This window comes from Schistocerca cancellata, chromosome 2 (genome assembly GCF_023864275.1).
Source record: "Schistocerca cancellata isolate TAMUIC-IGC-003103 chromosome 2, iqSchCanc2.1, whole genome shotgun sequence".
In the NCBI taxonomy this organism is placed as follows: domain Eukaryota; kingdom Metazoa; phylum Arthropoda; class Insecta; order Orthoptera; family Acrididae; genus Schistocerca; species Schistocerca cancellata.
Window position 1 is genome coordinate 865355110 of NC_064627.1, and position 144179 is coordinate 865499288.

The window sequence follows — 144179 nt, forward strand, 5'->3', positions numbered from 1 at the left end:
CATCAGTAGTATTCTGAGTTTGTTAAGTTGTGGGGTGTACCACTTGTTAGTAGTGGTAGAACCAACATTTGAAGTGTCAGAAACAGCATCACCATCGACAACAACAAATAGAAGGCTGTTGGACAGAAGAAATGCTGAGCCTCCTTCTCATCTCAACGATTTTTTATGTGTGGGCCTGAAGAAAAAGAAGGGACAACAGTAGGTAGTGTCAGGTGTCTCCTCTCTCCTGTCTCAAGACAGACTCCAATGGATTCTCAGTCAGGTAACAGCACTAATAGAATGAAAAAGCAAGAGGAAGGCATCTCTTTCTTTCATCAAAATATAAGGGGCCTCTTAAACAAAACAGATCAACTCCTTATTAACATTAGTGAAAAGGACAGTATAAATAATGCCCAGATTTTGTGCTTAACTGAGCACCATGTTACTGATAAATGTGCCTTGCCATCTATAGTAAGTTATAGTTTAGTAACATACTACTGTAGGGAAATTAAAGATAAAGGTGGAGTAGCAATTTATGTTAATGACAGTGTAGCATACAAAGCTATAGATATTAAGAAATATTGTGTGGAACAACAATTTGAGGCATGTGCCACAGAAATAACAACTAAATTCTACCCAATAATAGTGTTGGCTGTCTACAGGGCTCCTTCAGGTGACATAAAAACTTTTCTGCATTCAATGGAACTCCTTCTGTCAGGGTTACTTTCAAAAATGAAGGATATTGTAGTTTTAGGTGATTTCAATATAAACTTTTTGACACAAAATAAGAATAAAATAGACTTTGAGATTGTGATGACCTTACGTAATCTGACATCAGTAATAAACTTCCCAACAAGAATTACATCCGAGTGCCAAACTATGATAGACAACATTTTTTTAGATGTAAATAGACATCAGAATTATATTGTCAGGCAGGTTATAAGTGGGCTTTCAGATCATGAGGTTCAAATTCTCATTATTTATGACGTTAATCTGTTCAAAAAACAATTTCCTCGATGGAAATTCATAAGAGTAATTAATGAAGAGGCAAAAGGAACTTTCAACCACAGGTTGCAGCTAATGGATTGGTCTTTAGTATATAGCCATGATGATGTTGATACTAAATTTAACTGTTTTGTAAATGAATTCTGTGCTCTTTTTGAAGAAATATTTCCCAAAAAATGGGTCAGAAACAGTGCTTCCAATTCTGTAAGCAAGCCTTGGATTACAAAAGGTATAAAACAGTCATGTAAACCCAAAAGGGAAACTTATGCTGCAATAAGATTCTGTAAAGATGTAGAAAAATGGGAACACTATAGAATATACTTTAAAATTTTGAAGAAACTAATACAGAAATCAAAAGCCCTTTATTATGAGAAGAAAATAGATAATTCTAATAATAAAATAAAAACAATTTGGAGCATTGTAAAAAAAGAAACAGGAAGAGATACAACAAGTAAAGAAAATGTAAATAATATCAGATATGAAGGTACCCTAGTAGATAACCCCAAAACGGTGGCTGAGATTTTTAATAAACACTTCCTATCAGTAACTCAACAGATTGGTTGCAAGCCCAATGTTGATGAAGCTGTAACTCTTTGTCAAGCAGTATATTCAAACACAATTTCAGAAATGCACCTTAATCCTGTCACTGTAGGAGAAATTCAAAAAATAATCATGTCTCTAAAAAGTACGAATTCTGCAGGGGGGGTAATTTATTGAAATATTCTTGTGTGTGGATAAGGGACATTCTCTGTCATATTTTCAATGCTTCCCTTCAGAAAGGTGTTGTTCCCAGTATACTTAAGTATGCCATTGTGATGCCCCTGTACAAAAAGGGCGATAAAGCTGAACTAACTACTGACCTATCTCTTTGCTGACAGCTTTCTCCAAAATTCTAGAAAAGCTAATACATGCAAGAATTACTGATCATCTCATGAGGAATGGAGTTATCAACAAGAGCCAATTTGGCTCTCAAAAGGGCCGTTCAACAGAAGACGCAGTCTACGCACTTGCAAATGAAGTCCTAGAAACCCTTAATGAAAAAATGCTAGCACTTGGTGTCTTCTGTGATTTATCCAAAGCGTTTGACTGCGTTCATCACCAGATTCTCTTGCAAAAAGCAAAATTACTAGGAATAAGTGGTGTTGCAGGCATTTGGCTACAGTCGTACCTCCAAGACAGAAAACAAAAAGTTGTCTTGAATAGCTCGGGTGGAGTATGTGACACTTCCTCAGATTCTGAATGGAGTTCCATTACATGTGGAGTGCCTCAGGGCTCAATTCTTGGGCCACTATTATTCCTGATTTTTATAAATGATCTACCATCATGTACAAGCCTGCCGTGTAAATTTACATTATTTGCTGATGATACCACAATTTTTATGAGCAGTAGAACAGACAACAATCTTGAGGAACTCATTAATCACATACTCTCAGATGTGGTTAATTGGTTCAAGGTGAATGGTCTCTCATTAAATTCCAGTAAGACCAGCTTTATTCAATACTGTACAAAAACAGAAAAAGAGAGAGAGATAAGTGTGACATGTGGTAATCAACCAATAGTTAGAATGGAAACAACAAAATTTCTTGGGGTGCACATTGACAAGAAAATGAATTGGTCTTCACATATTATTGATCTCTGTAAGAGGCTTAGCTCTGCTACCTATGCTTTACTGGTTGTCACTACATGTGTTGAACCTAACACTGCTAAAGTAGCATACTATGGCTATTTTCATTCTCTCATTGAGTATGAAATTACACTCCTGGAAATGGAAAAAAGAACACATTGACACCGGTGTGTCAGACCCACCATACTTGCTCCGGACACTGCGAGAGGGCTGTACAAGCAATGATCACACGCACGGCACAGCGGACACACCAGGAACCGCGGTGTTGGCCGTCGAATGGCGCTAGCTGCGCAGCATTTGTGCACCGCCGCCGTCAGTGTCAGCCAGTTTGCCGTGGCATACGGAGCTCCATCGCAGTCTTTAACACTGGTAGCATGCCGCGACAGTGTGGACGTGAACCGTATGTGCAGTTGACGGACTTTGAGCGAGGGCGTATAGTGGGCATGCGGGAGGCCGGGTGGACGTACCGCCGAATTGCTCAACACGTGGGGCGTGAGGTCTCCACAGTACATCGATGTTGTCGCCAGTGGTCGGCGGAAGGTGCACGTGCCCGTCGACCTGGGACCGGACCGCAGCGACGCACGGATGCACGCCAAGACCGTAGGATCCTACGCAGTGCCGTAGGGGACCGCACCGCCACTTCCCAGCAAATTAGGGACACTGTTGCTCCTGGGGTATCGGCGAGGACCATTCGCAACCATCTCCATGCAGCTGGGCTACGGTCCCGCACACCGTTAGGCCGTCTTCTGCTCACGCCCCAACATCGTGCAGCCCGCCTCCAGTGGTGTCGCGACAGGCGTGAATGGAGGGACGAATGGAGACGTGTCGTCTTCAGCAATGAGAGTCACTTCTGCCTTGGTGCCAATGATGGTCGTATGCGTGTTTGGCACCGTGCAGGTGAGCGCCACAATCAGGACTGCATACGACCGAGGCACACAGGGCCAACACCCGGCATCATGGTGTGAGGAGCGATCTCCTACACTGGCCGTACACCACTGGTGATCGTTGAGGGGACACTGAATAGTGCACGGTACATCCAAACCGTCATCGAACCCATCGTTCTACCATTCCTAGACCGGCAAGGGAACTTGCTGTTCCAACAGGACAATGCACGTCCGCATGTATCCCGTGCTACCCAACGTGCTCTAGAAGGTGTAAGTCAACTACCCTGGCCAGCAAGATCTCCGGATCTGTCCCCCATTGAGCATGTTTGGGACTGGATGAAGCGTCGTCTCATGCGGTCTGCACGTCCAGCACGAACGCTGGTCCAACTGAGGTGCCAGGTGGAAATGGCATGGCAAGCCGTTCCACAGGACTACATCCAGCATCTCTATGATCATCTCCATGGGAGAATAGCAGCCTGCATTGCTGCGAAAGGTGGATATACACTGTACTAGTGCCGACATTGTGCATGCTCTGTTGTCTGTGTCTATGTGCCTGTGGTTCTATCAGTGTGATCATGTGATGTATCTGACCCCAGGAATGTGTCAATAAAGTTTCCCCTTCCTGGGACAATGAATTCACGGTGTTCTTATTTCAATTTCCAGGCGTGTATTTTTTGGGGCAACCAGCCATTAGCAAGGAAAGCGTTCATTGCACAGAAGTGAGCTTTAAGAATTATATGTGGATTACGCCCAAGAGGCTCGTGTAGAAATAGTTTTCATAATCTTAAAATATACACAACTAAATGCCAATATATTTTTTCTCTCATGTCTTTTGTTTGTAGAAATATAAAGATATTTCAACCAAAGAGTAATTATCATGAGCATAACACATGGAGGAAGAATGACATACACAGTGAACTCAGAAATTTGAGCTTGGCACAAAAGGGTGTCCACTACACTGGAGCAAAACTCTTCAATGCTCTTCCTCCCGAAATAAAGACAAAGATTCATAACAAGAGTAAGTTTAAGAAAGCACTAAAAATATTTCTGTTAGAAAAAGCTTTTTACAGTCTAGATGAATTTTTATCTAAATAAATTTTAATATTTTAATATTATATAATACAAGTTGACATAATGCCACTAAGAATTTTATTTAACCTGAGCTCTGTATCTGTGTGTGCTCTGTATCTGTTTTCTGTAGTGTTTTAATGATTCTAAGAAAATATGTATTTTCTTTTTCTGTATTGCTGCACAAAGAATTTACTGTATAAATTTTTATATAATTATGTACTCAAATTTCTGCATATGCTATAAGATTATCAGATTGTATTTGTAAAAAACTGACTCATTCCACGTCCTTGTGTATCCAACACAGTTGGACCTATGGAACACAAAATAAATCAAATCAAATCAAATCATCAAATTAGTATTTTGTTGCTTCAAGTGTGCACCAGGGAAAAATGTGTTAGGACCCTTGCAGTTCACATTATACATTAATGACCTTGCAAACAATGTTAATAGTAACCTCAGACTTTTTGCAGATGATGCAGTCATCTGTAATGAAGTAGTGTCTGAAAGAAGCTGCATAAATATTCAGTCAGATTTTTATAATTTTTAAAAGTGGTGAAACGATTGGCAACTTGCTCTGAATGTTCAGAAATGTAAAGGTGCTCACTTCACAAAATAAAAAAAACATAGTATCCTATGTAAGTCACTGTTGGAATTGCCCAGCTCATACAAATACCTGGGTGTACACTTTGTAGGGATATGAAATGGAATGATCACACTGGCTCAGTCATGGGTAAAGCAGGTGGTAGACTTCAGTTCACTCTTAGAATACCAGGGCAGTGCAAATAGTCTATAAAGGAGATTGTTTACAAATCATTAAGGTGACCAGTTCTACAATATTTCTCAAGTGTGTGGGACCTGTACCAAATATGACTATCAGGCGATATTGCATGTTTACAGAGAAGGGCAGCACAAATGGTCACAGGTTTGTCTGATCCATGGGGGACTGTCACAGAGATACTGAAGAAACTGAACTGGAAGGCTCTTGAAGATAGACAGAAACTATTCTGAGAAATTCTATTAACAAAGTCTCAAGAACCTGCTTTAAATGATGAATCTAAAAATATACTACAACCCCCTATATATCACTCAAACAGGGATAGTGAGTATAAGTTTGGAATAATTACTGCATGCATTGCAATCATTCTTCATGCACTCCATATGTGAATGGAATGGGAAGAGACCCTAATAACTGGCACAATGGGATGTGCCCTCTTCCATGCACTTCATGGTGGTTTGAAAAGTACATATGCAGATGTAGAACATTCTGGTTCATCCCTGGGCAAGAAGTCATTGAGCAGAATGCCCTTCTTGACCAAGAACAATGTGCACATTACTTTCTGCACTGACATAGCCTGTTTCAACTTCATCTTGACCAGAGATCAACTGTGACACCAGTGTATCAACTTCTGTGTGGTTTGGGAGGGGGTGGGGGGTGGGGGGGGAGAGCAATCCACATCTCAACATCTATGACAGTCCTGTTGAGGTACCACTGCCATAATTATGGTAGCACCCTATAAATGTCAATGCTGCTCCTACATTATTCATTTGGTGTTCTAGTGTCAGGTTTTCCAGCACCAAAATGGCACACAATTTCTTGAAGCAGGTGCTTAGTGATAATTTTCTGTAAGAAGTGTCCCAATGCAGAATATGGGTGCTGAGATCCATAAAGGTGGAATGACAGTTTTCCATAATGCATTCCTGTATCAGCTCCACAAAGGTGTCATTGATGAGGGATAACTGCCCACAGCCCTCTTCAGTATGGACACTTTGACAACCTATTTCCAACCAGTAGCTCCTCAATAAACAGTATCAGTAGTATGAATTAGAACAATCTGCATAAAGATATGAAACCACTTACCTTGGTCCAAAAAGTGGTCCAGTATTCAGGAACATACATTTTCAATAAATTGCCAGCAACCATTAACAACTTAGTTTCAGGTAAAGCACAGTTTAAAGAGAGTTTGAAAGACTACTTGATAGACAACTCTTTCTATTCTACGGATGAATATTTTAACAGGGACTGTTAGCTCAGATTAAGTAAAAATGTCTGTTAGATTTAAGTTTTGACAGCAGTTGGTGACATCAGTTAAGATTAAGTATTTTTTATGTGATAAATTTATTAAAAGTGTATAACTGAGTTTCATTCTGACAGTGAATCAATTCTGTTCTACTTTATGTATTCATCTATTTTGATAATCTTCTCACAAATGGTCAGGGTACTGAGTATCATATTCATACTCCCCCCCCCCCCCTACCCCCCCCCCACACACACACACACCCATGAGAATCATCTCATGTTTTGGTCTATGGAGCAAAAACTGAATCTAATCTAATCTCTTCAGAAACTGCCTACACCAGCAAAACACCATCTGTTTGTTCATGAGACCCACACAAAAGAGACAGGCAATGATGAATTTTAGTTAGTGCTATGTTTTGTTCACTAAGAAACTTTGTCATCGGTTGGAGAAAGAATAGGAGCTGCCACTTCCAGCCCCTGCTGCAGTGCTACTGACAACAGTCAAAATCTTTCCCACCATCATTTGATCGTTATCTTATACCTCTGTTATATATGTGCCATATTTCCAGCTCGATACATTTACTTAAAAAATAATAAAACTTAATTCTGGATGACACTTGTACCTTCAAGATAACACAAAATTTTCCTTATAATTTGCTAGTAAAACATATTAGGGTTATTGCTGACAACTTTGTATAGCGAGAGCTCATACTAGGTCAAGTTTGGCCATCACGTTTTGCTTACATGAGACTAGTAATGGCTTCTCAGTAAGGAAATAGTACGTTTAGAACATAAATACCAACTGTTATAACACATAAGTTGACATTTACATTGTAAATGGAATGTAGAATCAAAACTGTCAATTCTTAATTGCAAAAATAGGCACACTTGATATTTGTCAATTACACCACCATCTGCCACAAATGGAAAACAATGATTTGAGTAAATCATACATATTTTTGGTGCAGAATCTGAATATGCAATAAAAATGGGAAGTTCCTGAAAATACAGTTGACCCCACGCACACAGTAGGCCCCTAATTAAGTTTAATTTCATGAGTGATGACCTAATTATTTGATCCTGAGCTACTGAAATCAGGTTGCAGTCATCATATGGTACCTAGCAAGAAACTGATTTATGCAATAATGCGTTTGATACAGCCACAGTAGCTGTCTCTCTTAATGTGTCTAAGAATCATTAAAATATTCCAGTGTTCTTTGATTTTTAAATTTTCTTTCAGTTTTACACTGAGGGCATTCATCAGTTTGTTTTATTGATGACAATTATATGTCATCCATGTAAAGTGCAAGAGTAGAGCATAGCAAGGCTTGACATTTTCATTAAGACTGAAATCTCTTGACCAGCTATCAGGTGAGACTGTATCTTAATAATTATGATTTGTTCCATTAGTTCTTATTTCTCCTTTAACTTCCAATAATATTTCTGTTATTTAATTATCTTTTTTCTGTGAATGGAATAAATATTCAATTATGTCCTTATAAATTATTAGCATTGTTATGTGCCCCTTGATCTTGTTCTTCTGGATGATCATAAGTGCCTGGCTTCACTCACATCTAGTGAATCATTTGTTAATCGAAGATGATATTGCTTGCTTTCATTGATCTATGATGATGAAGTTCAAATAAAATATATGCAGAAAAGAACTGGCAAATAACAGATTTGATTTGGGAAGTGAAAACAAGTCAAAGGCACTATGGCCAGTGATGAAAGCTAGAATGGGCACTACAGTTAATGATGACATTTCTGAAATTTAGATAGAGGTCAAAACTATTGTATCCTGCTCAAATACAAGAACAGCTTAAAGAATTTCTTTATAAACATGACTAAATCAAACAGTGTTGTAGAAAATTACACAGACAGCATAAATTTCTTTGACATTGAGAATTTGAAGTTGAACCTTTCAGTAAATGCAGCAAAATTATAACAAAAAATATAGAAAATGAAATACTGTCACTAAAATGTGAAACATTTGAAGGTGGGATGGAGTACAAAACAAAGTGTTAAAAGCAGCCTCTAAAATAATTGAGCAGCCAGTAACCACAATAGTTTATCAGTCCTTCAGTGAGTGTTGTTTTCTAGATGCTCTGAAGCATACAGTAGTTAAACCACTATTCAAAAAGGTACAAATAACATATAGGAAACTATTGTTCAGTCTCTCTCCTTCCATCACTCTAGAAAATGCCTGGAATGGTTGTCACAATACAGTTTCAAAATTTCATGCAAAAATTTAATATAATTTCATAAAATTGGTACGGATTGCAGAAAGGCAAAAGCAGAGTATCTGCTATCAACAAATTTGTAGACAAAATTACCCATGGATGCCACTGGGATTTTTTTGTGATTTGTCTAAGGCCTTTGATGTTGTGAATCACTGCTTGCTATGCTGTAGATTCAGAAAAGAATGAAATTAGGGGCACTGAATGACTTGGGTCCTATCTAACCAATCAAACAAAAAGAATGGTTATAATATCAGATAGATGGAATTAAACTTCAGAATGGAAAGCCATTTGATAAGGAGAGCCTCCCAAGATTCAGTCTTAGGGCCCATTCTGTTTCTTTTTTTATTATTTATTTATTTATTTATTCATTCATGCTCCACTGATCCAGTATACGTGAGAATTTCATGGATGTAGAACAAGTCATAATTATACTTGAGAGCAGTACTTATAGATGCCAATAGATACAAATTGCAATATGTGTATGGGAACAAAATATGCTAATAATTAAAAGCTTAGGCATGTCCAATAGCGAACGGCAGCTTAAAACAATCAAATAATAAATTATTCCACGTTACAAGTTTGATAGATTTGACGTTCATCAGTAACATGAATGAAAATTTCTGTACTAATCTAGGTTATCATGTTTCATAACAAAACGATAATAGCAAATATTACAAGTACAATGTGTCATATCTAAATTACAATGCAGAAATGTTTACATTAAAAATTAATTAAGAAAGTAAACGGAGGTTTCCAGAAGACAATCCTCTGATTTACTTTTACACAGTGACATTACACGAGTAAGATTTTTTGTGTCCAATGGAAGTGCATTAAAAACCTTTATGCTAGAGTAGTGTACCCCCTTTTGTACTAGACTCAAGTTTTTTCTGTCAACATACAAATCTAGTTCTGACCTTGTGCCATAGTCAAGGAAGGCACTATTGGTCGTGGGGGAAAAAAAAAACCATGACTTTGCTGTCCAGTTCTTTGAATCAAATTATGATTTTTCAGATGTATAAAATATTCCGATGTGCCCCCCAAGGTGGGACTCCAATGTGTACCCACATAAGGACATTGTGTTCAAGTGGGTGCCATATAAGTCAAAAAGTCAAAGTATTTTATTTCATTTTATTTCACCAACATACACAAATTACACAAAGATTACTTAATGATTATTTGCATAAAAATTCTTAATTTTTTTTCTATCCAAACATAAATGAATGTTACATTTTACATAATAAAATTTGGCTTTGCCATTGTAACCCATTTTCTAGCACCTGTCAAATGATTTTTTGTCGCTGACCACTGGAAGATGCCCAGTGTTGTCAAAACAAACATCAGCTTCTGGATGAACTTCCGCATTGGCTAGTTTTGAAGTACTTGCGGATGGCATTGGACTCTCGCTAGTGTGACACCTCCTTTTCTTGGCAGTTGGCTTACCTATTTTTGTCAGTACTTTCATCACACTTGCCCTAAAGTGAAGCAAATCAAGGGTCTTATTTTAGGAACACCTAATTCTAATGGTAAGGGGATCTCCAGGACCTATAGTAAAAAATGCTATTAAAAAAAGAAAAACTCATAAAAAAACGTACATCTGAGTAGCCCAGATGAAAATGCTGCTAAATCTATTTTAAATCTATTTTAAGGTGGGCACATGGCCGTATTGATTTTTTCAGTGCCTACATGATGGAATATGTTTCAGGTTGCAAAACTGGCTATAAACCATCGAAAATGGCTGTTGGAAATTGTGTTTGGTTTCAAAATCAGGTGACTGCATGTTGTCTTTGGGTGCAAAGCCCAATAAATGCCCAGTAGGTGTGGCTGCTGCCCTGCCATGTCTGGATGCAAAGCACGTGAACAGACAGACTTACCAATATGGACATTCAAAGCTACCTTTCAGTCTTTTATGATTAGAATGGATATTTTTCTTATTCAGCTTTAGGTTGGCTGCACTGTAACAAATTCATATGCAACAATAACATTCTCACTGACAATGCATTGTCATTTGGATGGGATGAGTGCTTCGTGATTACCTCAGTGTCACTTATCATGCAGTTAGTGAGCTTTGCGTCTAGGCTACTTAACTTACAATATATTGTATGATATGAAAAGTCTAACATCACCACCATCATTATCCTCTTGTTCAAAATTATCACAAGGATCATCAGATAGATAGTCAAAAATCAGATGAAATAAGGAGCTCTATAACTTCTTCTTCTGTAAGTGTCCTTCATCTATCTTGGACTCAGGGCATTGCGAAATCATCTAAATAATGTCCTAAATTTCTGTGCTATCACAACCTTTCAATCACAATGTTCTCATTTAGAGACATGTATAAAGTTATAAATATGTCACTTTTTCTTTCGAAAGACACTTTTAGCTTTCACCTTCAAGAATGCATCTTTCTGTGCACAAATAAATTTTTTTACCTACACTCAGAAGGTATTAACTGGTTGATGGGAGGTACAAAGATTACTGGGAATCATCCAAGTGACTGTGCACATTCAATTTTGTTTGGTGGTACCACAGATTGACAAGAGATGCTGACACTGTTCTCAAATGAACCCTCTGGTTGTAACAATATGAGGACAACAATCACAAATAGTATAAATTAATGAATTTAATATACTAAGCATTTATTTAGTATGCCCTTATATGAGGACACCATGACTGAAAGGGTTAAAGATCACATAAGGAATAGTATGTATTGTGAGGTCATTGTTAATATTTTATGTATTCCAAAAAAAAAAAATATTTCTGCATGAACGATTTCTATTAACTCCACTTTGAATTTAGATTTCTCTTGGCTGAGTGACAAATATGTTATATTCCATTGGCTGATTACCCCAGAATATTATGCCATAGGAAAACAGCCAATATAAGCAGCCTTAACAACATCAGTATCAGGAGTTCCTGCTATAATATGTAGAGCATAAGTTGCTGAACCAAGTCTTTTTCTCACATCCAGAATATGGCATTTAGTTAATTGTAGATTTGGAAGCCTAAGGCTTTTAAAGAATAAACTTGCTTTTAAAGAAAGTCAGGCCATTGCAGTTGAACCACTTATGGAGATCATGGAACACACATCTAGCAGATGTTGTAATGTCATTGTCAGATGTTTTTTCAACTAAAAGAGATGTATCACCTACAAAGAGACTAAATTTGCTAGTAGCTTTTGTAGAAGACACAAAACATATCAAGTGAAGCCAATCTATTGTTCAGCATCTAAAACATTATTGGTAAAGGAAAATATAGTGTCATTAGCCTGTTTGGAATCTGAATTGACAATGGCTAAGAGCCTTGTGCATATTCAATTGTTCCACAGATCTCTTATGTATAATTTTCTCAAGAACTTTTGAGAAGCATGTTAAAAGGGAAATCAGGTAGTAGTAAGAAGCATCAGTTTTATCCCACTCCTTGAATACTGGTTTCACATTTCCATACTTAATTCTGTCTGGGACAATTCCATGCTAACGGGCTTCATGAAATGAACGACAAGGTATTACACAAATGGCATTATGGCAATGTTTTAGTACCTTAGTGGAAATATTATCAAAACCAGATTAATTGTTATTTTGCATTTTTATAATGATCCTTTTCGCCTCACTGGCTGTAATAGGGCTATGTGCATTTGACTTATTTTGCACAATCCATAGTCTTTTGGAAGGTCCACACCCTCATTAAGCAAGTCCTTACAGTCAGTTTTCCCAGAAGCTATTAGAAAGTGCTCATTAAGGACACTTGCAATTGCATCCATTTCTTTAATCAAATTACCACAATGTCTTATTTCTCTGCTGGACACACTATCACCTTTTCCGCCAAAGCTCCCTTTTGATGACACTCGAGATGGTTTTTGTTTTGTGGTTGAGTTGTCTGTTTCAGATTTAATATGTAAGGTTTTGGGGCATTTTATAATTCCTTTCAGGATTTTACAATATAATCTATAGTGTTCTTTTATTACAGGAATATTAACATTGCTTTCTTTATTTACTGGGCTCCAATTAATCTGCTGCAAGAACTGTTTGAAATTTTCTAATGTGTCCTCATTGATTGTTCTGAAAGACTAAAAACTGGTTTAGGTTTAAGGCTAAAGCATAGGTCATTAAGGGGTAGGCAGCTGCCCTTAATGGTCAGTCAGACCACTGAGAATTTGTCTTACAGTAATACAACTGCTACTCAACTTATCGGGAAATATGTTGTCAATAAGACTTACACTTGTACCTGTCACTCAAGTTGGAAATTCAACTACTGAAGTTAAATTTAAGGTTTATAACAAATGTTCCAGTTCTCTTTTATCTGTGTTGCTGTAAGGAAGTTTACATTAAAGTCACCCATAATGACTAACTTCTTAGCCTCTGAATATATTTTTACCAAAACTGATTCAAGTCATTTTAAGAAAACAAATTTTCCCTCTAGGAGCCCTATGTATTGTCACCACTCAATAGTGATTGGCACTCAACTTTATTTCCAAATTACAAACACATCCACGATCACTGATGCTAACAGTACTGACAACATATTTCAAACTGTAGTTAATACCCTAAAAAGCTAGATAAGTGGTTTAATCTAAATGGGTTGAAATTAAAAAAGGAAAAAAAAACTCAGTTAATGCAGTTTAAAACAAAGATATGAAAGTCAAAGGATATGATCTCTCATGTTTTCCTGGTATGACTGATTAATCATGTGCTTTTGGGTGTTCAGCCAACTTATTGTTTCCATTTTAAACACAATATTTGAACAATTGATACAGACATATTCTTCAGTGCTCCAAGTTTTGCTGTTGTGTGTACTTTCTGCCTGGACTCCAACCAAAATGTAAACTATTGTTGTTCTTGCACTGCTGTTTATAGCTGAGTTTGATTCCCAATGATCCCTATGCTGTTTGATGGTCTTTTGTTTTTCACAGCTCACACTAATACTCCTGGAATGCATATGCCCTCGGCATTTTCCTCTTCTGGTGCACGTGATGCCCAGTGAGATTCTCATAAATTAAGTGTTCAATCCCAAGTGTTATTTAAATTGAAACCTCCATCCCTACTTATTAAGTTTTCTGGTATCTTCATTTTTACAGACTCATTAATTATGCTGTCCCAGAAACTTGTCATCTGCACCACAATATTGGTCTCAGTGCTCAGTGACAGTTGATTTATTGACTGTTTTAGTCAAGTATGTCACATTTCTTCCATCTTTCCTCAACCATTGTGATAGTGTGCCCCACATATGAATGCCACATTTATTTATTTTATTTTTTTAAGTTAAAGGGGGTGAAATGTACTTGATGCCGTGTTCCCTTAGGAGTCTACCGATCTTCCCAGATACTCAGCTTGCATATGGCAGATAAGTGATTTTAGCTTCACAGAGGAAGAAGTTGAGACTGAGACCAAGGAAGAGAAGCTCAACATTGTTCATCTATCTTATTCTGGCGCAATATCTTGTGTATCAGATTCCATACAAATGTGGCATGTCTTAAGGTGGGAGGGGGGAGGGCAGACTATCAGAACAGATGAGGAGATATGCAAGAAACATCAGCACCACAACTGACAAAACAACCAAGCATATCAGCTGCCATTGATCAATGCCTTGAATATAATCATGAAATGAAATGTGATGAGACAAGTAACTTAGTTCATATGCAAAGCTTCTGAGACAGCATGATTAAGGAATCTATCAGAATAAATACGCCAGGAAATCTAATAAAGAGGGATGGAGTTTTCAATTTAAAGAACACTTGGGGGCCAGCACTCAATGTATTAAAATCTGGCCAGCCCTCATGTGCACCAGAGCAGGAAAATTCTGAGAGAATAGGTGTCTTATGGAATATCAGTGTGAGCTCTGAAAAACTAAAGGACATCAAAGGGCATAGGGAACATTGGGACTTAAACTTGTTTATAAATACTGGTGTGAGAACAATAACAGTTTACAGTCTTATTAGAGTCAAGGCAGTGATAACACATGACAGCACAACTTGCAGCACCTGAAGAAGATGGTAAAATGTAGGAAGTTCAAGTTAAGCCATCTGTTATGTCTCCTGCTCTCCCAAATAACTAATTTTTTTTCACTTTTATTCTAGATCTAATACAGTTGCACACATAATATGTAATGCATACAGGAACATATAAAACTGTTATTTATACAAAGTCCCATGTATTCCTGAGTACAGTGATGCAAGTTGTTTAAATAGAAGTCTGAGTAAGTAAAAGGTACAGTTAACTGAAGGCATGACAACTACATACAATGGTAAAACATTGTGAGTAAATAAGCAACCGAGGAGGTACTGTTAGGAAGGAGAGGCACACAACAGTCAGTTTCAATTCCATTAGCTTTTATTACTTTTGCAAATCTAGATTTCAGCTATAAACAGCCATCATCAGTGCATTTCAACAGACTCACCAAAAAGTAGACGGACCAACACCTGTAATAACATATGGTGACATAAACTGCTGCCAGTCTGTTGAAATATAAATCTAGATCCACAGTCGCTGTACACAATGTTTCCTGATTGAGTCAAAGTTGGATGTACTGTTACCATTAACTCGAAAGCAGACACTCCAGACTTTCTGAAAACATATTTTAAATTATCGGAAGCTAACTAACTAACAAAATAATTGACATTAAAAGTTTGGACCCTCAAAATTTCAATCAACTATTTTGCTTTAATGGCTGCAAGATTCTGAACTTTGACAATATAATTTTATTATTGTATTTTTTCTGAATCAGACAACACCTCTCACTAATTAATTCAGTCAGTAATTAAGATTTTGACTAATTTTGAATCATGAAATATTTATTTGAAGATGAATGTCATACTAGTAAATAAGGGATTTCATATGACACACAATAACAATGTTTCATGCACTTTTGTAAATTACTAATCTGAAACATTTCTCATAAACCAAACAACAGTGAAGGCATAGTGTTCAACAAAACATGACAAGCTATCAGTGCAGGACACCATACAATAGTCCTCCAAAACCAAATAATGTAAAATCAAGTTGTCAGATAAACAAAAACCACTGATGATGGCACAGAGGTGCTGAAACGTGTTTGGGAAACAAGAAAAAACAGTGTTTTGCATAAAAGGCGGAGCCTATATCCAATAATTCTAACATAGCTCAGTTCCAAAATTTTAAGTAGTTCCAGAAATCACATCACTTTCTTACACCTGTCTGTAAATAGTCACCCCTCCTCCAAAATTGCCAGGCTGCACTCCAAGCTCATACACATCAATTTGTTAGGTGAAATTGTATAAGTTTGTCTCTGGAAATCATACTCTGTAGCCACCTTTATGTCAGTTTGTGAAAGTCTGCAACTGGCCAGCACACAGATAACATCACTATATCAGTTCATGTGAAAGTCTGCATGTTGCTAGCATGAAGCTAGTAATTCCATGTTGGTGTGAAAGTCTGTGCCTGGAGATTATACATCTAACATCTCTACATCAGAACTTGCTACAGACTGGAAATGAAAAGTACTCCAGTCACATTCTGCTAACCAAAATAATATGCACAACACATACATGTTTGTATATAGTATGAACATGAATAATATCTTGTGTCTTAAAAATCTTGAGCTAGCTAGTGGATAAGCAACCTACAAGTGTTAATGATCTAAAAAATGTATTCACTGTACAGTGTTGTTGACACTGGTGATGGTTCAAATGGCTCTGAGCACTATGGGACTTAACATCTATGATCATCAGTCCCCTAGAACTTAGAACTATTTAAACCTAACTAATCTAAGGACATCACACAACACCCAGTCATCACGAGGCAGAGAAAATCCCTGACCCCGCTGGGAATCGAACCCGGGATGACACTGGTGATAATAGTGCAAATTATTTTGCGTGCACTGTTACATTCATGCATCTGTTACTGTACATTACACCACTGTGAACTTCAGCCAATACTGTGATGGTATTTAACAATTGGGTGATTCTTCATTCGTATGTATTTGCAATGGAAGAGATGTGTATCCCTTTACCTGTACTGACTGTGAATTGTAAAACTGGAACTGGCTATCAACTGTGGTGTAATGTAAATGAAGTGAGATAAACTACTTTTAAAATTCATTTATTGTCTGTCTACATCATTTGGCACTATCCTTAATAGCACCAGTGTCCAGGATATTTTTCCGTATAGCAAGATATTAAAGGATGTTCAAAACCAGCATAAAAAACAGGGTTTACAAGAAGTTACCGTAGCTGTGTGAAATTCCTAGGAATGCAATTGGACAAATAAATTAAATAGCCTGGCATTTGAAATGATGATATTATACAATGCAACAGCATGAGCATCAGGAAAGTGGTACACCACAGTTACTTATAATCGGTGATAAAAGGTACTAAATTATATTTTAAGACAATTCAAACAGTATTTCTTAAATACTAACACCTCAAAAAAAGCATCATTACAAACATGCACAATGCAAAGTGAAGAAAATCGTGTTGCTCACTTCTGAAAATCTAAATATGCTAAGTGTTCCTTCATTGTACATATACAGGGTGTTTCAAAAATGACCAGTATATTTGAAACGGCAATAAAAACTAAATGAGCAGCGATAGAAATACACCGTTTGTTGCAATATGCTTGGGACAACAGTACATTTTCAGGCGGACAAACTTTCGAAATTACAGTAGTTACAATTTTCAACAACAGATGGTGCTGCAAGTGATGTGAAAGATATAGAAGACAATGCAGTCTGTGGGTGCGCCATTCTGTACGTCGTCTTTCTGCTGTAAGCGTGTGCTGTTCACAACATGCAAGTGTGCTGTGGACAACATGGTTTATTCCTTAGGACAGAGGATTTTTCTGGTGTTGGAATTCCACCGCCTAGAACACAGTGTTGTCGCAACAAGACGAAGTTTTCAACGGAGGTTTAATGTAACCAAAGGACCGAAAAGCGATACAATAAAGGATCTGTTTGAAAAATTTCAACGGACTGGGAACGTGACGGATGAATGTGCTGGAAAGGTAGGGCGACCGCGTACGGCAACCACAGAGGGCAACGCGCAGCTAGTGCAGCAGGTGATCCAACAGCAGCCTCGGGTTTCCGTTCGCCGTGTTGCAGCTGCGGTCCAAATGACGCCAACGTCCACGTATCGTCTCATGCGCCAGAGTTTACACCTGTATCCATACAAAATTCAAACGCGGCAACCCCTCAGCGCTGCTACCATTGCTGCAAGAGAGACATTCGCTAACGATATAGTGCACAGGATTGATGACGGCGATATGCATGTGGGCAGCATTTGGTTTACTGACAAAGCTTATTTTTACCTGGACGGCTTCGTCAATAAACAGAACTGGCGCATATGGGGAACCGAAAAGCCCCATGTTGCAGTCCCATCGTCCCTGCATCCTCAAAAAGTACTGGTCTGGGCCGCCATTTCTTCCAAAGGAATCATTGGCCCATTTTTCAGATCCAAAACGATTACTGCATCTCGCTATCTGGACATTCTTCGAGAATTTGTGGCGGTACAAACTGCCTTAGACGACACTGCGAGCACCTCGTGGTTTATGCAAGATGGTGCCCGGCCACATCGCACGGCCGACGTCTTTAATTTCCTGAATGAATATTTTGATGATCATGTGATTGCTTTGGGCTATCCGAAACATACAGGAGGCGGCGTGGATTGGCCTCCCTATTCGCCAGACATGAACCCCTGTGACTTCTTTCTGTGGGGACACGTGAAAGACCAGGTGTACCGCCAGAATCCAGAAACAATTGAACAGCTGAAGTAGTACATCTCATCTGCATGTGAAGCCATTCCGCCAGACATGTTGTCAAAGGTTTCGGGTAATTTCATTCAGAGACTACGCCATATTATTGCTACGCATGGTGGATATGTGGAAAATATCGTACTATAGAGTTTCCCAGACTGCAGCGCCATCTGTTGTTGACAATTGTAACTACTATAATTTCGAAAGTTTGTCTGCCTGAAAATGTACTGTTGTCCCAAGCATATTGCAACAAACGGTGTATTTCTATCACTGCTCGTTTAGTTTGTATTGCCGTTTCAAATATACCGGTCATTTTTGAAACACCCTGTATGAACTTATTATTTATTTTTTGTTCCCTATAACAGCAGATACATTCAGACATATACAAATGAGAAATAATGAAACTGATAAGGTTTCCTCACAGCAACCCTGAATAATTTGTAGCAAATCAATTTCAACATGATTACAACACTAGCAATCAAAATAACTGTATGCTGCCTACCCATCTTTTGAAACTTTATGCTCAAAATCTATAGTATATGAATACGAAAATTTGTAATAAAGTCAAAGGAAAAGACTTGCTGAATATCTGTGTTATTATACAACTATCACAGAACCCAGTAACAGTTGCAGGTTGTTTATCTAACAGCTTTCACAGACAACAAAATAAGATTTTCAATATTTCATGTAATTAATGAACAAATTTAAAAATTTAAAGTGCTATCATAATCTATTCATTAAGAGGTATACTCTTATGTTACAAGATTAACACAATAGGACAAGTATTACAGTTAGACTGTGTAAATATCTTGAGACAGCATAATTGATGGCATTCAAATACCCAGACAGTATTCATCGAGTTTCATAATGAGAACACTTGGCAACTTCCAACAAACTTTGAACATAATTTCAAACCTTTTACAGATTGTTTCTTGCCTGTATGCTTAATGTCAAGTATTTAAGTATTTACCACATCATCTCATTTGTAATGCAATCAGATGTCTGAAACTGTATTACATATGGGCGTTTGATTCTTTGAAGGGTCAGAGGTTTACTGGTTAATTTAGAATTACCAAAAAAATTGGGTATATTACTATATGACTGAGATGAGTTCATCAAGAATGATCTGACAATTTGAGGAGAGAACAAACCTACAGTTAAAATATGTTATTTTAAAAAAAAAATCAAATATGTATCCAGTACAGTATATCATATTAGTAATATATGGAGCAGTGGCAGCCACTGAGACATTCAATTGGCAGTGTGGAAGAGGAAAAAAACCCGTATTACAATGACATTCTTCTTACACACTGTAAGAGTTTCATGTATTTCTGGGAAACATGTTAGGAATCATTTGTATATGATTTTGTGTCTGTCTGTGTGTGTGTGTGTGTGTGTGTGTGTGTGTGTGTGAGTGTGTGTGAAAGAGAGAGAGAGAGAGAGAGAGTGAGTGAGAGGGGAGGGGGGGGGAGGGGGAGGTTGCTTTACCTTTCTTTTATGCACTCACATACATCAACTATGTAATTCTTCATTGCTCATACGGTATGTGTAGACACTTTTACGTGGCAGTCTTAAGTAGAGGGTATTTTGATGTATGGTTGCATTAGATACCGGTAGAGGTCGGGCTTTAACTATTGCGTTTACAACAATACCAACCACAGCTATTACACTGTAGCCATTACTGAATGCTTTGCTCTGTGTTGTGGTTGCTTGTTGTTTCCTTTTCTTATTTTGAAATAAGAACAGAGACCAATCTTGGTCTGTCACAGGGTTCAATTACAACTCTCACAACAACTGATGCGATCAGCAATCCATATTCAGATTCAGATTCAGATTCAGATTCTTTATTGGTCATTCAGCAATATTACATGCAACAGACTTCATCAGTTCACTTAACCTATTAATTTTACAACATAAATTTCTACATATTTAAGTTGGTATTGGGCATTTCTAAAAATTCTTCTAATGAATAGAATGGATTAGCTAACAACATTGTCTTTAAATAATTTGTCAGGCTTGATTGACCCATTTTTGGACTATTTCTTATATATTTTAATTGCCATATACTTATGACTATTGTTGTTGTTGTGGTCCTCAGTCCTGAGACTGGTTTGATGCAGTTCTCCATGCTACTCTATCCTGTGCAAGCTTCTTCATCTCCCAGTAACTACTGCAACCTACATCCTTCTGAATCTGTTTAGTGTATTCATCTCTTGGTCTCCCTCTACGATTTTTACACTCCACACTGTCCTCCAATACTAAATTGGTGATCCCTTGATGCCTCAGAACATGTCCTACCAACCGATCCCTTCTTCTAGTCAAGTTGTGCCACAAATTTCTCTTCTCTCCAATCCTATTCAATACCACCTCATTAGTTATGTGATCAACCCATCTAATCTTCATCATTCTTCTGTAGCACCAGATTTCAAAAGCTTCTATTCTCTTCTTGAACACACTATTTATCGTCCATGTTTCACTTCCATACATGGCTACACTCCATACAAATACTTTCAGAAACGACTTCCTGACACTTAAATCTATACTCGATGTTAACAAATTTCTCTTCTTCAGAAACGCTTTCCTTGCCATTGCCAGTCTCATTTTATATCCTCTCTACTTCGACCATCATCAGTTATTTTGCTCCACAAATAGCAAAACTCCTTTACTACTTTAAGTGTCTCATTTCCTAATCTAATTCCCTCAGCTTCACCCGACTTAATTCGACTACATTCCACTATCCTCACTTTGCTTTTGTTGATGTTCATCTTATATCCTCCTTTCAATACACTATCCATTCCATTCAACTGCTCTTCCAAGTCCTTTGCTGTCTCTGACAGAATTACAATGTCATCGGCGAACCTCAAAGTTTTTATTTCTTCTCCATGGTTTTTAATACCTACTCCGAATTTTTCTTTTGTTTCCTTCACTGCTTGCTCAATATACAGATTGAACAACATCGGGGAGAGGCTACAACCCTGTATCACTCCCTTCCCAATCACTGCTTCCCTTTTGTGTCCCTCGACTCTTATAACTGCCATCTGGTTTCTGTACAAATTGTAAATAGCCTTTCGCTCCCTGTATTTTACCCCTGCCACCTTCAGCATTTGAAAGAGAGTATTCCAGTCAACATTGTCAAAAGCTTTCTCTAAGTCTACAAATGCTAGAAACGTAGGTTTGTCTTTCCTTAATCTAGCTTCTAAGATACGTCGTAGGGTCAGTATTGCCTCACGTGTTCCAATATTTCTACGGAATCCAAACTGATCTTCCCCGACTATTGTTAGTTTTAGCTAATCTATTTTGTGGCAACAGCAGAGAAGTAAACGTTCTTGTATAGTAGTCATGCCTTTCATTTGTTACACTTAAATTAGGTAGTTCAGCAAGTATGTAGTTAACACTGTCAAGAATATATAAATTAATAACTGTTAAAATTCTGTATTTAATGAACAATGGTTTACAATGTGTTCTATTATCTACCTTAGCCATTACTCTAAAACAAAGATGATGTGACTTACCAAACGAAAGTGCTGGCAGGTCGATAGACACACAAACAAACACACACATACACACAAAATTCAAGCTTTCGCAACAAACGGTTGCTTCGTCAGGAAAGAGGGAAGGAGAGGGAAAGACAAAAGGATGTGGGTTTTAAGGGAGAGGGTAAGGAGTCATTCCAATCCCGGTTTGTGAATTTTAGGAAGAAGGTAGAAGGTAGGGGTGCGGGGTGTTGGTGGGGTCAGGAGGTTGATGGAGTCAGGTGAAAGGTTTTGTAGGGGGCCTAAGGTTCTGAGGATTCCTTGAAGCTCCGCCTGGACATCAGGAATGGGATTACCTTGGCAAACTTTGTAAGTAGTGTTGTCTGAAAGCTGACACAGTCCCTCAGCCACATACTCCCGACGATCAAGAACCACGGTCGTGGAACCCTTGTCCGCCGGAAGAATGACGATGGATCGGTCAGCCTTCAGATCACGAATAGCCTGGGCTTCAGCAGTGGTGATGTTGGGAGTAGGATTAAGGTTTTTTTAAGAAGGATTGAGAGGCAAGGCTGGAAGTCAGAAATTCCTGGAAAGTTTGGAGAGGGTGATTTTGAGGAAGAGGAGGTGGGTCCCGCTGTGACGGAGGACGGAATTGTTCCAGGCAGGGTTCAATTTCGATAGTGTCTTGGGGAGTTGGATCATTAGGAGTAGGAGTAGGATCATTTTCCTTCATGGCAAAGTGATATATCCAGCAGAGAGTACGGGTGTAGGACAGTGAATCTTTGACAAGGGTTGTTTGGTTGAATCTGGGAGTGGGGCTGAAGGTGAGGCCTTTGAATAGGACAGAGGTTTCGGTTAGGGGGAGAGGTTTGGAGAAAGGTTAGCTATTGAATTATGGTGTTGTGGTTCCAGATTGTGTTGATTGGAATTTTGAGGTTTTGGGAGGAGTGGAGCTGAAAGTGAGAGATTGAGTAGATGGGAGAGACTGGGTCTGTGTGCAATGAGAGGAGGTTGAGGTTTGCTGGAAAGGTTGTGAAGGGTGAGTGAGTTGCCTTTCCAGAGGTGAGAAACCAGGAGATTGGATAGTTTTTTGAGGTGGAGGGTGGCATGCTGTTCTAATTTGCGATTGGCCTGTAGGAGGATGCTCTGAACAGCCGGTGTAGATGTGGGAGAGGAAAGACTGAGGACTTTTATTAAGGATAGGAGTTGACGGGTGTGTTCATTGGCTGAGTTGATGTGTAGGTGAAGGATTAGGTGGGTGAGGGCAATGGATTGTTCAGTTTGGAACTGGTATAGGGACTGATGGAAAGAAGGGTTACAGCCAGAGATGGGAACTTTAAGTGTGAGGCCTTTGGGGGTAATGCCAAATGTCAGACAAGCTTGAGAAAATAAAATATGGGAGTGTAATCTGGGTACGGCGAAGGCATGTTTGCGGAGTGAATGTAAATAAAACTTAATGGGGTCGTTGTGGGGATGGTGTGAGGGTGACATGGTATTAGAAGGTGGAAAGTGTAACATGAGGCTGAAATGAAAATGAAAATAAATATATAAATATATGGTTATAATAGAAGGAAACATTCCACGAAGGAAAAATATACCTAAAAACAAAGATGATGTGACTTACCAAATGAAAGTGCTGGCAGGTCGACAGACACACAAACGAACACAAACATACACACAAAATTCAAGCTTTCGCAACAAACTGTTGCCTCATCAGGAAAGAGGGAAGGAGAGGGAAAGACGAAAGGATGTGGGTTTTAAGGGAGAGGGTAAGGAGTCATTCCAGTCCCGGGAGCGGAAAGACTTACCTTAGGGGGAAAAAAGGACGGGTATACACTCGCGCACACACACACATATCCATCCACACATATACAGACACAAGCAGACATATTTAAAGACAAGAGTTTGGGCAGAGATGTCAGTGTATATGTGTGGATGGATATGTGTGTGTGTGCGCGAGTGTATACCCGTCCTTTTTTCCCCCTAAGGTAAGTCTTTCCGCTCCCGGGACTGGAATGACTCCTTACCCTCTCCCTTAAAACCCACATCCTTTCGTCTTTCCCTCTCCTTCCCTCTTTCCTGATGAGGCAACAGTTTGTTGCGAAAGCTTGAATTTTGTGTGTATGTTTGTGTTCGTTTGTGTGTCTGTCGACCTGCCGGCACTTTCATTTGGTAAGTCACATCACCTTTGTTTTTAGGTATATATAAATATATGGGGAGAGATAAGGTGAACTGGAAAGCAACTGGAGATCTGGTGTGAAAAAAGGCGAAAAAGTGTTGGTTATAGCTGGGCTTGTTGATCCTGTGGTGAACTTGGGTTGGTAGACAACGATGTGCACAAAGGTTAGGTGGTTGTGTTGCCGCCAAAACGCGTTAAAGGGTGGAGCAATTCGGGAAAATTTCGAAAAAACTGCATGCAAATGTATTAAAAGGAGTGGTTTTGTGGTGGCAGATTGTGAAAATGAGGCTAACAATTGCCTGACGAAGAAATAATGTCGTTAAAACCTGTGGGAAGCGGCTGAAAAAGATCAGTCATGTGGGAAAAATGGAAATGGAAAAAAAGGCGAAAGTTATTAGAACTAGCCTAAATGGCTGTTTAATAGCTGAAAGGAACTGTTTGTGAACTGGAAACGGTGGATTTTATAGTAGCGGTAGTGTTGAAAGCGGAAAAAAATTTTTTGGTTATGGTTTGGAAGTGGGTTACGTATTATTGAGTATATATAGGCGGGATAAAATTGTATGGTAGATTCGGTAATGAAGAGAAGGTGAATACAAAGTGAAACTACTTGCAAAAACAGAAAGAGAAAATAAGATGACAGGAAAGATTTCGAAATGCAACAGTGACAATAACAAACTTAATTGTTGGGTTCAAATTAATGATATGAATATAATAGAGGGAAACATTCCACATGGGAAAAATATATCTAAAAACAAAGATGATGTGACTTACCAAACGAAAGTGCTGGCAGGTCGATAGACACACAAACAAACACAAACATACACACAAAATTCAAGCTTTCGCAACAAATGGTTGCTTCATCAGGAAAGAGGGAATGAGAGGGAAAGACGAAAGGATGTGGGTTTTAAGGGAGATGGTAAGGAGTCATTCCAATCCCGGGAATGGAAAGACTTACCTTAGGGGGAAAAAAGGACAGGTATACACTCGCACACACGCACATATCCATCTGCACATACACAGACACAAGCAGCCATTACTCTGATTGCTTTCTTCTGGATCTTCATAATTTCATTTATTTTTCTGTTGTTTCCCCAGAGTATTAAACCATACCTTAAAACAGATTGAAAAAAGGCAAAGTACACTGTCCTTACATACTCAAATGTCACACAACACATCAGTCTCTTCAACAGATATATAACTCTAGAGAACCTAACCACTATGTGATCAACATGAGAGTTCCATGTTAGACTGTTGTCAAGTACAATACCTAAAAACTTTGCCTTTTGTTTTTCTATTTTTGTAGTCTTTGATAGACTGAACCACATATTCTGGGTCTTTTCCTCATTTAATAGCAGCCCATTGGCATTAAACCATGATGTTGCATTTTCTTTTGCAAATTTCATATCACTTACAAAGTTATCAAGTACATGGTTTACAGATAGAAAAGTTGTGTCATCTGCATACATATATGTCTTTACATCTATATTTCCTGGTAAGTCATTTATGTGTACAAAGAAAAGAAGTGGTCCCAATTTAGATCCCTGTGGCACTCCGTGTTGAACCTTGAGTATGTTTGACAGATGGCCTCCTGAACTCACCACCTGTTTCCTTTTATTGAGGTATGATTTGATGAGTTTTAAGCTTTTATCCCATATTCCATCGTACTCAAGTTTAGAGAGCAGAAGTGAGTGGACAACACAGTCAAAAGCTTTGCTCAGATCACATAAGGTTACCTGTGTGAGCGCATGGTCCTCAAATGCTGCTAGAATGTCTCTGACTAAGAGCTCTATGGCATGTATAGCTGACCTCCCTTTTCTGTAACCAAACTGTGATGCACTTAACATACCATTTAGTTCTAGGTACTCATACATCTGCTTATATATTATGCCTTCAAAGACTTTTCCTAATACTGGAATTAGTGAAATTGGTCTGTAGTTTGCAGGATCTGATTTGACACCCTTCTTAAAGACTGGAGTTACCTTGGATAGTTTGAGAGGATCAGGAAAAACCCTTCTATGAGACACAGGTTTATAGAATAGGTATGACCATTACATTAGCTCTGCCTTTGCAGGAGCGTAGAATATGGACATTGGCTACCAACCCTTTGGTAAGGAGATGTGACTTGTCCCCCCGCACCACTATTCTCCACTTAACTGGCTGATGATGTCCTCATTTGTTTAAGTTTGCAGCTGACTGCCAGAATAGTAACTCAGACAACATGAGAGCCATTAGTATGAGAAGTATCAGAGCTTGCATAAATTATTCAAACTTGTTATCTGGATTTTGGGAAGCAAATTTAGTCAAATTACCAACATTTAAAACTAAAAGCATTTTACTCACCAAAAGAACCAACTCCATGGCTTTGGAAACATAGCTTCAAAATAATTAGCAGGAATGGTATTGGAATCTATTCATTGCTGTTTCTTGATGGCAAATAAATCTTTCACTGCACAGGATAGAGTAGCATGGAGAGCTGCATCAAACCAGTCTCAGGACTGAAGACCACAACAACAACAACATGAGGAAACAATAAACCAGATTCAATAGAATTTGAGTTAATTGTCCTTATCCATCTTCGTAAAGGGATTCTTACTGGTCATCATCTTCATTTGAGTTTTCAGTGACATCCACCTCATGTTCATCATCACTGGAGATTCTCATTCACTGGGTGGGTTTTCAGAACCAGAAGACTGCTCCAACAATTCCCTAATTTCCTCATCTGACAGACCTCTGCTTCATAACATTTTCACTTTGCAAAACAGACAGATTTAATGAAGTAATGCACCAAAATAAAAATATGCTTATCACAAAGAGGACTTTTGAACACAGAAAGAGTAACAGTGTGAGGCAACAACAGAAAATTATGTACAAAATGCTGTGCAAACAGACACCTGCTTGTTGAAAAATTACTTCTAACCAAATGGGCCTGTGAGGCCCATATGGGAGGAAATGTGGACCAACACCTTAACATGAAGCCATGGGTAATTTTTTATAATTCTTTTGAAAAATTATGACTAACTTCACAAACTAGGAAAATTCATAAAATTTCACTAAAATAAAATATATAGATAAGATATTACACATCAAGGACAGGCCTCTGAGGCCCAATGGGAGGTAAAGGGTTAAAAAAAAATTAAAAGAATTTCTGAATGACATTTCCTTATACTCAATATGAAGTAGTCACAGCAACAAAAAAATTAATTATATCGTGTAAGGAACCTTATGTTAAACAAACATGTTCCACATTATTATGAAATGTCGTATTCATGATATATGGAACAAGTCTTAATGTAATGTTAAACCAAGACTTGTCGAATGGCTACAATGACTCTTTTGCTCAACTTGATCAATAACCATAGTTTCCAAAGTTTTTATATTACTCAGATTCTATTATTGTTATTTCTCTCTCTCTCTCTCACTCTCTTTTTCTTTCTCTCTCTCACTCTCTTTCTCTCTCTCTCTCTCTCTCTCTCTCTCTCTCTCTCTCTCTCTCTCTCTTTTTTTTTTTTTTTTTTTTGCATCAGTGTGCAGATCATGGAGAAATCTTACACACGCACACATGCACATGCTTTCATGTGTGTGTGTGTGTGTGTGTGTGTGTGTGTGTGTGTGTGTGTTTGTACGTGTGTGTGTGTGTTCTTATATGCAAATATTTCTGAACTAATACTTGATATGTCCACTCCAATACTGTTGGACAAAATACTCCAGGGACCAACAAATAACATTTAATAATAATCAAACTTCAATGAGATACATACACTTTATTAATACACTATAATTTCCATTCCCATGGCTACTAATCTATTTTGTAGACAGTGATGTGACTTTAAGACACAAAGGGACAGAAATATTTACACATCTCCATAGCTGTAAACATATACCCTGCCTGCTGAATAAGCAGCTGCAATAATTTCCGTCTTGCCATCGCCATCCAAATCAACTGCAACGGACTTGCCTGAAAATAAAGGTTTCATATTTACAAAACATTATATAATGTTAAAGCAACTTCTTTTTTTGAGCCATCAATGTCATTTTCATTACTGTTCCAGATTTATAAGTAATCCTGTATGTTTCAGCAGAAAATATCCTCAAATATACCACCTGGACTTACACACTAAAATTTCCAGTATAATCACTGCTGTCATCCTTGAGATCTAGTAAAGGCAAGTATCATTTTCAGACAACAAAATATCTTACCCATTGACAGGAGAAAATTGAAATTTACAAGGCACATTGCACATAAGTGATGTGAACCTTCTATTTGAGAAAAGAAAATAATTTAGAAGGAAAGGTAACAACTCACTGAATATTAGAGGAATTGAGTCATTGACAGGCACATAAACAAGATGTGAAACTTTACTATCTTTCTGTCAAATGCTTTTTTAACCTAGAATATACAGACACCTGTTAGTGATTTGTGCCTTCTGAATACTTAATGGTAGGACTGTATATCCCCCCCCCCAACACCACAACACAAAACACACACACACACACACACACACACACACACACACACACACAATGCATGTGTGTGTGCGCGCGCGCGCGCGAACGTGCTCGCACACATGTTCAGTGGGTTGTTAACTTTACTCCCAAATTATTTACATTTTACCAGAACTTTCCATTATCACATTTATTTTGAAAAAGAGGAACACGTGTATCTCAGCCAGATCAGGAAATCAACTAAACACAGATTCACCAACAATGAGAGAAAAAAATAAAATGATGCTATTGGCTATTGCGCCTAACACACATTTCGTTAAAAAAAAAAAAGATTTTCTACTTCCTTTATCAAACTAACAGTTTCTTGGATGGTGTAATACCATATTTGATTTCTTTTTATTCTGTGCAAACTGCTTCTGCTCTGCTTACTTATTATGTGCAATATCATTAGTAAACTGTAAATATTCCAACAATCTTCAAAAGCTGAACTTGTATTTTGCCCCACCACACAGATGTACCAATTTGGTATTGGTTTGGCTCAAATATAAAGGAGTAGTTGACCATGCACTGGAAAGACATGTACCCAGCAGAACAGTTCATAACGGGAGGCACCTTCCATGGTACACAGTCACTGCAAAGAAACTTTTATAGAAACAAAGATTACTGCGTAATAGATGTAAAACAAAGTATAGGCTTATAGATAGAGAGATTCTGAATTAAATGTGTTTTGCTGTCAAGGGAGGAATGCGTGATGCCTTCAACTATTACCATAGCAGAATATTGTCAAATGATATTTCACAAAATCCAAGGAAATTCTGGTCATAAGTAAAGGCTTATTGTCAAACAGTATGATCGTATGGAGTATAAAGTGAAATTTGTGATTGCAATTGGATAGATAAAAAACATCTACTCACCAGGTGGTGGCAGGAGAACACACACCTGACAGAATTTTATACATGTGCAAGCTTTTGGAGCCAGTGGCTTCTTCTTACAGCAGAAAGGTTGAAGGAAAAGGAAGAGGGGTGAAGGAAAGTACCATACAGTTTTAGAAAGAGGAGCAGATTTTGGAAAAGTCACTCAGAAGTGTGGGACGAGAAGAAAAGTCCTCTCTTCTCATCCCATCTGGTAAGAGTCTTTCTTTCTCATCTCATCTGGTAAGTCTCCCCTGACCCACAGTTTTGGGTGACTTTTCCAAAATCTACCCCTTTTCCTAAACCTCTGCAGTTCTTTTCCTTCACCCCTTTTCTTTCCCCTTCACCCCTCCTCTTTTCCTTTCAACCCTTCTGCTGGAAGAAGGAGCCACTAGTTCTGAAAGTTTGCATAAATATAACCTTCTTTTATGTATGTGTTGTCCTGTCACCGCTTGGTGAGTAATTTTTTTTATCTATGCAATTACATTTTTTGTGTTGTCAAAAATTGATTATTTTTGTTGAAATATGTAACTGGATAGAGTACTTGTTGGTAGGGAGGATGCAGCATGTTACCTTGGATGGAGAGTCAGCGACAGATGTATACATAACTTCAGGTGTGCCCAGGGAAGTGTGTTGGGACCCTTGATGCTCCTATTATATATCAATGACCTTGCAGACAATGTTAATAGTAACCACAGACTTTTTCTATGATGAAGTACTGTCTGAAAGAAGTTTTATAAATATTCAGTCCGATCTTGACAAGATTTCAAAGTGGTGCAAAGACTGGTGATTTCATTTAAATGTCAAATTGTACTCCTCACAAAATGAAAAGACATAGTATCCTATGACTATAATAGCAGTGTGTCACTGTTGTAATCAGACAAATCACACAAATACCTAGGTGTAACACTTTGTAGGGATGTGAAATGGAATGATCAATAGGCTCATATGTGGGTGAAGCAGTTGGTAGACTTTGGTTTATTAGTAGAATGCTGGGGAAGCACAAACAGTCTCCAAAGGAGATTGTTTACAAATCAATTGTGTCACCAGTTCTAGAATATTGCTCAAATGTGTGGGACCCATACCAAATAGGACTAACAGGGGATATTGAACTTATACAGAGAAGGGCTCCACAAATGGTCAGAGGTTTGTTTGATCCATGGGAGAGTGTCACAAAGATACTGGAGGAACTGAACTGAAAGACTCTTGAAGATGATGTAAACTATCCTGAGAAAGTCTATTAAGAAAGTTTCAAGAAGCAGCTTATATGATGACTCTAGAAATAGGCTACAACTCCTTATATATTACTCAAATAGGGATCATGAGGATAAGAGTAGAATGATTATGCATGCACAGAGAAATTTAAACAACCATTCTTTCAGCACTCCATATGTGAATGGAATGGGAGGAAATCTTAATGGGTGGTACAGAGGGACATCCCTTTACTATGCACCTCATGGTGGTTTGGAGAGTGTAGATGTAGATGTAGATGAAGAAGACAGAACATAATGTAATGGATACTGACTAGCTAGAAGTGTACATGGAATCATTTATTATGAAATATCAAAACTATTTTGCCATTCATGGAGAAAGTGATATGAGTGTCCCTCTCCCTCCAATCCTGTGTACGTACTTGCCCAGAAAGTGTAGTGTTTTCAATGGTCCAACATATAAAACTGTGTCACGGAATTTTAACCCTGGATAGCTGATGCCAGTAGGAACCAAACTACGGAAACTTGGTGCCACGCACTCCAATTGGCCGTGGAATTGCCCTGTTGCCATTTGTCGGTTGACGGACAGCACTACGATTGTCAGTTCCCACATACCGATTTGTTCCCAGCACGTCTTATCATGGAAGTAGACAATGGATGTGTTGGGACCCTGGCAGATTTGCCCCCAAGGGCCAATCAGAGGGCGTGGTGCCAAGTTTTCGTAGTTTAAAAATTGTGCAAATTTTTTTTTTTAAGGGGGGGGGGGGGGGTGAGGAGGACTTTATCAAGCAGGAAAATTTCCCTAAATGAATAGTCCCATACCTTAACAAGATATGACTTGTGCACAATTAACTTTTTACAATCTGCTAAGTTGAACTTTCTATTAGCACTTCAATATATTAGCAGATGGTACCTAATTTATTGTTCATATAATTCATACTTACAGATCCCATTTTAGATTATCTTTTATCCATTGTCCAAGGCATCTAGTGGTTTTCACAGTTTCTAGTTGCTTTCTAGGTAGAATTATTTCTGCAGTTTGTAGGCGATTCCTCTCTTAGGCATGAAATGACATTCAATTATTTGTGATAAGGGTGTTTTTGGAGGACCACTCTGTGATGTTCAAAACACAGATGTGTATTTCATTCTGTTGTTCACATGCAGTTTTCATTCTAATTGTAGCTTTGTGCCATCTACAATTTTACTACTTTTTTGGAATAGGAAGGATGAGTCTAAATAATTTATGAAAAGCAAGAACAGAATAGGGCCTAAGATTGAATTGTGAAGTACAACTTATTTTAACATTTGGTTTCTCTGAATGGCATACATACATACTGTTCCCTTACTGTTTATGGCTTTTGACTATTGTTGCCTGTTTTTAAAGAAGGACTGAATCTCTTTATTTATATGCTATACCCAATGTATTAAAATTCCAATTTTGTGAGTAACAGTTCATGGTTTATAACATCAAAGGTCTTTGTGGTGTCTAAACGTATGGCCAGTGCATATTGCTTACTGTGTAATGGAGTCAAGTGCTCAGTGATAAAACCAAGGACAGCACTTTTTGTACACTTGCATTTCTGAAAACCATTGTGCGTGTTGAAAAACAAATCTTTCTTTATGAAGCGTACAAGTCTTTTGAATAATAATTTTCAAATATTTTATAAAATACTGGTAACAGTGGGACTTATCTATATTTCTTGTATCTCTTTCCTTCAAGAATGGCCAAAATAACAGGTGGTAGTGCCAGAGCTTTTGTATTTCTACCAGTACTGTCTTAAAATGATTATCAATATAGCATTGGGACTGTAGCTGATTACAGTAAGAAAGTGTTGTTCCATTTTCACATCCCATTTATGGCAAAACAGATAATGGACATAAGACTATAGAAATGAACTATTCAAGGTAGGGGCACCATCCACCATGGGACCACATGGAAACATGATTTGTAGCCACCAAGGAATATATATGCAAGCAGCAATTGCAAGCTATGAAACCTTCTAATGTTAGTGTTCATTTTCTACTTGTACAACAGTAAACAAATATTGCAAATGTTGAACATATTAAGCATATTACTGAGAACAAAAGAAAAGTCAGTAGTGGCACGAACTCAACTGATTACATGCTAAGCAAATGACATAAGTGATAAATTATGAAGAAGGCCATGAAAATACATATAATGATGACATAGTGAGCAGACAGGCTTATCAATAAAATCCACAAAATCAAACAATGGAAAGAGCAGGTTTGGAATATCAACAGTATAGGAAAAGATAGATTGCTAGTTACCATAAAGATGACGTGTTAAGTTGTAGACAGGCACAGTTAACAACAACAATGTAGGAAAAGTCAGATTCCTACTTACCTCTGTGTCATCTTATGTGTCAATGTCTTTTAATTGTGCCTGTCTGTAACTTAATATGTCATCTTTATGGTAAGTACAAATCTATTTTTCCTACATTGTTAATAAAATTGACAAAGAATTCAAAATCTAAATCAGTGTGTTATAATTACATCCCTTTCAACAAAACCCTGGGCAACAGATGTGAAGTAGAGCTGAACTGACATCAAGCGAAATTCAGTACAATTCTTAGCCTGTGACCAGATCAAGAGTATCAAACTTCCGAAATGAAATGTCAATTTTGCAGCTAGTTTAGCAAAATTGAACATTTCTTTGCTCTCATAATTTACAGACCAAAAACCAGGAGAATATTTATGTTTCTCACCAAACTGTTTTGTGAGGGTGAGATCCAAACTAACTGCTCAGCTTAAAGTAAATTATCTAAAGTTAATCAACTTAATATGTATATGTTCCCAAAAACTCACCTGTAGTAGTACCACCTGTTTCCAAGTAAATATTTTTCTGATAACTCCATTCATTTGCATCTTGGCTTACTGCAGTGAGGATGTAGTGATTCCCATCATCATCACCAGACAAAAGTATATAGGGCTTCTCTCTGTAAAAAATCAGTGTCATGCTCAGTATCATGTCAGTGGAGCCAAAGTGACAATTAAGTAAGCACAGTTTGAACACTGTGTACTATTTTAATGCATATTATTATAAAATGCAACAAAAGAAAGAAATCATAAAAATGAGTCAAAAGTACAGAAGGTACATTTTTGTGTGTTGGGGACTGATGATCTCAGAAGTTAAGTCCCATAGTGCTTAGAGCCATTTTTGTGTGTTCACCCACATTAAAAATCCAATTTTTGTGAGTTAAGTCCAAAACTTACACAAAGAAAAGCTAGAGAAAGAGAAAAAACCTTTGAAAAAATCATCATGGTTGCAGAAAACACCACTCACAGAAAACACAGCTCAATTTTTTCACACGATATCTCGATAATAGAAGATACAGATCAGTGGATAGTTTCTGTCTTGTTTATTTTCAAAAGGCATTGGTTAAGGTACCACAATGTTTACTGCTAACTGTGACATGAATATACAAAGTATGCAGCCTGTGAGTGGGTCAACAATATTTGTCTGTTAGAACCACTTATATTGTCTTCGGCAAAAACACGTGTAGCATGGAATTTACCCCAAGGAAGTATAAAAGAATCGCCAATATTCTCAACATATGTATGTACTTTGTCACATAAATCAATATTTCCATTTAAGTTTTTGGTCGTGACACTGTTGTCTACGTGAAAAATCACCAATTGATGATGCAGTCTGATGAAGACAGAGCAGCATCTTGAAGTAGCTCTCTTTCAATGTGGGTAAACACAGGAGAATGTTCATAAATAAGTGTAAGAATCCAGCAACATCTGATTACAAAATTATAATGAAATAGGAGAGATTGCTACTCATCATACACACACAACTCACATACACACGGCCACCGCCATCTCCGGTCGGTGATGTCTGAGCACTGAAGGCCTCCGTGCCTGGTGAAAACAGCAGCCAAGGGCCTTCAAGGTGATACCACAAAGTGATGTGAAATGTAATTAACGTAAAACATTAGGGATGATAAATTGAAAGTCAGATTTGTTGAAAAGATTCTAAGAAAGTCAGTTCATATATTACAGAAACTGCATACGAGACACTCATGTGATCTATTCTACAGTACTATCCACATGCAATGAGTTCTTTCATGCAGGCTTAACAACATACAGAAATAATTCACTGACGCAGTGCTAGGGTTGTAATAGGTTTATTTTATTCATAAGAAAGTGTAACTGAATTGCTGAAAGACTTTACTTAGGAATCTATGGAAGGAAGAGGGCATTGTTCTCACAGCATCCTGCTGGGTGACTGCAGAAACTTTATTTGAGGTAGATTCTGGAGTAATTCTGCTATCTCCACTGCATATGCAGAGGAGAAATCTCAAAAGAAGCTAAGAACTATTAACATGCATAACAGAGACAAACAGTATCGCAAAAGAAGATCAGGTAGTAATTATTGGTGGGGGAAAATGGACACTTCACAGCAAGTGCATTGCTGGAATGCTCCTCACACTAACTGTGAAGATCATGCCACTCTTTGGGTGATGCTACAAGCCCTGGATGTAGCATTCTGTCAAACTTGTAAATACACAGCTTTAGGATTCACCCAATTGGCTGGGACGATCATACATGGGAGTGATTAATTCCTCAGTTCTCACATAGTAGCACCACATATGATATGGCCTACATCTGACTGTTTCTGGTAAAAGGTTACTTGTATGACAAATGTCCACAAGCATTCAGTTTAACCAGAGACTGTCAGTAAAATCCCTGTAATTTCCACTTTTTCCACTAGGCTGTCTCCCAAACTTTTCTTCTACCTCCATCACATTAATGGCCTCATCTACAGTTTATGTCACTCAATGTGATCACACACACACAAATATCAAACACTGCATTGTACCAGCACAATTGTGTGTGGGGTTGTGTTGGTTATGGTGGAAGAGGGGAGAGAGGAGCTGGGAAGTGACACGAGGGTTTGGGGTAGAGTGGCTGAATTTTGGATGGGAGGAACAGGAGATACACAGCACAGGAATGTGATACCCATGATTTCATCGTGGTTGCAGATAGGTGAGTCGTTGGTAGTGCACATCAGCATCGAGGAATGGATTAGTAACACCAATGTTTATTAGTTGAAATGTGACAGGTTCGTAGTCTTCATGTAATCATTAAATAAGATTTATTTTCCACTTATGGGTGTTATGTGGAAATTACTGTGTTTCTAATGTCCATATTAAACAGGTTTTAACTATTCCAGTGTATAGTGAGCTGATAGTGTTGGATAAAATCAGTATATTTTACCTAAGTGCTTAGAATGAAGTAGTAGGTAAAAATAGCAACTGTGGTATAAAAGAAGAATAGCAACAGTTTATTTTTTTTTTTTACCAATCTAGGTACCTATATATATAAATCTATAACTAGGAGAAATGCAGCTAGAATGGGAAAAATGAGGATCCTCCCTGGAGATGAGTTCATAATTCATTTGAATGTTCCTTGGACAATTGTATTAATTACCAGCTTATCTTTTAACAACAAAGGTATCATCACATCGGAAAAGAGCTTAGAATGGCCATTCTTACTGCCAAGTGTCATTATAATGTAAATTAACAATGCAATGAAGGGGTTTCAATATGAGAGGGATGTGCCTCCTACTCGAACATACACATTGACAGTACGGCAGTGTTGTCTTTGGCAAGCCTACCATATAGGTACTCTTTCTTCGAATTACAGCTATACAGGATATGCAAATTCTCTTAATAAACATGAGTAATGGAACCACAATTTCAGTTTCATTGTTGAAGAGCTCAGAAACTTTCATAATCAACCCATACAGAATACAGATACTGTTGCAAATGGTGAGGAGAAACACCCCTCTGAAGATGTCCAGCACAGCTCTGGACGAAACGTTAGGAGCTGAAGAGTTTCATGGACCACGACCTTACATCCCGGAAGGTTTACCAGAAGATATGTCATCCGGTCGTGAAAGCCTTCATACTATGATCAATGAAAATGTTATTTGACAATAAGCAGCCCCAAAGAGGAACAACTTGGGAAAATGGAAGGTTATGTGCAAGAGTGACAATGAAGAACAGGACATAGCTCTTTGTAGATGGTTCATACAGCAAAACAGTAAAAGAATTCCATTCAGTGGCCCCATAATAAAGGAAAAAAGCAGTTGCATTTAAAAAACAACTGGGTGGCAGCAACTTGTTTGCAGTAGGCAACAGTTGGCTATAAAAATGTGAAAAGCGACATAGCCCGTGGCGGCTGACAGTCACTGGAGAAAATCGCTCAGCTAACGAAAAAGATACAAAACAGTTTGTAAAGAAGATGTGGAAAATAATAGATAAAGAAGATTTAACTGCTGATGCTTTGTACAATGGTGATGAAACTAGCCTCTTATAGAAAATGCTTCTTGCAAAAGATGAATGAGAAGGCAACTTTTGGGTAGAAACAACACACATTGTAATGCAAATTGGAGTTGTAAACTACTGCTCACGGTGACTGGGAAATCACTACCAGGGCAATATTTTGATCAGGATGAAGCATGTATGGACAGAGGAATATTATCTTTGTGGCTCCTGAAACATTTGTATCCGCTGTGAGAAAAGTGCTGAGGAAGAAAACTATCCTTGTAATTGACACTGCTTCCGGTGACCCTTCTGATGTGACTCTGAAGCCTGATGGTATACAAGAACTCCTTCTACCACCCAATGTGACATCCTTCAGCATATGGACCAGGGAATTATGCAATCAATTAAAAGTCATTATCGATGTGGACTTCTCATCTCTTTGCTGAACAAATATGAAAACGACTTTATAGAAGCTATGCTGAGGGTGTGGAAAGTGACCAATTTACATCTATTGTTTTCCAAACAGCAGAAGCATGGGATAAAGTGGAGAAAGCTACCATTATGAAGAGCTGGAGAAAAGTGTGGCCATTTATCCATGCAAAGGTGGGAGCCAGCACTGAGTAACAGGGGTGAGCAAGTCAATTCATCAGTTGCTGACACTTTGTAGATTGGCATGTTCTACAAGCTTCCAGAAGGAGGGTAAATTGATGAAGTTGATGTTGCTAAGTGACTGAATGAGAAAAACTGTGAGTCAGAACAAACTTTAATATGCAGGAAAGTAACGATGAAAGTGATGAAGAAGAGAACAGTGATGAAGAGAGTATGAAGTTTTCTCACACTGCTGATGCTGAAGCTGCAGACATCTTTCTGAAGAAAATTATGCACTCAACACCCAGAAACATGAAGTGCCGATGTAATGCTTGTAAAGCAGTTGCACGATAAAGCATGCAACCATCACATATCATCATTATGAAAATTAAAAATTTAGAACATGTTTCACAGTGAGTGATACTGTTGTATATGTATACATTCAAAGGCATAAGTTTTCAATGAAAATGTAGATTCTTTGGATTTTATTAAGTGCAGTCGCTTTGTGTTGACACTAAATATCAGATTCTCTCAATTACCTGTCACTTCCATTAATCCGGCACCCAAATGTGCAAGGAATGGTCGGATTAGTGGGAGTCTGGTGTATAGAATCTACTGAATTCATAAAAATGGCTGCAAAAATTTCTGAAATTATAAAAAATTATTTAATATGATTTTGACTGCAGTTTATTACTCAGGATTTAGATACCTGTTACTTGTTTGGAAAAGTGGAATTAGTTTTATTGAAAACATGTTATTTAAAGAAAATAATCACAGAATGACAACACAAACAAAATAGAGATTACATGAGATTTCAATATACTCAAAAGACAGTATCTATTGGCAAAAGAATTAACTTGCCTTAATCAATAAACACACTTTTCAAAAATGTTGTATACAAAGAAACTTTCAGACAACAGAAACTTCAAATATAAACTGAAATTAATTTAAATAACAAAAATTATCCTTCTGTGGCACTAAATTAATACTCTCTAAAAATGTTTACTATTGGTGAAAGTTATGTTTTAACTGCAAAAGTGTAATTTTCTAGAAGGATTTGCGACAAACAAATAGGTTATAAACAGACAAAAAGTACACCAACATCATATTCATTAAGTTCAGATGTTGTTCAGTATTTCAGCTGTTCGGTCACCCTCTTGCTAAACTGAGATTAGGAAAAATGTTCTCTGATGTGTGTTCTCACTATGTCGTCTAGTAAGAAGTGTTTTGGAAGACAATAAATGTCAAGAATTAAAGTGCTGAGAAGTGTTTCAATCACAATGATAATAAAACTGACCCTAATGACAGCGAGACAAGAGATGATCTGCAAACTACCTGTAAGTAAGCCAGAAAAGATAAGTGTATTCATTCAGTATTTGCAATTATTAGTGCCCAGTTATAAGTACATAATGCTTCAGTAATTTGAATTTACACAAAAAATGTCCTTACAGTGATTTATGTCCAGTTTTATGATTATAGTGTGTCTGGGAAGAAATGTTAAATCCTGCAGGAGTCATTACGATAAAATTTCTTTCGGTGATGAAAAACTGGAAGCCTGGAGACATATTAAGAAACTAAGCAGTGACTCAACAACTACTGTAGAACATGCATAGGGTACTACCTGTCAAATAGTCATTTTAGCTACTTATGAATGTCAGAAGGTGGAAATGTTGTATGAGTTTCCTACTATAAAATAAAGTGGACTAAAGAACATGAAACCAATGAACTAATGTAGCTACTTAGTATATCTGAACTGAAACATATCAACTGACAATTCAAAAAACAGTAACACAGCAGATGCTGGTGACATCAGAATGGAACAGATAAAATATTTCAGAAAGGAGATGAGAGAATTGGTCCTTGAACTTTGTGGTAACTGTCACAAAATGTAATATATCCCAAAATTCTGGAGGAAAACATGTGTATTATGCGGTTTGAAGTCAGGTAAACCACAAATAGATCCTAAAAGCTATTGACTAATAATACTGTAGTGTCACTTATACAAAACTTTTGAAAGAATATTGCTGATCTGCTTGCAGCACGCGATGGAACCAGCATCATTTTATCAACAGACGGGTTACAGACTAGGAGAAAAGTACATCTCAGATTCTTAATCTAACCCAGACTTCAGATTCTTAATCTAACCCAGTATACCATATTTACTCGAATCTAAGCCGCACTCGAATCTTAGCCGCACCTGAAAAATGAGACTCGAAATAAAGGAAAAAAAAATTTCCCGAATCTAAGCCGCACCTGAAATTTGAGACTCGAAATTCAAGGGGAGAGAAAAGTATTAGGCCGCACCTCCAAATCGAAACAAAGTTGGTCCATTGTAATATGAGACACAATTTAGGTCGAATGAATGACGATATAGCTACAGTAGTTTGGTTCCAGTCGTAAGCTTAGCAGTTTAAGCTTTACCACGTAGCCATTGCTATGCGTCAGGCGCTCCGTCTGTATTTATACGGGTACCCTTCCTTTTTCACGTGCTTCGTCTGGTTTGAATCGATTGCTTATTTTGCTTTGATCTGATAAGTGCCGTTTTCTTTGTTATAGGTGTTTGCGTCACTCTTAAGCAGAAAATGCATTACTGCACTGTGTCATGCATTGTTTGTCGCATTCTGATAGTGCGTGTTTACGGCCTGTCGCGGTTCGCGGCATGGCTTGCTTTTGTGCGCGCTACCGCTGCGTACAATTAAAAAAAAAAGAGAGAGGAATCATCTCATTAGCGAAACAATGGCAAGAGACTGCTATATGTTGTTGCTTACACTGCTGCTTTCTTTGATAATGATCAACAAGAATGCGTATGATAGAACATGTTCTGAACGAGAGTTACGCGAAAATTTTTCTCTGTTTGAAAATCTTTGCGGCCGCTTCTTTATTACATCAAATTCTGCACAGAAATTAGAGTCATCTTAGATTTAAAAATCTAGTCACTTGCCGTGCTTCATTTCTGACTGTATCACTATTAGGCATAAGAATAATATGAATATGAACATGACACGATACGTATATTCTTCCGCGTTTGCTGTTGTCTCACTCTAGTTTCGTAGTTTATTAGGCAGACAGGATTTAAATGAGATAGCAGCAAACACGAAAGAACACATGGCAAAATGTTTATATTCGTATTATTCTTATGGTGAAGAGAATACTGTATGTGATTCAAATTTCATCAGGTTCCTATTAGCAACCATCTCTTCTCACAGATAGGAAAAAATTCAGAACGTAGAGCTGGCCATATTGACAAATATCCCAAACAGTCTTGCCAGTCAGATTTTCGTAGTACACTGAAATTGTGCTACATTCGAAGATGAACAATACGGAATTTGTATTTACTTCGTTGGATAATGTATGAAAATGCAGTGGTCGAAACTCGTGGCGGAGAAAAAAAGCTTGTCTTCCACTTTTTTTTTTTAATTTATTTACTGACGCAGAGGTTTTGGCGCCAGTATTTATCTTTGTGCCTACAAAGCATGCCTGCGTAGCGCTACATATATTCGACGGCAGAAGTTAGTTGTGGCGGCATGTACCAACATTTTTCATAACTTCCGCTTGCTTGCACTCGATTCTAAGCCGCAGGCGGTTTTTTGGATTACGAAACCCGGAAAAAAAGTGCGGCTTAGATTTGAGTAAATACGGTATAGAGAATGGGTTGGAAAAATGTAATATTACTGCTGTAGCTTACATTAAACTGACTGCTGCTTATGATATTGTCAATCACTGTATACTGACAAGAAAGATCTATAAGCTTACCAAGGAATGCAGTTTTCCCAAACTTATTGAAGGATTGATTAGAAGCAGAAGGTCTAAAATAGACTTTCGGGGAAAATGATGTTATGGCTATGTTTGAAAAATGGCTTACCACAAAGATGCCCTTCTCTTTTAACATATATGCTACTGACCAGCCACTTCCAGAGCATGACAGCAGTTTCCTTTAGTAACTCAGGCTAAGTTATTTAAAGATACAGAACTTTGAGTTATAGCAGTTTTGAAGAAGATGGGTATTTTATAACTATCAGCTGCACCCAAACCCAGTTCAAATTCAGCTGTGTACTTATCATGGTAAATACAGACAGATACAATGTAAATCAGCATACATGGATGCAGCACTATACCCAAAATATTTATGTATCACCTTGATATACCAGCATGATTGGCATAAAACAAGGCTGAAAGTGGAAGCCAGCAGTAACATCCTTAGGTAGGTAAGGTCAACAAGTCAGTAAATTAAAATGTAATGAAAACTGAAGCTTTATGCTAAATCAGGACTGGTGCCAATATTTTATACTCTTTGCAAGCAATCAACTAACCATGAGGCTATTGAGAACACCAGCCTGGTTCAAACTTTCATTGTCGCTGATGTTTTCAACTATAATTTTTGAAACAAAGAAGGTGTTGAATGAGTCATGAAAGCTTATTGTCGGATGTTTATCTCCTGACAACAATGAGAAATGGACTACATGTTGTGTCCTCAATCATCTACACTGAGGGGTCACGAGTTCCAGATGTAATCACAAAAAATGACAATTTCCAATTATCACTACTAATTGCATTTGCAGAGAAATGCGAACCATGTTTCATTTGCTCTGCTGCTGGGCTGTATCTCACATTCTGCATAAAGGAAGATTTACTGCATGTGTTGCCTAAATGCTCTTTAGATTGCTTGTTTTTGGTCATTCATGGTGTAATCTGCGCTTATACCATTATTTATTTCATATATTCTTTATTTTTCTTTTGCATTTTGAATTAAAAAGTCTAGAACTAATTTCCATAGTTATGAATGCTGGTAGACTAACAGTGGTCATAAACAGCTGTTAGTACACTTTATGGAAGCAATCTGTAATGGTTGTTTTTGTTTGTTAATGTATAACTTCATTCACTGCACGACCCTTTTCTCACCCCGTTTCCTCCAATTTTATCTGTTTCTCCTAAAAATGAGCTACCAGCTGAGGCAGCCTCGAATTTGATACTTCTTTTAGCTTTGTTTCAGTTTCTCCAATTCTGTAATTTAGTAAGATGTGGTCTTCCTTCCTGTTATGTAATTTTAATAAGGCAATAGAACTTTATGATAACATATGAAATCAAGATAATGAAATGTAAATAAATTTTTAACAGATTTATGAGGACAACATTACACTTACCCTGATTGTTCATGCTCATCAGAAATGTAAAACAGATGTGCTGCACCAGGTGTCATAGATTGACCTCCCAAAATGAAATTGGCCTCAAATCCATCTGCAAGTGTATGTCTTTCAAATGTCCCTGTTCTAAACAAAATTAAAACATTATATACAGAAGGAGTACCACAGTAAATGGCCAGTGTACCAAAAATTCAAGAGAGTTTATCAGCAATACAAAAAATAATTTTTTAGCTCATCACAGTTATAACATGATAAATTTTTTCTCAACAGCAGCATATTTTTATTTATTTTATGCATTATCTAATATACAGTATTAACACAGAATTCTCAGTTAAGCTTATCAGTGATTCTTATATTTGCCTGTTACTTTTGACTAACTTCTTGAGCAGATAAGCAAGTACAGTGATGTCGTTATCCACCACAGAGCTTAGTCAGGGAAACAGTGCAAAAATTGAAAAATAAAAAGACAGCAGACATAGATCAAGTGTCAGACCATGTACTGACAGTGTGTACAGACAGCATGTAAGCTCTCTTAACTAATATAATAAATGACTCCAGCTCTGGTAACTTCCCATCCAAAGGTCATAAGCCTCCTAAAGACAGGTAAAGCAGTAGACATAGAAAATTACAGGCCTGTCTCTTTCATCATTCTAAACAAAAATAAAGAACAATTCTAAAAGATAGACCAAAGAATTACCTGAACAAATATAACCTCCTCGACAAGGCCCAGTTTCATTGTTATGGTAGCAGAAGTACTGAATCAATCATAGTGAAGTTTATTGAAGTACTAATCATGGTAATGGATGGTAATGATGGAGCTTATAAAGTAAGCAGTAAAGGTAACAACAAACATTACTGTCAAGACACTGAATGGTCAACAGGAACATAAAAAAAGACTGATTATGTTTCTCAGCTTTTGTATGACATCCTTCTTCAGAGCTAATTAGAGTACTGCACGTACGCGTGCACGTGCACTCGCACACTTGCACACATACACACACACACACACACACACACACACACACACACACACACACACACAAGCACACGTGCACTGCTCTATTGTCCTACCAAGTATTACATTGCAGCTCAACTGGACTGAGGGGTTTTATCAAGTGGATTGGCTGAGGAGGTAAAGGAAATGGAGAGGGGGAGGCAAAGTTGGAGAAGAAGGTGGGATGAATAGACAGTAAGTACATGGAATAGAAAAGTGGTGGAGTAACAATTCTGACTCTGTAAATGAGGATCGCTGCCCTGCAAGGCAGTGAGAGTTAGTATGCTGTGTATGCTCAAAACCCTTACACGTGTTACATATACGTGCTTACTAGTAAACAGTACGGAAATCATATCCCTATGCTGTGTCACCATTCTGCTATCACACTGCTGGTACCCCATTTCCCCCATTGGTGACCCTGAATTTCCACATCGCACTGAGATTTTGCTATTAAGTTGAAAATCTGCCACGCTGGTTACGTCATCTAGAATGCTGCCATTACACGTGGTACAAACTCACCACAGCGAACTGTGTCATGACGTGTGTCAAATTTATTGAGTTACTTCATGATCAACATCATAGATTTGACACCAAGTGAATCTATTCCTGGTATTTCAGACAGAAGTGTGGCAGAGAGTCACATTAAACAATGGCTGGCCACATCCATAACAAACGTTAATCTCAGTAACTTCAACTTTTGCACAGAACAAAACATTGCATGTTCCAGTGCTAGTTATTTTGTCCATTATGACACTCACATTAACAATCTGAACCATGAAGACACTTCCCACAGTGCTGTTACGATTGATCAGCAATGGCCCATGCCATACCACTCTATTGTTCCATTTCATCATCATTCTGCCAACGCGCCACGGGATCAAGATTTACACCACCTTTCAGTAACTGTGCTTTCCAATTTTCCAAATCCTGTTTCAACCATAGTGACTAAACATGAGTTTTGTGAGACAGACCGTGATGCACTCATATCCCCATCACGCCAGATGCGCTGGGCATCAAAAGTGACTTGCTTCCAGTGCAGCACTGTGCTTCTTATTTGTGTCACCCACACCCAGCACCAAAACCAACTATGGCCTCTGAGAATGCATTTTTCATGAACTTGTCTCAGCAAGGTCAGATAATGCTCCCTCCCAATTCAAGCGACGTCACACCCACGTTAGCCGCGTCAGAAATGACTGCACGTCTGCACGAACTCCATGAGACACAGAGAGTGCTGCTGGATAATAAATGGACTACACCTTCCTTATTTATGGAGCAAGGACCTCATGCAGACTTTCACATGCATTTTCTGCTGTCTCAGACATCTGAAATTCAGAAAGTCACATCCACTGCCTCGGCCCCAGAAATTCCCTCACACACATGGCCATTCCTTGAACAGCCAACCAAGTTCTATGTACACTGCCACATGACACCGATGCCAAATGTGCCATGACATGACCCACCTCATCACACATCACGCTATGTTGAGTTACATTTCCTGCCCATCTTGTGCACCGATTCTCCTGGGTCTCCCGCGCCGTGCCATTCCCACCTCATGATGGTGTCTTACAATTGTTTGAAAGGCTCCATCGCGAGATGGGTGTGGTGCCACTGGCTGACTTCAAACATTCGCTGAGGGCAAACCACATTGCAGACGAATCCTCAAGGAACAACTGTAGTTTCAGATGGTGGTGGGTGGTATGATGGCCATCATTGGGAATAACGAGAAGTTCACCACTCTTCTTAGCCACCTCGGAGACAATGCGGATCTTATGAGTGGCTTGCTTTTAGATGTTCTAGCTTCTCACAAATAAGAAACTGCCAAGACACTACTGCTACAATGACTGACACACATGCCTGAGCAGCAGCTACATCTCATCATCAACGAGACTAGTTTGGACAGCAGCACACCGTCTTCACTCTGACGTCACCTGCAAATTCTATTTGCTTGATTCCTGCCTGATCACGCATTGTGGACACTCTGGCTCCTCAGACTGCCAGAGAACATCGAAACAGCGATGCCAGAGCATGAGAAGGCACCACTGGAGTTTAAATTTTGACTCGCTGACAAAACACAGGCACTATCAGGACACTGCATTATAATCAGCAAAATACAGTGATGCGCTGTAGTTGACAACCACCCAACGACAGCCAGACCATCCCAAAAAGGGCTGTGCCCCCTGCCCTACAACCGCCATTTAAGGACCATACCAAGAGTTGAAACATGATACAAACACTTTTGATACTGTAACTTCCGGAAAGTAAACAACAGTCTTGGTGATCTGGCTTACACTAGCATGGATTTTAGTGGATCTGTCATAACAGATATTCCCTACCTCACCACCTCTTATGTACCTGTTAGTCAATTTCCAAGGGTGTAAGAGTCTCCACAATTTTCTGCCTGACAACATATCCATCACGTTACGTGATAATGACCTCATGTTTACTGCTACCTACATGGGCAGGTGGTTGGATACAAGCATTGTCACACACAGTTTCATACACACCACCCCTGTTCCGCCAGAAGTTGACACAGCAGATCTAACCTCCCATTTTTCATCAGATGGTACACTTACCATCACCATCTTGGCTTACGCCACCGCTGGCTCTGCATTGCCTCCTGTGGATGCAACAATGCAAGGTAACGCCGCGAACATGAATCCCTCTTCAAACACTGCCACCAAGCCAGCGACAATTAAAAATGCTGCCAAGAATACTTCCTTATTTGCTAAAGCCACCAGTGGCAACCTGTTAGTCACACTGCCAATGTCATACTTTTGGCATACCCTGCACCGCCCCCCCCCCCCCCCACCCTGGTGCACCTTGCTGACTACAATATGTCTGCCATCATATCCACTATCCACTATCACACACCTGCCTACATCACTTCAGACAGACGACACCCAGGCACAACTTCTCCTCACATGTTCCGCAGTACTGGATGGGGTGGAGTGGGGGGTGGAGACTTAGTGGTGGCACAACATCTCTGTCTCTGTAAATGAGGATCACTGTCCCCCCCCCAAGATAGTGACAGTTAGTATGATCTGTATGCTCATCACGCTTATATGTGTTATGTATGTGTGCTTACTAATAAACAGTGTGGAAATTGTATCTCTATGCTGTGTCACTATTTTGCCATCACACTGCCAGTAACCTATTTCCCACATGAATGTGGCAATGTGGCATCAATGAAGTCACTGTGTCATAGGCTGGGAAGCTGCTAGTGGTGCACAATGGCATGGACGCAAGGACTGGAAGGGAGGGACAGAACAGAGGCAGAGGGTGCCTGTAGACAGTAGGATGTGAGTGTAGAAAGACTGAAATGGAGGGCATGAGGACAAGGAAGGAGATGGGTTTGGGACAGGTGATAGCAGAGACTGAGACCAGGAAGATTTTGGGTTGAAGGATGAATAGACGTGTTGCAAGAACAACTCCCTTATTCAGATAAGCTGGAGCTGATAGGTGGCATCCACATGGCTAGAGGTGTAAATCAGCCTTTGAAATGCAGCATGTCATGTTCAGCGGTGTGCCTACAATTGGGTGGTGTAAGACACCAGGAAATAGACCAAATCCACATTCTGAAAAAGACTGAGACCATCTTTGTTTCACTATGTAATACAATTTCAGACTTGTATGAGGCGTGTTTTTTAAGTAAGTACTGTTTTGAAATTAAAAAAAGATGTGCTAAGATATCTCAATAATTTTATTTTACGTGAAAGCCTGTACCTTAATCTATGCACTGATGCCATTACAGTCTGATTATTCCTTGTTTACATTGTGTATTGAGTGTTTAAGACGCCTCTGATAATCGTGAGTCCCGCCGACTATGAAGTACGGGCTGTTATAAGATTTCTTAGTGCTAAAGGCCTAAAAGTGATCGATATTCATCATGAGATCTGTGTAGTTTATGGAGAAAACATTATGAGTGATGGAATGGTAAGAAAGTGGGTGAGAGCATTTAAAGATGGCTGCACAAATGTGCATGATGAACAACGGAATGGGTGTCCTTCGGTCGTTAATGAAAGTTTGGTGCAGGAAGTGGACAATAAGGTACGAGAAAACAGACACTTTACAATTTCGTCCTTGTGGGGTGACTTTCCTAACATTTCTCGTACTGTTTTGTATGGCATTGTGACTGAGCACTTGAATTATCGAAAACTGTGCGCACGTTGGGTACCGAAAATGTTGATGGATGTGCACAAAACCAAACGTTTAGACAGTGCATTGACTTTTCTTGAGTGGTACCACAATGGCGGTATAGATTTCTTAAGTCAAATTGTTACAGGCGATGAAACATGGGTGGTCTACGTCACATCAGAATCAAAATAACAGTCCATGGAAGTTGAGAAAGGGCATCGTTTTGCTGCAAGACAATGCCCGTCCACATGAGGCGAATCAGACCAAAGATCTCATCACATCTTTTCGATGGGAAACTCGAAATCATCCTCTGTACAGCCCCGATGTTGTGCCCCGTGACTACTATCTGTTCCTGCACTTGAAGAAACACCTGGGCCGTCAGCGTCTTCAAGATGATGACAAAGTCAAAACAGTGGTGATGCAGTGGTTAACAAGTCAGGCGGCAGACTTCTACGAGGAGGGTATTCAAAAACAGGTACAACATTATGACAAGTGCCTCAATATTGATGGGCATTATGTAGAAAAGTAGATTAAGGTACAGGCTTTCATGTAAATATAAAATTGTTGAGATATCTTAGCACGTCTTTTTTTTTAATTTCAAAATGGCGCTTACTTAAAAAACACGCCTCATAATTCATAACATTATTTTCCTATGGGAATCACACGATACTTCCAGATTATACAGTGTTATTATTTCTCTAATCTGTCAATAATTACCTTACACAGTCACAAGTTCACACAATATGTAAACATAATACTTTATGATCAAAATTTGTTATCCCATCATTTCTTTTGGAACAGTAAAGAACAATAAAAGGTAATAATAGGTGATATTGATGTAATTAATACTTAACTTCCCTTTTGTACACTTAATGAGAAGTATGTAGATTTTGTAACTTTAAAAATTTTGTTTAGGAGATTCTGATCAAAATCTTATTATTCATTACCTAATTATATTCCTCATGAATTGAATCATTAAATTAGATTTGTCAGAGACAGGGTGTTCCAAGAAAAAATACTTGAAAAGAAGAATGTAAACAAAGAGTGGACAAGCCTTATCATTCTAGAAAGTTCAAATGTAAAACTGAAACTAAATTAAATCAACACCACTATTTTGTAACACTTAAACTGAAACTTTAGTTTGACTAATTCCTATTTTGAAATTTGTTAAACATTCCAGAAGCTTTACTACATGTAACATGCAATTAATTGTTATCTGAAACAGTTCTTCTCTTAACTTCTTTGTGGTCAGTTCTTTAGCAATTCAAGTACTTTTGTCAAGATGTTTATGGATGTAAATAATGGAATAAACTGTAAGACGAATTACCAAGGAGTGTTTCAGTCTACTAAGAGCAGCCCAAGACATTTATAATGGTTACTCCTAAAATATAACATTATTTCCTAGACAACTGATGCCATTGAAAGATAAGTAATTTTGCTGATTACATATAATACATTTATTTGTGAACCGCAATTGGCACAACAAAAAGATTCACACAATTATAGCATTCGGCTATTAAGGCCTTTGTCAACAGTAGACACAGATACACACACACACACACACACGCTCATTCAAACACAACTTGTACACATGTCTGCAGTCTGTGATAATAAGAAAAGTTTTCCTACTGAAATGATCGGGGAAGGAGAGAAGGTCTTTGACAAATACAGCATGACTGAATCTGGGTGTGTGCCTAAAGGTGAGGCCTTTGGCTTTGACTGAAGCTAGTGTGGGACTGAGGATTTTGGTAGCTAGATGAAGAGCATTATTTTACTTTGGTTTGGGTTCTGGATTTTGTAGGATGTTGGGAGGGAGTTTTGGGGATGTAGAAGATGGAAAATTTTAGCAAGGCAATGTCTAAATGCTAAGAGAAGTTGACATGGAAATACAGAAAGAGGTGAGGATATTTTATGGCTAGGGGTAAGAGAGATATTGTTGGGCACTGATACTCCAAGATGGGAGCAGGATTTCAGTAAATTGGAAAGCTTTTGGATGATGTACCTGAAGTGCTCTTCTAGTTGTTGGAGGACAAGGGTTTCTGTGGAAGATGGGTGCAGGTAATGTGGTACTTCATGCACTAGATAATGATTATGATGTGACAGGCATATTTTAAATCTACCCAAGTCTTTGATGCTGATGACTATAAAATCCTACTGAAGAATGCAGAATCGTTAAGAATAATAAGAGTAGCAAACGAATGGTTCCAAACATATCTTTACAGGAAGTGACAGAGGGTAGAGATGTATTCTAGTAAAACAATTAATCATATCCAAAATACAAAAACATTAGTATAGAAGATTCTCAAGATAGTTTCTTATGACTATTATTGATCTAGAGATAAATCAGTATCTTTGTAGACAGTGTTACATAAGAAAAAAATCTTTTATGTATGAAAGTAACTGTAATCACAGATAAAACACAAGAAATCATTATAGAGAAAGCAAAAACTGAAATCCTCAACAAATAATAATGTTGAACAAAAAGGAAACAAACAGCATAATTTCAAATTGAAGAATGAAAAACAACACTCACATTAATTGAAGATCAGAAATGTAGATGTAAAAATCATTCTCAGGTGATGAAGTGACTTCAGTTGGCTGAATGCTGGCTTTTACTGAGAGTGAAGTCACTGCTTCTATAAGAAGCTGGATAAGCTTTATGATACGGAAGAGTGTCTCCTCAGCTCTCTCACCTTCTTGACAAAGTGCTGAGACTATGGCATAATACCAATATTCACAAGGATCACCCATCATGTAAATACCATAGCTGCCCACTGGATCACACGAAAAGCAAGTCTGGCCGTTGTACAAGAAAGGATCTGGTATATTTATCAGAGACTGGACCAGAATTGCTCATACTCCATTTAGAGATGGCTTGTTTACTCTTTCCTCATTCTTGGGAAATGAATGACAATGTCTCTTGAGTTCAGGCAGATTTATCTCAACACAATGATACAACCAAATGAGTCTCCAAGTTCACATATCTGACAGCAAGAGAACAGCAGCCACAAGAACAGCAGTAATGAACAATAACAAGTCTCATGGTGAAAGAGATTGATGACATGGCAAAGCCATTTTTGAAAAAGGGACTTAATTTTGCACCAACACCAACTGCTATACCTGATGCAGATTTCATCACTGGCATAGAACAAGTAATTTCCACCCTCCTCAGCAATGATGTAGAATAGATACTTCGGGAAACGTGCTTGTTTAGTCGCTAGAGCCATTCCACCAAAGACAAACATCCCAAATTTGGAAACAGCTGCCATTTGAGAACTATGGAATGATCCTGAAATGTTCATATTGACGTGCAGACAAAGAAAATGTCTGTTGACTACTTCTGCTGTCAGTATAGAATCACAAATAGCAGAACTTATTTGAGGATCCAGTTTACAGGAAATTAAAAGGAGACCTGACCAAGTAGAGTAAATAGTAACGTCATCAAGATTCTATGCCAGTCTCTGGCAAAGGAAACCATCAAAAAGCTTTGACCACAGGCAGTTGCATCATTGAACCTCTACAGCTTATCAAAAATCCACAAACAACACTCCTCCATGTCCTATTTTAAGCAACATAGGTGTAGCTCCATACCAAATGACCAAACATCTAACTGCAGTACAAAGCCCATATGTCAATAAACGTAAGCACCACATCAGGAACCCTGTACACATCATTCAATGGCTGCAAGAACTATGTCATTGTAACAAGGAGCTTATGGTTAGCTTTAGTGTTGTCTCCCTCTTCACCAGTGCTGTTTCCTGATTCCCTTGAGCTGATCGTAGACAATTTCAACCCCACAATGACTAACCTCTTCAAATTTGACCTCACATTTACATTATTTCTCTTCAATGGTGACTATTATGAACAAACAGATGACATAAACATAGGGAGCTCTCTGTCACCACTCATAAAGGATTTAGAAGAGAAACATCCAAAAAGAGTTGCACTGAAGCCCAAACTTCTTTCCAGATATGCTGATGATATGTTTGTGGTGTGGCCACACAGGACTGCAAAGATTTACGGCTTTCTCCAAAATCTGATCTCTCTGCACCCCAGCATCAAATTCACTGAGGAGACAAAAACAAATAGTGAACTCCCATTTCTGAGTATCCTAGTCAAGCACATAGTGGGTGGCATTATGTGACACAGTGTGTAGAGGAAAGCCACCTATACTGATTTGTATCTCCACAGCTCTAGCTGCCTTCACAGTGTGAGGGTGTGGTACATATATTGATACACAGGGCCTGTGAATTATAAAGGAAGCCTGCCACTGGGGCTCAACCACCTTAATGACCTATTCAAGAAGAACAGAGACAGTGGGAGATAATGGTTACGTGCTTTGAGGTAGGAGGTACAGAATCAGCAAATAGAACAAGATGAGGATAAGACAATGGTGTAACAGACATACACTGGCAAAGCATTGAATAAAATCGGCAGAGACTCAGCTCAACAAAACATTAAATGAGTTTTCTGTCCACATCTGAAAACACATGCACAATTACATATGGCAAGAGATGACTTAGGAGGTCATAAACTAGGCATCTACTGTATTCCATGCAGATGCAGTACGGCATACACCAGCGAGACTGTGCAGACGATCGAAGAAGAGCACCAGTAGCACAGGAGACACTCAAGCAAGTAACAAAATCTGCATAACACTGCATAGTATAAAATTTTAGACCATATATTGGGTATTTCAGTATTGGGTTTGGTCATGTGTTTACCAGCAAAACACCTGTTGCTGTGGATCAGATTCTTCCCTAACACTTTGCACACTCTTAAATTAAATATTAAAAATTGCAACACCATCTTTTGATACCTGTACTTGTACAATGTTGCAATAGTCAACTAATGTTCTCATGAACAGCAAAGATAAGATGTTTAAAGAACCCAAACTTTCAAAACTAACAGATTCAAACTATTTAAGCATGAACATCAGTCAGTCCATTTTGATAAAGACCACGACTTTTGTAAGAGGCTATAAAGCCCTCTTAACTGTTACAGGATACAAAACGAAACATAATTTTGTGAAACACTTTCTTCAAAAATCATCAGAATGCTTAGGAGACAGAGTATTCACAGTGTACTTTAAATCTTGTCAAACTTATTGTACTGCACCATTATCAAAACATGATATATTTAAATTGTACAGTAAATCAAAATTCGAAACTGCACTTAATTTACAGACTTGTTGTCACTAGAATTCTATCTACATGGTTACATTATTATAGTAATACACAAACTTAGAAAGTCACTTTCAAAGTAAACTTTAAAATCCAAATTTTCTTAACTACTACTGGGCCCACATTCATTGTACCATTAGCACTTTGGAGAGCAGCCAATTAGAGGAATACTGGTCCTAGGAAACCAGCCATTTACGCCATTATTTAATGAATTAATAGCACATATGTAATTGATGTATCTTCATGAGTAACACATACTAAAAAAGGACCAAGCTTAAAGATTTATTTTTTTATTTACTTTAGTTCTTTGATGTATCGCAAATTTTAAGATAAAGGTGACAGAAAGTGCAACTATCCTCCCAAGAAAATACTATGAGGTGAGTTATCGAGCAATTTCTTCCTCTTGAGCTTCCAAAATTACTTGCTCACTCAACAAACATGACATATTTGTAGCAAAATTACAGAAAACTGCAAAACCTAATGAGTACATGCATGTAATTGCCTCAATGCAATCACAGTAACTCAGGTGCTATGTTCGCTAATGTTTCTTCTGAAATAATTCTAGAAATTGACAACAGAAGGCCACACTAGTCAATGGGCACATGGTGAGATGTCCACACATTGTTCTCATAAGAAATGAGACCAGTTATGGAGCAATAGGTGGCTCGTGCATCGAAAAAGTCGTGGCCTGACCTATACTCAGATAAAAAAAGTTGTCGCCAGAGCTATGCTTGGGCTTGGTCTCCAAAGTGTGAAACATGGAAACTATAAATTATATTTCTGTAATTAATGATCACTAAATGGAAGCAGAATTAGTATATGAAAATCACCAACATGTGTTTTGTTGGTATCACAAACATTGTCTTCCATTTGTCACCGACCTAGAACATTAGAATGTATTAAGACTAAATCCACCATGTTTGTTAGTGAGATGCCAGAAGTCAAGATGGTGTTTGGATTTCTGAGAGACAGCTGTGATTCATGGTCATGTGCATTTGACGTTATTGTACTTTGCAATAGTGGCAAATCCAGGACTGTGGCTACTGCGCAATAGTGTGACATGGTAAAATGGTGCATGACTATGAGTTCATGTGAACCTGCTGAGTAATATACCAGAGATTTTAACTAAATTTGTGACTAGCATTTTTATTTATGAAAACACAGAAGCATTATCATGAAAGTTTACAGTGCGGAATATGAGCTTGGAAAACCAACTACACACTTTTAACACCAACATGAACATCAAGAATTAAGTTAATTATTATAAACCAGAAGTCTCAAATGGACATCAATATACTGGAAAAAATAACTAGATTTTAGCAACAAAAAGTGAAATAGTTGGTGGACAGAGCACTCAGATTTCTGTGGTCAGAAGTGAGCTAGGTGGATGAGTAATGACTATAAATGAAAAAGTAGACCAGTAACTGATGTTAATAACAGTACAGGTACTGAATCTGATGACACAATGTGATTTGTTGGAAGCGTATATTGATGATGTACAGGTGAATGTGGGAAACCCTATATACAGAAGGCTTAAACATTTATACTGGTACTTAATGACTACTGACTGGAAAAGAAAAACTTTTCACAAACATATGACATCAAGGGAACAGTCATTCTTAGAATGTCCTGTGCCTGGCAAACAAAAAGTCTCTAGCTGTGCAATGTTATTCTCCCAGTGTTAATTACTGGCACTGCACTACTTTTGTGTTCTTATTTTATCCATTCTGGATTTTCCATTCTTTGATTTCATTTATTGTGTTTATGTATATAATGTATAAATATCTTGCAATTATGTTATAAAATGAAAATTCAAGGAAACTTTACTTATGCTCTGATAAACATGTAAGAAACATAGTTATTGCTTCTGATTATAACATTTCATCTAACTAATATGATGTTTTCTCTTTATATACTGACTGGTTTTATGCAAACTTTATTTCATAAAATTCCTTGTGTTTAGTAGGATACATTGGCATTATTCTACACTTTTCTGTGTGTTTAGTCAATGTAGCATTTACTTAGGGCTAAGTTTTCAACACACACACACACACACACAAACACTTTAGTGGTCAGGCATAACAAATTAGCTTTTCATGTTGCTAAGAGTTGCTTATTAATACACCACATGAAGGCTTGATAAGTGATTCTACACCAAAATCAAATCTTCTTTAATTTTTTAAACAAAAAGTGTAGTAGTATATTGGAGGAACCAAAGTGAAATACGATGATAATATCATAGTATAATCTCCACTACTATAAAAAATTAACACAAGTATCTGACGTACAAATATTAGACCTACTTGCAGAGAAACAAGAGCCTTTTCAAGAACTGTTTGTTTCCAGCATGAATTTTCGCTTGGCAGCAAAGCGTGCACTGATATAAAATTTCCTGGCAGATTAAAACTGTATGCTGGACCGAGACTCAAACTCAGGACCTTTGCCTTTCACAGGCAAATGCTCTACCATCTGAGTTACCCAATGCCATGTTTTATTGTATATCTGCTGTTTGTCTGCCATTAGTAGTTTACCCTACTTTGATTAAAATGTTATTTTTTGAAGAGAATATGTTTTACATCTATTAATAATTCACAGTATATTATTACTTGTCATACAGCTTTATAACAAACACTGCCTCTCAAATGATGAGACGTATAAATAATTATAAATAACTTTATGGAAAAGCTAGATTCTAATACTTTGGTATGATCTGATGGCTACATATTATATTTTTATAGTCAGTAAATCATTAGAAAATTCTTTATAACAGAATTGAATGTTTGAAATTCTTGCTTAGTAAGATATAAAACAAATTTGTCTTTGTTATGTTCCTGTTGTTCTTAATATTTATTTGCACTGTGATTATGTGATTACTTCAATATCATATGAATATAAATGAATTGTCTTCCCAAGTTTCTCAGCCAGATATTTCATTTACCACAAACAAAACTGTTTCACAGTTGTTCAAAACAATTTTTAATCCCAATCCCATCAAAAACCAAAGTTTATGACAGTAAAAGCATTCACTGACCACTGTTATCTTATTGGGTTGCATAAGTAAATGGAAACATACTTTTGTGTGAAGTTTTCTACTGTTTTGTTAGATAAATAACATGTTTCATCCTTGATGGCCTACATTCTCTAAATAATTTTAAATCTTTTCATGTTACATTAACACAAAACTTCAGCTCTAACAAGATCATTAGCAAACTTGCTTCACAAGGAAATGTAAAGTATAATACAAGGCCAAACATATGTTGTCAGTTTTTATAATTATAGCTTGCAGAGAGTCAGAATAGCTCTTATAACACTCAGAATACCAACTCACCTGAAATCTTCTGGTACAGTGTAAGCATACACATTTCCATAGCTGCCATTATAGGCTGTCACAACTATTTCTTTCACACCATCAAGATTAATATCCCAGTAATACACATCAAAAGGTTGACCAATTGTATCATCAACAACAACTTCCTGCAACTGTAAAAAAAATATAACAATATTACAAATCTGGAGCCTCATAATCAGACTTATATTCAAATAAGCTTGAGGTAAATTTTATTATGAGAGTAAATAGACTATTAAATTTCTTTGACAAATCTATGGGTCAGTATTAAAAAAAATATCAGTAAAAAAGTATAAGCAGAAATAAGGTAATTTTAAAGCAACAAAATCTTCTAGGGTTTCCTGCCTCATCAGTTTGCAGTGTGTCCACGATGTTTTACAAGACATGTTATTTCCTTCCAAAATGTCACAGAACACTATGGTTTGATTCTGCAAGAAACCCAAGAAGATAAATGCAGTTACAAGAAATGAGAATCTTCATTTGTATATTGCAGTTTAATCCAAAAGACCAGATTTAGGGGCACTGAGTAAATTGTTGACTTGCATCGGCTTTATCTCTGTCTCCAGACAGCAAAGTTGATAGCACAAGATCATCATTGCAGTACACTATGTTGAGTGCCACGAGACAGAATAAGAAGGCTATTATATGGCTATAGCCTCTGACTTTATACAACTAATATAATCCATCATCTAGCTGAGAACAATCATTTTGAAATGTGCTGCATTCTTGTTTACGTTTCTTACTGATACCATGCTCTGTTCTGCCTAGTTTTGAGTTATCACTATTTTGTGTTTACTTATTCAAACTGTTATACTTGGCAGTTGAGTCTATTTGGACATGACTATGAACTTTCTTGATGGTTTGCTATCATTCATGTTTATGACATCTCGGTATGGACTGGTTTTGCATGCTATCAGCGTATTCTGTGTTGTGCAAAGGATAATGAAGTAAGTCTCTTTTGCTAAGCCACCACAAGCAGTTGCATGACAGTGAGGACTCCAACACAGTGCAGGTGCTAGGCTGACAGACCAATTTTTCAGCTAACAAGGATCTCATATCGACGAAACTGTGGCAGCAACAACTGCAACTTCGCACACCCAACAACAGGTATACCAATTGCAACAACTGGAACAGTAGCAGAGGAGCAACTTGCACAACAGCATCACATACCACAGCTGCTTAACATGTCAGTGCAACAACCATTTCGTCCAGAAAATGGAGACCTGAACTTGTACTACAGATGTCTGTTGTTTCACTGCCAGACTAGTAGTATCAGTGACATTGCTCTGCAGTGCACTTCCATTAGCTAATAACCAACAGTTAATGTGTCTTCTACAGAAATTGTAGCCTCTCACTAAAGTTGAATGCACAGAATTATTGGAAAACTCATGTTGTAGCAAACACACTCGCATTTTTTTCACTGTTGTAAGAAATCAGATTAACCACACACTGTGTGGGAAGCTGATCTTGAGGTCTGACATAGTAGTATCAACTCAAATGTCAAAATGAAATTTATGAATAATGTCATGTTGAATCATTATTATGAGTAGCAATAACTAGGTATGCACCTGACAAGGAAGTTTCTGCACAGGCAGTTAATCTAGTAAACTGCAAAAAAGTAGGAACAGCAAAATAATTTGTAATTTCAACTGCAGTAAAGGAATATTTTGATGGACCTGATGTGATTTCTACAAAACAACATTCCTGTTCATGCCACACTAAGAAAGACTAGAACACACGCAATATGTCTTCATCAATTTTGGGAGTCAGAGCTTGGTGTGTAAATAATAAAAGCTCCAGAGGATCCATGCAGCAGCTGCACACGTTTCGGTCTTCACAGGAACCCTCATCATCCCAAGGCTTTGTACTCAAATTGCCTAAACTGGTTTTCAGATCATTCTCACACTCAATGTCCATACAAGGAAATGATCTGTGTGCAGTACTATACACAGGGACAGTTTGCCAAAGCCACACTGAGTCAAACTTGGCAACTAAGTCCTGACTACAACAGTACAGCATAAATATACTTCAACCACAGCTTAATCCTTTCACACCATGATCACAAAAGTTTTCTCTTCCATTAATAATCAACAATCAGTCAATAGATTTTCTTGTTGATGTTGGTGTACCAGACCCTATCATAAATGAGAAGATGCAAGTCTATATCTAGATTGGTTTGCAACCACTCCAACCTACATAAGAATGACTAAGATCCTATGACAAACAACACATCATATTGGGCAGAGTTCAGTGAATTTACGGTAACAGTATCATATGAGAAAGTCAAGTGAACACTTATATTTTTAGTTGTTCCCTCAGCAATGGCAAAAAACATATTGGCAACCAACACTTACAAAACTTCTGATTTCAAATGATAGGTTATGCTAATTTTTCATCTGCAGTGATACCATTCAGTGATTTCAAATTTTGGATCTCTTTGCTATGGGTTTAAGATGTGTCAGCAGTTATGTAGTTCATATTCAATTCAATTCTTTTTCAAGACCTCTTTACTTAGAAACCTGACCAGTCCCAGCAGCAGTGTGACAAGACCTCAAAAGTGAGTTATACCTCTTAGTGAAATATGATATCCTCGCTTCTATTCCATCTAGTCAATGAGAATCCTGTTGATACTTTTACACAAACCAAATGTTTGTGGTGATTTCAAAGCAACTGTAAACCCACAATTGGCCACTGATTAGCATTTTGCTCCATGAATAGAAGAACTAATGTTAAAACTATCTGGTGGCCAGTACCTGTCCAACATAGACATGGTTTAAACATATGCTGCCTGACAAAAAAGTAAAGCACCCAGGAGAGGTGGTTGGACATAAATGTAACTTCATACATGTATATGTCTCTGTGACATTAGTTTTTTTTAGTGTTGTTACCCAACATGGTAAAGTATATAAGGGGTGTGAACAACATCAGATGTTGAGTTATTACAGTGAAGGACAAGGAGATGCTGTATATTCATGTGAGACAACGTTATCAGTACCTGACAAATTTTTGAAGACACTTCATTCTGGGTTTCCATTTGTTTGGCCAGTCAAACTGGGCAGTATCCAGATTTATGTGGCATTCAGATGTGATGGTGGCACAATGCTAGACTACATGTGAACGTGTAGGCAAATATACCCATCATCAAGGTTCTTGTTGATGACACCCAACCACCACAAGGGAGTGTGACATAATTTGGTACACCTTTGCTTGTGGCAGGGGATTGGCACATTTTCACAGTGTGTGGGCTAGGTCATCATGAGTGCCATTGGGAGCCAGTGGCAGGAGGAGAGGATGGGCACAGGTCAGCTGGAGCAAATAATCAGACACACATGTATGACCAGCAAAAGCAATTTGTACAACATGATGTTGTTTAAAAGGGTACTATAAGGATTTGGTTGATGGATGGTATGTCCTGTGCTTTGGAAGCATGTTATATGGCTGAAATCCAATGACAGTTTGACCGATAAATATGCTGATGCTCAAGCTTTAAAGCTATGATATTGCACAACTGAAGCTGTTGGACATGCAGTGGAAAAGGATCATGATATTGTTGGTGAGCCTTATTACTGCTTATCATACTTTTCATGGCCTCATTAGATGATCTGTGTATTCAAATCTTTGTGGAACCACTGCACGTAATTTGTGTTGAATGCCAGGTTCTCATTAATGAAGTGGACCAGTGTTTGTTGTAAATGCCTTCAGACTGCGGGCTTGATTTCTGTACATGCTTGTAGTATGCTAGTTTGTTGAGGCTAGCATATGATACTATGATGGTGCTAGGGGACACAATGCTTGTCAGTTATATGTGTGAGCCCAAGCACTTAGGTGTAGGTAAACTCACACCAAGTCTACATCATTATTTATAGTAAAGCTGAGTGAGTTCCCATGATCTTTTATTGGTTCTTTAGTCAAGTATTTGTTATCGTGTTACAGGTGGCTATTAGCTGAAACCTAGTACAGCCACTTCTCCTTAAGACTGTTAGTACAGCTCAGGATTTAGATTATTGGTTAATAATTGGTATCTGGCTTGTGGCTGGAATTCTTCTTTACACTGTTATACAGTAATTCTTAACTGTGCATTCTTTAATTTCATGGTTTTAAAGTATGACTGTCAAATGGAAAAGTTCAGGCACTAAGAGCAAAGGGAGTTGTTACTGAGTGTTTCTGTGGTCAGATTCTAATATAGTTTTCCTTTCAGATGGGTCTATTGTGGTATCATTTATTTTATTTGTGTCGGCGTCATTCCACGGACCGTTCCACTGCATACAACTAAGGTGTCCACTTGTGCTGATTGTAATGTGGTGGTGGACCAACTGACTTGAGCAGATTATAAGATTAATTCAAGTTATGTATTGTGTACATAAATACTAACTGTGGTGGTAAAAATTTGAATGATTATTCAAAGGAATGCTTAAATTTTACTGTGTTTTAAGTTTTTATTTAATTGCTTGGGTAGTTGAGAAACATTTTAAAAGGGCACTCTGCACTTAATGGACCCAGTTCCCACTCTACTCCTATATATGTAACAGAAGGATCAGCGTATAGCACAAAGCCCACCGTAGCCCTTTCACATCAATGCCTGCCACACAAGAACAAGTAATGGACTCTTTGCGACAATCTGTGTCATTCTGCTCATTACTCAGAGACTAGCAGCATAGGACTAGGGAATTATCATTCCATGCGTAGGCTGCTGTTATAAAACCACAACACAAATGGCTGTGTTTGGAGTGGCACCATGACTGGGAAGAGTGGACTGCTGATGAATGGTGTTGCATTGTGTTCATCAATGAGTCACAGCTCTGCAGTCTCTCAGATGATGATCACCAGTGAGTATGGCACTAACCTGGAGAGGTGTCTTATTCTTCCAATGTTTTGGAGTGGCACAGTGGTGTTACACCTGGTGTCAGTGTGAGGGTAGACATCAAGTATGGCTTCAAGTCACAATTGGTAGTTATTGAGGGAGTACTGATGGCACAATGGTATGCCATGGACATCCAGTGCCCTCATGTGTTACATTTCATGTTACAGTATCATGGAGTCATTTTTCAACAGGACAATGTTCATCCACACATAGCATATGTCTCTACAAACTGTCTTCATGATGCTGGCATATTACCATGTCCAACAAGAACGCCAGATAAATTCCTGATAGAGCACGTGTGGGGCCATCTTATATACCAACACTGTTCCAGTATCAGTATCAAGGATATGAAGGATCAGTTACAATAGTGTGGGCTGCCTTGTCTCAAGAGAGGATGCATGGCTTTGTGAAACCATTCCCAACTAAATCAGTGCATGCATTCAGGCAAACAGTGGACACAAGACCATACTGATAATTGGACTCTTACTGCCAAGTTCTTTGTAAATTTGACTTGATTTTGATGGGTGAGGGATAGGGTTTATTGGAGATCTCAGCCAAGAGGATAGCTCGATCAAAGGGCGATACCCATCTATGCAGTTTAAGGAGACTGTGTCAGAGAGGTTGGGAGAGGAAGAAGAATCAAGATGGCATGGTCTATGAAGCAGCAATGTAAGATGAGGATGTTCTGATGATAGACATTTACTGCCATACTGCCACTGAGTGGTAAACATTGCACTTGGCATAATTCATATCACTTCAGGCATTGGGGGGGGGGGGGGGGGGGGGGGCTATCTTTATAGTCTCGGATGTTATTGAATTTGTAAGTAAGTAAGAAACGCGTAATTTTTTGTTTTCTCCAAAAACATTCATGCCCCGTGATACAGGACTCCAAAGATGACACTGCGAACACCATTTTGAAGATGCAAATTTTGGAAAAATTCTTAAAACGCTGTATCTCTGTAACAGTTCTAGATATTTTGTTAGAGTTTTTTTTATTTGAAAGATAATTACTTTATGATTACAATGGTATCCTCCATTTGGACATATCTGTTAAAGCTCTTTTACTTTCACCTTTTGAATTTTTTTATAATTCACACAATTTTTTTTTCAAAAATGTCAATCCAGAAAAGTTAGATATTTTTCTATTGATTAATGCCATGTAGTACTATATTCTCTGTAAAGGAGAGCTTCTACTTTTAAGTTGGACGGGTTTTATTTTAAAAAATCATTTTTTAGCTTTCAAGGGTAATGTATGTCTTCACTGAAGTTGTTTATTACTAATTTCTTTGTTACAATATTTATCTCTATTGTTTTTGTTGCAGTTATTTCTTATCACTTTCTTTGTAGCAGTTATTTCTTTTCACTTTCATTGTTGCAGATATTTCTTACACTTTGTTGTAGTTTCTTGTTAGTTTCTTTGTCGTGGTTGTTAATTGCTGGTTTCTGTATTGTAGTTGTTCAGTGCTAATTTGTTTACTGAAGAGGCTTCTAAGAAATCTGAAACCATCCAGTGAGTTCTGTGTTTTCATGAGGAATTTTCCAGTTGACACAGTTGATGTGTGTTTTGTGAAAAGGACTGATTGAAATGTCTTCTGACTGGGGCCACAGAAGAGTGAGGTTTGCTGACTATTTGCATATCCATAAAAGAGTGATATATAAGACAAACAAAAAAAGAGACTTTGTTCATGTTGGGAGTAGTGTTCTCATTTGAAGACTCTGTTTCAAAGTGAAGATGTTTCCACTGACGACTTTTTTTGTTCTAAATGTTTTCACAGAATAACAACAATGATAGGATCTGAAGAAGGTGAAGATACAGATTTTGCATCAATAGAGGAAGAATTTATTTACTCGAATCTAAGCGGCACTTTCTTTCCGGTTTTTGTAATCCAAAAAACCGCCTACGGCTTAGAATCGAGTGCAAAGTAAGCGGAAGTTCTGAAAAATGTTGGTAGGTGCCGCCACAACTAACTTCTGCCGTCGAATATATGTAGCGTTACTCAGGCATGCTTTGCAGGCACAAAGATAAATACGGGCGCCAAAACCTCTGCGTCAGTAAATAAATTAAAAAAAAAAATGTAAGACGAGCTTTTTTCTCTGCCCTGAGTTTCGACCATTGCATTTTCACACATTATCTAACGAAGTTAATATAAATTCTGTGTTGTTTATCTTCGAATGTAGCAGCATTTCAATGTACTACGAAAATCCAACTGGCAAGACTATTTGGGATGTTTGTCAATATGGCCAACTCTACGTTCTGAATTTTTTCCTACCTGTGAGAAGAGATGGTTGCTAATAGGAACTTTTATGAATTGCGAATCACATGCAGTATTCTCTTCAACATAAGAATAATACGAATATAAACATTTTGCCATGTATTCTTTCGTGTTTGCTGCTATCTCATTTAAATCCTGTCTGCTTAATAACCTACGAAACTAGTGTGAGACAGCAGCAAATGCGGAAGAATATACATATCATGTTATGTTTATATTCGTATTATTTTTATGCCTAATAGTGATACAATCAGAAATGAAGCACGGCAATTGACTAGATTTTTAAATCTAAGTTGACTCTAATTTCTGTGCAGAATGTAATGTACAAAAGAGGCGCCTGCAAAGATTTTCAAACGGAGAAAAATTTTAGCTGAACTCTCATTCAGAACATCTATCATACGCAGTCTATTATTTGGTTCTTGTCGATCATTAGCAAAGAAAGCAGCAGTGTAAGTAACAACCTTCGACCATAAATATAGTATCTATGGTCGAAGGTAACAACAAATAACAGTCTCTTGCCATTGTTTCACTAATGAGACAATTGCTCTCTTTTTTTTATTTTTATTTTTTTTATTGTAAGCGGCAGTAGCGCGCACAAAAGCAAACCGTGCCGCGAGCAGCGACAGGTCGTAAACACTTATCAGAATGCGACAAACAATGCATGACACAGTACAATAATGCATTTTCAGCCTAGAGTGACGTAAACACCTATAACAAAGAGAACGGCACTTATCAGATCAAAGAAAAATAAACAACCAATTCAAACCAGACGAAGCACGTCTGACACATAGCAATGGCTACCTGGTAAAGCTTAACTGCTAAGCTTACGACTTGAACCAAACTACTGTAGCTGCATCATCATTTATTCTACCTAAATTGTGTCTCATATTACAATAGACCGACTTTGTTTCGATTTGGAGGTGCGGCCTAAAACTTTTCTCTCCCCTTGAATTTCGAGTCTCAAATTTCAGGTGTGACTTAGATTCGGGAAATTTTTTTTTCCTTGATTTCGAGTCTCATTTTTCAAGTGCGGCTTAGATTCGAGTGCGGCTTAGATTCGAGTAAATACGTAAATACCCTGAATCAATCAATAACAGAGGTAGGTGTTAGGCCTGTTAAGAAACCGTGGTCAGTCAAGTCGAGTCATAAGCTCTATGCATCAAGAAAGTGCAGAGAAATTACTGGAGCTATGGATGAATATACTACAGCAAAACTGACCACACTCTTCAAAGTACAAATTCCATATTCAGAAGGAAATGAAACAAAGCACTCTTGCACCTCTTCCCAGATATTTTCACAAATATCAATTCTGCTGTTGAATATTGTGCATCATACAGTGGAAAAATGCAAGTTTTAACTATTATTCCAGAGACATTTTCAAAGAAAACAATTTTGAACCACATTCCATCATTATCAAAGTACATGGTAGACAAATCAAGAAATGTGAGGTCTGTAAAAGGAGTCTTTGGTAGACCAGATCCCTATAATGGTCTTCCTGTAGAAGCTCAGGTTCAAATAGTGCAGTCATTTTATCTGGAAGATAAATGGAACTGTTCTTTCCAGAGTGCCAACAAAAAAGGAACAATAAAAGGTCAAAATGTAGTGAAAGTGAAGAGGTACATGACTTGCAGTATTAAAGAAACTTTTGCAATTTATAAGGGCAAATATACAACTTCACATATCGGAAGATCAAAATATTATGCACTATGACCCAAGTGGGTAGCGCCATACCCAGCAAGAGATGTCTTTTTATGTATATTCTGTGCAAATTTTGAACTTTGTGTGGTAACTTTAAAGAAATTACTGAAGTACGTGACATATGACACCTTGGTTGGACATGTGATGTCATCAGTAGTCTGTGACGTAAAGCGAGAGACTTGTTTGTTTCAAGGATGTGGTGACTGCCCTGGAAAGGGAGGACTGTCTTTACAGACACTTTTCCTGGAAGACGTAGCAGATAACTCTGCAGAAATTACAAATGCAACATGGGAGGAAAATAAACTAATTAAGAAAACTGTTGCCTTTGACAGTTTCATTGATGAACTCGGTAAATGGTCAGTGAAAGCAGTAACACACCACCACCTGAAGAAATTGCAACAACAACACATTGCAGAAGTGAAAGGGTGTGCACAGGCTGAAGAACTATGTTTAGTGCTTCACTGTGATTTTGCTGAGAACGCATCTGTAATTCTCCCACAAGAAGTACAAGAGTATCATTGGAGTAATGACCAGGTTTCAATTTTTACAGGAGTGACATATTTTCAAAACAAGACCACAAGTGTTGCAGTTATAAGTGATGACAAAGGACATGACTCAACACATGCTTTGCTAGCAATGCACAAAATTCTTCAACTGCAAACTGGGATAGAGAAGATCATCATTATTTCTGATGGTGATCCTAATCATTTTAAAAATCATTACCAGCTGTTTGAATTGAGTAAGTCGCTTGTGCCAACTGACTGGGTATACAGTGCTACGGCTCATGGGAAGGGGCCTTATGATGGTGTAGGAGGCCTCCTGAAGCACCATGCTACAAAACATAAACTTTCCAGACCAAATACATCTGCAATTCAGAATGCTGAGGATTTTATGAGAGTCCTGAAATCTTACACATCCACAGCCCTCGTTCTTTTGTCCAAAGAGTAAATCAAAGAATTGCATGAGCAGTAAAGAGAAGAATGGTCCAAACTAATGACTCCTGTGAAAGCAATTCAGAAGACACATTTTTGGACTCAAAGTGATGGGCAAACTAATATTGCATGCACTTTAAAGAGTAAGAAAGAAGAAATTACATTCGTTCGGCCACCACCTCAAAAACAGGAGGATAATATTCAGATTCATAACCTGAGAAGGGGGAGGTTTGTGGCATGTGCATATGACTGTAACTGGTGGACTGCAGAGATTATAGACACCAGTTATGAATTAAACAAAATTGTAGTGAACTTTATGCTACCACATGGACCAGCTGCTGGATATAGGTTTCCAGCTGAAGGGCAGCAACGTCACCATCAGTGCTAACTTCCTGTTCACAATGTTTTGAAGATTGTAAGTGCTCTAGTTCCTATTGGTTCAATAGGAAGGCATCACCCTATATCAAAGGAAGATACTGAAGCAGTGGAACACATTTTTAGTTCATTGACTGACTAATTTCAGTACAAAACAGAGTGCACAGAAGTTGTATGAATTTAAACCTTTAAGTCTTTTGACCTTTCACACACACTTTGGAACCATTTAAAATCTTGAAAAATGAGTTATTACCCATCTACCAAAACTACAATTATGTTAAATAAGGTTAGGTTTTGATTTTTATGAGCCTGTTATGTGATAATGTGGTAATAAAACAGGTTTTATGTAAGGCAAAATCTTCATTTGTTTATAAAACCTGTTCAAACTAAAAGTGGAAGCTCTCCTTTTCAGAGAATGTAGAACTATATGGGACTAATCAACAGAAAAAAATCAAAATTTTATGACTTGGCATTTTTGGAAAAAAAATTGCCATAAATTATTAAAAAAGTTCAGAATGCTGTAGTAAAAGAACTTTGACAGATAAGTCCAAATGGAGGATTTCTTTGTAAACACAAAGCAATTATCTTTCAAATAAAAAAATCCAACAAAATATCTAGAACTGTTTCAGAGATACAGCATTTTAAATTTTTTTTCCAAAATTCACATCTTGAAAATGGTATGCACAATGTCATCTTTGGAGGGCTGTATCTCAGAGCAGAAATTTTTTTGGAGAAAACAAAAATATATGTGTTCCTTACTTAGTCCTTCATTTTAACATATGCTAAATTCAATAACATCCAGCCTGCCTGAATTGACATGGACTATGCCACTTGCAATAGCCAAACCACTCAAAATCCTCTCAACTACTTCATTCTGTGCCACCTGGAATTTCCCCTGCCTGTGGCAGGGCAGGCCCTCCAAGCCACATTCTTGCCCTGTACCCTGGGTGACTTTCACACCCCAACTGTCACCCTCCCTTCCTTTTACCTTTCCCCTTCTCATCCACATTCAACAGACACACTTCCTCTCGCCAGTCTGGCTGCAGCACCAAAACAATGTAGCTGCACAATTTAATGTGTGTGTGTGTGTGTGTGTGTGTGTGTATGTGTGTGTGTGTGTGTGTGTGTGTGTGTGTGAGTGAGACACTTTGTTACAGTAAGGAGAGGTGGGAGACACTCTGCACCCACAACAAAGTGACATCAGGGACAGGTGGAGCACCAGCATACATACCCAGGCATGGACCAAGCATGAAGCAGTGAGATGTAGAAAAAGAAAAGATATATACTGCATGCTCATACTGAGATGGTCAGGTCTTCAGTGCACTTGAGCTCAATGAAGTTATTTTGTCTGTTCACATAAGAAAACTGTACAGAAAATGCTGGGGAAATATAATCTGTCTGCAAATTGAAAAGCCAGCTATGATCATGGTAGGGGAAGTTGCCTTTCCCAGAAAAATGCTACAGCTGCCATACAGAATGACTAAGAACCAGTTCCCCTCTAGAGTGTAGAACAGTGCGCACAGATTTACACAGACTATGTCAAAATGTATTCTTGTGTTAGTATTATTAGTAACTCCTATCTATATTCCATGCAGGGTGAATGTGCTTTGTAGACTGTAAACACCCCCAGGACACCAGAACATGTCTGCACAATATGTCGCCAGTGATTCATCAGGTGCACTGCATAGCATCTCTATAACTTTGTGAAAGAGCCAGAGCGGCTTCTTGTGTCATAGTGGGATAGATAGTGGGGATTCATCTGATCGCTCTTCAGTTTGTAGATTTATTAAAGAGAAAAGAATAGCATGACCACAATACAATGACATTCCTTTGCACTTCTCCTCCCCCACCCCTCCCCTTTCACTCTGTTACACACCCAGAACACAATTTAGGCATTAACATGGCTCTACTGCACTTAAAAATGGGGCACACATTAAATGCATGTAAATACATATTTGTTTTGATCTCACTTCATTCCACAATAAATATTAATTTTATACCATTAAAACACTATATTTAATAATTATGAGATTTCCATCAGCTGCAGCCTGGAAACTTATTAGTCCCAGAGAAACAATGAAAAGGAGCTTTTTTGTGAAAAACTTAATGTAGTTTAATTTTGTACTGGAAAACATTTTTGCTAGCAGCAGCTGCTTTTGAGTTAGTCATACAAAACATAAGAAAGTTACCTTTAAACACACACCCTCCACACCCACACTTACGTGCCAATGGTGGAGATTTTTAAAATGGTGCTACTCCCTCCTACCACTATACTAAAAATCTCTCTCTCTCTCTCTCTCTCTCTCTCTCTCTCTCTCCTCTCTCTCTCTCTCTCTCTCCTCCTCCCTCCCTCCCCTCTCCCTCTCTATGCACGTTTATAAATTCTTTGTCTAACATTTACAGTAGTTTTTAGGCTTCATTTGTGACTTGTACATAAACTACAAAAAATTCTTTGTCATTTTTCTCATGACTTAGGTGATATCCTTGTATATAAACATGTGGAAGGAGTGGACATACTTTTAGTGGTGGTACTTACCTCAGACGGGTCTTCCCAGAAGTTTGCATTGTTATTCCCGTAATATATTGTGAGTTTTTCATTCCAGAACTCTCCATTGATCTGGACATCATACGTTGTTCCACCTGCTGTCAGTTGCTCGACTTGGAAATGTATATCAGCTCCATCCTCTTTTACCATATGCTGAGTCCATCCCTCTAGCTGAGAGTTACCGGGATTCTCAAGCCACAAGGACTGTTTTGTTACACTACCTGAAACATACATAGGTAAATGTTAACCATTGAATTTACGTGAGTAGAGTGGTAAATGATGCATTTAATTACATTAATGTATAGCTCTTGCTATATAAGCTTCTGAGACTCATTACAGCCCCTCATAATCAGGAAGTAAAAAATCTGATTTAAGTTATAGGACATGAATGCTTTTGATTTATTATTCTCAAGCAAATGACAAATTTTTCACTCATGCTTACCTAAGAGACCAGTATGGAAACGAGCTGTTACTGCATCCAAAAGACCATCACCATTAACATCCTTCCAAATTACACGATGATAAGAGTAGTCTTGGTCCTGAAAAAATAAGCATTGTATAATATCCAACTAGAATTTGCTGCAACACATACTAATAAAAACATAATGTTAAATGCACTCCAGTTTCTTTAGACTTTCAAAGGCATTTAAATCTGTTAGCATTGTTGAACTGCCTGGGACCGTAATATCACTTTATGTGGAAATGTAAGTGCTTAAAATCTAACATGAAAGCTCTCTAACAACAATCACCTTAAATTAGCATGGCACATTACTTGTTTGTTACAGGTTTCATGCTTCAAATGCTTTTTTCCTCAGTATTGACGATCTTGAAAGACAGCACTTCACAACACATGGTATGCATTTAAATAAATGGGGCAAATCGCTGCTCAGTCAAAAGATCAAAATGTTAGTGGATAGTGTTTCTCCTAGCTGTAAGAAAAGTGATCCTATTCCACTACCACTGGTAAAGGACGCCTGCAAAGTATCTTCCCTACCATGTACTCCAGTTGCAGCAGTAACACATCAGGTATCACTGATTACAAAAGAATGTGCTGGGATAGAAGAAGCTGTAACTACAGTTACAACAGGTAGAACACCTCATTCAGGAACTAAGATAACAGAAACAGCAAAAGTGGCAGCATTTTCAGCAACAAGTGTACCAACAGGTGATCCAGCTGTCCATTCTGCAGCAACATTTGAACTATCTACAGTGGGAACCCAGCCACTTAGATCATGTCATGAACAAGAAGAAGAGAAGAGACCTCCAAGAGTAGAAGCAGTATCAAGTGTAGCGGGCAAAAGGAAAACTGTACCTCCATTATGTCTAAATGATTTTTTAGTAGAAGGCAGTAAGGGGAAGAAGCCCATAAGATAAATAGTGCCAGAGATTTAATAGCCTCTCGGCAAAATAGTGCATCTGTAAAGAAAGACAGGTTTGATTTTATAATCTGTTATCTTAACATTGAAGGAGTAAGGGATAAAGAATTTATTGTCAATGACTTTGGATTAGAAAATAAGTTTTATATCTTTTGTTTAAGTGAACACTGGGCTAGTGAGAGTGAACTTACATTTATTAAATTTGATAATTATAATCTAGCCAGTAGCTACTGCAGAAAATTGCATTTAAGAGGTGGTGTGGCAATATATGTTAACAAGTCACTTAGCGGTACAGTCAATAGATTAGATCTAGATTTTCTGTGTGATGAACAAAACTTTGAGGCTGGTGGTATAGTAATAGACAGTTTTAAGTTAGTTGTAACTTCCCTGTACAGGTCACCTAAGTATTTTTAGAAAAACTGGACCTGCTGTTACATGTACTTACAGATACTAGATGGATACATTATGATATTGTAATAGGTGGAGATGTGAATGCTGAATTCGATGTTACAACACTGAACTCCAAATCCTACTAAGACAGTGCAACTTACATTCAATCAATAACAAGCCTACAAGAGAACGTCCATGTCTTGACAATATTTTTGTAAATTTTAAAACAACAGAAGAATCATGTTTTGTGACAGTATTTCCATATTCTGATCATGATTCAGTATCTTTAAATTATACAAGTAGGTTCCCTCTTGATAAGAGTAATGTAAATAAGCTTGTCCCAGAAGTTGTGGTCACTAGACCAGTCACAGATGAGAAAATTGACAGGTTTCGTACGTCCCTTTCTAACAGAGATTGGTTTGGCCTGTGTTATGATGAGACATATTATACTCTAAGCAATTATCTGCCAGCAAAGGTACTATTTGATAGGTTTCTCAAAGCATTTTTGGGACACTTTAATGACTGCATTCCAATAAAGAAATGCAAAGTAACTGACAGAGTCCTAAAAGCAAAAGTTCCAAATAGACAAAATATATGGTATACAAAACAGCTGTCTACTATGAAAAATCAAGTAATGTTGTTGTACAATATTTATAAAAATCTGAAAACCAACCATGCTAAATCAGCCTATGTTAGATCTAGGAATGAGTACAAAAAGCAGTTGTGGAAGCCAAACAAGCACACAATCTCAGAAGTATTGAGAAATCCACCAATAAGTGCAAAGCAGCATGGACTCTAATAAATAGTGTCGCCAAAGATAAAAGAAGTGACAAAATTAGTATCTCTCCCCAGGAATTTAATTACTTTTTTTATTAAATCAGTTGAGGAAGTAGGAAGTGCTATAATTAAACCTGAAATCAGCTCATCACAGTTACTGTCAAAAAATATTGCTAGGTCATCAACAAACACAAGTACCTTCAATTTTTCTGACGTCTCACCTGGTTTTGTGTTAAGAATAGTGAAGCAGTTAAAATCATCAGACAGTGTAGATATATATGACCTGTCTTGTAGCATGCTGAAGAAAGTAATAGACTGTATAGTGTACCCCCTAACATATTGTATAAACAAGTGTATACTGGAGGGTTTTTTCTCTGATGAGCTTAAACTGCCTAGGGTAGTTCCAGTATATAAAAAAGGAGATAAAAATTCTGTCTCAAGTTACAGGCCAATATCGATAGTCCCAGTTTTTTCAAAAGTTCTAGAATGCATAATTTACCAACAATTATCTGTTTACTTTGATAACATAGGATTAATAAGTGGATCACAGTATGGCTTTAGGAAAAACCTGTCAACCATTGATGCCATAGACAAGGTTGTTAAATACATTCATCAAGTATTTGAAGATAAATGCTTTGCTCAAGTGACTTTTTGTGACCTAAGCAAAGCCTTTGACTGTGTAGAACATACACTACTACTCAAAAAAATGGACTTTTACGGTGTTAAAGGTAACAGCCTTAAGCTATTAAGATCATATTTACAAAACCGTAAGCAAGCAGTCTGTGTTGGGAAAGAAATGTCCAGTATAGAACAAGTTAAGGTAGGTGCTCCGCAGGGATCCGTGCTGGGCCCTTTCCTTTTCCTAATAATGATAAATGACCTGCCATCATTTATTAAATCCAGAACAGTACTCTATTCTGATGATACAATGTTTCTGAACAGTAGTAATGATCTTAATAGCCTTAAAACATGTGTTACAGAGACAATTGAGCAAGCTTCACTCTGGTTTAAAGCAAATGGGTTCTTGCTTAATGAAAGCAAAACCCAGCAGATGGTATTTAGTTTAATCAGATGATCCTAGTTGCGTTAAATTTTTGGGGGTATATTTGGATGATAAACTTTCTTGGAATCCACATATTAACTATATTAGTGGTAAATTGTCTAGGGTAATCTATTTGTTAAGGCGATTAATGCACTGTGTACCTAAAAATTATGTTAGAGTATCTTACTACTCATTTTTCCAAAGCATCATATCCTATGGTATTATTTTATGGATAAACTCCACTTGTGTGCATGATATACTATTGCTGCAAAAGAAAGCTATTAGGATAATTACAGGCTCACCAAACAAGGCTCATTGTAAACCTTTGTTTACTCAACAAAAAATCATGACAGTAATAAACCTATATATTTATTATGTTTTAATCTACACAAAAAAGAACTTACCTAAAGTAAAACGCAGGGCATATATACATTGTTACAGCACTAGAACAAACAGCTCTATCTATACGCCCTACCACAGACTGTCAAAATCAGTTAACAGTTATGAACTTATGGGCCACAAATTATTTAACAAACTTCCACAAGCTATACAAAATTTACCAGAGCAACAATACAAACAAACATTTTATGACTGGTTAGTTGTAAACCCATTCTACAATATAAAGGATTTCGTGACCTGTGATATTAAACTTAACGTTCTTAACAATTCGGTTCTTTTATAGCATGTACTGTACTGTATTGTATTATGTGTATGACTTTGTCTATTGCTGTAATGGCTTAAAGACAATAAAATTATTATTATTATTATTATTATTATTATGTTTGCAACAAATTTAACTTACATCTAGAGAAGCAATGTTGTAAGGCCCATCAAATGGCTCTGTACCAGTAAAGTAGATGTTCAAACATCCTTTAGTTTTGGTGGGCACAAGAAACCCGGATGTCCAAATTATTCCCTCGCGACCCACTACTGAACCTGTAATTCAGAGAATGCAAATTGATGTAGTAATGCTAATCATATGTATTACGTCACAAGTTTTATATTCATGAACAAAACATTGGAATAATCCAATTATGATGACATGTAATGATGAAGGGTAATTTACTAAATCTCTACTTGATTACATTCCATAATATAATGAAAATGCATACTGTCATGTTAAAATAATAAGAACAACACAATCGTATATGTATATTACAAGAAAGGCAATTACATGGGCCTTCCTCTTCCACTATTCTTCTTTTTTTTTTTTGGGTGGGGGGGGGGGGGGGGGGGGGTTATCAGCTATCAGACCCATCACAACTCCTTCTTCTGTGTTGACCTCTTCATCTCAGTATATTACTTACATCCGATGCCGTACATTATTTGTCGGATGTATCCCAATCCCATCCAAACCTGCAGTTTTTACACATTACAGCTCTCTACAACACCATGGATATTATTTCCTGCTCAAATGCTGTTTTTATCTGATACTTCTTGTAACGAATTTATGTAACTTTGCACAGAAATCTGTAAGCTGCCTGTATAATTGTAAAGTTAAAACCTGACTGATAAGAATACTAGGGTTATACTGAAGTCAAGATCTTCTGATAAATTATAGAAGAAGCTAAAAAGTATTCTTTCACTATACTTCTGAATATCTGAGTACTTTTATTTCCAGACTCATGTACATTGGCAACCTGTTATACACTTTTGTACCAGAACTCCATTTCCCAGTATGGTTAGTGGGGCAGGTTAGGGATATTCAAGTAGCAGAGTGGCAAGCAGGTGAAAACTTTGCACCAGGCAACAGAGTCACTTGGAATTATTATCATTATGGATGAATCTATTCAATTTCTGTGAACTCCAATTGATGGCCTGTAATGCATAGCAAATCTGTAAGAATACCTTTAGATTTTACAATTTCCTGTAAAATATATGAGATGACCATCTCTCTTATTTGATATCCTTCTTATATTTTGGCAGAAAAGTTACAGTGTATTTTGACTGTTATCCTTTGTAATGTCCAAGATGATATATATATATATATATATATATATATATATATATATATATATATATATATATATATATATATATAAAAACCCAAATCCTTTCGTCTTTCCCTCTCCTTCCCTCTTTCCTAATGAGGCAACCGTTGGTTGCGAAACCAGAATTTTGTGTGTATGTTTGTGTTTGTTTGTGTGTCTATCGACGTGCCAGCGCTTGCGTTTGGTAAGTCACATCATCTTTGTTTTTATATATATATATATATATATATATATATATATAAACCCAAATCCTTTCGTCTTTCCCTCTCCTTCCCTCTTTCCTAATGAGGCAACCGTTGGTTGCGAAACCAGAATTTTGTGTGTATGTTTGTGTTTGTTTGTGTGTCTATCGACGTGCCAGCGCTTGCGTTTGGTAAGTCACATCATCTTTGTTTTTATATATATATATATATATATATATATATATATATATAATAGAGGGAAACATTCCACGTGGGAAAAATATATTTAAAAAGAAAGATGATGAGACTTACCAAACAAAAGCGCTGGCAGGTCGATAGACACACAAACAAACACAAACATACACACAAAATCTAGCTTTCGCAACCAACGGTTGCCTCGTCAGGAAAGAGGGAAGGAGAAGGAAAGACAAAAGGATATGGGTTTTAAGGGAGAGGGTAAGGAGTCATTCCAATCCCGGGAGCGGAAAGACTTACCTTAGGGGGAAAAAAGGACAGGTATACACTCGCACACACACACATATCCATACATACATACAAGGTGTCTTGTTGGTGTAATGGTTAAAGGATTCCGGACTGGAGCAGATTCGTTTGCCACGAAGACCTAGGCTGTAGGGAAGGGACCGTTTGATGTGGAATGGGTGGCAGCTGTCATAATGGAGGTACTGTTGCTTGTTGGTGGGTTTGATGTGGACGGACGTGTGAAGCTGGCCATTGGACAGGTGGAGGTCAATGTCAAGGAAAGTGGCATGGGATTTGGAGTAGGACCAGGTGAATCTGATGGAACCAAAGGAGTTGAGGTTGGAGAGGAAATTCTGGAGTTCTTCTTCACTGTGAGTCCAGATCATGAAAATGTCATCAATAAATCTGTACCAAACTTTGGGTTGGCAGGCCTGGGTAACCAAGAAGGCTTCCTCTAGGCGACCCATGAATAGGTTGCCGTATGAGGGGGCCATCCTGGTACACATGGCTGTTGGGTACCCCCTAATTTTCTAATACATAATCTCTTCTGTCTTATACCAGTCTAACTCTGGGTCTTGATGTAAATGGCAAAGTACCCAAAGGCTATGTGGGAGCAGCCCGATTAATCTTTTTCTTCCATTTTGTACTGATCTTCTAACAACATGATTTTTCTGTATACAATTGCCTGATCATCTGTGAACATTTCTTATGGAGCTAAAATCATTATCTGGCAGATCATTTAGATATAATCATGAACATCAATAGCCCTACCATACTTCCTTGACATACATCAAATGCCACTTTCACTTCTGACGATGTCACCTCATTAAGAATGAAGCGTTTGATTCTGCCATCCAGGAAATCTTCAGGCCAAATACATACCTGGTCCAGTATTTCATAAGCATATATTTTATTCAATATGTGATGATATCAAATTGTACTAAATATTTTCCAGAAGTTACGGAAGATGTGTGGAAATGTTGCTCCACAGTGAAAACTATGCATGTAATGATGCAAATGAACACACAAGGTTTACTTAACATTCATTGATTGTACATAAAAACACAGAATGGATAGTAACAAGCGTGGTTAAAGAGCAGTACACATCAGTCATGAAAATCAAAGTTCTGTAATGTCTCTGTCAGTGACTATGTTTTACAATGGAAATAATCTCAAAGCTATAAATGAAATCACCCTGATCTTTGTTACCAGTAGGCTAGTGGATCTAATGGATGAGCAGAGCAAGCTGAATATCATGCAGCTGGTTCAAAAAGTTTCTTATAATCAGTTCAGGTTGAATTCAATATGGCTCCTGCAAATTAGCTTTTTTGTTCCCAGGAAAGTTATGCCTGAGTACAAAATGTTTCTCTGATTCTTCAACAAACTGATTCAGTGAAATAGGTATTTAGTTCTGTGAAACTGTCCTGCCATTTTTCTCAGTAACTTTAAGGGTCTACCACTTTTTCTAGTCACATGTGATGGTCCACTGTTCTATTAAGCTACAAGATACTGCTGTTAAAAAGGAGCTGAGTCTTCTACATATTCATTTAACAGCATTTCATTAAGTCAATCAAGTGTATTCAGCTGTTTTTCAGCTTTGCACTCACTAACTTTTACCTGTATAATTTTTTGCAGCTATGCAATGATTGAAAGTAGTGATATTTGGTGAAGCAATCTCAGTCAACAGAATTTACTATTTCAGCATTCAATTCAACATCGTTAATTTCAAAGGATGGAAGATTATGGTTCAACATCCCATTGGTAACAAGGTCATTAGAAACAGAGCATGAGCTGGGATTATGGAAGGATGGGGAAGGAAATTGGCTGTGCCCCTTCAAGGGCAAGGGCAAGACCTTAAACAATTCTGAGAAATCATGGAAGATCTAAATCAGGATGGCCAGATGGGGATTTGAAGTATTGACCTCCAGTGTGCTAAACACTGTGCAATCTCACTTGATATTCTTCAATTTCAGTGTCATCCAGATCAACAAACATCTGAACAGATAACTATGATCCATTTGCTGATAGGTATGTTCTAAATTATTTATATAGTTTTTTAAATAATGATGTAAGTTACTGATTTCAAATTCATTGAACACATCATTCACAGTTGCCCTTAAGCTTGTTTTGGTTTGTTTTGTTTTTGTTTGCCACAAATATTTGAATGCATTTTAATCTGTAATGCAGGTCCCACTGATTTCATAGTAACTTTAAAGTATTTTTATTGAACCTCAGTGAGTTCTTCCCACCCCTCGCTATCTTCCCCAGAAAAGACCAATCTAGCTCATGGCCTGCAATTTGAGTGACTTGTTCTTTACTATATATATCAATAGCTGCAGTTGGCTGCTCTGGCAGTTTATAATCATTTTCTTGTCATTCTTGTTTACTATAAATATTATCCTACATTTATTGATGTTTTGTTTTCCACTAGTGATCAGTGATGCTGCAAAAGCCTATGTGTCTGCTGATTCCTGTCTCTATAGTCACTGAGACAAAATGTTCAGGCCAATTCATTGCAAATAAGTCTAATATATTACAGTACCCTTGTAAGTTGGTAATTCAATCAACTAATTGAATTATCTTTATTAAAAAATACATTTAGTGGAGTGTAGCATTAAACTTTGTCCCTATCTAGATCTTGTGCATCTCCTATACTATATTTGACAGACTCAAACCTTTCTTAATCACTTAGGCATGTTGGAGGAAATTAAGGGTGATACTTTCCAAAATTTCTCTAAAATGTTCCACAGCTTCCACATTTGATACGGGCGGACAATATGTAAATTTAAATACTCTTTTTGGCCCACAACTGATGCTTCACCCAGATTGTCTCGTATTCTGAGTCTGTAAATATCTCATTAAACATTACTGAGTTCACATAATGGTCAGGTTACAAACATTCATGTTTACATCTACATGGCTATTCTGCAAATCACAATTAAGTGCCTGGCTGAGGGTTCATAGAACCACCTTTACAATAATTCTCTGTTATTCCATTCTAGGATACTGTACAAAAAAAACAAACACCTATATCTTTCTATGCGTTTTCTGATTTCCCTTATTTTATTATGATGATCATTTCTTCCTATGTAGGTCAGCATCGACAAAATGTTTTCACATTCAGAAGAGAAAGTTGGTGATTGAAATTTTGTGAGAAGATCCTGGCACAATGAGAAATGTCTTTGTTTTAATGAGGTAAACCCCAAATCCTTTATCATGTCTGTGAAATTCTCTCCCCTATTTTTCAATAATACAAAGTGTGCTGCCCTTCTTTGAACTATCTTGATATATTATGTTAATCCTATATGGTAAGGATCCCACATCAAGCAGCAGTACTCCAAAAGAGTAGTAGGCAAAATCTTTTGTTGATTTCTTTTGCATCTTCTAAGTGCTGTGGCAATAAAACGCAGCCTTTGGTTCACCTTCTCTACAACATTTTCTATGTTTTCTTTCCAATTTAAATTGTTTGTAGTCATAATTCCTTGATATTTAGTTGACTTTACAGCCTTTAGATTTGATTGATTTATCATGTAACTGAAGTTTAATGGATTCCTTTATCACTCATGTGGATGACCACACACTTTTCATTATTTAGGGTTAATTGCCAATTTTTGCACCTTACAGATATCTTATCTAAATCATTTTGTAATTGATTTTGATCTTCTGATGACTCTACTTGATGAAAAATGACAGCATCATCTGAAAATAACCTAAAATGGCTACTCAGATTCTCTCTTAAGTCATTTATATAAATAAGCAATAATAGAGGGCCTACAACACTACCTTGGGGAATGCCGTAAATCATTTCTGTTTTACTCAATGACTTTCCATCAATTTAGTCTGTCATTCCAGAATTCCATTCATAATAATTAAGGAATGGACTGCTATTTGTTTCTGATTTTAGCTAGGCTTATGTGTTATGTGTAGACTGCTTTCATAAGTATGTGAGAGTAATTCTGAGAGATTGTCTTTCACAGTCCTGCAGTTGATTACTGATACATTCAAATTTTCTTTGTATGACCAGAAAGGTCATGAACTCTTTTAACTTAACAGCACTGGTAGATTTTCCCACTAGAGTTACAGTTAATTCTACAAGTCAAATTGACATCATCTTCTTAGACAGCAGTAGAATTCTAAACATAACTGTAAAACATATATTGAATGGGCTCTCAGACCACGATGGTCAACTACTTTTCAATTGATAATGTTAGCCCTCTTTGTAAGAACAATTCCTGCAGTAAAACTTTCAGAGTAATTAACACACAGTCTATCAATAGCTTCTGTAATTCCCTACAAGAAGTAGACTGGGACCAGATTGAGCTCTTTGAGAATGTTAATGGCAAGTACAATGCTTTTCTAAATGAATTTATCTGCCTATTCGAAGAGACCTTTCCTAAAAAGAATGTCAAATCCAAACGCGAGACCTACTCTAACAAAAACTGACTAACTCTGGGCATTAAAAGGTCTTGCAGAAGGAAAAGGAATCTGTATACCTCACTCAAATCCAGATATAGTGTAGAAAAGGAAAAACATTACAAACTATACTGCTCTATCCTTAAAAAAGTTCTAAGAAGGGCAAAGAGTATTTCTATAAAATCAGCAATTGATGTCTCTAATAACAAAATTAAAACCATATTGGGCATAATAAAAAGGGAAACAGGTAAAATCCCTGCTGCAGAAAACACAATAGGAATTAAAATAAATTATACCATTCATGACAATGTCGAAATAATCACTGACATTTTTAACAACCACTTTCTGGCAACCACTTTCTGGCATCAGCAGTACAAACTGGAAAAACATGTTCTGTCAATGAAGCCATGTTATCCCTTCAAAAAGCTATTAATAAAAAAACCAAGCAGATTAAAGTGTCTCCTGTCACAGTACACGAAATTGAGAATATAATTAGAGAGTTGAAGAGCAAGAATTCTGTTGGCATAGATGGTATCTCTTCAAGATTACTGAAGGAGTGCTATAAGCCGATAAGCAAAATACTGTGCCACATATTCAATGAATCCATCCATCACAGGATTGTTCCTGAGAGACTAAAGTATGCTATTGTCAAACCTCTCTTTAAAAAAGGCGATAAAGCCGACGTTACCAACTATCGGCCTATCTCCCTTTTAACAACCTTTTCTAAAATTCTTGAGAAATTGGTTCAGAAAAGACTTATTGAATTAAACAGTGGCCAGTTCGGATTTCAACAGGATGTATCAACAGAACAAGCTATTTTTTCCTTCACCCATCAAATCTTAGAGTCTTTTAATAATAAATTATCTCCTGTTGGTATCTTCTGTGACCTTTCTAATGCCTTTGATAGTATTAATCATGAAATCCTCTTAGCAAAGGCTGAATATTATGGTATAAGTGGCTCAATTGGTTCATGGGTTAAAGCTGGAAGAAAGCAGAAGGTCATGTTTAACGACTCTGAGGGGTACTCTGTGTCATCTTACTAGCTTTAAAACTGACTTTACTCTTTTCGCTGATGACACCTCTATCCTCATCAACAAAACTCCCAACCTCAATCTTGAGGAATCCGCCAATATTGTCTTTAGTGAAGTATGTAATTGGTTTGTAAATAATGGGTTATCATTAAATGTTAATAAGACCCAGTTTGTGCATTTCCAAGTAAGGAAAAAAGTTGAGGATCAATTAAGTATTACATTGAATGGTAGTGAGTTACTACAAATTCAGTCAACTAAGTATCTGGGTGTACACATTGACAACAGTCTAAAATGGTCTGAACATATTTTGCACCTCCACAAAAAACTCAGCTCAGCAACATTCGCTGTTCATATTATTTCCACTATATGTGACCGAGACACCACAAAAACTGCTTATTTTAGTATTTCCATGCATTATTGCTGTATGGCATAGTTTTCTGGGGTAATCAGCCACTATCCAAAAAAATATTCATTGCCCAAAAGAGAGTTATTAGGATAATTAGCGGAGTCCAGCCTACACATTCTTGTAGGAACCTTTTCAGAAAATTGGGGATACTGACAACTGCATGCCAATATATCTACTCCCTGTTATGTTTCACTGGTAAAAATGGACAATTGTACAAAACCAATTATTCATACCATACCCACAATACCAGGAGGAAGATGGACCTCCATTATGAATCAAAAAACCTTACTATTGTACAAAAAGGAGTCCATTACTGAGCTGCAAGGTGTTCAATGCTCTCCCACCATCACTGAAATTACTTATCCACGAGCTTCCCAAATTTAAACAACAGCTCAAACAGTATTTATTAGATAATTCCTTCTATTCGGTAGAAGAATATTTCAGTAGAGTTAACTGTAACTGATTTTTTCATTTACTGATTTGATGTGCTATTGTGCATTATGATACTCGCAATCACTGTTAACATTACTGTGTCTTTCATTTAGCTATTAAGATCTACCATATTTTTAATGTAATTTTTTCTATACCTATTAATGTGTATTTTGTCTTATACCAGATATCCTCTTGCAAGAGGTACTTTTATGTATTCCTTTTGTATTATTTGTAATAATTCTGAAATGTCCTACATCCATGCAAATGCCTCGCAGTATTGGATTTATGGGATATAAATACATAAATAAATAAATCCATTCCACAACAAATACATGTGACCCACTCTTTGTTCTGCTGTGAACTACTTAGTGGCCTGACAAAGAGTTTTTTCTAGATCCACATATATACTCTGCAAGCCACCTGTTTCACTCACAAATAGATGATGATGATGATGATGATGATGACGATGATGATGATGATGATGTTTCAGATTGTGGGGGGGCTCAACTGTGCCGTTATCAGTGCTTGTACAAATTCCCAACCTTTACTCTGTCCAATCTTGCCACTTTCATGAATGATGATGAAACGATGAGGACAATGCAAACACCCAGTCATCTCAAGGCAGGTGAAAATCCCTGACCCCTCCAGGAATTGCAAATAGAGCAAGGGAAAAACAGCTGTCTGTATGCCTCTACATGAGCGATAATTTCTCATATCTTATCTTTGTGTCCCTTACACGAAATGTATGTTGGCGGCAGTAGAGTAATTCTGCAGTTAGCTTAAAATGCCGGTTCCCTAAATTTTCTAAGTAGTGTTCCTAAAAAAGAATGCCACCTTCCCTCCAGGGACTGCCATTTGAGTTCCTGAAGCATCTCTGTAACACTAGCATGTTGTTTGATATTACCGGTAACAAATCTAGCAGCCCACCTCTGAAATGCTTCAATGTCCTCCTTTAATCTGATCTAGTGCTGTACTCAAAAATAGTGTCCTATATGTGATCTCCTTTGCAGATGAACCACACTTTTCCAAAATTCTCCCAATAAATCACAGTCCATCATTTGCCTCCCCTACCACAATCCTTACTTGCTCTTTCCATTTCATGTCACTTGGCCATGTTATGCCTAGATATTGAAATGATGTGATGTGTCAAATGGGGCACTATAAATGCTGTTTCCAAACTTTAAGGGTTTGTTTTCTAAGATAAAACAACCACCTCATAGGCACAAAACATGTACTGTGCTATTTCAACATCTGCTTTTTTATTGTTGTGCATGTCTGACATATTCTGGGAGAATCTGTAACTCCCCACACATTATCATAAGCCAAGAGCTCTGTACTTGAGATTGTCACAGTGTCCACACAGTCTTTGGTTTACATGGAGATTCAGGCTAGACAAGAGGACCACATTCAGTTCTTGGGATATTGTTAATTATTATGAGCTGTGCTTCCATTTCATGAGCCACAGAGAATCTGTCTCCACTACCTTTGATAGCTGCTGAAGGCAGCTAACAGCTTTAGAATCAAGATTGCAGATCTCACTGGTGCCTGCATGATCTAATCCTTGCAGCTAGTTGCATCCAATACATTTGAAAGCTGCCAGTAAAGCCTTCTTAGAAACATTGATTCCACATTGGTTTTATTCCTAACCTGTTTCCCTGACAGCCTCTAATATCTCCTCCTGTGCAAGCCTGAACCTTCCTTGGCAATCAAAGTCCCAAATGATGATGCAACTCACGATATCTCATCATGGCTCATGTGGCTCAGCCAGTATACCAGAAACAGTCAACAGTTCATACATGATGTTGTGGAATACAGGGGCAGTACTCAAACTCTTTTTTCCCACAAAAGATCCAAGACCAATTACTGTCCATCATTTACTTTTCAGATGAGGGTTGGGCTGTGAACTACAGCATGTTGACACTGGACATGACCAGTCATTGCTGGTCACTGGTCATATTGCTGGTCACTGGTCATCCAGAGATCACCTGAAGTGCCACAATGCTTTAGCTGTGAGGAATCTTGGGCAAAGACATTAGTCAGTCCGTGGAGAGCTATAGAGAAAAGACAACAACAGAGCAACAGGGACAGATGTAAGCAATATGGACAGCGTTGCAAGTTTGCTTGGGCAACAGTGGGGCAGCTGGGTGGGGTCTGGGTTTGAGATAACAAATAATGCTCTTGTTATCAAAGCATGAACAAGGTTCTTTTTCCATGTGGGCAGATGGTGACTGGCGTCTTGGCTCCAGTGGAGGCTGTGCTGACAAAACACAAGTGGATACTAAATGTGGCAGGTGCACTTGAGCAATAGTGCACAAGAAGAGTGTCAAATGAGTGGTGCTTGATGAAAACATTGGTTGTGCAGTCATTTGCATTCCAGTTGTGATTCTCCTTCAAGCTCTGTTAGCAGTTGGAGGATTCAGGGCTTTCCTACTTACTGTTGTCCTAAAGGTGGGACTGCTGCAACGCTTTAGTGTGCTTGGCTGAAATATATTTAAGTTACTGAAGATTTATTGAATTAGAGCCTGTAGGTATGCACTTTGTAAGGTAACGGGGGATAATATGGCCATACAGCAGCTTTGCTGGCAAAGTAAATATCTTCTATGGAAAATGGATGGGACGTGAAAAGCACAAACACAAGTCAATACATTTATACACTCATCTATCCCTAATAAAGAGAAGGCAGCATTCAGCAGTTTCAGATGGTTTAAACTACTTGGTTACATAATTGCATATAATTACTGTACATGGCTTTGCACTTCAGTAAATAATGTAGGGTGTGCTTGTAATGTGAGTCCTTGGATTTTCTGGATATCTAATCACTGAAATAGAAGTTATGAGAAAATGAGCTCTTCCAAGTAGTTCATAATTTAAATTTAAAGCACAGCAGCAGAAATTATATGCTGGTCTGGTGCACTTCAATCAAAGCGTTTCATAGAATAATTAAGTTATAAAGATGTTTAGAACAACTGCAAAGTAAGTAATTATTTCATTATGAAGACACCATTCAGTTTCGATCTTTGCAGTGCCAGACAAGTATTTGTGTGTCTCATATTTCGTGCAAAGACATCATTAAATGAAGTGAGAAGGGTGAAATGAATCTGATAGCATGTCATAAATTAGTACTGATTTTAATTTTCCGTGCTTAAGCATAAAATTATGTATTAAATGCAGAGTGAAAATAGTGTAATGCTAAATGGACATGAAAGTACTTGTTTTGTGTTTTGATGAGCATTTGTAGTTCCGTTGCATAGCATTTTTTTTTTAATTGCAACAAATTATATAATTATGTGATGATAAATGTGTGTAAAATTATATAATGTATTTAGCTTTAAGTATTTAAATCTTATAAAATTGTAAATGAATTGTGGCCATGTTTAGGAATTATTTTGATTAATGTAGTGTTATGTGACTCAAGTCAGGACTGGGGATATGAACGTGAAAGTGGGGCTTTTGGTCATTGTCCGTTGTGGTGGTAAGTTCGGAGTGGCAAAGTGTCACGAGTGTAACCACGGACACCAGTGTATGCGAATAAACTGTGAAGGAACAATGTTAAAGTGTGAAGGTATGAGACAATAAACCATGAGTACAAATTGCACCGATTATCATTTATCCAGATCGGATTTATTTGTGAACTTTAATATGTATGGGCACAAAGTTAGAAGTATTTTTTTAAATAAATAAGTTTCAATCTGAACTTGTATAGTGTACTTCATTTTGTGCAAGGTTGTGGTACAGACAACTGTGTATTCAATTCACTGCTGTTCAAAGGCTAGCCAATATATGACTCAGTATTAGGGGTGCAAATGCAACTGCTCACTACTAACCCCCTTTGCAGATGAGCCACGTGTAAAATAGGTAGTAAATGAGCTCTAGTACAGTTACAACTTATATTATTGTTGTGTTTTAATGGGTGATCTTATTATATCTAATTGGTTGGCCTATCATTTGAATTTGCTAGACCTGTCTATCTTGCCTATATGACAGCATAGTTTAGGCCTTTTTCTGGACTATAAGTTGTCTATTTCCTGCTGCCTTTGGTTAATTAGGATGCTTAATATTAGCCTTAAGGGTTTCTGTGTCAGTTATCATTTTCATTTAAACTATGAATTGTTTCCTAAACTAGTGCATAGCTGCCCTATTCCATTGTTGTCCCCTCCAGCTTACAGACTGAATCAGTTGTAGGCTTGTTGGATTTGAGCGCAAGTAATCTTTCCTTTGTTTTTTATTATGCTCATACTCTCTGATTTGCTGGATTGTGTTATTAATAAATGGTTGTAAACTAGACAAGTATTTACACCCCCCACAATCCCCGCCACTTAGCACTCAAAAAGTGTCCTGTGCCACAACTGGCAGCACAATGTGGTTGTGTGTTGTGAGGATGTGTTGTTAGTACATAAGATAATTGTGCTATTTTTGTGTCCTTCTGCTCTTTTGCTATTGCAGGGATGGTAGTTAGAGATGTGACAAGAATGACTACTTCACAGGTTAACTCATCCTTACACAGCCATGCCATTTCCCATTCCTGACAAGTCTCTAACTGTCATCCCTGGAATAGTAACAGCAAAACAGTGGAGCAACGCTGAAATATCACAGTTATATTACATACTAACAACACACCCACACAACACACAATCTCATTCTGCTACCAGTTGCGGCATAGTACATGTGAGTGATAAGTGGTTGGAGGATTGGGGCTGTAAATACCTGTCACGTTTAGAAACATTTATTAATAATATGATCCAGAAAAATCAGAGTGCATCAGCACAATAAAAAATGTCAGGAAATATTACTTGCATTCAGCTCCAAAAACTACACACAGACCTTGTTAAGCTCATCAAACCTATTTAAATTATATCAATATGTGGTTAATTATGTATATGTATCTTTTACTGTGTCTTACACCTTTGTCCCTACATGCTGTTGCCAGTCATTCCCAATTCATTTACTTGTGTGTGTAAGCTAGCATGTAGCGAAGTGTACCAATGTGAACCATTACATTAAATTATATAATGTGCACAAGTTCATCATGTTCTCAATATCCACGGAACCTTAAGAGGTTATGGGTCCAGATACACAGATAACCGATCGCTGTTTAAAACCCACGTGTCGTGATTCAATGCCATTTAAAACCCTCGTGTCGTGATTCAAAGTTCACAAAGAAGAATTGTTCGAGTTGACAAATATGGCGACGAATTATCTGATTAATGTGCTGAGTCTAAAAGGATGTGAGAACTACAGAAATTGGGTGTTCGCTATTGTAAATGTGCTTATCCTCGAAGGATTAGTGAAGTGTGTCTTAGAAGTAGTTTCATCAGAAGATTCGAAGGCTAAAGCAAAGATAATTCTTATGATTGATCCATCTTTATATGTGCACATAAGAGAGGCAAAAATGACAGTGGACTTGTGGAAGAAACTGAAATCAATGTTTGACGATTCTGGTTTTGTGAGAAGAATAAATTTATTGAGAACACTGATATCAACATGTCTAGAAAAATGTGATTCAATGATGAGCTATGTGAACCAGATAGTAGTAATGGTCAGAAATTACATGGAACAGGTTTTGTTATTAATAATGAATGGATTGGTTTGTTATTGCTAGCAGGATTGCCAGAAAAATATTTTCCCATGATAACGGCAATTGAGCACTCAGGAATTCAAATCACAACAGGTGCAATCAAAAGTAAGCGTCTTGACTTGGAAGAAGAGGTCACCATGACATGGCAAAGTAAACCAAAATTTTCTCACCGAAATGGAAATACAGAGGGAAACAAAAACAGGAAGGACAATGTTTGCTATAAATGCAAGAAACCAGAACATTTTAAAAGTAAGTGCCCTAATATTGAAAATGATACAAGCCAAAACAAAACTTCAACTGTTTTCAGTGCAGTATTTATAAGTGGCTCTTTTGACAGGAGTGACTGGTATGTTGATTCGTGTGCTAGAGTGCATCTCACACCAAATGAAGAATGGATAAAAAACAAAGTGAATGATGTTAACATTCAAAAGGTGATGGCTGCAATTCAGACAGAAATCCCAGTGTTGTGCTCTGGAGAAGTTGATTTAACAACAGTGGTCGGGAAGAACTTTTTTGATATTACTGTAAGAAATGTTATGTGTGCTCCAGAACTAACTACAAATTTGCTCTCTGTGAGCAGGTTGATTGAACATGGAAATTTTGTTGAATTTAATAGTGATCAGTGCAATATTTATAACAATCATAAGGAACTAGTTGCAACTGCAGATCTGATTAATGGTGTTACAAGCTAAACGTTGACAGAAGAAGTGATTTTCTGGGAATGATCACAGCATCGGACTGGCATAGAAGATTAGGTCACCTAAATGCAAAGCATCTTATTAAAATGACAAATGGTGCTGTAAAAGGAATGTTATGTGAAGACATCAACATCAACATTAGCAAGCAAAACTATGTAGTATGCAACGAAGGCAAACAAACAAGACAGCCTTTTCCACTTGGAGGCACTAGAGCCTCTAAACCACTTGAAGTAGTACATGCAGACCTTTGTGGATGAATGGAGGTTATGTCATTAGGTGGTGCAAAGTATTTTTTCATTTTGGAAGATGATTACACCAAAATGGGATCTGTGTATTTCCTGAAGACAAAGAATGAGACTTCAGAAAAATTTCAAGAATTTCAGAAAATGGCGAAAAATCAGCAAGAAAGAAAAATCAAAACATTAAGAACAGATAATGGAAAAGAATTCTGGCATGTGAATTTTGACAGTTTGTTGAAAAAACATGGTATTATACATCAGTTATCCAACTGCTATACACCAGAACAAAATGGTTTGGTAGAAAGGTTAAATAGAACTGTTGTAGAGAAGGCAAGATGTTTACTATTTGATGGTAAACTTGAAAAAAGATTTTGGGCTAAAGCAGTTAATAGTGCAGTATGCTTGCAAAACAGGTCAGTGAGTTCAAGTTTAGGGAATAAAACACCCTATGAAATATGGACTGGCAAGAAACCCATCAACTGTCATCTCAGAATAATTGGAAGCAAGGGCATGATGCATATTCCCAAAGTGGAGAGATCAAAATTCGATAAAAAGGCAAAAGAAATGATATTAGTGAGATACAGCAATACTACAAAGGCTATAGACTCTATGACCCTGAAGCAAATGATATTGTGATAAGCCGAGATGTGACTATAATGGAAAATGCAAGTGCTGCAGAAACCGAAATAAAGAATTGTGAAGAAATCACCACCTCAGTGGGGGATGATGAAGAAAATGAGAAGTCTGAAACTGTATTAAGAGAGGACTTACATGATGTCTCAAAAGCAGTCACATCAGAGAAAAAAACTGATGATAAAAAATGTGTTGTGCAAGAAGATAAAGTGAAAAATATCAGAAGATCACAAAGGCAGCCCAAACCAAATAGAAGATTTGATGACTATGAGGTTTATTTTTCTGCTGGAACTTCAGATCAGCTCGAGGATCCAACAACTGTACAGGAAGCCCTTAGCAGACCTGATGCAGAAGAATGGAAACATGCTATTCATGAAAAGATACAGGAAGTTGAAGACAACAATGCCTGAGAAGTAGTAAACATGCTACAAAGTGCAAGTGTTGTGCAGTGTAAGTGGGTGTTTAAGAAAAAATTAACAGTGAAGGTGAAGTATAGCATCGCACTAGACTAGTGGCAAAAGGATTCACTCAGAAACCTGGAATTGATTATGATGAGACCTTTTCTCCTGTGGTAAGGCATTCAACACTTAGACTTCTAATGGTTTTATCCATTGAACTACATTTGAACATCACACATCTTGATGTTGAAACTGCTTTTTTAAATGGTATTCTCAAAGAGAATATTTTCTTACAACAACCTGAAGGATTAAATCTTTGTAATGATAAAAGAAAGGTTTTGAAGTTAAAAAGGGCTATGTATGGTTTAAAGCAATCATCCAGAGAATGGAATGAGAGATTAAATGATGTCTTAAGCTGTCTAGGTTACAAAAGATCTGATTTAGAACCTTGCTTGTTTACAAAACATAAAGATAAATGCTTAGTTATTATGGTAGCTTTATATGTGGATGACTTTTATATTTTAGCAAATGACTCAAGTGAGACTGGATTTTTGAAAAATAAGTTAATTTCAGAGTTCAAAGTAAAGGATTTAGGAATGACTAAAAATTGTTTGGGGATGGAAATCAAATATGATAAAGCAAATGGAGTATTAGCTTTAAGTCAAGAGAACTATATTGATCAGTTATTGAAAAAGTTCAACATGATAGACTGTAAAGCTGTAAAGACTCCTGTTGAAATGAAGCTTTTTTTTCTAACTGAGTAAAAAACTAAAACTAGTGATGTGCCTTATCACCTAATTGGTAGCTTAATTTATTTATCAGTACTTACAAGACCTGACATCTCTTTCAGTGTGAGATACTTAGGCCAGTTCAATAATTCTTATACCGAAAAACATTGGATATGTGCTAAGTGAATTTTGAAATATCAGAAGGAAACTAAGAATTATGGTCTAAAGTTTAGGAAAGGAGATTCAGAATCATGTGGTTATATAGATGCAGACTGGTCCAATTGTCCTTTAGACAGAAAATCATACACTGGTTTTATTTTCAAACTATGTGGATCTGTAGTGTCATGGCAGAGTGTGAAGCAAAAAAACTGTTGCTCTTTCTAACACAGAAGCTGAATATATGGCTCTTTCAGAAGCTTGTCAGCAGGCTATTTATTTAAGGAACTTGTTACATGAACTGATAAGCTATAATAAGTATGTCACATTATTCAATGATAATCAGAGTGCACTCGTACATTGATGTTCGACATCATTTTATATGGGAAGCTGTGTCCAAAAAAGTTGTAAAAACTGTTTACTTACAAATGGCTGATATGCCTGCTGACATAATGACAAAGGGATTGAAAAAAGAAAAACATCATGATTTTTTGGACCGTGTGGGTCTAGGTATTTTTTATGAAAATATTTTAAATGTTTTGAAGTAGGGGTGTTAAGCTGGTCAAACCTATTTAAATGATATCGACATGTGGTTAACTATGTATATGTCTCTTTGACTGTGTTTTACATCTCTGACCCTACATGCTGTTCCCAGTCGTTCCCAGTTCATTTCCTTGTGTGTGTAAGCTAACATGTAGCGAAGTGTACCAATGTGAACCATTACAATAAATTATATAATGCTCAGAAGTTTATCATGTTCTCAGTATCCATGGATCCTCAACAGGCCCCCACATGTACTGAGTTGACCCAGAAGCTTTGCCAGGTATTGGGGAAGCCAGTCTGATTAGCATCACAGGAGCAGCAGAATGCAAGTAGTGCAAATGCTACAATACTGCTAGCACTGGCTGAAATTGATGCATTAATTAAGTTCTTGAAAGGTGAGGTGCCCTCCTGGTCATAGCTGAAGAAGAGATTACAGACCAGGGTAGCATGTAACTTACATCAATTACAATTACATAATTTACATTTCCTAAGCAAGGGATGGTAAACAGTGACATGCTGGAGACGCTTCAGGCAAAGGAGGCACAAATAGAGTTGACACTAAATGAAATGCTGTCGCCAACTTCATTACAAGGCAGCAGGGAAAAAAATAAACATGATGCAGGACTATGACCTTGTCAAGATCAGAAGTTAGTGGATCCTGGTGTAAGGGTGGTACAGTGGAGCTAACAGTTTTCTAGGTTCTTGCTGTACTCTACCCCAAATACTGCATAATGTGTATATTATATGTAGTGTTGCTCAACAAGGAGAAGGAAGTTTTTGGATTAGCATATGTGGGAATCTTACAGATGTTGTATGCAAACACGAGAGGAAGTTTGGTTCAGTGGGTTGCCAGGGAAATAATATCATGCAAAGTGGTAAAAGACCTCCATCAACAGTTGGGTAGACGAGTGATCCCCGATACGATAATGAAGTGCTCGAGAACCCTTCAGGTAATATATGAATAGGGGAAAAATGGCAGGCACAACTTTGTGTCTTTTGTACACTGAGCTAGAAATTGTATCAAATATTGTGGAAGGAACTAATCCATTGGAATGATCACATATCATATTTGCCCAACAACCTAAAACTTTAAAGGACTTGGAAACATTGGCCTACCCCTATGACTGAGGGCATTAGTTACATGGACCTAGGCTGGGCAGCAGGAAGTAAACTGGCTGGTATCATAGGGAGAACAGAAGGCAGAGGCTTCAAGAGGCTGAATAGAGTAGCTGTTTTGCCTGCAAAAGTCATGAACATGTTAGGCGTGACTGACTGTCATAAAAAGCAGGATGCCAGAGCAATCAGACGACAGTCTCGAAAGGGTACAACTCAAGTGCTCAGGTCAGTCCCTGTCCCAGGCAGTGGCAAGGCCATGTCAGCACAAGAAAACCTTGCTTGCATTTGTGTGTTAATGGCATTAATAACAATCCACTTTGCACCCTGTTGGACAATGTTAGGTCAGTAACAGTTTCAGGTGAGCAAGGTTCATGGCCCGTCAATCTTTGTATGGGTGTCCTGAGTTGAATCAGGAATCTGCTTCCTACAACAAAGTAAACTTCATTTCATTGCATGTGTTGGGCTGTGTAAAAGCCAAGCTTAAGATTCACTACTTCACATGGGTTATTAAGCTATGTGTCTGTTGACTGAATTTATTTTAAGTTCTGGCGTTATTCAGATGAGTGGATTAATCCCTAACTGGGGAAGAGCCCATGTTTCATTTCGATTCTGTAAAAACTGTATCTTCTCATTTTGTCAGCATAATAAACTGCCAGTGAATTCTATGCAGTCTAAGAAAGGCATGGGCAGCATAGTTCAGTTAGATCATTTACTGTTACACCAACAATTGAGTACCTTGTGTAATTACTTTGTGGATGTGTCATCGATAGGTTGGGGAAAATTAATCTAATTAAATATAGAACAGACATAATGAATTTGGTTTCAGTCAGACAGCCACCATGTAGATTATCCTCACAGCAGATCATAGATTTAAGGGTTCTTATGAAGGAGGTGTCTGACCAAAGTGTCATCCTCCCCTCCAAATTTCTGTATTCAGCACTCATTTTCCTGGTACCGCAGCCACAAGAAAATCTAGACCAGTGGTGGATTACAGAGAGCTGAACAAAAAGGTGATCCATTATTCAATACCCTTACCAAATTTACGTACTTACTGTGGTTGGTTCGCTGATGCTCAGAATTTTACCACACTTCATCTCAACCAGATGTGCCACCATTTTCTCTTAAATGAAGGGTTCAACCTATTGCAGCTTTTGCCATGGAATGGAATCTTTTTGAATTCAATCATGTTCTGTTCGACCTTCCAATAGGTGCTGCAGTCCTTTCTCCATTGCTAGGTTTGCTATTCTTGGAAATTATGTTTGTCTACAATTACTTAGATGACTATTTGCAGTAGCAAGTGGGAAGAACATGTTTAGCATTTAAGGGAAGTCATCACTAGACTAGATAAACTGTGTTTAACCATAAAACATATTAAGGTCAAGATTTCTTTTCTGGAATTGTTGTTTTAGGGGTATATTATATTATAATAGCTGCTATAGCATGAAGAAACAACCTCACCCTCATTAACCATAGTCAGTGCAATTTCTATAAGTTCACAAATAGCAATCAACTTCTCTATACCTGTGGGAACTAACATTGACCCCACCCATATTTCAGGTCATGTAGAACTAACTCTTATGGGTGTTAAAGAATCTAATCAGCTGATGGCATATAATGAACTATGTAATTCAATCCAGAGTTGAGTGTTTCCCACATAATCTTACAAAGGTTGAGATGTCATGATGGGAAGTACATTGTATACCAACAGATAACAGACTGTGATACACAATGATGCAGGTCAAGAAGTTGGGGGTGCGGACGGACCCAGTGGAACACCAGAACTAACTTTTACTAGGAGGGAAAGTGTATTTCTATCTGATTCAATCTGTCTTCTGTTGTTCAAGTGGGAGGCAATTGCTGCTAATGTACATTTCTATACACCATAAAACTCCAGTTTTGCTAGTAAAATGTTAGAAGGGATGTAGGCAAAAGTTTTACTTCAGTTGCTTGACCCTGGCCAAAAACCAAACTGATTGTTACAGTGAAGTCATGTTTTTGAAAATAGTGCCATACCATATTAATCTGCCAAGCTAAGATTTGTGATATAGTCAAAGGCTTTGGTATAGCCATAGAATATATCAACAGTATAATCTGTATTGTTTAGATCTGTCAGTATTTAATTAATAAGTTCTTGTATTGCTTTCTCTGTGAAGAATTCTCTATGAAATACTAACTGAGAAGCAATTAATAAATTCTGTTCAGAAAAATGTATCAGTACTCTATTTACACACACATCTACATATATGATCACATTCTGAAAACCACTGTGAAATGAATGGCAGTAGATGTGTCCCATTGCACCACACATCTGCATTTTATTCCCATCCAATCATTTATTTTATTTTATTTACACGTCAAGCACCATAGAACTAAATTGAGGAGCAAATCTCCAAGGTCATGGAACGTGTCAGTACATGAAATGACAACATAAAAGTAATAACACATAAAAATAAAATGTTTACAAACCCAAAAACGTCAAGCCATAAGTTTAAGTAAACACAATCAATAACACAACAAGAATCAGCTTAATTTTTCAAGGAACTCCTCAACACTATAGAAGGAGTGACCCATGAGGAAACTCTTCAGTTTCGATTTGAAAGTGCATGGATTACTGCTAAGATTTTTGAGTTCTAGTGATAGCTTATTGAAAATGGATGCAGCAATACACTGCGCTCCTCTCTGCAGAAGAGTTAAGGAAGTCTGATACAAATGCAGGTTTGATTTCTGCTGAGTATTAAATGAGTGAATGCTGCTTATTCTTGGGAATAAGCTAATATTGTTAACAAGAAATGACAGTAAGGTATATACATATTGAGATGCCAATGTCAAAATACCCAGACTTGTGAACAGGGGTCAATAAGAGGTTCATAAGCTTACACCACTTATTGCCCAAACTGCCAGTTTCTGAGCCAAAAATATCCTTTTAGAATGGGAAGAGTTACCCCAAAATATAATACCATATGACATAAGCATTCTGTGAAATTAAAACGTCAGGTTTTGTTGAACTGTGTGTTAGAAACTGTAAAAACTGAGTCTTACTGTGATTTAGTGTTAGTTTTTTCTACGAGCCATGAACTTATGTCATAAACTGCACTGTTTGAAACTGAGCCAATGTTGCATACAACATCCTTTACTACCAAGCTAGTGTCATTAGCAAATAGAAATATTTTAGAGTTATCCATAATACTAGATGGCATATCAGGAGTGGCCCCAACACTGATCCCTGGGGCACCCTCCACTTGACTGTACCCCACTCAGACCCCACATCACAGCCATTCTCAACATTGTGAACAATGATCTTTTGCTGTCTGTTGCTAAAGTAAGAGGTGAACCAATTGTGAGCTACTCCTCATATACCTTAATGGTCCAACTTCTGGAGTAATATTTTGTGATCAACACAACGAAACGCCTTAGTTAAAAAAAAAAAAAAAATGCCTAGAGTTCGAAACCTTTTGTTTAACCTATACAGTACCTCACAGAGAAAACCGAGCGAGGTGGCGCAGTGGTTAGCACACTGGACTCGCATTCGGGAGGACGACGGTTCAATCCCGTCTCCAGCCATCCTGATTTAGGTTTTCTGTGATTTCCCTAAATCGTTTCAGGCAAATGCCGGGATGGTTCCTTTGAAAGGGCACGGCCGATTTCCTTCCCAATCCTTCCCTAACCCGAGCTTGCCCTCCGTCTCTAATGACCTCGTTGTCGACGGGACGTTAAACCCTAACCACCACCACCACCTCACAGAGAAAAGAGAATATACCATTTACCGTTATTAAAAGACTTCTAAAGCCGAACTATACATTTGATAGCAAATCATGTGATGTAAAATGATCAATTATCCTTAACTTAAGCAACACTGATGGCATAGAAATAGGTCTAAAATTGTCTACATTATCCCTTTATTCCTTTTTATAAAGCAGCTTTACATTTACATACATGTGAAGAAGAATGACTGCATGAACTCCTCTGTGTTTACTGCAATTAATCTAACCTTGTTTTCAAGGTCCGTACAGGAGTAAAACAAGTGAGGTGTAGCATATTTCTACATACCACACTCAATACTGGTTCTTAAAACTTTTTAAAGTGGAATGATTGACATATATCTTCAAGCTGCTGCCAGTTCAAGTTTTTCTAGATTTCTGTGACACTCCTCCATTTACCAATCAAATCTACAACTATTTGTGCTTGTTTTCTTCATACATGTTCAATGTACTCTGTTACTCCTTTCTGGGATGGGTCTCACATACTTGAGCAATATTCTATGAAGGTTTTCATGAGTGTTTTGGAGGCAATCACATTTGCAGTCTAACTGCATTTTTCCAGTGTGCTACCAATGAACCAAAGTCTCCTACCTGCTTTATTTATGACTGAGCCTTAGTGATCATTATATATCATATCTGCATAAATTTGTACACCCAGGTATGATGCAAAGTTTTTACAAAAGGAATTTGATGTACCTTCACTCATGACGAGGGCGATTTCAGAGATCGCACGTCCGTACAGTTCACAGGCCCGCTTAGAGAGGCCACCTGGGTTGGCCACCTGGCATGCTCCAGTGAGCCACCAAAGAAACAATACTATTTAAGTGATTGCAAACGAGCGTTCAGCCTATTCTCTAAGCTGTATTCCTGTTGTCCGTTTAATGTGTTCAGTACTATGCACAACCTGTATTTCACCGTATCTTATGTATTGCTCTTTAAACTACTACGTTCCATAAATAGTGTTTGTTCTTGCTACAGCAAACTTGGTGATGAGTGAAGGTTCATCATAATTAAAGAAACACATTTTTGGTGCAAATTGTTTTATTGTTCCTAAAAATATCTTACTTAAAATGTACACATTTTTGCATGTGTTTCAACAGATTCTGGGAATATTTTTTTCTCTATTCTGATGCTAGTAACATCAAACATGATTTTGGAAGGACCTAACAGCTTCTTGACCTGGAAATCACTACCCATGCATTTTTGTTTGACATAAGGAAACCAAAAGAAGTCAACAGTCCATCAGTCAGATGAGGCATTAAACTGTTATATTCTTCATGAAATAAAAAAAAGTCTGACATGCTGTGTGACAGCTGACACTGTCATGATGAAGAATGGTGAAAATTTTTGCTTATTTTTTTATGATGTCAGTGATGACTTGTGGCAAACAAATTGTTCACCATTAACTGTTATTCGATACTTCAAGGCAACTGTTGTGATATATTCAGTGTACTGGTAACTGAAGAAATAATTTTTCATTTTTTTGGAAGTACTTTGTGAATCTGATTGGTGGTTTCAGTTAACCTTAGGACACCCAAACAGTGGAATGTTGCTTAGTAACCAGCTGATATAAATATATTTATACCAATTTTTTCTCTTGTTACAATTTTGTATACAGACTTTGCATTTCCGCTGCTGACTTTTTTCATTATTTCCTTACACTAAGTGACTTGAAGTTCTGTTTGAGTTTCAGTCGAACACTGTGTAATCCAACAGAGCATGATCTGTTTCACAGTTAAGATTCACACATCAACCACATTCCAGAGCCTAAGGATACCTCTGTCTCACAGTAACTCACAAGCCAATCCCCTTCAACCATGATGTACACAGCACATGTGTTTTTGGTGACAGCAGCTGATTCTGGTCGATTTTGTGAAATTCATCACTGACAGAAACACTACCACAGTGTAAACCTTTAAAATTGTTAATAGTCTTCTCTGAAGGTGATATTCATTACCAAAAGCTGAATCAATTGATTTGAGGCATTGTCACTGAGTAAGGTGAGTGCGAAAATTATAAAAAATTATTAAATGAAAACTTCCCATGAAACTTCCATTTTTTCATGGCAGTCTTAGTTTAAATGCTTACTGGAAACAAATTACTCAGTTCATTTCTGGTATTCTATTGTTTTATCAATCACAAATGCAATACAATAGTAACATCACACCTCAATAGTGGTCATTTGTAAAAACATAAAAAGGCAATCCTCATATTTGTATAAGTTCACTGATTTTAATTATGACTCACTAACTTAATTGTCACTGCAGATGTATCCATCAAACTACAGTTACAAACCCTACTCACCAGATACAAACCATCTAGTCTATCGGTTTTCACTCATTTGCCAACCAGTTTAGTTTTTATGTTCCATACATAATTTTGCTTGATAGATTGTAAAGATGTGAAATGAGTCTTTACATTCACATCACAAATCAATTTTTATACGTGGTTACATTCTGAACAATTCTAACTTCTTTTTTTTTTTTCAAAAATAAAAATGATATACACATGTTGTGAAGAAATTCTTCTACAGGGTACAAGGATATTTTACTTTTCTGTCTGTTGGACATTTCACATCACACGGAAAGTGATCAAAAATATTTTTGCAGCACTGTGCATCCCTTTTTGTGCTAAAGACAACCTTAATGTGGAGTAATGAATGTCATTTTGCCTTCTGGTATTGTAATTATGTAAATCATTGTTCCTTTTGTACCATAATGGATTATTTACAACAAACTTTATGAGGCAATAAGTAAATTGTGAAGCAGCAGTCAAAATGACCAACTCTTTAAACAGATATCTGCATGATGATCATTGGGTGAACACCACATATTATTCTTATGACATGTTTTTGCACAACGAAGACTTTCTTCGTTAAAGATGGATTAAGCCCAGGTCATTATTCCATATGGCATTACTGAATGAAAATATGCAAAATATGTCAACTTACTGATTTATCTCTCCCCATGATTTGCAATGATTGTAAGTGCAATTGTGGCCAAGTTAAGTTCTTTTAGGAGTTCGAAAACGTACTTCTTCCAATATAAATTCTAATCAATATGGACACCTCAGAATTTTTTAAGTTTCCACCTTATTTATTATTTATTTCCTCACCGTGAGTTACACTCATAATTGGTATAATACCGCTAGATGTGCAGAACTGAATAGTTGTGTCTTTTTAAAATTGAAGGTGGATCGTTCACACAAAACCAGTCAATGATACTTTTAAGAACTTTGTTTACTATTTCATTTTTGTGCATATGTTTGGATTGATTACAATAATAGTGTCACCTGCAAAAATAACTAATTCTGCTTGTTTTATATTAGATGGAAGATCATTTTCATATATGAGGAACAACGGTCTCTCCCCAGTCAGAATTATATACCCAGACTATATTGGCTGAATTATTAAGTACAACTTTCTGCAATAATTTGGTTAGATGTTACATTATCAATTGGCTGGGTATACCATCAATACCATGAAACGTCAATTTATCTACGAGAAAATGTTTATTTATAACTACACAGATTTTGCACAAATACTTTAAGTTTCTACATTAAACAGACTGCTTCATTAAGATGAAAACTATAATTGTTAACTAACTACAGCTGATTTTTCCTCTCATATCAGTGCATAAACAAAATTATAAGTATGTAAGTTGAACATATAAATGACGTATTTTATCAGATAACTTATTTAGTAGAGGGAAAAAGTTAATGTATTTGCGAAGTTTATTCGTAATGTGCTGTAAGCATAACAGAATTAAATATTTTTGTTCTTAAAAGAAAAATGGGCAAATACCTTACAGTGAATGCTATTAAAATCTACTCACTGTTCATGTAGTAGAGATCATTTGGCCAATAGTTCTCTTGATCTATCTTTGTTGGCACCCAACTGTCAACACTATCGAGCTGGCTTCCAGGAGATTTTATATAGTAAATATAATCTTTCTGTAAACAAATAAACATAATATTTTTAGGTTCAGTGTAAAAATAAATGTCCATTAAAATGAACCTCGAGTTCATCCAAGTATACTGAGATTTAACCAATGTTAGAAATAATCAGAAGTAAAAAAAAAAAAAAAAAAAAAAAAAAAAAAAAAAAAAAAAAAAAAAAAAAAATGAAAATCAGACCATCACTGTTATTACACATCTTTAAATTTGGTACATGTGAGGATACTTGATATTTAAAGAATAATCTTGGTTTAATTATGAGTACTCTGGTTTACAGAAATACATGAAAACTGGAACTACTGTAGATAAATTGCATAAACAGTTTTAAAAGGTACTTTATGCACAATCAAATAGCTTATTAATTTATATCTGTCCTAGGATTTTAAATTCAGATGAGGGACAAAAGATGGAAGCTAAACGAACAGCTGAATTTCTAATTTTCATATTATGTTTCCTTCATTTTGGATAGAAGATTATCTCTCTATATTTCTGCTTTCTCTTCTTCCAGAATAAAGTCTATGTAAAGGAAATAATAAAAATGTCTACTTAACAAACACAGAAGGATTTTTAAAATATCACACATGAAATTCACCCAGTACCCTGTAGTTAGACATATAGCAGAATACAATAAGATGGGAACTAACAGAGGAAACTATGTTTACATGAAACTGAAAAGCCTGAAATACAAACATTGAAAGAGGACATTCAAAAAGAGATTGTGGAAAGAAGAAATGGGAAAATGAAGTAACATAGGAAAGAGCAAGACAGAAATAGTGCAATGAAAACGGAAAAGTATTTACTGGAGAAAATTTGTAAAAAAAAAAAAAAAAAAGTTTAAGATTGTATATAATCGATGAAGAAAGGAAAAAAAGAATATAAACAGTCTGACTGGAGAGGAGCTGCATGCATTATCCACCCCTAGTTATCTGTCCTCTCTAGTATTGTATTCTTTAATAGTTTGCAATATGTGCAAGAAGCCAACACAGAATAATTTAATGGTGCCCATTTCAAAACGTAGATGTACAGGTGTATCAAAAAGGATGGCGCAAATGTACATGACTGAAAGAAAAAGAAAATAGAAGCACAAATGTCCCAGTAAACACAGGTCCACAAACAAGCCGCTTGTGAGATAATCACGACTATATGGTTCCAAGCCGCCACTGACATCATTGTAAACATTGTCCTAGTTAGTACACATTAGTTTGAAATTTAGACTTTACTATTGCGTTGTACATCAAAATTAGTTCACATTTCACGTATGGGGTATCTGTTAAGGGAGGTGTTCAAAGTGTTTTCCTTGCATCTGGATGCAATACTATGCTTGTCTCTGCAATGAATTTCGAATCCTTTCGAAAACCCCTGGATCATTTTGGAATTCTTGAGAAGCAAGTACAACTCTCTGTTCCAGTTCTTCAACCATGTTAACGGGTGTGCTGTACACTTTGCTTTTGAGGTTACCCCAGATAAAAAAATCCAAAGGATTTAGATCACGTGATCTTGGAGGACAACATACAGGTCTGCCTCGACCTATCCATCTTTGGCCAAATCTGCGTGTTAGATGCTGTCTTACACCAGCAGCATAATGTGCCAGAGCTCCATCATGCATGTACCACATACCTTCACCAGCAGCAAAATTTGCCAGAGCTCCATAGCTCCATCATGCATGTACCACATACTCTCACCAGCATCAAAATGTGCCAGAGCTCCATCATGCATGTACCACATACCCTCACCAGCAGCAAAATGTGCCAGAGCTCCATCATGCATGTACCACATACTCTCACCAGCATCAAAATGTGCCAGAGCTCCATCATGCATGTACCACATACTCTCACCAGCATCAAAATGTGCCAGAGCTCCATCATGCATGTACCACATACTCTCACCAGCAATAAAATGTGCCAGAGCTCCATCACCCATGTATCACATACTCTGACACTGCTGAAGGGGAACATCCTCAGAAATGGCTCAAATGGCTCTGAGCACTATGAGACTTAACATCTGAGGTCATCAGTCCCTTAGAACTTAGAACTACTTAAACCTAACTAACCTAAGGACAATCCACACATCCATGCCCGAGGCAGGATTCGAACCTGTGACCATAGCAGTTGCGCAGTTCCAGACTGTAGCGCCTAGAACCGCTCGGCCACACCGGCCGGCGGAAACATCCTCAAGAAATCCTGTAAGCTAAGGTACGTCCATCCATTAAGTTGTGGTGGAAGAATGTGTGGACCAATGAGTTGATCGCCTAGTACTCCTAACCACACATTCAGTTAGAAATGTTGCTGATGTGGTGACTTATGAACAGCATGTGGGTTTATTTCACACCACAAATGTGAATTATTATAGTTAAACACACCATTGCATGTCAATCCTGCTTCGTCTGTAAATAAAATGTTACACACGAAACGAGGGTCGACTACAGCCAACTGTTGCAGCCACTGACAAAACATCATTCTAGGAACAAAGTCCACATCATTGAGACATTGAACTCGTTGGACGTGGTAAGGGTACAGTAAATTGCGATGTAAAATTCTCCATTCACAACTGTTGCTTGGTACAGGCACTTGTGTGGCAGTTCTTCTCATCGAGGTACCTGGAGAGCACTGTACTGTTTCCAACACCATATCCTGAACCTCAGGCCCAATGCGAACAGACCTACCTCCTACTCTGCCATGTGCAAAACCCTCGTGTTCTCTCAGGCGCTGATGGACCCCGTGTAAATGTACGACTTTCTGGGTGTCTTCGATCAGGATATGTTTCCTGGTATAAGCGTGCAGACTCCCGTGCATTGCCATTAGCCCTGCCGTACATGAAATGCATACCCGCATACCCTTCGTTACAGTATGGTTCCATTGTAACTACAACACAGCACACGTCGCACTCCTCAGACGCGACTGATACCCTTTGAGACTGTGTACTGTATCTGTCCTGTACATTCTGTGTGTATGGTGTGATTCCAACTCCACCTCTCAGCAGTGTTCCATTGTGTAAACAGCAAAAATAGGACGGCCTCAAATGCGCAAAGGGGAAACCGGACAATGTTGCAAACAATACCTTCAGTGGTGGCGTGGAACCATACAGTCATGATTATCTCACAAGCGGCTCATTTGCGGACCCCTGCTTACTGGCACACTAGTGCTTCTATTATCATCTACTTTCAGCCAGACCTGAAATCTTGGTTGTGATAACAGACTGATCTGTAGCACAACCCAAGTTCTAGGTTAGGTTGCAATGTGTCAATTTGGTTGTGAGTTGCCAAACCCAATGAATGTGAAAGCCAAATAAAATGTGTAATAAAAATATTTACCAAGAAGCCAATGTTTTACAGCCACGTGATATTGAAAAATACAAGGGGGTCCAGTACTGCTCTTATGTGTGCCATACAGCTACATATTAGCCACAATGATTGTAGAACTAATACTGCACATGGTGGAGTGGCAATTTACGCAAAAGAAAATCTAAATTTGCAGCAGTCAGTGACAGACATAAGCAAGTGCTCCACTGAAAGTGCATTTGAAGCACCAGCTGTAATACTGCACTCACAAAAACTTATCATTGCTTCTGTGTACCATACAACAGCCTCTGATAAGGAAGTTCTTATAGATGAAATAATTGCATTAATCAAGTTGTTCACTAAACACAAAAATCACAAATTCTGTATTGCAGGACACTTTAACATAGACATATGTGAAAGCAGAACAAATGTAAATCACAAGATTAACTGTCTAAAAGCACTTAACTGTTACTGTCTAAATGAAAACCCTACTAGATTACATGCATGCCTTGAAAACATAGTTAGGAATGTAAATAGAGATCAACTAATGTACTGTGAGATTACGCTGAAGTTATTTGATCATGACTGGATATGCTTCAGAACAGGCATTGTGAACCCTGAGGGTACTAAACAGTTAGTCACATACAGAATGTTAAATGAGGGCAATATGGAGCCATTGAAACATGAACAGAAGGTGGTAGACTGGCCAAATATACTGCCACATAAAATGACATTGATGATTGTTTCTCTTTGTTTTTATCTATGATTAAAAATGCAATAGATGGGTATTATCCACTAACAACAAAAAATATGTATCCCTAGCAATAGACAAATACACCAGCACTCTAGTAACTAATACACTCCAAAGCTCTAGGAAATGAGAATATTGCTACATATGAACAAAAATAAGGGTGGTAAAAGTGAGTACGCCACACAACAGTATATGACAATCAAGAAATTGTAGAGATATGAAATAAAGTCAGCTGGAACTTGACAAAAGGTGAGCTCAGTATGGGCAAAGGGCAAACCTCAAACCCAACAGATGCAATACTCTTAATGAATACTTCATAATCAGCGCCAGTTCCCATTCTTCATTCACTAAAAATAAGTCTAATAACTGTACTGTTCCTGTGTCTCTGCTTAACCTGTAACTAACGTGGTGCGGTCTATTTGACCGCGCGCTTTCTTCAATTGCGATTTAGCCAGTTCCCGACCCATTGTTGCGGTCATCGGCTCGTTAGCTTCGAGTTTAGTTACGAGTGGATCGGCAACGCCATGTGGTGTTATTCCAGAGCTTCTACAATGTGAGTGACGTCCTTTTGAAAATCGTCGCGGTCATTTTCACCGCACTACGTAGTTTGTGTAATTTTTTCTACAAGTGCTTTCCTTATATATTCTCGATATTTAACATTTCACAGCTTTTGAAATATGGTAAAACCTAGTAATTCTACAGGTAAAGGATCTGATGCAAGTAGCAGACACTGTGTGAACACTTCAGACCGAAACTTTGAGGAAACTGTGAGCAGATGGTTGGAGGAATCAGACGATAGTGACTGTGACGATAATCCTGAAGAAACTGTACCCATTGTGAGTAAGCATGACACCTTGTCAGAACAAAGTGCAACAGAAAATTACTGTAGTGAAAGTAGTGATCCATGTGATGACCAAGGGAGAAACAATTACTTCTATGGCACGAATCAGTACAAATGGGACAAAGCACCTCCGATCCGAGCTGTTAGAACTCCTGCCATAACATCATCCTGAAATTTCCATCCACCACGTTGACTACAGGAGATCCAAAAGAACCATTTTCATTATGGCATCTCTATTTTGATGAAGTTCTCGATCACATCCTACTATGGACAAATGCTAAAATATATTGCATCAGGCAGAAGTACTCTGACAAAAGCAAAGCTGAACTTCAGAACCTGGATTTCGATGAACTTTTGACTATTTTTGGACTTCTGATATATATTTCTGTCTTTAAATCCAACCACTGCAGGATAACAATAGCGATGTTACTGATGACAGTGACACTAAAGGAGAGTAACTAAACACGGTTTTACGAAATTCCTTTCCACAACGAAACTCCGTCTCTAAATCTGGCAAAGAACCCGAAGAAATTCTGGCAGTATGTAAAGTTCACCAGCAGCAAGACGCAGTCAATACCCTCACTGCGAGATAACAATGGCGATGTTACTGATGACAATGCCACTAAAGCAGAGTAACTAAACACGGTTTTACGAAATTCCTTCAACAAAGAAGACGAAGCAAATATTCCAGAATTCGAATCAAGAACAACTGGTAACATGCGTAACTGAGAATTAGATATCCTCGTTGTAGGAGAAGCAGCTTAAGTCACTTAAAAAAGACAGCCCTTCGGTTCAGGTTCCTTTCAGAGCAAGCTGATGCAATGGCTGCATACTTAGCAACCATATACAACCACTCGCTCGTCGAAATATCCGTTTCTAAGGACATCTACATCTACATGGATACTCTGCAAATCACATTTAAGTGCCTGGCAGAAGGTTCATCGAACCACCTTCACAATTCTCTATTATTCCAATCTCGTATAGCGCGCGGAAAGAACGAACACCTATATCTTTCCGTACGAGCTCTGATTTCCCTTATTTTATCTTTGTGATCTTTCCTCCGTATGTAAGTCGGTGTCAACAAAATATTTTCGCATTCGGAAGAGAAAGTTAGTAATTGGAATTTCGTGAGAAGATTCCGTCGCAATGAAAAACTCTTCTTTTAGTGATGTCCAGCCCAAATCTTGTATCAGTTCTGTGACACTGTCTCCCATATTTCGCGATAGTACAAAACGTGCTGCCCTTCTTTGAACTTTTTCGATGTACTCCGTCAGTCCTATCTGGTAAGGATCCCACACCGCGCAGCAATATTCTAAAAGAGGACGGACAAGTATAGTGTAGGTCGTCTCGTTAGTAGATCGGTTACATTTTCTAAGTGTCCTGCCAATGAAACGCAGTCTTTGGTTAGCATTCCCCACAACCTTTTCTGTGTGTTCTTTCCAATTTAAGTTGTTCGTAATTGTAATACCTAGGTATTTAGTTGAATTTACGGCTTTTAGATTAGACTGATTTATCGTGCAACCGAAATTTAACGAATTCCTTTTAGCACTCATGTGGATGACCTCACACTTTTCGTTATTTATGGTCAACTGCCAATTTTCGCACCATTCAGATATCGTTTCTAAATCGTTTTGCAATGTGTTTTGATCTTCTGATGACTTTACTAGATTTTAAACGACAGCGTCATCTGCAAACAACCTACGACGACTGCTCAGATTGTCTCCCAAATCGTTTATATAGATAAGGATCAGCTAAGGGCCTATACCACTACTTTGGGGAACGCCAGAAGTCACTTCTGTTTTACTCGATGGACGATGACTTTCCGTTGATTACTACGAACTGTGACCTCTCTGACAGATCACAAATCCAGTCACATAACTAAGAAGATATTCCACACGCACGCAATTTCACTACAAGCCGCTTGTGTGGTACAGTGTTGAAAGCCTTCTGGAAATCCAGAAATACAGAATCGATCTGAAATCCCTTGTCAATTGCACTCAATACTTCATGTGAAGAAAGAGCTAGTTGTGTTTCACAGGAACGGTTTTCTACACCCATGTTGACTGTGTATCAATAGACCATTTTCTTCGAGGTAATTCATAATGTTTGAACACAATATATGTTCCAAAACCCTGCTGCATATCACCGTTAACGATATGGGCCTGTAATTTAGTGGATTACTCCTACTACCTTTCTTGAATATTGGTGTGACCTGTGTAACTTTACAGTCTTTGGGTACGAATCTTTCGTCGAGCGAACGGTTGTATATGATTGTTAAGTATGGAGTTAATGCATCACCATACTCCGAAAGGAACCTAATTGGTATACAGTCTGGGCCAGAAGACTTGCTTTTATTAAGTTATTTAAGTTGCTTCACTACTACAAGGATATTTACTTCTACGTTACTCATGTTGGCAGCTGTTCTCGATTCGAATTCTGGAATATTTACTTCGTCTTCTTTTGAGAAGGCATTTCGGACGGCTGTGTTTAGTAAATCTGCTTTGGCTACACAGTCTTCGATTATATCTCCATTGCTATCGCGCAGGAAGGCATTGATTGTTTCTCTAACATACTATACATACGACCAGAATCTCTTTGAATTTTCTGCCAGGTTTCGAGACAAAGTTTCGTTGTGGAAACTGTTACAAGCATCTCGCATTGAAGTCCGCGCTAAATTTCGAGCTTCTGTAAAAGATCGCCAAACCATGGGGATTTTGCGTATGTTTAAATTTGACATGTTTGTTTCGTTGTTTTTGCAACAGTGTTCTAACCCGTTTTGTGTACCAAGGAGGGTCAGCTCCGTCGTTTGTTAATTTATTTGGTATAAATATCTCAGTTGCTGCCGATATTATTTCTTTCAATTCAAGCCACATCTGGTCTACACTTATATTATTAATTTGGAATGAGAAGAGATTGTCTCTTAGGAAGGCTTCAAGTGAATTTTTTCTGCTTTTTTGAATAGGTATATTTTTCGCTCATTTTTGGAGGATTTGGGGATTACAATAGTCAGTCTTGCTACGACAACCCTGTGTTCACTAATCCCTGTATCGGTTTTGATGCTCGTTATTAACTCAGCATTATTTGTTGCTAAGAGGTCATGTGTGTTTTCATAACCGTGAGCGTGGGCTCATGAACTAACTGCTCGAAATAATTTTCAGACAATGCGTTTAGCACAATTTCGGATGATATTTTATGCGTATCTCCGGAATTAAACATGGATTTTCGCCAACATATCGAGGGTAAATTAAAGTCACCACCAACTATCATCGTATGAGTCGGGTACGTGTTTGAAATCAAACTCAAGTTTTCTTTGAATCTTTCAGCAACTATATCATCTGAATTGGGAGGTCGGTAAAATGATCCAATTATTATTTTATTCCGGTTGCCAACAATGACCTCTGCCCATAGCAACTCACAGGAAGTATCTACTTCAATTTCGCGACAAGATAAACTACTACTGACAGCAACAAACACGCCACCACCACCGGTGTTTAGCCTATCCTTTCGGAACACCGTTAGGTTCTTCGCAAAAATTTCGGCTGAGCTTATATCCGGCTTTTAGCCAGCTTTCAGTGCTTGTAGCGAGTTGGGCATCAGTGCTTTCAATTAGCACTTGGAGCTCTGTTACTTTCCCAGCATAGCTACGACAATTTTCAACTGTTATACAATGGTTCCTGCATCAACGTTCTTCCTGTGTTCAGTCTGCACCCTTTGTGACTGAAGCCCTTCTTGTGTTTTCCCAAGACCCTCTAACCTAAAAAAACCGCCCAGTCCACGCAGGACAGCCCCTGCTACCCGTGTAGCCGCCTCCTGCGAATGGTGGACACCTGACCTATTCAGCGGAACCCGAAACCTAACCACCCTTTGGCGCAGTCGAGTAATCTGCACCCTACACGGTCGCAGAACCGTCTGAGCCTCTGATTCAGACCCTCCACTCGGCTCTGTACCAGGGGTCCGCAATCGGTCCTGTCGACTATGCTGCAAATGGTCAGCTCTTCTTTCATCTTGCAAACAAGACTGGCAGCCTTTACCACTTCTGTTAGCCGCTCGCAACCAGAGAGAATCTCTTCTGATCTAAAGTGACACACATCATTAGTACCGACGTGAGCAACCACCTGCAGTTGGTTGCACCCTGTGCTCTTCATGGCATCCGGGAGGATCCTTTCCACATCTGGAATGATTCCACCCAGTATGCAAACGGAGTGCACATTGGTTTTCTTTCCCTTGTTGTCAGCCAAGTCCCTAAGGGGCCCACAACGCGCCTAACGTTGGAGATCCCAACAAGACTGGAAAGTTGCTCAAGTCACATCAGTACCCAAAAAAGAAAAGGGAAACTGCTTGAAAACCACATTGAGGCTGATCATAGAACCAATCTGGAATGACACTGGGTCCAATCGAGGCAGCACTCACGACCACAATACAACGTCCTTGACACGTTACTGCATAGCCATCTCAACGTGTTAGCAACAATGTTATTGGAAAAGGGCCTTAACATGGGCTGGCATTTAACTATTTACTCATCAAACAGGGCTTTTTCCTTGCTATATGAACTGAAGAAATGAAAGTAGTGACTGGTAGGTTTACTGTCTTGGCTACTGTCTATTATGTTCGCCAAATAATGGTGAAATAATGAAGTTCAAGGTGTTTAAATTAGTGCTATAAAATACAAAGAAGGTCTGGAAAGTTTGGTGAATGATCTCAGAAAATAGGAGAAAAAAGAATTACAAACAGAATTCCTGTAAGGAACTTCAAAGAAATCAGCTAATCACCATTAACTACAACACACTTCTGGCATTGGCTGTGAAGTTGTTGGAATCTGTCAAGAAGCATTTCTTCTGAAATCGCTCGAAGCACCATGCTCACGCATTGTTTGGTATCTGCTTCATAACATATGAGACCTCACACCATTATAGATGAGACCTGGTGCTGCCAATACGATCCACAGATCAACTGACAGTCAATAACAGTCAGTAGCATGGTGTTCATCGTCTTCCCCGTCTCCCTCGGATGCAAATGTATGATACGTTATATGAACAATGTGCCATTGACTATCGCTTGGTCTCTGAATTATATTGGTAACACCAGATCTCACCTCCTGTAATTATGCGCCCTATGATTTCACTCTCCTGTTCTGAATGCAATTTGCTGTAGTGTCTTTGAGTAGCCGGCTGGGTGGCCGAGCGGTTCTAGGCGCTACAGTCTGGAACCGTGCGACCACTACGGTCACAGGTTTGAATCCTGCCTGGGGCATGGATGTGTGTGACGTCCTTAGGTTAGACAGGTTTAAATAGTTCTAAGTTCTAGGGGACTGATGACCTCAGAAGTTAAGTCCCATAGTGCTCAGAGCCATTTGAACCATTTTTGTGTGACCATTGTACCTCGATCGATTCCAGAAGAAGTGCTTGCTGTCAGTTGCAAACAGTCTGACAACCGATGTCAGAAGTGTGCTGTAGCTAGAGGTGGCTACTTTGAAGGCCAGTAATGGCTTCTATTACTTTCTGAGACCATTTCACCGAACTTTTCAGACACATATTGTATTTTTATACATTACGTTCACTTCTTACACAGATTTAAAATAAAACATTAAAATATGAGTACATACGAGGTGTGTGAGAAAAGTAATGAGACTGACGACACTACGAGCGATTTGGTACCGCTGTGTTGTTCGACTTGAGCAGACTGATGTATTAATCCCTTCCAGATGCTGAGTCCGAGTTTCAGTTCTGTACGGCCATGACGTGATTCTTGAGAGCGCCATCAGTGTAGTTATGCAGTTGTGTGTTACGAAGCACACAACGGAATTTAGGGCAGCGTCATGCAGTCAAAATATGTGTTAAACATGGGCAATCCGCGAGTGTGACCTTTGAATTGTTGAAACTGGCCCACGGGGAACGTTCCTGATGAAGAGTACAGGTTTTCTGCTGGCACAAATTATTTTTGGAAGGCCGATGACACGTTGAAGTTGAATCTCGGTGACGGATTCACTTCAAAAACCGACGTAAACGTTCTACGTGTGCGTACTCTTGTGTGATCCGACCAACGTTTAATAACAATAAGGATGGCGTGTGACCCGTTAAACACTTTCACCGTGAGAAAGGTTTATGTCAGAGTGGATGCTGCATCATGACAAGGCCCCATTTCACACGGCCACGCATTCCTGTTGTTCTAACCCCGTCCCCTCCCAATTCACCTGATCTGAGTACTTGTGACTTTTTTCCTTCCCTGAAATTGAAAAATATCTTAAAACGAAGTCAGTTTCGGACTTGGAGAACATTCAGGAGAATGTGACAGACATGTTAAAGGCCCTAACATTTGAAGCCTTTCAGCGCTGCTACCAAGACTACGAACAACTACTCCACCAGTATATAGCTACTGTAAGGAACAACTTTGAAGGGCACAATATTGTAAGCTTTTGATCTTGTCAACCATGAATTACTTTTTGAGAAACTACTACGTTATGGGATAAGGGGAAATTGCAATGACTCGTTTAGGTCATATCTCTCAGACAGAGTACAGAAAGTAGTGATTACATCAAAAATTGGTGAAAATGCCCAATCAGAGGAGCAAGTTGTAAGACAAGGTATTCCCCAAGGCTCTACACTTGGTCCCCTTTTATTTCTAATATTCATCAATGATCTGCCCCAAAGCATTCAGGGAGGTCTACCGGTAATGTTTGCTGACGACACCAATATACTGTTTTCAAATCACTGTCCTCATCAACTCAACTCCACAATTGCTGATACAAATTGTAGTCTGGTAAACTGGTTGAACAAAAACAAACTTCTCCTAAATGAAGATAAAATAGTGTATATAAATTTCCACTCGACACAAATGGTATCGTCTGTGATAGATGGTATCAGGATTGAAAATGTGCCCATACAGCGAGAAAGAGCCACTCAAATGTGCCTACTTTGCATTAGTAAACTAAACAATTACATACTGCATTCCTTTTTGGGGCTTCTCCCATAAGAATGTATTTATTATGCAGAAGCGAATAATTAAGACAATGAAACAAGTACCCCTGTCTTCCACCACTAAACATCTCTTTAAGGAGCTCAGTATTTTGCCAGTGCCTTGTATCTGTATTCACGAAACTGTGTGTTTTATTCATGAAAATCTCCATATATCTACAAAAAATAGAGATGTTCACTATCATAATACTCGTCAATCCAATGACATATTTATAGCTGATCAACGGCGACATAAAGGGCACAGTAGTGCAAGGCACAGGGCAGTACTTCTGTACAAGAAGCTACCTGAAAATGTCAGGTCTTGCCAGAAAGGATTCAGATCCAAAATAAAGTCAATCCTACAGTAGCGCTGCTTCTATTCAGTGGAAGAATTTATGAATAGTAACCTAAAACAATTTTTGTAACGTATTTTACAGCAAGTGTTAAAATATTACTTTCAACTGAGTTATTTGACTCTATTCACAGATATAACAGTTCCTTGTCATGGCTCATCTGCACTTATGATAACATAATGTAAATAGTGTTACTCTGTAATCATTATCTGATGACTATATGTAACATACCAAAAAAGTTATGATTCGCTATGTACAGCATATAATTTATATAAATGTATATCTTAAGAATGTCTATACTTATGCATGTAACTTGATACCTACAAAATGAGTATATTTATGTATCAAAGATTGTTAAATGTAACTGATCTTACATCTATGTGTAATAACACAACAAGATTTCTGGATGAATAAATAAATGAAAAAAATGAAATTGTTTGAAAAATATAAAAAATTTGGTAGATAAAAAAAATCAGTCTCATTACTTTTCTCACACACACCTTGTATAGCTAATTATGAGTCCCATAAATCATCAGTGTCGTGTTCTCTTATAAAGGAGAGAGTTTTCCTGCTCTTGTGCTGTAGACGATGGATTTTAGGGTAAAATTCCCGAGGCTCCATTGGTGGGCAGTCTTCGTTGGATAATTAGTGAAGTTTCCCGCATTGATGCAGAAGAAGAGGGGTTATTGGCTACAATTCTTGTCATTGTGTCTATCTATCTATCTATCTATCTATCTATCTACACTCCTGGAAATTGAAATAAGAACACCGTGAATTGATTGTCCCAGGAAGGGGAAACTTTATTGACACATTCCTGGGGTCAGATACATCACATGATCACACTGACAGAACCACAGGCACATAGACACAGGCAACAGAGCATGCACAATGTCGGCACTAGTACAGTGTATATCCACCTTTCGCAGCAATGCAGGCTGCTATTCTCCCATGGAGACGATCGTAGAGATGCTGGATGTAGTCCTGTGGAACGGCTTGCCATGCCATTTCCACCTGGCGCCTCAGTTGGACCAGCGTTCATGCTGGACGTGCAGACCGCGTGAGACGACGCTTCATCCAGTCCCAAACATGCTCAATGGGGGACAGATCCGGAGATCTTGCTGGCCAGGGTAGTTGACTTACACCTTCTAGAGCACGTTGGGATACATGCGGACGTGCATTGTCCTGTTGGAACAGCAAGTTCCCTTGCCGGTCTAGGAATGGTAGAACGATGGGTTCGATGACGGTTTGGATGTACCGTGCACTATTCAGTGTCCCCTCGACGATCACCAGTGGTGTACGGCCAGTGTAGGAGATCGCTCCCCACACCATGATGCCGGGTGTTGGCCCTGTGTGCCTCGGTCGTATGCAGTCCTGATTGTGGCGCTCACCTGCACGGCGCCAAACACGCATACGACCATCATTGGCACCAAGGCAGAAGCGACTCTCATCGCTAAAGACGACACGTCTCCATTCGTCCCTCCATTCACGCCTGTCGCGACACCACTGGAGGCGGGCTGCACGATGTTGGGGCGTGAGCGGAAGACGGCCTAACGGTGTGCGGGACCGTAGCCCAGCTTCATGGAGACGGTTGCGAATGGTCCTCGCCGATACCCCAGGAGCAATTTGCTGGGAAGTGGCGGTGCGGTCCCCTACGGCACTGCGTAGGATCCTACGGTCTTGGCGTGCATCCGTGCGTCGCTGCGGTCCGGTCCCAGGTCGACGGGCACGTGCACCTTCCGCCGACCACTGGCGACAACATCGATGTACTGTGGAGACCTCACGCCCCACGTGTTGAGCAATTCGGCGGTACGTCCACCCGGCCTCCCCCATGCCCACTATACGCCCTCGCTCAAAGTCCGTCAACTGCACATACGGTTCACGTCCACGCTGTCGCGGCATGCTACCATTGTTAAAGACTGCGATGGAGCTCCGTATGCCACGGCAAACTGGCTGACACTGACGGCGGCGGTGCACAAATGCTGCGCAGCTAGCGCCATTTGACGGCCAACACCGCGGTTCCTGGTGTGTCCGCTGTGCCGTGCGTGTGATCATTGCTTGTACAGCCCTCTCGCAGTGTCCGGAGCAAGTATGGTGGGTCTGACACACCGGTGTCAATGTGTTCTTTTTTCCATTTCCAGGAGTGTATATCCGTATCCCGCACCAGCTAGTACCGGGTCTGGGTGCTGACGAGTCCTCTCCATTTGGTTTGGTCCTCCCACCGCTTTTCTTCCTCCACTTGCTGCCAGGTCACACCTCTTCTTTCCACAGATATTCTCACTCCTGATTTCTACCGTGTTTTTGGGCGCCCTCTTGGTCTTTTTCCATCCATCTTCAGTTCTTCCATAATTTTGGGGAGTCTCTGCCCACACACCTGTTAACATGCCCAGACCATCTTAATCTCTTTTTTTCAATTTCTTCTCTCATACTTTCTTGTTTAAAGTTCTTTCTGATATCTACGTTCCTTACTCCGCCCGTTCTTGTTTTTCCCTTAACTGCTCTGAGAAATTTCATTTCCCCTGCTTGCAGTCTGCTCCAGTCCATTTTTTGTCATTGTCCATGCTTCGCCTCTATAGGTGATAATCGGGCAGTAATAACTCTTATACATAAGGAGTTTTGCTTTTTCTGAAACTTCCTTATTCCAAATCAGGTGCTTTATTGTTTGGTAGAAATTGCCTCCCTTCTGTAACCTCCTATTAATTTCGTTGGTTATTCTTCCATCACTAGATATTTCACTCCCTAAATAAGTGAAACTGTCTACCACTTTGAGGGGTTCTCCATTCAAGTAATATTTCCGTTGATCCCTTTGTTTCTTACAAATACCATTACTTCACTCTTATCTTTATTTATTTTTAATCCATACCTTTTCATTATTTTCTTCCATGCATCAAGTTGTAACTGTACATATACCTCTTTATCGCCCCATAACACAATGTCATCTGCAAAAATCATCTTTTTGTCTTTTTCTTTTACTATATCTTTAACTGCCCTATTCATTCCCTCCGTCACAACATTAAAAAGCACAGGAGATAGAAAACTTCCTTGTTTAAGTCCTTGTCTTATTTCGAAGTATTCAGAGTTCCCCAATGATATTCTAATTCTACAATTGTGTCCTTTGTACATTGTCTTTATTACATTAATGTATGCGTCTTCTACATCTATTTTCTTCATTTCTTCCCAGAGACTTTCCCTGTCATTGTGTAGAAAGGGATTTTTCCTGCGCTTATGCTAGAGAAGGAATACTTGGTTCAAATGGCTCTGAGCACTATGGGACTTAACTTCTGAGGTCATCAGTCCCCTAGAACTTAGAACTACTTAAACCTGAGTAACCTAAGGACATCACACACATCCATGCCCGAGGCAGGATTCAAACCTGCGACCGTAGCGGTCGCGCGGTTCCAGACTATAGCGCCTAGAACCGGAAGGAATACTAGCTAAATGCTGTTGGTGGAGCTCCGTCTGTCAGCAAACGCTTTCCGTGGAGTCGCACGAAGTACTGTGCTCATGCGTTGTTGGATAGGTGCATCATTACAGGAGATGAGGGCTGATGCTACCAATACGATCTGGAGAGCAAGCGACCGTCAATGGCATGGCATTAATTTTTTTCCCCCGTCTCCCTCGGGCAGAAATTCGTGATGGGTCAAGCCCTCACTGTCCAAAAGACGATCAACCTCGCCTGAATCTTGGATTTTTTTATTTTTTATTGTTATTATTATTATTTTTTTTTTTTTTTTTTTTTTTTTTTTTTTTTTTTTTTTTTTTTTTTTTTTTTTTTTGTACTGGTAACACCAGGTTTCATCTCCTTTAATCATACGGATATCCAACAACGCATGACCATGGTGCTTCGAGAAAATCCACTAGCAGCGTTTGCTGACAGTTTCCAACAGCGTTACTACCGATATCAGAAGTGTTTTGTGGTTAACGGTGATTGCTCGGAAGAGCAGTAAAGATATTTTGTTTCTAGCTCTTGTTTCCTTTATTATTCGCCGATCTTCCCAGACGCTCCTTGTAGTATGCTGGAGAATCCCAGTGCAGAAGTGACAGTCACAACCCTTTATCTTTAGTAAAATGGGTCATTAGCGTCTATTTAATGTGTATACAGGGTGGTCCATTGATAGTGACCGGGCCAATATCTCAAGAAACAGGCATCAAACGAAAAAACTACAAAGAACGAAACTCGCCTAGTGTGAAGGGGGAAACCAGATAGCGCCATGGTTGGCCCGCTAGATGGCGCTGCCATAGGTCAAACGGATATCAACTGCGTTTTTTTTTTTTAATAGGAACCCCCCAGTTTTTAATACGTATTCGCGTAGTACGTAAATAAATATGAATGTTTTAGTTGGACCACTTTTTTCGCTTTGCGATAGATGGCGCTGTAATAATCACAAACGTATAAGTACGTGGTATCACGTAACATTCCGCCAGTGCGGACGGTATTTACTTCTTGATACATTACCCGTGTTAACATGGACCGTTTACCAATTGCGGAAAAGGTCGATATCGTGTTGATGTATGGCTATTGTGATCAAAATGCCTAACGTGCGTGTGCTACGTTTGCTGGTCGGTATCGTGGACGACATCATCCAAGTGTCCGGAATGTTCGCCGGATAGTTACGTTATTTACGGAAACAGGAAATGTTCAGCCACATGTGAAACGTCAACCACGACCTGCAACAAATGATGATGTCCAAGTAGGTGTTTCACTGCTGTCGCGGCTAATCCGCACATCAGTAGCAGACAAATTGCGCGAGAATCGGGAATCTCAAAAACGTCGGTGTTGAGAATGCTACATCAACATCGATTGCACCCGTACCATATTTCTATGTAACTCTTCAGGCTTTCCCGGCGATCTAATGATATCTTGGGTTGTTGGGTGCTCTGCCGGATATGTTTATGGAGAGTTTTGAGGAGAGGGCATTGCAGACAGCCACATTTACACCCACATGCTTCTTTAGGTATGTGGATGACACCTTCGTGATCTGGCCACATGGGATGGACAGGCTCAATGAGTTTCTTGAACATCTTAACTCATGCCACCCTAATATCAAGTTCACTATGGAACTGGAGAAGAATGGCCAGCTGCCATTTCTGGATGTACTAGTCCAGAGGAAAGCAGATGGATCAATTGGCCACAGTGTGTACCGAAAACCAACACACACTGATTTATATCAGCAGGCCAGCAGCTGTCACCACCCTGCACAGAAGAATGGGGTTCTGAAGACTTTGGTCCACAGAGCACGTGCCCTGTCAGACCAAGAGAATCTACCTATAGAGATAGAACGTCTCAAAACAGTTTTCTCCAAGAATGGATACACGGACAGACAAATTGAGAGGGCACTCCAACCAGCCACTATACCATAGGTTCCTGAAGAAGACCAAGATGAAGCAAAGAAGGTGGCATATCTGCCCTATGCTGGCTCTATTTCTGCCAGAATCAGTAGGATCCTCCGTAAACACAATATCAAGTGTGTTTTCTGTCCTTCCAACAAGATCGGGGGAAGAAGACCTGGGGTTACGAAAACCAGGGATTTACAATATACCTTGTCAATGTGGCATGTCCTACATTGGCCAGACGACAAGAACTGTGGAGATCAGGTGCAAAGAACATCAGAGGCACACTAGATTAAGACAGGTGATTAAGTCAGCCATTGCTGAACACTGTCTAGAACTAGATCATGCCATGAATTATGAGGATACCAAGATTCTAGCACAAACACCCAGATTTTGGGACAGTGTTATAAGAGAATCGATAGAAATTAAAATGGCTGACGATTTTATGAACCGTGACACGGGGTACCAGCTAAGCAGAGCCTGGGATCCGGCTCTGGAATTGTTAAAGGAGCAACGGGGCCAGCTGCAACACTACACAAACAGAAGAACCAGAGAGATGGAGATGAAAAACGAGCCCCTGATGGACCGCCAGGCGCACCAGACCGAAGATGGAACACCCAGAAGTGGGACTGGTGGGCGCGGACCACAGAGGGAACATCCAGAGCCGCAGCGGACGAAAAACGGAGCGGCAACGCTCCGACAGGTCGTGGTGAGCTGGCGCGGACCGCAGGGGGAACGCTTGGTACCCCAGACCGTAGATGAAACCCCCAGGAGCGGGTTTGGTGGGCGCGGACCGCAGAGGGAACACTAAAAAGGGCAAACAGACAAGCCCTAAAACAGCCCGCCTTCTCTCCTTAGGAGAAGGAATGAAAAGTGCTAAAAAAAAAAAAAAAAAAACCTCTCGAGGAGCAGTCTCAGGTCGCACCTGATGAAGGCCACGAGCTACGTGACCGAAATATCGTGCAAGTACGACGCTGATATCCGGCAGAACACCCGACAACCCAAGATGTCATATTTCTATGCATCAGGAATTGCATGGCGACGACTTTGAACGTCGTGTACAGTTCTGCCACTGGGCACAAGAGAAATTACGGGACGATGAGAGATTTTTTGCACGCGTTCTATTTAGCGACGAAGCGTCATTCACCAACAGCGGTAACGTAAACCGGCATAATATGCACTACTGGGCAACGGAAAATACACGATGGCTGCGACAAGTGGAACATCAGCGACCTTGGCGGGTTAATGTATGGTGCGGCATTATGGGAGAAAGGATAATTGGTCCCCATTGTATCGATGGCAATCTAAATGGTGCAATGTATGCTGATTTCCTACGTAATGTTCCACCGATGTTACTACAAGATGTTTCACTGCATGACAGAATGACGATGTACTTCCAACATGATGGATGTACGGCGCATAGCTCACGTGCGGTTGAAGTGTTATTGAATAGAATATTTCATGACAGGTGTATTGGTCGTCGAAGCACCATACCATAGCCCGCACGTTCATCGGATCTTACGTCCCCTGATTTCTTTCTGTGAGGAAAGTTGAAGGGTATTTGCTATTGTGATCCACCGACAACGCCTGACAACATGCGTCAATGCATGTGCGAACATTACGGAAGGCGAACTACTCGCTGTTGAGAGGAATGTCGTTACACGTATTGCTACATGCATTGAGGTTGACGGACATCATTTTGAGCATTTATTGCATTAATGTGGTATTTCCAGGTAATAACCCTGTAACAGCATGCGTTCTCAAAATGGTTCAAATGGCTCTGAGCACTATGCGACTTAACTTATGAGGTCATCAGTCGCCTAGAACTTAGAACTAATTAAACCTAACTAACCTAAGGACATCACACACATCCATACCCGAGGCAGGATTCGAACCTGCGACCGTAGCGGTCACACACATCCATGCCCGAGGCAGGATTCGAACCTGCGACCGTAGCGGTCACGCGGTTCCAGACTGAAGCGCCTTTAACCGCACGGCCACATCGGCCGGCTATGCGTTCTCAGAAATGATAAGTTCACAAAGGTACATGTATCACATTGGAACAACCGAAGTAAAATGTTCAAACGTACCTACGTTCTGTATTTTAATTTTAAAAAATCTCCATGTTACCAACTGTTCGTCTAAAATTGTGAACCATATGTTTGTGACTATTACAGCGCCAAACGCAGTTGATATCCGTTTGACCTATGGCAGCGCCTTCAAGCTAGACAAGTTTCGTTCTTTGTAGTTTTGTCGTTTGACGCTTATTTCGTGAGATTTTTGGCCCGGTCACGATCAATGGACCACCCTGTAGTGTAAGATAGAACTTATATATGTCATAAATCTTGCCTGCAGCAGCGTAGCAGGGTTGAAGATGGAGATATAGAGCGTGTACTGGTCTGCGACACTCTCAGTAGATTGCTCAGTGGCGAAGACCTCTAGGAACGCGGCGTGTCCCAAATAGAAACTGCCCAGCTCCTTCGGCAAAATGTCGAATGCGGCAGAGCTGGCCACTGCCGCGGCGAGGACAACCAATGTCACGCTCATCATGTTGGAGTCTTGCACCAGCTTCCTCGACCTCCAGCCTTTATGTAGGCCGACACGCAATATGTATTTGCAGACCCGCGAAGAAGGATGTTACGCATTTACTTGCTTCTGTCTACCACGCAGGCGTAATTAAGTCACATTTGTGCACGCAGCTGTGTTTGTGTCCATAGAGAATGTACATAATTTTTGCAAACGCAGGTAGGTGCTGGATGCCTAGAAAGTATACTAGCAGCCACAAATACAGACAACTGCAAATAAATTAATTTGCCAAACGAAGCTCCTTAAAATACAGGCTGGCCACGTCACATGTGATGCTTGATAATCAAGTATTTTGCTTCGCCGGCTAAACAGATAAGTAGCCTATATTTTAATAACTGGTAGATGTCTAACATGCTGTCAAAGGCACACGTATGATTGATTCTTCGGCAGGAGTTCGCGAAGGAGCAAGTTATAGTTGCCATGTCCCGAGGGGAACACGCTCTTTCTCAAACATTTCAGTCAATTCGCTCGAATAAGCACTATGCAGAGCACAAATCTGGTACTGGAACCAGTGAGTTTGGAAACAGTTGTGTTATGTTTCAATCTGAGGTATATTTCTTTGATGCGACAAGTTCGTAAAGCCGAGCGAACAGTGTTCCTTGTGCATTAACTAACAACATCGATGATTTGTAACATGATGAAAATTTATCCATGGTTGAATTTTGTTGAAAGCGTTAAACCAACGCAGTATCATTAATGTAAGTGGAATGCATAACCTAATGCTCTCCGCTTACGTGTACAGAAAATGGTGGCACCTTCAGTTTTATTACGAGAAATACACTATTAGGTATTCCAATAACTATGGTTCTTTATGAAGTACCGTAATGAATATAATAGCAAGTATAGCTAAATATAGATAAATATAAATTAATGCAGGCCGGCCGTGGTGGTCGAGCGGTTCTAGGCACTGCAGTCTGGAACCGCGCGACCGCTACGGTCGCAGGCTCGAATCCTGACTCGGGCACGGATGTGTGTGATGTCCTTAGGTTAGTTAGGTTTAAGTAGTTCTAAGTTCTAGGGGACTGGTGACCTCAGATGTTAAGTCCCATAGTGCTCAGAGCCATTTGAACCATTTTTTTTTAAATTAATGCAGATGAATAGGAAAAATAATCCCGTAATGTTTGAATACTCCATTAGTAGTGTAGCGCTTGACACAGTCACGTCGATTAAATATTTGGGCGTAACATTGCAGAGCGATATGAATTGGGACAAGCATGTAATGGCAGTTGTGGGGAAGGCGGATAGTCATCTTCGGTTCATTGGTAGAATTTTGGGAAGATGTGGTTCATCTGTAAAGCAGACCGCTTATAAAACACTAATACGACCTGTTCTTGAGTACTGCTCGAGCGTTTGGGATCCCTATAAGGTCGGATTGAGGGCGGACACAGAAGTAATTCAGAGGCGGGCTGCTAGATAAGTTACTGGTAGGTTTGATCATCACGCGAGTGTTACGGAAATGCTTCAGGAAGTCGGGTAGGAGTCTCTAGACGAAAGGAGGCGTTCTTTTCGTGAATCGCTACTGAGGAAATTTAGAGAACCAGCATTTAAGGCTGACTGCAGTACAATTTTACTGCCGCCAACTTATATTTCGCGGAAAGACCACAAAGATAAGGTAAGAGAGATTAGGGCTCGTGCAGAGGCGTGAAGGCAGTAATTCTTCCCTCGTTCTGTTTGGCAGTGGAAGAGGGAGAGAAGATGCTAGTTGTGGTACGAGGTACCCTCCGCCATGCACCGTGTGGTGGATTGCAGAGTATGTATGTAAATGTATATTTGTGTTACTGAAGATAATTAATGCACAGGCCACTCGTTCCGAAGTATTGAAGCACAACTTCGAATCTTGATGAATAACTGATACAACAGATAATGGAATCGTGAACGACGAATATAGTCAAGTTGGAACGAACGTAGCATTTATTTTCTACGATAGTCATCGTGAAACAGGGTCACATTTATGGGCAAGCTATCAGCGTTGCAGCCACAGGCTCAAACCACGAAAATTTAAAATACTGTTGTTAAAATACTGTTGTATCGACCCTCTTACAGTCGTAAAAGGCAAGGTCTTTTTTATTTAAATGGCTTATTCGGCCAAATTTTTCAATGGACTGCTGATACAAACTAACAAGGGAATGGTCAGACTTGTCATGTCGAAACCTGTGTTGCTTTTTTTTACCACTGTGAGTTAACATTGCAAGAAGTCTGTATGCAGAATTTTAGCTGCTGACATGACCTGGAAGTCTGTAAACAATTGTATGAAGTAAGACATTATTGTCGCATTGTTTCCGAGCTTATAACTGCCTCTTGTACAACCCTGACCTCTCTCGCTACGTTATACCAACGCCATCTAGGGACAAGGTGGCGTTAGCTACGCGCCGCTCTCTTGCCACAGCAGTGAGAGAGCTGATTCCCCAGTGAAAGCGATCGTATGATAATTCAACATTCGTTGACAAATATGACTGATATGTTATCTACAACATTCTTTCCAAATAGCTATGAAATAGACACAAATAAATATACGATTTACAACACGTCCAAATTTTATTTCTTGTAATTACCGCAAAAATGCGAAATATTGATACAGTGTTCAAAACATAGGTTTTTTTGTGCACAAAGAACATACAAGCAAAGACGACATATGACAGCTCTGCGAATCACAGACGTTGTTAGATGTCCGTGACAAAACTGGGCTGGTGTTAGGAATGAATCAGGCCTATTATCAGTATATTTCGAGGAGTGCCACGCATATTTAATCAAATTCTGAAACCGTGGGGAGGAAAATTAATAATGTACTACTGATTGCAGCTTGAGAATATTGTCACGTTGATAGACAGTAAATTGCAGTGATCTGCATACAATAATTTTCTCTGTTAGTTTTCTGTAAAATGCCTTCCACTGACGGAAAAATACTCTGTCTAAAGGTTGAATTACGTTCGTCGTGCCAGATGAAATCTGAAGTATCTCTACTTCTTTGTCAGGGTGGGCTCGAAATACAGCTTTTAAAGAATCAGACCTTGTATGACCTGACTGCGAATCTAGAAGGAGAAGAGATTTGTTCCCGCAGAACGGAAGAAAAGCATGACGCATGAAAAGTGTAACGTTTTCATTTCCCATTTTTCCAGACTTCGATGCGTCTAGAGAAGATTGTTTGCGTAGAACATTGTTCTTTTGACACGTGGTCCAAAACGTCCAGTTGGTTCTTGAAGACACACTTATAGTTTAGGAAGCAATGAACCATCCAGACTAATTATGGGCATTATAGTGTATGAATGGGTGAGTGCAGTCGTGGATTGCGCAATCGCCTCAATATGTTTTTCCTCTATGAATGACAGTGCTCTTTTCGTACGCATTTCTTTTTGAAAACCTGACTGATCTGCATTGTACACGTACGATTCACTAAAACTAGCGATCTTATTTTTTGCATTCGTAAGAAAAGCTTCTATCATTTCGATTTGTGACACTTCATTTTCCGACCTGTTTCTCGATACAAATTTTGTTATTTTTATTGCCACATTTTTATGTGATCTTGTGAAGCGACTAATCCAACTTTGAGAAGCTGTAAATTCTTTAGCGCCTATCGCGTTGGCAATCTCTAACGCCCAGTCACGCAAAGTTGTATCGCTGACACTAAATGACTGTTGTCTGGCATCGGTAAATACCTCAAAAAGTCGCGCATTTGTCTCTGTCGTAATTTCCAGTCGACTCTTACGTTGTCCAGCGACTTCCTTTTTCTATCTATACAATTCACGTTCAGAACGAACGGATAACGTGATACTTATTTTGAACAGTACTGACACGTAGGCATTTCTTATCACTTTCGTTCTATCAATACGTCACCGCTTTTTCTTTGTCTGATAAGGTAATTGTAGTTGCTGGTGTTACTTTCGGAGATAATCGATGATGGTACGTGGCACTATCACTCGAAGAGTCTTCATGAGTGCAACTTCCGTCGGTGTCTTCACCGTCTGTAGATTCACAGTCTGCAATATCGAGTGTTTCAGTTGCTTCTAGCCACATGTCTGCGCCATTTTCATGCTCGTCTAGAAGTTTAACAACCATGTCGCACAACACATAGTCTTCACGCGTGTTTTCTGTTGATTGCTTCATTTAGCGTCTGTGGTATATCTCCATGGCAAGCAGCAAAACATTTACAGGGTTCGCCATCACCTGTGAGGGGAGATTGAATGTTCACCGCAAAGTGGTTTGCGGAGTATAGATGAACTTGCACAGAACATCTTTCACATATCTAACCAGTTTCAGGACGGTATGTTTCGAAATACGTACCAGAAATTAAAAGGACGAGCATGCGACAGAAACGAATATTTGTTTCCCCTTTCCACCAAAACCCTGCAGCGATATTCCTCTTTAGTGAACGCCGCGATAAGACGGCCGCACTTCCCGACCATGCGCACAACGCTCGCGACTCGCCATTTCCAGGGGTGGCCAGCCGTCACTGCAAGCGCCAAGCAGGAAACACAGCCATGTTCGTGATTTTTTTTAGGTGACATCCAATTCATGTCAGCAGCTACAATTTTGCATACGGACCTTTTGCACAGTTAAATGACAGTGCTAAAAAAAGCAAACCATGTTTCGGCATGACAAGTCTGACCATTCCCTTGTAAGTCAGTAGCTTTATTGGTATAAACTGTAAACACAAATTAATCCGACAGCACCATTTCCAGTTTGAGTTTTCCAAATTCCCCCATAACAGACAAAAAATTTCTCCTACATTATACCATTTCAGTAACTTTTTTCCAAATATCTTAAGCCTACCTATTCCTTTCAACGATTACTTGTTATCAGTGTTGGCAGCTTGAAGAGATGGATTTCTGTGTTCAGAGCCGTAGAAGTATCGTACATTCCAAAAATTTGTAGTACGTAAACTAAAATTTTTAATTTGTAAATAAAAACACACAGCGTGACAAAAATAATTAAAAAAACCTGCTCTAGGGGCGCCACATTTGCTTTTTCCGTGCGTTTTTCATTGCTCTATCGATTTACCCATTAGCGCACCACCTAGATCTCACTTCGTAACTCGACAGTTCTATCCACTACGCTAGTGCAACACACAAAATCTCTGCCAATGGTTTTTACTTATATCTTCTTAAGGTTCTTAACCGGAGATCTGTCACTACCTTACATTCAATTATAATAAATGTCAAAGCGTTTTCGAGAGATGCTCAGCATTTGAAACAGTATATATTCATATACATACGTTATAATACTAAAGCTTTCTACAATGAAAGCTTCAAGCAAGACGACGCAATCTAATATGGCGTCTCCTCAGAATTCGATACGACCACGAAGACCGATAAACATCCCAAACGGTCGAAACTTGATTTGTATACATCATAGTGATGTCACGGACATGTATGACTCCAGTGAGCCTAACGTCTCCCACAAAGAGAAAGGGTGTCAATTAATTTGAAGTCATCTTGTGAATATCTAGAAAATTAAGTATGATATCTGTTCTTTGAACTGAAATGTCAGAGATGGCATTAGTAGTAAGGCTAGGCAGATAAAATCCTCCGTCAGTTCTCCAATACCGAAATTTTCTTCCCCAAAAATTTCCGGAAGTTTCCCATTTCCCCAAAAGTTTTTCAAAAAAATATTTTTCCCCAAAATTGCGAAAAGAGCCCACAATCTGGAGACAGTAAGATTGTTTGAGACTTTGATTTTAATGTAGATTAATGTAGTTCGTTAAATATCAGTAAATTTTATTTGGTCGTTAAATTCCTTGGGCAGTCTATATCTGCCTAACAAATTTGTTTGCTTACACACTACTTGATGAAGAGAATGCGGACACTCCCGTGTAATGGAGATCAGCTAGTATAAAAGGAGGAGGGAGTGTACTGTGTTGGCAGCAGAGTAGCTGTAAGGCACAGTCCTCTCTGGAACAATGTTGCGGGTATATTTTGCGGGGCTGCCCCGATTCAATGCCTCGCATCTGTTCAGGGTAGCCCCGCAACAAAGAGTCTTATCCACACTACAAGGGGCAATTCTGCTCTAAATGTTTCAGGAACTAGCCTACGCTGGCCTCTGTTTCGCTTTTAGATCTGACTAAAAATCGAAATAAACAAAACGGAAAAAGTGGTGGATACGGAAGCAATTCAGTGTTACCAACGAACTAGTGATGGGCTAAACTGCGATTTTCCGATATCAGTGATTTCTGTGAATGCTACTTTTCAGTATCTGTTATTCTTAACTGTGATTTTTCGCAGTTAAAAGTCGCAGTTAAGGAACATAGGTCGTGAATCCCTCCGCCACTGCTATTTCTGCGATTTCTGCTACTTCCGCGATTTCTGCTACTTCTGCGATTTCTGTGACTTCTGCTACTTCTGCGATTTCTGCTACTTCTGCGATTTCTGTGACTTCTGCTACTTCTGCGATTTCTGTGATTCCTGCGATTTCTGCGACTTACCACCGAATGAAAAACTTACATCTGTCAACACAGAAAATTGCATCTCAACAAACCTGTCATTGGCAAGTATGTTTTACGTTTTTTCTTCCGTTGGCTTTAATTTTGTATTAAAGAAACAACTGTGAAAATATTAATAGTGTAATTAATATGTAAGTAGCCGTACAGTACCATAATAGTTCGTATTTAGAAAATGAATTCTAACATATTGTTATGTTCACAGGTACCTGTACTACATTTCAGTCACTCAGTAAAGTGGTAACTCAAAATATCATTGTCAACAGATCTGAAGAAATTGCCACTGCGTCTTTAGACCGTTTTCGTCAGACGAGAGGTTAGTTTCTAAGCGTTTCGATGGACTTAATTACTTCAGTGAGATCGTTCTTGCAAATATGATATTCATTATAGCAAATATTAGTAATCTACTCTGTCAATTATATTGCTAGTAATTAATGACAGCAAAAATTGTTTAATAATCCTTGTGTTTTTGCAGACACAGTTCTGACTCTGATTACTGGTTGCTGTACGTATCTATCCACATCAAGCCTGTTTTTGAGAGAGACTCGTGAAGATTCAAGACAGCTCTTAGAGGATTTGCAGTTTAAAAGTGAAATAATTGTGAAATAAGTGTGTGAATGATTAAACTGTGTTTTATTGAAGTTGTTGTGCGATTTTTAAAGGAATAATAAATGTCAAATACAGTGAGTGAATAATAAAAATCTCATTTTCCACATGTTTAAGCTGTCCTATACCCATAATTTTCCGCCACTTACTTATTGGTAAACACTTGTTGGAGAGTGACATGCCGCCCCCCCCCCCCCCTCTTTCTCCACAATCTTGGTGTGACACTGACCTGTAACTTATCCCGAAGTCTACAATATGCATTTTGAGGCTGTTGATATGAAAGTGGGAAGTACAGATCTTCCAGTTAAATCAGGAATAGCTTAAGTGCATTACTTGAAAGTAACACAGGAACAGCTTACTTATGTAGGTGGTAGTAGTGTCGGCAAAAAGTTCTTGTGTGTGAAGTTGCCATGTAGAACACCAGGTGTAAAACTTTTCTCCCGAGTCTTGAACTGTGTCGGAACAAAAGTGAGGCATTCATATGACTGTTTTCATTTCTCTACACTTATACAGATGTCTGAGTTCTGCTGTGTTAACATTGCAAAGTCCTGTAGGCATGTGGAGTATTAACCAAAACTGTCATATTGGAAGCAGAATCAAACACATTTGTTACGTTACTTGATATTTTCAGGAGAAAAAGGCAATGTTGTTTCTTATTAATATAATACATTCAGAGTCACAGCAGTATTTGACCAACCATAACTGATGCTGAATGTGCATGTCGTCATATAATATGAAGGGCTTATTTCAATAGTGGTACAAGTCCATTACCTCCACTTTTCTGTTTGTAATGCTTCTGAAATTAGTGATCCAAACAAACATAAATAAAGGTTCATCTCTAGCAAGAAGCCATATGCTTGAATATTTCTGGTATCTCAAATGCAGATTTGTCAGCGCTCATTTAACTTTACGACTCTGTATCTCAAAATGAACAAAAATGGACTTGTACCACTATTGAAATAAGCCCTTCATATGCACACACAGCACATCGATCTCGTGAGGCACAAGGCTCTCATAACGAAGTACGTACTTCGGTCAACAGATGACACTAGGAAAAGTATGTTAACTGCGCTTTTTAGTTGCTACTTGCGACTCTTAGTTGCGATTTGTCACAGAAATCGCAGTTTGACTCGGTAGCGAATAGCGTAGTATGAACTTTGCTCAACAGATGGCAGTGCTAACTGCGCTTTTTAGTTGCTACTTGCGACTCTTTTAGTTGCGACTTGTCACGGAAATCGCAGTTAGACTCGATACCGTATCGCAGAGATGGACGTAGTACGAACTTTGGCCAACAGATGGCACTGTTAACTGCGCTTTTTAGTTGCTACTTGCGACTCTTAGTTGCGACTTGTCACTGAAATCGCAGAAAGCAGTGCTAAATTCGACCAATAGATGGCTCACTTCTTTGAATATGAAATACTACTTGCGACTGCTAACTGTGACTGAAATCGCAGTTAGATTCTGTAAAGTTGCTACTATGATATCTGTGACTTCTCAGTCACTGTGGTTTCTAACAGATACGCGATTTCCTGCCCACCACTACAACGAACCATTCCGTGAAGTATTAAAACTGGAAGATGGCAATGGGTTTGTCAATTTTTTAAGGTTGTTATGACAGCCAGTGACTTTGAACATCTTCTACGACTGGTAGAAATTTTAGAATTTCGATTTCGCCAATTGTGAGGTTTGCAAGTACCCTTTATATACCTTACCAGTGGCGATTCCTTTACAAGTCTCGTGTATACTTTCAAGATTTCTAAGCAAATCATATCTTCGTTTGCCCCAGAAGTGTGTGAAGTCATCATCAGCGTTTTGAACTCACGCATCAAGGTACGTGGAAAACTTCTCATACTCAGCGCAAGGACCGCTTTAAGAATTGAGAGATGGAGAAATGATATCGTTACTGCTATCTAGGGACTGATTATCGTACTAGGGGAATGTCCAAGTTGTGAAGAGAAAAAATGGTGGAATGAAATATCTCGCGTCATTGCTTGATCAGTACGGTTCATACCCGAATCATGGACATACTGTAAAGGAACTTAATAATTTTTTCATATTGATAAATGTGTAGATAAATTATTCGACTCTCACACTAAAGATCCACTTGAAAAGTATTTATCACTGACTGACAAAAGAAGCTTTACGCTCTTCGTTTATTAGTTTTAGTATTAGCTACCTTTCGATCTTCTCATGTCCTGATGATAAGATGTGCTGTATAATTTTAAAGTGAAATTGTGTTATACAATGAAAGCAATTTCGAAACAGAACGACTTTCTCATTTACGATACCATGGATCCCAGGTCCTGTAACTCTGGAAGATTAGTATTATTTTAATTTTATATGGAGAATTTAGATGGAGGCGACGATCTTCACGACGGCGCTGCTCAACAATAGAGGTACGTGAATGTGTTCATCTCTTTCCCTTCGTAACCGCCAATGTCAATTTCAATATATAAGCAAGTGTCAAAGATATGGAGCTCATGAGAAGCAAAAATGAAATAAGAAAATTCTATTGAGGGGTGAATGCGGCACGGAAGCCTTTTGGTAGTAAAACAAGCTTAATAAAAAAAATAGTTCAAATGGTTCTGAGCACTCTGGGACTTAAATTCTGAGGTCATCAGTCCCCTAGAACTTAGAACTACTTAAACCTAACTAACCTAAAGACATCACACACATCCATGCCCGAGGCAGGATTCGAACCTGCGACCGTTGCGGTCGCGCGGTTCCAGACTGTAGCGCCTAGAACCGCTCGGCCACTCGGGCCGGCTATCACAAGCTTAATAAAAGATGAGACAGGGAATATAATAAGTGAAGAGAAGGGAATATGCGAAAATGGCGCAAGTATTTTGATAGCCTCCTCAACCCTAGAATAACTATACCAGGGAATCCAACAGAAACGAATGGGGAAGAGGGCCCAGACAACAACACTACCCCACCAAATATAGAATAAGTGAACACTGCCATGTAGAAATTGAAAAAAACAACAAGGCGACAGGGACAGATGGTATTCCAGCAGAACTGTTTAAGCAAGGAGGAAGAGAGCTGGAACGAAGCCTTCTGAAAATGGTCACCAGAATATGGAAAGAGGAGAAAATGCTCCAACAATGGAAAGAGGGTATCATATGTCCCATATATAAGAAAGGAGATAAGATGGAGTGTGGCAATCACAGAGGGATCACACTACTTAATTTGGTATATAAAATATTCTCTAATATACTATTCAACAGAATACTCCCAATCATACAGAGGGAGACCGGGCCGTACCAGTGCGGATTCCTTCCCAGGAATTCAACTATAGATCAAATATTCACCTTAAGACAAATCCTGGAAAAAACAAACGAATACGGGGTTGGCACGCATCACCTCTTTATAGATTTCAAAGCACCTTATGATGGCATAAATAGAGAGCAGTATATCAAGCTTACCTTACGTTTTTCTTTTGCCGATCAGTTTTCTTGATAGTAGGTTTAACGTTTATCGTTCCAAAAGTTCCTTCTTTCCTAAATTATTTTATAGGATAAATATTTGTGAATTTTAAGGACTGATTTCGGTAATAATTTTCTTATCTGGTACGCAGTTGGCGTAACATGTAACAGGTACAAATGGTTATAGTCGCAATGTTGTTGTTGTTGGTGTTGTTCTGGTTTTCAGTCCTGAGACTGGTTTGATGCAGCTCTCCATGCTAATGGATGGAAAAAATTACTTAAATATATCAACTTAAAATTTGTACTATTTTTTTCTGAAACAAAGGTCATGGCACTCGGTCGCCATTGTAACCACCCTGTTAAAATTATTAGATGCTCAGTCAGCCGGTGTCATAATTTTGAAATGAGAGACCGTATGAATGTTGTGTAATAACTATTTCGCGTGAAGCGCCGTTGCGCACAGGCAAAGGTCAATTGTGGAAACTAAGCTACAGAATATTAAAAGTAATGATATTAAGGAATGACTACACAAAATAAGAGGGCATGTACATTCGCGAGTGAGTGGTTCAAAATAAGAATTAATACTGTAAGGGAAATGGGTCATAAGTATAATTACGTCGGTACACACTCAGTTGTATGCGAAAGTACGATCGAGATAGAGGCATGTACGTTGTAAGTACTATCATTCCCCGTGGCCTAGGTAAAAAGAATTGTGATTAAAAAGCATTTATTCATCTAAGAAAGAAAATTATCGGACTTCCTAATTAAATGAAAAGAAAGACTGCAGGTTCTGAATGTTGCGGAAAATAGGTCTATAACCCGTCCCGCCGCACTACCAACTTGTGTAATTAAATGTTGTGAGCAATATGTACGCCAATATAAAGTTTTGAGAGAGAATACAGGAACAAATAACGATCGTGGGCATAAACTACTAAAAACCAGACAGTGGTCTCACGAATGATGTTTTTTTTTCGGTAAAAATGAATGGGCGAGTGTATAGTTATGCAATGACTGTGAGCTATCCAGTGACAGTGATTTATTCAGTGACATGTGAGTTATACGCGTAGAGAGAGACAAGTGAGAACAAGTTTTATACCACGAGCCTTCTACTTCGAAATAAAGGAGACTTGGTTAATCGAGGAAGCCTGCTACGGTACGGGTGTTTATGCAAATTATAGGACAGTGCCCCGTTGGCAAGCTAAATAATAAAATGCAGTACTTACCTTCGTGCAGTGAACGTAGGAGGTGCCCTATGGTCCCCTCCTCACAGGCGATGTGTCGAAAGGGTGCTTAATTCGAAATATTTATTACGCAACATTCATACGAACTCTCATTTCAAAATTACGACACCTGCTGACTAAGCTTCTAACAATTGAACAGGGCGGTTACAATATTTTAGGAGAAATCACACTCTTCCTACTTTCCTCTTAATTTCTTCCGTTCTCGCCGAAACGCTTTCAAAGTCCGATTTTTTTCTCCATTTCCACTACTGAAAAGCCAAACTTTTCCGACAAACATTTTAATGCCTATCTTCGTTTGTCGGGGTTTCTGCATTCGATATGTGTGGTGTCCCACAAGCAGCTGATCATTTGAAATCTTCAATTACTTTCATAATAGTTTAAGTGATCCACAAGAAGGAAAATCTAAAAGACAACGATGTCAGGCGCCGAGGATAACACCGATGACTATGTGCCAAACTACCACATTATGCAACATTATTTCAGAGAATCCCCTTTCGATGGGATTCAAATACTGTATCACTATGGACCCGCAAAATACTCCGGGGACATGGGAACATGTGTTGGGTCGGAATCTCAGCGGAGCCGATTCAAATGTGCAACAAAAACGCGCAACGTTGAGTCCTGGTGTGGACTAGCCTTAACAGAAGAATGGGTCAATCAGTAGAGCGCAGTGAATTCAAACGTGAACTACTCTTTGGATGTCTATCAGAGACGTATCAATGGTTCTAAAGCTGCCGAAGTCGACTGTTAATGGTGAGGAAATGCTAAGGAGCAATTATAGCTATACTGGGACCATGTACTGAGAGATAAGGAGCGTCGAGCATTGTGGAGGGTCATTGAAAAAAGTCGCCTGAAATCTGCAAAAGGAGTTACTTATGAGTTCCAAAGTGCTATCAGTAGTCCAGCTAGCGCAATTACCCTGTCTAGGAAGTTAAAAAGAGTGGGTTATAATAGTCGAGCAGCCCCTCGTGAGCCACATATTTGTGTAGCCAGTTCTCAGCAACGTTTGAGGTGGTGTAAAGGGCGACGTTGTCTTGAAACGAGTGATTTGGGGAGATGAAACCCGCTATTCCCAGTGCCAATCCTATGGAAGAGACTGGGTCTGGTGGATGTGTGGAGAACGTTACCTGCCATGGAGGAGGAGATGTTTCTGTGTGGAGGTGTTTTCGTGGATAGAGTGTGTCTCCTTATTGCACTTAAGAAAACGCTAAATGCAGAGGAATATGGACACATTTTACTGCATTATGTTCTCAGCATAGGAGAGGAAAAGTTCGGAGACAATGACTGATTGTATCAGAATGGCAAAGCACGCCATCATAAAGCAGCATCTGTGAGGCAGTCCGCCTGCTTAGCTGAGTGGTAACGTGCTTGCCTCTCATGAAGTGCGTCCGGGTTCGATTCCCGGCCAGGTTGGAGATTTTCTCTGCTCGTGGACTGGGTGTTATGTTGTCCTCATTATCATTTCATCCTCATGACCAGCACCCAATGTGGCGTCGACTGAAATAAGACTTGCACTCAGCGGCAGGACTTACCCAGGTGGGGCTTATCAGCCAACAATGGCATAGGACCTTTTCATTCTTTTATCTGTGAGGCAACGGTTTGTGAGCATTAACATTTCTGGAACGGACTGACCTGTCCAGAGTGCCGATCTGAACCCTGTGGAACACATCTGGGATGAGTTAGAACGTCCATTTCTCTCCAGACACAGCGTCTAACATCAGTACTGTCTCTGGTTACAACTCTTGGGAAAGAATGGGCTACCATTCATTCCTCCACAGACATCCCATTAAAAGTTTTCCCAGCAGGGTTCACACAGTTACAAAGGCGTAGGTAGGGGACGCCCCTTATTAATGTTCACTAGTAGGTTTCCAGATTAATTTTGATCAGATAGTGCACTTACAACAAGTTATTTTCAAAATGTGAATACTGATTTTACGTGGACGAGAAACTGACCTCTTGTTCTCTTTTTATAAAATGTAATTCTTTATAGCGGTGTTAATAAATTTTGCTGAGTACCTTAACGATTTCAGTCCATCTGATTTTTTACAATTATAAAAATCAAAAATTTTACAGTAAAATCGAGCAGCTCCTCATAAGCCACACATTTCCGTAATCAGTGCCAAGTGACCCTTGAGGTGGTGTTAAGGTGGATAACTGGAAACTAGTGATTTGGAGTGATGAATCATGCTGTACCCTGTGAAAACTCCATGTGAGAGTTTGGGTTTCGTGAATTCCTGGTGAACATTGTGTAACCTCCCCCTCACTTATCGACCTTAATGACAGTGAAAAATTAAACCACGTGAACCTAATGGAATTTTGGGAAAAGAAATCGTTACCGAAGTTAATCTGTCGGTAAATGGAAATGTCGTGTGGCTAGGGCCTCCCGTCGGGTAGACCGTTCGCCTGGTGCAGGTCTTTCAATTTGACGCCACTTCGGCGACCTGCGCGTCGATGGGGATGAAATGATGATGATTAGGACAACACAACACCCAGTCCCTAAGCGGAGAATATTTCCGACCCAGCCGGGAATCGAACCCGGGCCCTTAGGTCGGTAAAGAGGGAGGAAAGGGTTACATCTAAATGAAAGGAAAAATGCAAATGAAACTGGTGGAAATTAATTTTGAAAAGGGGTAAAGTTAATAAAAAAAGTAAATGTGCGGCCGTTACATTAACAATTAACTAGCGATAATTAGATATTTGAGATTTGGGGGAAATTACAGTCGCCAGTCCTATGGACAATTACCATAGTAACTGAAAAAGAAAGGTTATTGCACATATAATTAGCACTAGAAGCGTGGAAACTGAAGGTTGACACGTGTAGTGTGAAAACTGAAAGTTTATCAGAAGTAATAAATTTCGCTACACTCTGACTTAATTTAGCAAAAGAATTAATAAAACCGGAAAATTGAAAGTTAATTTAGTGACTGAAATTAATAGTGAGCTTTGTTTCTGAAGCACATCGAAATTCAGTAAAATACGGTTAGTCTTGGGCTACCTCAACAATCATTTCAAAAGCTACTTGAATCTACGCAATTTAGAAATAAGAGATTCAACTTTGAACTTGAATTAAATGATTCTGGACAATTAACAATAGTAACATTTAGTACGTACCAAGCTGAGCTGCAGTCACAGGTAAGCTAAAATATGGTAACAAAACTCGCACTCTTAATTTGTGCTTGTGTAATCTAAATATTGTAGCCAGCTATGAATACCTTAACTGAACTTTGAAATTAAAGCAGTGAAATCGAATGATATTACTTTAATGCTGGCGTTTGGATTTCAACGACACTCAAGTTCATTTCGGAAAAGGAAGGGACCCTGCTTGGTAATGCAATTGGAACAATGAGCAACAAAGGTTCATGCTAAGTTGCTGTAATTTTGATGCAACAGTTTGAAAAGTTGAGGTCTGCCATACAGTTCTAAAACTTTACGTGCTTCCAGTCTTCCTTGTTGGTTGATTGAAGGTTTGAAGCCGTCGATCGAGGAGGTGGCGACAGTCACTCATTGTCGGCCGTCGCTGTTGCAGAAGCTCGATGTTGGCGCGCCTTCTTCTCGACACGGTCACCAGGCGAAACGGGCTCTTGATGTGCGCCAGCTAATGCTTCCCGTTCGCGACACTGTGTCAGAAACTATCATAGCGAGTCGAGCGCAATTACATACTGCCAAACCCCGAAAGCGCGGCAACTCACGGGAGCGTCACACAATACACCTGCTCCACTGCACCACCCCAGCCAGACTCTCTTCTCTGCCCGCGCTCCACGCGGCACAGTTAACACTCCCAAAGATCCTAAACACTTTCGTCCTCCACACGACCTATCGATGTAATCGTTCGATAGCATAGTTTTCCCTAGGCAAAACCCAGCGTAAAAATACAAATAATATTTACAAAACAAACCAATTATACATCGACATAAATGCATATATATATACAAATAGTAAAACAATTACAATATACAAAGACACAGAAATGTCATATCTTGAGGTAACAAAACAAGGAAAAGAATTATAGTACAATAGATGGAAATAGGAGAAGATGCATTTCCGGCGTTACACGTGCCCCACATTGTCTGAGGATGTTCGTGTAACCTAAACAGACTCAGAAAATGTCCCAAAAAAGAAACAGCGGAAATGCATATGCTCAAAACCAACAAAATTTAGCATTCGTCTAATTAAGCATAAATCAATTTTTAGACCATAATAATTGAGTGGAGGCACTCCTAATCTTATTCCACTCTGTCATCTTGCACAAAATATAACAGGTTGACAACATATTAAGATTCATAGAAACATAGAAAATGGTTTAGCTATTCTAAAAATCAAAATTCCTAGCAGTACCAAGAAATGGAATACTATTTACAGAATTAATCAGAGTACATGGTCATAAAAAACAGGTATATCAAAATACGCAAATTAATAATTAATTGCATAGAATACACATTTTATATAACCTTTTCATAATTAATACTCTCGCCATGAGAGTACACTTAACGCTAAACAAGAAAATAATATACAGCAGATCGACAAAAACATAAATATTGACAGCAGTATTCTTTCACATCAGCTGTCCGGGAAGAAAAACAACTCCACCTTCCGTACCCGCAAGTACAAAGAATGCCGACAGCGGCACAAGAGCCGACAGCGGCTCCGCCTCGCCAGTATTGTTGCGCCCGCCTGTGCGGCATGCTTGATCTCACTCGCCTGTGTAACGGTATTTCCAGAACGTCCGTTTCACTGAATTCTTTCGGAAAAACCCACTCCCGAGTAATCTCAAGGAGTCCACTAACACTATCACAGTGGATAACTGAACACTGTCCATCATCACACGCATGTACTAGCCTGAAACTTAATACAGCGTCTAAGTACATCGGCAATGACTAGTAAAACACATATTCATGCAATCTTACAGCTATATAGTTACAAAATCATATTTACATTGCTTAATCTACTGTGACTCAGCTGAAAACTTAAATTAGCAGCTTGGAATTTTCAATTTATAAATAATCACTCTCTCTTAAATCATTTAGTAAAAATTAATTACTTATTAATTACAACTTCTTTAATGTCCTCTTGGTCAGGCAAAAGCATGGCAATCTAGCAAATCGTTTAAATCTTACACTCTATATTTACATACTGTACAAATTACCCATTCTGTGGTATTAATCAATCCTAGGTTGGTACAATTTCAAGTCTACAATGTTCCGTATACCTAATAGTTTTCCAGAGCTTGGATACTCTAAGCAATAAGCATTTGTGTGAGGTATACCAATGACTTTATATGGTCCATTATAAACAAACTTAAATTTAGAGATTTCATTGTCTATCTTGCTCGAATTCTCATGAGCTTTTACAAGTACTAAGTCTCCGATTGCAAACTTAGCAAAACGCGCTTTAGCGTCATGACGACGTATGCGAGCATCGGCTTTTAGCTTCATTACTTCTCGCAAACGATCTTTTTTCACACCAATACTAATGTCAATCCGTGGAGGGAATTTGATTATCTCTTCCACTAAACTTTTACTTCTGGCATCCAACAGGATTTCCTCTGGAGAAAATCCCGTAGATTCATGTCTCAAGGTGTTCATAATTATCTCAAATACTGCTACATATTTGCCCCATGCCCTATGGTTGTGATGGCAATAGGTACGGCAAAGTCGGCCTAGCTCGCGCAAATACCTCTCAGCGGGATTCCCAGGCGGACAATAAGCTGAAATATGGATCACCTCGACCCCATTACTTTCCATGCCTTCATTCCACAACTTAGAAGTAAATTATGCCCCATTGTCTGATAGAATCGCCTTGGGCTTACCAATGTGAACAAAATAATCGTTCACAAGCTTGCTATAGACCGCTTTGGCTGTAGCTTTCCTAATCGGGTATAGTTTGATGAACTTGGAAAAAGCTTCTAGCACTACTAAAACGTAGGCAAGGTTTCCTAATGACTTGGGCAAAGGTCCGTACAAGTCCATGCACAGTAATTCAAAGGTGTCGTTAGGCCTTATACTTTGCATAGGACCACGACTCGAACAGTTGGTAACCTTCACCTTCTGACATAAATCGCAAGTTTTCACTCTGTCAGTAACACGTTTTAACATGTTGTTAAAATGCACTACTTCACTCAGCTTTTCCGTACATTTCTTTGGTCCACAGTGACCATACGCCAAATGGTAGTAGTCCATTATTTCCGTGACGTATTTGGTGGGCCAGCATACACGCCAAATATTACTATCTTCACCCTTACGTATGTACAAGATATCATCGTATATCTTGTAATACTTCCTTAATTTCTCTCCTTCTGGACTCCTTTCGTCATATCAGGTTTTCACCATATTTAAACAACCGTCCTCGTTCTGATGACGACGTAGATTCTTACAGATGTTCACTACTAATTTACGTCCCTCAACTTCTTTAAAATAGTATAATTTGACCACTCCATCTGACTCATCTTTCAATACATCTTGATCAGACTCGGGCAACCGCGACAGCGCATCCGCTACGCAATTGTCGGTCCCTTTTACGTAACAGATGTCATAGTTGAATTGCTGTAAATACAGCGACCACCTAGTCAGTCTTTCGTGAAGTAGTTTACAATCCTTCAGATAATTGAGCGCCTTATGGTCCGTATGAATAATCACCTTACGGTCCCATAGGTAACCCTTGAACTTCTTGAATCCCCACACGATAGCGAGACACTCTTTCTCAGAAATCGTGTAGTTTCGCTCACTTTTTGATAAAGTTCGACTCGCGAACGCTATCGTCCGGTGTTCCTTATCCTCTCCTTTACCAACTTCTTGGAACAGTTCTACCCCCACCCCGTAATTCGACGAATCCGTTCCCAGATGGAAGGGTAGCGATAAATCAGGATGAAATAGTATGTTAGATCTTAACAACTCGTCTTTTAATATCTCGAAAGCGGCGTGACACCCGTCAGTCCAGACAAACGGAACATTTTTGCGTAAGAGGTTATTCAAATTTTCATCATTAATCACTTGTCCTTTTACAAATTTACGGTAAAATCCTGTTAACCCTAAAAAACTTTTTAATTGTTTCCTAGACTTGGGTGGAGGACAATTCCTTATTGCCTCTAGTTTCTCTGGGTCCTTCGTAATACCAGCAGTGGTAATTACATGCCCTAAAAATTTCAGTTTCTGCTTCACAAATTCGCATTTCTTTAGCTTTAGAGTCATTCTGCCACGGCGCAATGCTCTAAAAACTTTATCTAACAGGTCACAATGGTCATGCCAAGTGGCATTGGCCAACAATAGGTCGTCAACATATACAGTTAATCTCGAACTCAAAGCCGGTCCTAGCACTTTATCTAGGGCCCTGATGAATACGGACACAGATATACAGGGCGTTTCAAAAAGAAAGAGCAGATTTCAAACATTTATTTCTCAAAAACTACAAATGATAGAAACACAATTCAAACGTTTCTTGTCAGAGAAAGTTTCAAAGTTTTTCAATGGTCCGCGCAGAAGTTCCATGCAAATCCGCAGTGGCGCTGGCGTTTGTTTGTAGGAAAATGGCGACGACACCACAGGAACGATCATTTTGTGTGCTGCAATTTGCAAAGTTAGAGTCCATTGTTGGTGTGCAACGTGCATTCCGCCGTCAATTCAACAAACAGCCGCCTCGTCATAAGCAAATTTATGAGTGGCATCACAGATTCGTAGAAGATGGTTGCATCTGCAAGCGAAAAAGCACGGGTCGTCCACGCACATCGGATGAAAATGTCGAGCGTGTCCGTGCAGCTTACGAAAGGAGCCCTAGAAAATCCACGACACGGGCAAGTCACGAACTAAACATGTCTAAAACAACGGTATGGCGCGTTCTGAGTAACCGTCTGCACATGAAGCCGTACAAACTGCAGTTATTGCAAGCATTGCGTCCTGACGACCACAACAAAAGGTTCGAATTTTCAACTGCAATTCTACAGGACATGGAAGAGGACAATTTTGCCGAACGATTAATTTTTTCAGATGAATCAACGTTTCACATTTCTGGTAAAGTTAATCGGCATAACGTACGAATTTGGGCGAGTGAAACTCCGAGGGACGTTATTCAACATGAAAGAGACTCACCAAAGGTTAACGTCTTTTGTGCAATTTCGGTAAACAAAGTTTATGGACCTTTCTTTTTCATGGAGAAAACTATCACAGGAACCATTTACCTGGACATGTTAGAAAACTGGCTATTTCCTCAACTTCAGGAAGATTCAAATCACTTCATCTTCATGCAAGATGGCGCCCCACCACACTTCTCTGAACCTGTACGACGGTACCTAAATAACACCATTCCAGGACGGTGGATTGGAAGAGCAGGAGCACAAGATCAATGTCATCGTCTGTGGCCTCCCAGGTCACCAGACCTTACTCCCTGCGATTTTTATTTGTGGGGGTACATAAAGGACTGTGTTTATGTCCCACCTATGCCCGCTACTCTTCAAGAGGTACGACATCGAATTGTTGCGGCCGTGAATTCGGTAACTAAAGACCAGTTGCGTCGTGTGTGGCAAGAAATGAGATACCGGTTTGATATTTGTCGTGTAACAAATGGTGCTCATATTGAGGTACAGTTTTGATATTTGTTGTGTAACATTTGGTACTCATATTGAGTGAAGGACCGTTGGAATTGTGTTTCTATCATTTGTAGTTTTTGAGAAATAAATGTTTGAAATCTGCTCTTTCTTTTTGAAACGCCCTGTATTAAGTCCAAAGGGCAGTACTCTATACTGATAACACCTGCCCGCAAACAAGAAGGCGGTGTATGGCCTAGATTCTTCTTCGAGTTCTATTTGCCAGTAACTAGCCGTCAGATCGAGGCTAGTCATGAACTTAACGTCATGAAAACGTTGCAAAATCTCCTCCATACTCTAAATGCGGAAGGATATGAGTACATTTTACAGCATTGTGTCTTGCGTAGAGGAGAGAAAAACCTTAAATGCGGTGTTACAGCCTATTTACGCGAAATTGCTCTAAAATGCAATTTTTGTGTGTTACCACAAAATTTCCCCAGGTTGTGTCCGCATGACAAGTTGAGCCTAGGAGTTTATAGATTCTGAATATGGCCCTGACAATGCGAATAAATAAGTTTTATCAGCTGTCATGCGCGCCTATAACAATTCTGTGCGGTTAATATAAAAAGGCGCAGCCCGTTCTCGGGGTGAAACACATGAATGCTTACGATGGATTGTATTACGGAGTACCCGCTACTGCATCCGAAGTGAAGGTGCAAATAAATGATGTCAGTTACTTGAAACATACTGTATAGGTACATAAGGAAAAGCCCCAACAAGCTACGACAAAAATTTAAAACCAATGATAATAATCATTGGCCGCCGTAAGCGCCGTTAAAGATGTATTTTGCTACGCCGGAAGGCGGACAACAAATGATAAAAAATTCCATTCATATTTTTTTTTTTTTTTTTTTTTTTTTTTTGTTAATAGAGAGACTATGTCTTGAGTTCTCGTGGAGAGAGGACGTGTTTAAATATGAGATGCATAGATGCATGTAGTAGCTTTCACGGTATCTGAATAATAATTTTTCTCAGTTCAAAAATATGAGGCCTTTCTATTTTCTTCCGTGCACCACGAAAATTTCATGTCACATATGCAGCCTGCCACCGGCGAAGAAGTCCAATAAATGAAAATTACATTACCGGCACGGTCACGAAGAATGGAAAGTCTTGTGGCGTCGGAAGACGAAGCACCTAACAGGAGTGCGAGGATCCCTCCTATAAGGAAGTAAGTTCATGTTAAAACGGAGTCAAAGGAGACAAACTATACAAATCTAGAATTTGGGCATCAATTGAAAATAATTGATTTCTATTAATTTCTATTAATTTATTTATGTAACTTTTATTATTATTGCTATTTATACACTCCTGGAAATTGAAATAAGAACACCGTGAACTCATTGTCCCAGGAAGGGGAAACTTTATTGACACATTCCTGGGGTCAGATACATCACATGATCACACTGACAGAACCACAGGCACATAGACACAGGCAACAGAGCATGCACAATGTCGGCACTAGTACAGTTTATATCCACCTTTCGCAGCAATGCAGGCTGCTGTTCTCCCATGGAGACGATCGTAGAGATGCTGGATGTAATCCTGTGGAACGGCTTGCCATGCCATTTCCACCTGGCGCCTCAGTTGGACCAGCGTTCGTGTTGGGCGTGCAGACCGCGTGAGACGACGCTTCATCCAGTCCCAAACATGCTCAATGGGGGACAGATCCGGAGATCTTGCTGGCCAGGGTAGTTGACTTACACCTTCTAGAGCACGTTGGGTGGCACGGGATACATGCGGACGTGCATTGTCCTGTTGGAACAGCAAGTTCCCTTGCCGGTCTAGGAATGGTAGAACGATGGGTTCGATGACGGTTTGGATGTACCGTGCACTATTCAGTGTCCCCTCGACGATCACCAGTGGTGTACGGCCAGTGTAGGAGATCGCTCCCCACACCACGATGCCGGGTGTTGGCCCTGTGTGCCTCGGTCGTATGCAGTCCTGATTGTGGCGCTCACCTGCACGGCGCCAAACACGCATACGACCATCATTGGCACCAAGGCAGAAGCGACTCTCATCGCTGAAGACGACACGTCTCCATTCGTCCCTCCATTCACGCCTGTCGCGACACCACTGGAAGCGGGCTGCACGATGTTGGGGCGTGAGCGGAAGACGGCCTAACGGTGTGCGGGACCGTAGCCCAGCTTCATGGAGACGGTTGCGAATGGTCCTCGCCGATACCCCAGGAGCAACAGTGTCCCTAATTTGCTGGGAAGTGGCGGTGCGGTCCCCTACGGCACTGCGTAGGATCCTACGGTCTTGGCGTGCATCCGTGCGCCGCTGCGGTCCGGTCCCAGGTCGACGGGCACGTGCACCTTCCGCCGACCACTGGCGACAACATCGATGTACTGTGGAGACCTCACGCCCCACGTGTTGAGCAATTCGGCGGTACGTCCACCCGGCCTCCCGCATGCCCACTATACGCCCTCGCTCAAAGTCCGTCAACCGCACATATGGTTCACGTCCACGCTGTCGTGGCATGCTACCAGTGTTAACGACTGCGATGGAGCTCCGTATGCCACGGCAAACTGGCTGACACTGACGGCGGCGGTGCACAAATGCTGCGCAGCTAGCGCCATTCGACGGCCAACACCGCGGTTCCTGGTGTGTCCGCTGTGCCGTGCGTGTGATCATTGCTTGTACAGCCCTCTCGCAGTGTCCGGAGCAAGTATGGTGGGTCTGACACACCGGTGTCAATGTGTTCTTTTTTCCATTTCCAGGAGTGTATATATATGCATATACATATATATACTTCCCCCATGAACCATGGACCTTGCCGTTGGTGGGGAGGCTTGTGTGCCTCAGCGATACAGATGGCCGTACCGTAGGTGCAACCACAACGGAGGGGTATCTGTTGAGAGGCCAGACAAACATGTGGTTCCTGAAGAGGGGCAGCAGCCTTTTCAGTAGTTGCAGGGGCAACAGTCTGGATGATTGACTGATCTGGCCTTGTAACATTAACCAAAACGGCCTTGCTGTGCTGGTACTGCGAACGGCTGAAAGCAAGGGGAAACTACGGCCGTAATTTTTCCCGTGGACATGCAGCTCTACTGTATGATTAAATGATGATGGCGTCCTCTTGGGTAAAATATTCCGGAGGTAAAATAGTCCCCCATTCGGATCTCCGGGCGGGGACTACTCAGGAGGACGTCGTTATCAGGAGAAAGAAAACTGGCGTTCTACGGATCGGAGCGTGGAATGTCAGATCCCTTAATCAGGCAGGTAGGTTAGAAAATTTAAAAAGGGAAATGGATAGGTTAAAGTTAGATATAGTGGGAATTAGTGAAGTTCGGTGGCAGGAGGAACAAGACTTTTGGTCAGGTGATTACAGGGTTATAAATACAAAATCAAATAGGGGTAATGCAGGAGTAGGTTTAATAATGAATAAAAAAATAGGAGTGCGGGTTAGCTACTACAAACAGCATAGTGAACGCATTATTGTGGCCAAGATAGACACAAAGCCCATGCCTACTACAGTAGTACAAGTTTATATGCCAACTACCTCTGCAGATGATGAAGAAATAGATGAAATGTATGACGAGATAAAAGAAATTATTCAGGTAGTGAAGGGAGACGAAAATTTAATAGTCGTGGGTGACTGGAATTCGTCAGTAGGAAAAGGGAGAGAAGGAAACATAGTAGGTGAATATGGATTGGGGGGAAGGAATGAAAGAGGAAGCCGCCTTGTAGAATTTTGCACAGAGCATAACTTAATCATAGCCAACACTTGGTTCAAGAATCATAAAAGAAGGTTGTATACCTGGAAGAATCCTGGAGATTCTAAAAGGTATCAGATAGATTATATAATGGTAAGACAGAGATTTAGGAACCACGTTTTAAATTGTAAGACATTTCCTGGGGCAGATGTGGACTCTGACCACAATCTATTGGTTATGAACTGCAGATTGAAACTGAAGAAACTGCAAAAAGGTGGGAATTTAAGGAGATGGGACCTGGATAAACTGAAAGAACCAGAGGTTGTAGAGAGTTTCAGGGAGAGCATAAGGGAACAATTGACAGGAATGGGGGAAAGAAATACAGTAGAAGAAGAATGGGTAGCTCTGAGGGATGAAGTAGTGAAGGCAGCAGAGGATCAAGTAGGTAAAAAGACGAGTGCTAATAGAAATCCTTGGGTAACAGAAGAAATATTGAATTTAATTGATGAAAGGAGAAAATATAAAAATGCAGTAAATGAAGCAGGCAAAAAGGAATACAAACGTCTCAAAAATGATATCGACAGGAAGTGCAAAATGGCTAAGCAGGGATGGCTAGAGGACAAATGTAAGGATGTAGAGGCTTGTCTCACTAGGGGTAAGATAGATACTGCCTACAGGAAAATTAAAGAGGCCTTTGGAGAGAAGAGAACCACTTGTATGAATATCAAG

General features: G+C 38.9%; 1 protein-coding gene across 1 annotated transcript; it reads right to left on the reverse strand.

Moving 5' to 3' along the window:
* Positions 1-27929: 27929 nt before the first annotated feature.
* LOC126162812 (uncharacterized) lies at positions 27930-119565 on the reverse strand. The gene is made up of 9 exons (XM_049919557.1): positions 119284-119565; positions 99314-99431; positions 73504-73637; positions 69559-69655; positions 69108-69337; positions 56418-56569; positions 42779-42904; positions 33580-33710; positions 27930-28143 (listed from the first exon to the last, which is right to left on the reverse strand). Exons 1-9 carry the CDS (start codon positions 119482-119484, stop codon positions 28040-28042), a joined length of 1293 nt encoding a protein of 430 aa, XP_049775514.1. The 5' UTR covers positions 119485-119565; the 3' UTR covers positions 27930-28039.
* Between the last annotated feature and the right edge of the window lie 24614 nt (positions 119566-144179).

Coding starts and splice junctions, on each gene's coding strand:
- LOC126162812 (XM_049919557.1), bottom strand. CDS start 119,484: ATGATGAGCGTGACATTGGTTGTCCTCGCCGCGGCAGTGGCCAGCTCT. Junction 73,638..99,313: donor TGATCTCTACTACATGAACA/GTGAGTAGATTT, acceptor TCTGAATTACAG/GTTCAGTAGTGGGTCGCGAG. Junction 42,905..56,417: donor ACTGTACCAGAAGATTTCAG/GTGAGTTGGTAT, acceptor AATTTTGTTTAG/AACAGGGACATTTGAAAGAC.